Genomic DNA, 144179 nt, shown 5'->3' with positions numbered 1-144179 from the left:
TTTCGATTTCTATTACTGTATACCTACACAGTTGCTACATTTTTTATTTCTGGAACTTCATCATCTGGTAGTGGTACCGGATCTCATACTCTCCATCTCATACTCTTCGCTTCGGAGGAACATAGGCCCGTTCTACCAAAGATCGTTCCTTGCCAATTTATCAGCAGGTTGGCCACGCGATACCACATCAGCAGGATTATGATTGGTGCTTACATATCTCCAACGAAATCGCTCACCACTAGCGATAATCTCATTCACTCGGTTAGCAACAAATACATCTAGTCGGCTGGGAGTTTTCTGCAGCCATGCAAGAACAATTTGGCTGTCAGACCATAAAACAATTTCCTCGAAAGCAGTAGTCAAAGCGGAAAGAATCTTTTTAACCAAGTGGTGCAACAGTCGAGCAGCTAACAACTCCTTACGTGGAATGGTAAGTACATTCTTCGGTACTATCTTTGATTTGGCACATAATAATCTCATAACAACTTCTGTTCCAGGAACAACGGACCGCACGAAGACGCATGCCCCATATGCGTACATTGAAGCATCTGCAAACCCATGAAGCTCAAATGTAGCAGCATTCGTAACAACTGCTTGTCTTGGAATGTGGATTTGATTCACACCGCTAATGGCCTGCACGAAATATTCCAGTTCGGTTCGGATTTCGCCAGTGATGGTTTCATCCCATTCCCAATTCTCCTTCCATATTCGCTGCATCAACAGCTTGCCGATAACGATGATTGGAGCCACCAGACCTAAAGGATCATACATCCATGCAATAAGCGAAAGCACTTGCCGTTTCGTGGGAATTTGCATGTTTACCGAAGACAAGGAAATGAATATCAACTCATCATCAGCCGGATTACACATCAAGCCCAAAGTTTTTATTACTTCGTCGGTTCCTATGGTAACCAATTCTTCGCGATCGGCGCCAGGTATTGTCTCCAACAATTTGAGACTGTTTGAAGACCACTTATGTAAGTGAAATCCGCCAGCTGAAAGAAGGTGAATAAGCTGCTCTCGAGCTGTGGAAGCAATATGAAAATCATCGAAACCAAGAAGAGCATTATCAATATAGCAGTTTTCCATAATAACATCAGCCGCCAACAGATAGTTGGTCCCTTCATCGATTGCAAGCTGATGGAGTGCTCTAGTAGCTAAAAAGGGAGCGCATGCGGTACCATAAGTTACGGTAGTTAATTCCAATACTCTAAGGCGGACAGACGTAGGCGGTCAGAGTATGAAGCTCATCTACAATGATTTGGCGATACATATTTGTGACGTCAGCTGAAAATACGAAACGAGGCTCACGAAAACGATAAAGGATTGATTGCAGATCACTCTGATTGATTGCGCCCACTTGTAAAACATCATTGAGCGAGCAACCGGAAACTTTAGCAGAACCATCAAACACAACACGGCACTTAGTGGTTGTATTCGACGGCTTTAGAACAGCATGGTGAGGTAAATACCATTTTAACTTATCTTGAGTATCGTTTACTTCATATACTTCCTTGCAGTGGCCGAGAGCTTCATACTCCGTCAAGAAATCTGTATACTGCTTTCTTAAATCAGGATCCTTAGAGAGCCTTCTTTCCGTTGCATAAAACCTCCTCAACGCAATCGTACGAGAATCACCAAGCTCAGATACTGAATTCCGAAGAGGTAGCTGAACTATATAACGACCAGTTGTGTCACGTCGATGTGTAGCTTGAAAATGTTGCTCACATTCTTCTTCCTCGGTGCAAGTTTGCGGAACAGCTTCTACCTCTTCAACTTCCCAAAAACGTTGAATGGACGAATGTAAATCTTCAAGTGTAACTGTATACGACTGGACATCAGACGCCATTTCTGGACTGCTGTCGTACGCGCCTCCAATTACCCAACCAAAATGAGTTTCACGTAAAGATGGATGATTATCTGCCAACAATATTACTCCTGGTAACAACAACTTAAGAAAACATTGATTTCTGAGCAGCATATCAATTTTTCCACATTTGTAGAACTGTGGATCGGCGAGTTGTACTCCGAGTGGTAAATCCAGCGAGCTTATATTTAAACTAGAGGATGGCAGGTCTGATGTAACTCTGTCAGTTACTAAGCAGCTGATATTAGCTCTGAAGGCAGAGTATCTTGAATGAACTTCTACGATGCAACTACTTGAGGAATGGCTTTTGGTGCTATTATTTGGTGCCCTGAAACAACGACACTGGACGGATATTGTTTTAAGCCCAACAGCTCTACCATCGATCGGGAAATCAAGTTTGCTTGCGACCCAGAGTCCAATAAAATTCTATAGGGGTGGGGATTGCGGTTTCGATCCATCACATTCACAATCGCCGTCAGCAATAGCACTTGCTGGATCGGCGCTGGTTCATGTGAAAAACAAGTGACACTTGTCAACTGCGGCTGGATTGGCGGTTCCACTTCTGCTTGGACATTAGCGACTGCTACGGATTCTAATTTAGCTGGCTGTTCTTCCACTTTTGTTGTTCGCTTGTCTCCATGGTGAAGAAGGCTATGATGTCGACGTTTGCATTTTAGACAAGATTTATCTGAAGAACAATTTTTTCCCTGGTGGCCCTTCCTCAGACAGTTGAAGCATACATTAATCTCCCTTACCTTTGCCAAACGTTGCGGAACAGAGAGGGATCTAAAATCAGGGCAAGTAAAATTCGAATGTCCCTTCGTGCAGAATTCACATTTTATGCTAGATTCACCAGATGTATTGGCAAAGGTCTTTTGGTAATTCGGTTTCGATGAGATCGAGGGCTTCGACTGTGGTTGGGAGGGTTTGCTAGTAGTGAATTCGCAGCGTTCAAGTACAAAGCAATGGTCTTTCAGGAAACTAAGTTACCCTTATTCTGCGAGTCACATGACTCAATACGACAATTGTCACTCGCCGTGACTCGCCACGGCGAGTCGAGTCACCTAAGTGACAATCGTGTCACCTAGGTAAGAAACCCTTGTCACCTAAGTGACAAGGCAAGTCACCTAGGTGACAATTGTCACCTGATTCGCGGTGACTGCAACATAGTCACGTCACTCGCCTCGCAGAATAAAGGTAAGTGTGCTATTGTAGTCGGGCAAGTCATTACGCTTAATGGTGCCCTCCCACCGTCTTCAAGTCTCTTTGTCCAGAGCGGCTGCTAGCAAATGGACAAGAATTTGCTCTGACACGCCGGTGAATTCCTGTTCTAGAAATTTTAGGCTTTCAACGTGTCGAGTGCATTCGTCTACTAGGTGTCTAAGTTCAGTGTGGTTCTCCTTTGTCATACGTTTAAGATTAAGTATGATACGAAAATGCAATCGCTTGTTAATGATGATGAAACCTACGAACGTCTAATCAGAGATCCCACAACTGTTACGTTAAAGAAAATCAATTTAATCATTGACAAGTGGTGTAGCGAAGGCTATATTGAACCATCTGTAAAGGGGCAGCTGAAATTGTTCAATTGCAACCCGCCACGAGTATATGGACTACCTAAGACGCACAAAGAGGGTAGACCATTAAGAATAATAGTCTCAACTATCGGAACGGCGACGTACAGAATGGCAAAATATCTGTCTAATATCCTGAATCATATTGTGGGAAAAACGCCGCATCATATAACAAACAGTTTCGAATTTGTGAACGATATACGTGAACAAAATTTGCAGCCAAATACCATTCTGTTTTCCTTGGACGTAGTTTCTCTTTTCACAAACGTGCCTGTGGACTTCGCGCTGGAATCGGTTGATCAACGATGGAATGAAATAGAGCAGCATACTTGTATCGAAAAATGTAGTTTTATGGAAATGCTAAAAGTGGTACTGGAATCAACCTTTTTCCAGTACAATGGTGGATTTTTCCGGCAAAAATTTGGAATTCCGATGGGTTCACCTCTTTCTCCGGTAGTTGCAAACATTGTGCTGGAACGTATAGAACAGGCGGCCTTGGAAAAACTAGAACAACGTGGAGTAAACCCTGTTTTCTATATGCGCTATGTAGATGACTGTGTAATGGGCGCCGAAGCTGAACATGTCGACGAGATCCTTGGCGTCTTCAATAGTTTCCACCAGAGAATGCAGTTCACCGTCGAGTTGGAGATGAATGAACAGTTGAAATTCCTAGACACCATCCTACGAAGACATGAAGGGAAAATAACAACAGAGTGGTCGCCGAAAGATCCGAATAGTAGATATTTGGATTACAACTCAGTCAGTCCGTTTTGTCATAAGAAAAATACTGCAGTTGCTTTAGTTGACAGGGCCTTAAAGTTAACAGATGCTAATTTCAGACCAAAAACATTACTAACAGTTAAATCTATGTTATTTAAAAATAATTATCCTAGATATTTTGTACAAGAGATTATAAAACAAAGATTACATAGAATGTACAACACGCTAGAGGTACCGACCAAAGAAACAACTAAACAATTTGTAACAATTCCCTATGTTGCCGGTTTAGGTGAAAAGCTATGTAGGTATTTGAAGCAATTCAATATTGACGTATCACAAACCAACTGATAAAGTAAAAGACGTTTTATTTACAAAACTAAAAGATAAAATCACAAAGGACAAAAACACAAATGTAGTGTACGAAATCAGTTGCGGACAATGTCAAAAGTCATACATAGGAGAAACTAGTCAGTTTTTGCACAAACGAATTGAACAGCATAAATATACGATAAAATCTAAAACAGTTGGTGGTACAGGTGTGACGCAACACTTTTACGAAGCAGGACATAAATTTAATTTTGACGAGGCTAAAATAGTAGAAAAGATTTCCAAACAGGCTGATTGCTGAAACGTTTCATATTAACATTAGAGGTGAGGATAACATCGTAAACAAACAAATTGACTCTGTAGCTTTTAAAACCGCCTACAACCCTGTGATACAAAAACTTGGGAGAGAGCAGAACAGAAGATAGTTTATGTATTATGTATTTGTAAAGAGATAGAGTGTGTAGTGTTAAGACGCAAAATGTGTAAGTCTGAATTTAAATTTAATTTGTAATATGTGTAATTTGTTAAATACATCGTTTTTAGTGTCCGCAGATGATGAGTGAAAGCCAGTAAGTAGCTCGAAACGTACGGACAGACTGGCACTTGAATTTGAATTTAGTTTCGCCGAAAACCGCCGATCACAAGAAGCAAACGATTAAGTAATCCGTGTATATGGCTGTCTATTGAATGGCGTTTGTTCTCATACCTTTCTTCTAATATTCGCCATGCGTGGGCATAATTGCCCTCGTTAATGGTCTTCGTGTCGATAAGGCCAGCTGCGGTGCCTACCAAGGATTTATCAAGATGGTATAACTTTACTGCTAGTGGATCAGGACTTTTATCTAGTAGATCCTTAAACATTGACTTGAACTTTGGCCAATTATCGTACCTTCCATCGAAGGTAGGAATGGGCATCCGGAGCGGTTGGTGCACTATGACTGGCGCTTGCGGTATAGCGAGAGTCTGTTGCTGACTTGCATTAGCAGTCATAACCCGTGGGGTGGGATTTAGCCTACTCAGCTGCTCTTCAAGGAGAATGGAAAGTTCATTATGGAGATCATCGAAGCTGTCGTAATGTGTATCATGAACTTCGCTATTAAGGTTATTATCTGGTTATGAACCTCTATATACTCTAAGTAAGCTGTTTCCAATTTCTGCGAATATACTTTAACCTCAGCCTCGGTCAAATCAGGAGTAACGTCTTCGATAGGGCGAATAAGTTTGGACAATTTGGTTTACCTTTTGCAACTCCGCGGCGATGGACGAGGACATCGAGTTGTTGTAGGGCCTCCATTTTTACCTTCAATTGCAGTTTCCTCTTCTGGCGCTTGCTTACGGGGGAGGTAGACGAAGCTGATTGCCCAAGTGCAGTATCAGCTTTGAGTAAACTATGCGGATGCACAGTTGAACCTTCGGACATATCACCAAAGGCGTAAACTGATTCCAAACCTTTTACCTAGAATCGGAACGAACACAGCCAAGTCTGTATTCGCGATTGCTAAGGTTTACGCCTTCCAATATTCACTTTATAGTTCACTATTTCTTCGCATTCAGTGAGCCATTAATTTTTTCACAAAATGGCGGCCGTTCTAGATCCTTCTACGGCATTCCACTAGCACATGTGCTCACAGTAATGGCGACTGTCTTATTTTTTCAGGAGTTAAATTTTTATCAGCTCTCTTCTAGAGCGAGTTTTTTCCACTAGCTCTCTTCTAGAGCGAGTTTTTTCCACTAACTCTCTTCTAGAGCGTTTTACCTTTCCACTTCCGAAATCCCACTTCTTCGCAACATCCGGTTCGAAGGGGGCAAAGGACTGTAAACTTTCATTTGGGAATTTCGGAAGTTTTAGCGAACATTAATTGTCACTTATTAAACACTTTGAAACATTTCTTAGATTTAATTATTACATTTAACTGGTTTACTGATCACTTTACATTATACGTCTTCGCACTACGATGTATCAAAAACTTTTTAACTCGTTGCTGGCCGGAGTATGTCTTATATACGTGTTGGAACCTTCTAGAAATTTCCTGAACGTTCGATCCGGCGGAAGTAACTACCAACATAATGTGATAATGCACATATGTCATTTGCCGATCGCGAACTGTGTTGATCTGTCGTCACTGCTGCATACGGACGAGGGGCGATCGTACTTATTTATTCGAGTTGTTGACAACTGCTCGAACAATATGATTCTTAAATTTTTAATTTGTTTTGCATGTTATTATTCTTAAATTTGTTGTTTGCATGTATATTTATATGATCGTAAATGCTGAATGAGTTGAGGTTACCATGTTGTATTTGATCGCTGGAGATCGGAGTCGCATAGACGGTGATGGTCAGTAGAGACAAAAGTCTTGAAATTGCGAGGAGTCGGTTTAACTGATGATGAAAACTTATGACCCCGATACTCGCAACATCAATCAGCACAGTTTTCAAAACTTTGATGTAGTTTTGTCCAAGTAAATGTTATTTTGTGAAGTAGTAGGTTCAGCAGGTACGTGTAATTGATGTTGTGATCATGTAAATCGCCATGGAAAAAATATTTACTTCGTAAATATTTTTTACCCGAGCCGGGGGAGAGTGTAAGCGTCGGTAGGCTCCGCTATGAAGGTTGTATGGATTTGTTTATTTTATTCGTTTGTTTCTTGTTTTATTTTAAAAACCTGATTTAATCCACTTACTGGTGAAAGGAACCTTTGTTATACCGTCTTACTTGCAATTTGAGATAGAAATCGACACGTTTGGTTTACATGAAATTTTTGGAAATTGAATAAGTTTACAAAATTTGAAACAAATAGAAGCACTTATAAATTTTGATGGTTTCTTTTCTCATGAAATTGCTGAGTAAGTTGTTACTAATGAGGGTAAGTGCAAGTAAAAGTAAGTTGTAGGATGAAATATTATTCTTTAACATATACATTGCGTAGTAAAGGTCTAGTTAATAGGTTTTTGAACTATGCATAATTTCCTGTAACGCCATTCTATTTGATTCACAACAATAAAGTTTTCTTGAATAAATTTCATCAATTTTTATGAACCTTCGGTTACTCACGTTGTTGTATTTTGTACACCATATGTAGGTTTTTGAATGCCATATTGTTATATAGTAACAAATCGTATATTACGTATATACTAACGTATATTCTTCAATAAACTTGTTATGAGCAAAATGTCAGAATTATTCAATGCATTATTACTTTAAATTGTTAGGAAAATAGATTAGCATAAACCGACATCACAGAAACGAAGCAAGTAGCATGTGAGGTGTACCGCAATTGGCCCCAACTGGAATTTCCTTTCGTTTCTTCATATGGAAAAATGGTGTCTGAGTGCAGCAAAACTACCAGCAAATGTAAAATGTTTTAAATGTATCCGTCTGTTGGTAGTCGAGTAATTCGGGGTCAAAATCAGGGTATTTTTTATAATCAAAGTTCTACAGTTCGTAAACAAGGAAACATAGAGGTATACTGTGTTCAGCAAAGTTGTGTATTTTTATTATTTATACAACTTTGTAATACATGAAAAAGTCATACAACAATTACAAAAAGAGCTAAAATGGAACAACTGATTTTTCAAATTCATATACAATAAATAAGATCTCTTCGTTGAAGAGATAGAAGGTTACTGTCTTCAGCAAAATTTCTTGTAATAATATGCTCTAAAACTTTGCAGAACACATCAATGTGTTATATTGAAACTGAAGGAAAATAATTTTTTTATTTCACTTTTAGGGGGATTAATCAAAATTCAAATTCTATCAGGCGATAGAGCTTTCAATTTCAAGAAACTCTTCCAAAGGTTCGATAAACTTAAAACTAAGTTTTCCTAGTCAAAACTCTAGTGCGCACGTTTTCTTTGGTTTTGGGCTATTGTGCGCGCGAGTAACTGCCCGCATAGAAATGCATAACGAATATTAATGTAAAAACATTACGGTTACTATGAATTTTACTGTTTACAACACTTTATGCTGTAACTTCACTTTTCATATTAATGTAAAAACTTTACGATTACAATGAATTTTATTGTTTACTACACTTTATGCTATAACTTCACTGTACCGTTCTTGGAAAATTTTTCATATAATTCGGCAACAATGCAAATTGTTTAGAAGCAGGTAATAATCTCTATCTAAGATCCAATCCTTGGCAGGTTGAGTTATTTGTAGACACAAATTGTGTCTCTTCCTCCGTCTACTGTAGAAACCACCGATCGAGAAGTTTAATCTAATTCGTTTTACTGACGGGACGACATTATGCAGGCGCTTGCGACTTACTTGTTCGTCTGTCAACATATTAGCCGCGATTCTTAACGCGGGTGTTCGGGGAAAGGCTCCGTTCCTATGAAATAGACCAACCTCGTTGTTTCTACGTCTTGACATCGAATGAGGTGTCAGGCATATAATTAAGTTTTTATAACGGTAGATTTTACAATTGAAAGGGAACGATAGAAGACAGTCATAAAACAAAGAGTCGATAGGATATAACAGATTGAGATAAGGCGTAAATGGGAAAGAGCGGAATTTGTTTATCTAGGAGTACTGACCTCTAATACTTTCCTAATATGAGCGATGAATGCGGCTCGAAAATCATAATAGTTCGAAGCCTATCAAATTCATTATATCTTCAAAAACATGAAATACCGTAATTAATCAGTCGGTTTTATTTTGTCCTAATAATCCGAAAGCCTACAATTTTTTTTGCAGAACTCACCTTAAATTTCATTGTAACTTCGTTGTAAAACAGTGTAAAACTTATAGTGAATGTACCACAAATTTTACTGTTTTTGGTTTTTATTTGTATGGGAAAAAGTCGAAAAATTTAGTGTTACATCACTTAATCACCCCCTTATTCGCTGTAAAATTGGCGGTTTCCATTAAAATTTACTGTGAAAACAGCGATATTCATGGTAACTTCAGTGTAACTTTTACAAAGATTTTCACTGTTTCAATGTGGTTTTTCGAAGTTTTTCAATGTTTGTAACAGTGAAATTTAATGTTTTTTTGCTATACATTTTTATTCGGGTGTGTTATAAAAGTTGGCGCGAGTGTTCGAGGGTTAATATCTTTTGACCGGTAAAACCAATTCTTATGAAATTTTGCATATATATTCGTAGTGTGAAAACCTCTCGTTTGATATTAAAATAATTAAAATTAGGTTATTTTTCTTGGTTAAAATCATTATAAATTATTGTTAATTTTGGTGTGGTGTATTGAATTACTCATAACTTTCAAATTAACCATCCAATCAAAAAACCATTCAATAGTGATCTATCCGGCTATATTACCTGCCAAATGAAACTAATAGCACGTAAATCGGTTTGGCCATCTCTGAGAAACAGGCGATCATTTGAACCTTGTCAAAACTGGTTTTTTAAGCATTACTTTTAAACCACTTGTTTGTTTTCAATAAAAATTGGCGTGAAGTTTAGCAATAGTAAGAGCTTTTATTTGGTACTAAGGTCGATGAAATCGGTTATGTGGTTCCGGAGAAAATCGTGTCACGTAATTTTCACATTTTTGCTTATAACTTTCAAACTAAAAGTCAGACCACGAAACCATTTAATGGTGATATACTAGATAAAAATACCTTTTAAATAAAAGTTATAGCAGACGAATCGGTTCAGCCATCTCCGAGAAATAGGCGATTGAAAATTGAAGCGCACACACACACACACACACACACACACACACACACACACACACACACACACACACACACACACACACACACACACACACACACACACACACACACACACACACACACACACACACACACACACACACACACACACACACACACACACACACACACACACACACACACACACACACACACACACACACACACACACACACACACACACACACACACACACACACACACACACACACACACACACACACACACACACACACACACACACACACACACACACACACACACACACACACACACACACACACACACACACACACACACACACACACACACAGACATTGCTCATTCGTCGAACCTGATCGATTGGTATATGTGACACGGCCCTCCGGGCCTCAGATCGATTTCGTGTTTTTCGACCAATTCCTAAACCTTTGTTATATTGTATAACAAAGGTAAAAAGTGAGAAATGCTTGTTTTGTTTAATGTTAACTCCCACAAGACATCCCACAGAAGGTAGAAATAGGCCACGAGTCCCACTAAAGTTAAATAGAGCCATATACCCCAAGCACGCAGCCCACCACCCATCGAGTTTCTACCCGCTGCCACCTGTCTGTCCGTATGTTCCTTATAGAATCGAAAACTACTGAACCAATCGGCATGAAAATATGCATGTAGAGGTTTTTTGGGGCCAGGAAAGGTTTTAGTGATGGTTAGAAACCCCTCCCCACACTAAGAGGGGGGGCTCCCATACAAATGAAACACAAATTTCTGCATAACTCGACAACTAATCAAGCAAATAGAACAAAATTTGGCATGTGGGTGTTTTCGGTGACAAGAATTTATTCTATGGTAAATTGAGACCCCTCCCCTCTTTATAAGGGGAATTATAACTCCTCTCCTCTTTAAAAGGGGGGCTTCCATACAAATTTCCTCATAACTCGAGAACTAATCAAGCAAATGGAACCAAATTTGGCATGTGAAGGTTTTCGAGGGCAAGAAAATTTTCTATGTTGAATTAGGACCCCTCCCCACTTTAAGAGGGGGGGCTCCTGTACCAAAGAAACACAATTTTCCTCATAACTCGAGAAGTAATTAAGCAAATGGAACCAAATTTGGCATGTGGGTGTTCTTGGAGACAAAATTTTTTTCTATGATGAATTGGGACCCCTCTCCGTTTTAGGAGGGGGGGATCCTATACACATGAAATACAAATTTCCTCGTAACTGAAGAACTAATCAAGCAAATGGAACAAAATTTGGCATGTGAAAGTTTTCGAGGGCAAGAATATTTTCTATGGTGAATAAGGACCCCTCCCCACTTTAAGAGGGGGGGCTCATATACAAACGAAATACAAATTTCCTCATAACTCGAGAACTAATCAAGCAAATGGAACAAAATTTGGCACGTGGGTGTTTTTGGAGACAAAATTTTTTTCTATGATGAATTGGGACCCCTCCCAACTTTAGGAAGGGGGGCTCCTATACTAATGAAATGCAAATTTCCTCATAATTCGAGAATCAATCAAGCAAATGGAACCAAATTTGGCACGTGGGTGTTTTTGGAGACAAAAATTTTTTCTATGGTGAATTACGACCCCTTCCCCTTTTAAGAGAGGAGCTCCCATACAAATGAAATTCAAATTTCCTTATAATTTGAGACCTAATCAACTAATCAAGCAATTGGAACCAAATTTGGCATGTGGGAGATTTTGGAGCCTTGAATTTATTTTATGATAGCTGGATAGTTAGACCTCTCACCCCTGTGGTAGGGGGATATGGACTCTCATACAAATAAAACAGAATTTTTTGCGAAACTCAAAAACTAATCGAACTCGAGAAATTCGACTCTTCCATAAAACATTAGTCAATACAAGACCACAAAAACTATCTATAGTAACACTAGATCATTCAGGACGAGACGGTCGCGAGTGTTGCCGGTGACCCGCCGTCGGAAGCGCCGCCCACTGGGGGGCTTGCAAAACTCGAGATTGTGACAAAGATCATCCGAGATTCATGATTTATGTACAACACAGGTTAATTTGTGGCAATACGAAGTTTGTCGGGTCAGCTAGTTAAGTTTTTATAACGGTAGATTTTACAATTGACAAAGGGAACGATAGAAGACGGTAATGAAACAAAGAGTCGATAGGATCTAACAGATTGAGATAAGGCGTGAATGGGAAAGAGCGGAATTTGTTTATGTAGTTGTACTGACCTCTAATACTTTCCTAATATGAGCGATGAATGCGGCTCGAAAATCATAATAGTTCGAAGCCTATTAAATTCATTGTCATCATATCTTTTCAAAAACATGAAATACCGTAATTAATCAGCCGGTTTTATTTTGTCCTAAAAATCCGAAAGCCTACAATTTTTTTTCAGAACTCACCTTAAATTTCATTGTAACTTCGTTGTAAAACAGTGTAAAACTTATAGTGAATGTACCATAAATTTTACTGTTTTTGGTTTTTACTTGTATGGGAAAAAGCCGAAAAATTTAGTGTTATATCACTTAATCACCCCCTTATTCGCTGTAAAATTGGCGGTTTCCATTAAAATTTACTGTGAAAACAGCGATATTCATGGTAACTTCAGTGTAACTTTTACAAAGATTTTCACTGTTGCAATGTGGTTTTTCGAAGTTTTTCAATGTTTGTAACAGTGAAATTTAATGTTTTTACGCTATACATTTTTATTCGGGTACTAAAGCCGGAATGTTCATGCTTCAAATTACAGAACCCCGCTGTGTTGATTTGAAATAACCGTCATCGTCAGCGCCGGAGTTTAGTGCGCCGCTAAGCCGATAGTATCGGATTGCGAGGATCCCGATCCCGGCTAAAGTGTCCGGTTGAAGTTGCACTTGGCGGCAAGGGCCGCAGTGTAACGGAAGTTTGTGGTCGTGGAAGCGGAAGGAGAGGAGCAAAACGGAGAGGATTCTGGAGTGGCTGGAGTACGGATTCTGGAGGAAACAAGGAAGGTGTGCTGTTGGAACGGGGCCCCGTCAACGAGAAAAAGATAAGGTTAGATAGTTTAAGAAAGTGGGAAGAGTGAAGACAAAAGCTAGAAGTGAACGAGAATAAATTTGTGAACCTTTATAAACCAAGTAAGAGTTTTGCATTGACGACTGCGAGCATTTCCCTTTACCCGCGAAAACTAGGATAAGCAGGCCGACCCTGAGGTATTGGTTTAGGGGGTCCATACCACGCTCGTGGCTGTGCTTAGCGGTAACTTACATCTTCTTCAAGAATACAATAAGTATTGATGAACTTATCGCGCTCTTGGAAAAATTTTCTTCGTCTTGTGCAAGGAATGTTAGTCTAATAAGCGCTTTCGGGTTGATTTAGATAAAACCATGGAAAAAATGGCGAACAGGGCTATTTTGATTACTTTTGAAATTGTAGTCAATTGCATATGGGCGCTTATAAATATGGTATTATGCAATACCATTAGTGACCTTATCTTTTTAAATAAATGTTTAGGCATATAAAAGCCTTTTTGTCACAATTAGTTAATAATTTGGTAGTTATCAACTTCTTCATGAAATCATTAATTTTTTTTATTAATTTAATTTTTCAATAATCTAGCAAAAATAACTGGCGCGTTAAAATTTTTTAACTTTCAGGTCACAAAACATCCACAAACCGAGCGTGGCATGAAAAATTTCTCATTTATGAGCAACAAAGCAGCTGCTTTTAGCTGCTTTTATCACCATTCTTATTTTCAATTTTCATTTATACCCATTTAGAAATAGCAATATCTGTGAATGCTTATAGCTTATAGCTCTTGGTCAATTTAAAACATTTAAGGCTGTGAAAAGTGTATGATGTCTTGCAAGTGTTCTTTGAAGAGATAACCATAAAATCATCAACACTTGTGGTGGTTTTCTTTTTGTTTCAAGCGACTCTTGGAAGTCATTATAAATAGATATCGATAAAAATTACAAGTTTTAAAAGGATCTTTGTAAATTTTCTTGAGAACCTTCTTCAGTATGGGCCTCCCTCGCCTTATAAGGGTTTTATGGCTGTTCTATCGCAGTTTTGCAGAATTACAAGTTTTGAGATTGGTTTTAAGCAGCAAATGCTGGAAACCTCTTCAAGTGCACCTTAAAATTGAAATTGTTACTTCCCGAATAAAAATGTATGGCGAAAAAACATTAAATTTCACTGTTACAAACATTGAAAAACTTCGAAAAACCACATTGAAACAGTGAAAATCTTTGTAAAGGTTACACTGAAGTTACCATGAATATCACTGTTTTCACAGTAAATTTTAATGGAAACCGCCAATTTTACAGCGAATAAGGGGGTGATTAAGTGATGTAACACTAAATTTTTCGGCTTTTTCCCATACAAATAAAAACCAAAAACAGTGAACTTTGTGGTACATTCACTGTAAGTTTTACACTATTTCGCAATGAAGTTACAATGAAATTTAAGGTAAATTCTGCAAATAAAATTGTAGGTTTTCGGATTATTAGGAAAAAATAAAAACGGGCTGAATAATTACGGTATTTCATGTTTTTGAAAAGATATGATGACAATGAATTTGATAGACTTGGAACTATTATGATTTTCGAGCCGCATTCATCGCTCATATCAGGAAAGTATTAGAGGTCAGTACACCTACACAAACAAATTCCGCTCTTTCCCATTCACGCCTTATCTCAATCTGTTAGATCCTATCGACTCTTTGTTTCATTACTGTCTTCTATCGTTCCCTATGTCAATTGTAAAATCTACCGTTATAAAAACTTAATTATATGCCTGACACCTCATTCGATGTCAAGACGTAGAAACAACGAGGTTGGTCTATTCCATAGGAATGGAGCCTTTCCCCGAACACCCGCGTTAAGAATCGCGGCTAATATGTTGACAGACGAACAATTAAGTCGCAAGCGCCTGCATAATGTCGTCGTCCCGTCAGTAAAACGAATTAGATTAAACTTCTTGATCGATGTTTTCTACAGTAGACGGAGGAAGAGACACAATTTGTGTCTACAAATAACTCAACCTGCCAAAGATTGGACCTTAGATAGAGATTATTTCCTGTTTCGATACAATTTGCATTGTTGTCGAATTATATGAAAAATTTTCCAAGGACGGTACAGTGAAGTTACAGCATAAAGTGTTGTAAACAGTAAAATTCATTGTAATCGTAAAGTTTTTACATTAATATGAACACATTATATGAAAAATTTTCCAAGAACGGTACAGTGAAGTTACAGCATAAAGTGTTGTAAACAGTAAAATTCATAGTAACCGTAATGTTTTTACATTAATATTCGTTATGCATTTCTATGCGGGTTGGGGTATGACCTGTACTGCATTTCTTTTTGCTATAATCGCTATTGAATGAGCGATATGCTTATTAAATTTTATGCGTGCTTGTGTCTTGTGTGTATTGGGGTTTACCCTTCCTTCAAAGCTTGATCTACTTTACCCACTTATTATTCCTCGCTGCCAGTACTATCCCATATTATAGCCGTCCCTGGCGAGGACACATTCGTACCTCTGACCAGTACACTTAACTATAGGAGGGACATTTGCACTGACAAGAGGCTTCAGAGGGTAAATATAGAATTCAGCTTGAAGGAAGGATAAATGGAGGGGCCTGAGAATATACCCATGCTAAAGTCACTTGATCGAATGGCTTGATTCTACTAAGCTTCGAACCCACGACCACTCGCTTGTCAAAGCAGACTCGATAACCTTGCGGCTACGGAGCCCCCCATTTGGGGGTTCTAGAAGGCAGGAATTTTTTCTATGGTGAATTGAGATCCTTTTCCTTTCTAGGAGGAGGGGTTCCCATACAAATGAAATACAAATTTACTCATAAATCAAGAACTAATCAAGCAAAAGGAACCAAATTTGGCATGTGAGGGTTCTAAAAGGCAGAATTTTTTTCTATGGTGTACTGAAACCCCTTCCCCTTATAAGAGGGGGAGGGGCTCCCATGCAAATTAAATACAAATTTAATCATAACTCTAGAAAAAATCTAGCAAATGGAACCAAATTTGGCATGTGGGTGTTTAAGAAGGCAGGAGTTTTTTCTATGGTGTACTGAGACCTATCCGTCTTTTAACAAGGGGGGGGGGGCTTCCATACAAATGAAGTACAAATTTCCTCATAACTCAAGAACTAATCAAGCAAAAGAAACCAAATTTGGCAGGTGGGGATTTTTGGAGGCATGAATTTATTTTATGATGGTTTGAGAACCCTCACCCCTGTGGTAGGAGGATAAGGACTCTCATACAAATAAGACTAGTAAAACCTTCTCAGAGCAAGAGACAGTGAATCGACGACGCTAACTTACGTGGCTGTTGCCATTCATGACAAAAGAGAACGACATTCGAATGGCACGTCATATTTGCTATGAACGTGCTTTGGCTTTAACCCATTATGACCCAGGGTGTATATTACGTATTAAATTTCATACGCCAGGACATAATGGGTTCATGTTATTTATTGACCTTTTAAAGGCCACAAGCGAGTTAAAGTAAGATTATTGAATCATATTTAATACAATAATCTGTGGGCTGTTCATTCATTAGTATTTCGACCTTTATGATGCACATAAGTGATTTTTAAGAGAAATCTCTATGTCTCAATGGTTGCAGGTGTTGTCCTTAGTTGATCTAATGATCTAATATACTGCCGTGAATCGCATAACTGTCCCATTTATATAGGAACCTCCATGGAAAATGGGGCTGATATGGCAATATAGTCCTACGTCACCCTTTCGTACAATCCTTTGGGTTGTATACCTTGTAGTTTTTTTTGCATTTTCGAGATGCTTACATCTTCAGAAATGTCATGCCAAAAGATTTTTTTAACATCTGATCTCATAGAAAACTTACGGCAAATATTGTGGAGTCACCTCTAGCGAAGTCCATTGCTGTACGAAACTTTGAACGCGTTTTCCCCAAAACCATTTTCTTTAGCAGTCGGTACGAGTATCTCAGAATCTAGTGGACCGATTCGGCTGAAAGTTTTTTTTCAGCATGTAAAAATGAATTATCTAAATTGTTACGTAGCCGTTTTTTTATATCTCAATTTATCAATTTTTTATGAGCTATTAATTGGAAATTTTTGATGGAAAAACGCCTTTTTTTTGGAAAAATTGCCGCCATTTTGGTAATTTTTCGAATTTTCAAAAACCGCTACGTAACAATTTAGGTACTACCCTAAAGCTTTAAAAGGGGGGCTCCGTAGCCGCAAGGTTACCGAGTCTGCTTTGACAAGCGAGTGGTCGTGGGTTCGAATCTTAGTAGAATCAAGCCATTCGATGTCAAGTGACTTTAGCATGGGTTTATTCTCAGGCCCCTCCATTTACCCTTCCTTCGTGCTGAATTCTATATTTACCCTCTGAAGCCTCTTAACAGTGCAAATGTCCCTCCTATAGTTAAGTGTACTGGTCAGAGGTACGAATGAGTCCTCGCCAGGGACGGCTATAATATGGGATAGTGCTGGCAGCGAGGAATAAGTGGGTAAAGTAGATTAAGCTTTGAAGGAAGGGTAAACCCCAATACACGCAAGCACGCATAAAATTTAATAAGCATATCGCTCACTCAATAGCGATTATAGCAAAAAGAAATGCAGTGCAGGTCATACAGCAAACACCCGGGCGATATTACAATAGATCAACTATACTGGTCGCAGTAGAGTCCACACATGGAAAAAAGGCTTTAAAATCATCCTTGAAATCCGTTCTACGATACTCCGTTGGTTCCCGGTCCGTACCGCCAGCAAGGAACTATTTTCTAGAGGGCATTCACGCGCCCACACATTATGCCACTAGCATAATAATCACTCTTCTGATTTCCAAAAAATACAAAATATATCTTCAAATATACCTTAACTAATAACCAAAATGCCCCAATACATAACTATAATGCTAGCATCTGAAAAAGTACAAGGGTCCATCCCTAGTGGCCCGGGCGCAGGCTTGAAGTAGGACTACAAATGTAGAGCAATTCGTCTCCCAATGCCAAAGCCGATGATTTTTGTATGAATTTCATATAATAGATTCTCCAGTTGCGCAGTAACGAAAGGTTTATTCGCGCTGTTGTATTTTGTACAACGCCTGTGAACCGTTGACTTTATCTCGGTATATCTCGGGAATCCAGCAATAAATAAAATTACTGTTTTCAGTACAGTTGATCCGCAGATAAAGATCTTTCAAATGGTGGAAAAAGTTCCATAAGTTTTTCACCAAGTGGCATTAGTATTCGAGTGAATTCGGTTACGTTTTAGCATGCCTATAAATCGAAGTTGGCGCGAGTAACGAAAGGTAAAGGATTGTGTTCTTACATGTGAGAAATTCATAATTTCAACTCTTCAGCTAATTTAAATGGTGGACCTGAAAAGGTCCGTTTGTTAATCTCGAATTCTCAAATTTCTGACTCGTGGTGTCCATTGTCTACTTTCGTCCATCAGATAGGTTATTGGTGTGTGGATTAATGGTGGGAATACTGTTTATCGGACAAACGCGACTGGTAGGATCTGTAATCAAGATAGATTTTTATGTTATTGTTATTTGTTATTGTTATTTATTTATTAAATTCATCCGACTGGAGTGTCTTAATGAATATGGCTGGGAAAAGCCACCTTGAAAATCATGGATGACAATTTTCAAGCCGGCACAAAAACCCAGCATCTTTTTGACATAAATAATACATAAATATAACTTACTCACTACAAACAATTCACATTACAGGCAACAGATAACGAAAAATCAAAAATTGAAGTTGTGTGCAGCACTGTTGTATGATGAAGCAAGGCGACGGATAGGTTCCTGTTGGCCATAGTTTGTGCGATGAGTATTTAACCATAGCAAACGTTGATGGCGTTGTGGGCGCAGAGGGCAGTGTAGTTGTAGCATTGAGAGGATGTTTGGACAGTCATAGCTACCAGTTAAAATTTTGTGAGCCGTTTGAGCCATTATTTCCTTTCGTCGTTGTTCAAGTGTAGTAATACCAAGCAGGAGGCAGAGATTAGCGTATGGTGGCATATTGTCAGGGTCTCTCCATGGCAGTGTACGGCATATCCTACGAACAAAATGTTTTTGCACGCGCTCGATGCGTTTTACCCAGTTGTCGTAATACGGGTCCCACACAGCGCAAGCTGTCTCCAAAATTGAACGCACCAAAGAGCAATAGAGGATGCGTAGAGTCGCAGGGTCCTCGAATTCCTTACCGACTCTCAGGATTAAACCAAGTTGTCGATTTGCTTTGTGTACGATCATTGAATAGTGTTGCCTAAACGTTAGTTGTGTGTCCAGCACAACTCCGAGATCAGAGATCACATCACAGCGTTCAACCGCTATCCCATTAATACGATAGTCAAACATTAAGGGCTGTTTTTTACGATGGAAGCTGATTGCAGTACACTTCGCAATACTCAAACTCATGTAGTTGCGGCAGCACCAGTCAGAAAACAAATTGATCAGCATCTGAAGTCTAGTGCAGTCGTCATAAGAAGTAATAAGCTGATAAATTTTGGTGTCATCCGCATACAATAGTCGTGTGCCGGGTGGTAATAGTTTTGTAATATCGTTGATAAATAGCGAAAACAGTAAGGGTCCCAAAATACTGCCTTGGGGAACTCCAGAATTGTTAGTAAACCAGCTAGACTGGGATAAGCCCAGCTTTACAGCAATTTTCCGGTTGCGTAGATACGATTCTAACCAAGCTACCAACGCAAGAGAGACGCCTAGTTTATTAAATTTAGCACAAAGTATTCCATGATCCACACGGTCAAATGCAGCCTTCAGGTCGGTGTAGATAGCGTCAACCTGAAGGCATCGGTCCATACCACGTAAGCAAAAAGAAGTGAATTCAAGTAAATTTGTAGTCACAGACCTTCTTGGGAAAAAGCCGTGCTGTGCAGTAGAGATGTAATTTTTTATGCTGAACATTAGATGATCATAAACAATCGCTTCGAACACTTTCGAACAGGCGCACAAACAGGAGATCCCACGATACTGCTCTACATTACGTTTATCGCCCTTCTTGAAAACTGGAAACATAAATGATTCTTTCCAGCTACAAGGGAACTGTTGGCATCGCAAGGAAAGATTGAAAATCATGACTAATGGCAATTTTAAAGCATCGCAGCATCTTTTCAGAAAAATAGCTGGAATGCCATCAGGGCCAGGACTATAGGACTGCTTCAAATTGCCAATTGCTGTTGCGACTTCCTCTTCGGTAATTGAAAACATTTCTGCGGTGAGCAGATTACTAGGAACATGCGTAAGGGCTGTGGTAATATCATCCGATGATGCACACTCGCTGTTAAAAACGCTGAAAAGGTGTTCTGCAAACAAGTCGCATTTGCTGCCATGTTTATGATGTTATGAGTCGCAAGCTAGCTGCTTGCCGATGTGTCTCCAACGAAAGCCGGTGACCGACTGATGACGCACACCGAGGCAAAGGCAAACAATGTTTCAAATGCAACCTTTAAAACTATGCCACGGATGTGACTCGAAAACTGGCTGTCCGATGTGTCGCAAGCTAGCTGCTTGTCGATGTGTGATGTGTCGCCAACGCCAACGAAAGCCGCTGACCGAATGACGTGACGATCTGACGATGCGCAGTAAAAGGCACAGCAGGATAGCAACCAAAATCATATCGTTCGTTGGCGGATGAGTCGATGGATTCTTCGGTTTGTTGGCGTCTCGTTTGGTGAATTTGGAAGTTTTCTTTTCCTTATCCGGAGAAGCAGCAACAGTTGAAGCTCAATAATTTTCGATCGGATTGTATAGGGCGTAAATGAAATACAATCATAAGGAAAAAGGAAGATTAACCCATAGCTCATCTCGTATATATTTCTGTCATCCGTGCTAGGGAAGCACTGACGTGGGAAGGCAAAAAAATGCAAATAATGAAATAATAAATATTCGACTCATATTTTCTTAATTATTAAACGTCTGTTGGGAAACATGTAATCTACTGTGTTGTAATGGATTTTTTGAATCCAATCGATTGATACTAATATCTCTAGAATCTATTGACGGATGACTGAGTTGGGATGGGAATCGAAAGTCAAAGTATCGATATCTGGTATCGCAATATATCGGACCGGTCCGATACTGAGTAATGAGTATATCGCAACCAAAATATCGATACTTCGATATTCACCGATATCGAAACCTGAAATATTCAGAAAGTTTTCAGATACGATCCGTCACGGGCTTGCGATGCAGTCACCTGCCTCGTTTATGTCGCCGGCATCTCCGCACCTCCAAGATACCGTATACGTTCCACTCGACAATGTTCGCTGCAGATTTATCGGTCAGGCGGGCGCTTTTTAACTAGAAGCACCAGGACTAGAACTGATCAGTTTCAAACAATTTTTCAATAGATTGCTCTAAAATGCAACAAAATATCCTGGCAAGATTTTATTTTGAAAACCCCGCTGATTTGCTGCATAGTTTGTTATATTTCAACAGAAGTAGTATCATAAATGCTTACATTAACTCCTATAATCAGAAAAGTGTTGGATGTAAATTATATTCGCATAAGTTTACCTTCTCACATTATTTATTCACATTGTGTTATTCTAGGGAGGAAAATATTAAAGATAACCCACATTTCAAGAAATAAAATTCCAAATTAGAATCAGACTTTGGCAAAACACCGAACGTAGCTTATACGGTCGTTACCGTTTCCTAAAACGACGCAACCAAGTTCATCTCTTTTTCATACATGCAAACAAACACGAAGTGTGGCTAGGAATTTATCAGTGGTATTGAATTTGTCATACTTTTAGGACCAGTTAACACATTTCCGAGTTATCTGATATCGGCCAACGCGAGTTAACTGATTTCGGCAAGACTGCCATCTGCATATAATTTGAGTGAAGCCGAAATGTTTGGTCCTGGGGTCCAAGTTGAAAGCTCTCCTTTTAGTTAATTTCGGTAAAGCCCTATATATCCGGAAGCATCTAATAAACTAATGTTAAGTAATAAAAAAGTTTTTCGATTTTCTAAAATATTTTGAGTGATACAAGGCATGACTGGATTATGAGATTCGCATTTTTAGACAGAAAATATAAATAACTGATCAGGAGCAGGATCGGTTTAAAGCAATCATACGTAGCTCGCTTCACAGTTCACAGTATAAATGGTTCTTGCAAATCAATCTGCGCTTGCAACGATACGATATTCGGTGGTGGCTTCAGGAAACAATTAACCTAACAATCCGTTGATATCGGCATCCACCGTAGAAGAGTATTCTCAAGTTTGCAAAAACACACATGGAGGTGCTTCATATTTATCTCAGTTGGCCGTGTGAGTCAATGAAATAGATAAGGGAATACGAAAACCTAACGCTAGCAAAAAGACACACATCCAGCATATATCCGAGGATCTTTTACAAAGCTAGCACACGTAAGCCCGAGTGATACCGAAATGCTAAAAACCGGCGTCTGAAAGACAACACCGAAACGGGTTGCGGTTGCTTTTTTGAGCGTGCAATTCATTTTATCAGGCACGGCAGCAGCGTACCGCCTCAAATAAACTTTGTAGCATTTTTCAAATGCGGCATGCAGTATGGTTCAGCTTTTAGACACACCTGTTTGGAAGCTTGAGAACTGAAAAACGCGAGCTCGATAATTTGGCAAAAAGTTATGCGTGAAGAACTGGTCTTTTTGTAGCTTTCGATACCTCTAATATCGGATGAAAAGGTATCGATATCCGATAATATCGCATGGTAAAATATCGATGCCGGATACTCGATATATCGAATGAAAATATCGATACCGGAGGTATCGAAAAGGTGTTCTGCAAACAAGTCGCATTTGCTGCCATGTTTATGATGTTATGAGTCGCAAGCTAGCTGCTTGCCGATGTGTCTCCAACGAAAGCCGGTGACCGACTGATGACGCACACCGAGGCAAAGGCAAACAATGTTTCAAATGCAACCTTTAAAACTATGCCACGGATGTGACTCGAAAACTGGCTGTCCGATGTGTCGCAAGCTAGCTGCTTGTCGATGTGTGATGTGTCGCCAACGCCAACGAAAGCCGCTGACCGAATGACGTGACGATCTGACGATGCGCAGTAAAAGGCACAGCAGGATAGCAACCAAAATCATATCGTTCGTTGGCGGATGAGTCGATGGATTCTTCGGTTTGTTGGCGTCTCGTTTGGTGAATTTGGAAGTTTTCTTTTCCTTATCCGGAGAAGCAGCAACAGTTGAAGCTCAATAATTTTCGATCGGATTGTATAGGGCGTAAATGAAATACAATCATAAGGAAAAAGGAAGATTAACCCATAGCTCATCTCGTATATATTTCTGTCATCCGTGCTAGGGAAGCACTGACGTGGGAAGGCAAAAAAATGCAAATAATGAAATATTAAATATTCGACTCATATTTTCTTAATTATTAAACGTCTGTTGGGAAACATGTAATCTACTGTGTTGTAATGGATTTTTTGAATCCAATCGATTGATACTAATATCTCTAGAATCTATTGACGGATGACTGAGTTGGGATGGGAATCGAAAGCCAAAGTATCGATATCTGGTATCGCAATATATCGGACCGGTCCGATACTGAGTAATGAGTATATCGCAACCAAAATATCGATACTTCGATATTCACCGATATCGAAACCCGAAATATTCAGAAAGTTTTCAGATACGATCCGTCACGGGCTTGCGATGCAGTCACCTGCCTCGTTTATGTCGCCGGCATCTCCGCACCTCCAAGATACCGTATACGTTCCACTCGACAATGTTCGCTGCAGATTTATCGGTCAGGCGGGCGCTTTTTAACTAGAAGCACCAGGACTAGAACTGATCAGTTTCAAACAATTTTTCAATAGATTGCTCTAAAATGCAACAAAATATCCTGGCAAGATTTTATTTTGAAAACCCCGCTGATTTGCTGCATAGTTTGTTATATTTCAACAGAAGTAGTATCATAAATGCTTACATTAACTCCTATAATCAGAAAAGTGTTGGATGTAAATTATATTCGCATAAGTTTACCTTCTCACATTATTTATTCACATTGTGTTATTCTAGGGAGGAAAATATTAAAGATAACCCACATTTCAAGAAATAAAATTCCAAATTAGAATCAGACTTTGGCAAAACACCGAACGTAGCTTATACGGTCGTTACCGTTTCCTAAAACGACGCAACCAAGTTCATCTCTTTTTCATACATGCAAACAAACACGAAGTGTGGCTAGGAATTTATCAGTGGTATTGAATTTGTCATACTTTTAGGACCAGTTAACACATTTCCGAGTTATCTGATATCGGCCAACGCGAGTTAACTGATTTCGGCAAGACTGCCATCTGCATATAATTTGAGTGAAGCCGAAATGTTTGGTCCTGGGGTCCAAGTTGAAAGCTCTCCTTTTAGTTAATTTCGGTAAAGCCCTATATATCCGGAAGCATCTAATAATGTTAAGTAATAAAAAAGTTTTTCGATTTTCTAAAATATTTTGAGTGATACAAGGCATGACTGGATTATGAGATTCGCATTTTTAGACAGAAAATATAAATAACTGATCAGGAGCAGGATCGGTTTAAAGCAATCATACGTAGCTCGCTTCACAGTTCACAGTATAAATGGTTCTTGCAAATCAATCTGCGCTTGCAACGATACGATATTCGGTGGTGGCTTCAGGAAACAATTAACCTAACAATCCGTTGATATCGGCATCCACCGTAGAAGAGTATTCTCAAGTTTGCAAAAACACACATGGAGGTGCTTCATATTTATCTCAGTTGGCCGTGTGAGTCAATGAAATAGATAAGGGAATACGAAAACCTAACGCTAGCAAAAAGACACACATCCAGCATATATCCGAGGATCTTTTACAAAGCTAGCACACGTAAGCCCGAGTGATACCGAAATGCTAAAAACCGGCGTCTGAAAGACAACACCGAAACGGGTTGCGGTTGCTTTTTTGAGCGTGCAATTCATTTTATCAGGCACGGCAGCAGCGTACCGCCTCAAATAAACTTTGTAGCATTTTTCAAATGCGGCATGCAGTATGGTTCAGCTTTTAGACACACCTGTTTGGAAGCTTGAGAACTGAAAAACGCGAGCTCGATAATTTGGCAAAAAGTTATGCGTGAAGAACTGGTCTTTTTGTAGCTTTCGATACCTCTAATATCGGATGAAAAGGTATCGATATCCGATAATATCGCATGGTAAAATATCGATGCCGGATACTCGATATATCGAATGAAAATATCGATACCGGAGGTATCGATAAAATATCGCACATCCCTAGCTTATAAGCGTGCAAACTATAACCACTTTTCGTTACATGTTCCCTTTTCATTTTTCTAAAGTGCACCCCAATATAGAAATCAAAGAAGTAGTCCTACTTCAAAAATTTTACGAAAATCTATGATTTTTCGGTCTTCCAGAGTAGGGTCCCCCCTTAAGCCTGCAAGTCGCAAAATGTATATCTGTGGGAATGATAAAATAACTAGCGGTATTGAATGGAAAAAAGTTTCATCTTTCTTTCTTTAGTTTTTGACGTAGGACTATGTCTGTTTTAATAGGATGGCATACTACGAAAGCAAATTTGATAGTGCACGAAAAAATGAAAGATTTTGAACGCTAATAACTCGGTCAATTCTGAATATATTTTTATGATTTGTATACCGTTCGAATCATAAAAGATGTACCAATTGTGTTGATTATATCAAAAGATTGTATTTCGCAAGTAACTCTTGGAATTGCCACTTACAGTTGAGCAATTTTCACAAATTCACAACAGTTTCCAGCCAATCACATTATTTAAAAAAAACTACTAGGTATACAGCCCTAAGGGTTGTACAAAAGGGTGACGTAGGACTATATTGCCGTGAATCGCATATCAGTCCCATTTTCCCATTTTCTATGGAGCTTCCTAATAAATGGGATAGTTATGCGATTCACGGCAGTATATTAGATCATTAGATCAACTAAGTACAACACCTGCAACCATTGAGACATAGAGATTTCTTTTAAAAATCACTTGTGTGCATCATAAAGGTCGAAATACTAATGAATAAACAGCCCACAGATTATTGTTTTATATATGATTAGGCATAGCTTGACATGTTTCAATAATCTTACTTTAACTCAGCTCGTTCAGATTGGACGAGTTCATTTTTAATCTGAATATTTGGTAACTCTATTCATTTTCACATACGCGCAAGACGCACACCCTATGCACTTGTTGTTTTGATTTGACGAAAACAAACGTTTTGAAAACATTTCAAACATGCGCGAATTCTAAACGTTCGGTTTATAGAAGACGAAATTGGCTCGCAGTTTCGACTAAAATGGTCTATTTTGAGTGCTGGAGAGAGGTAAATCATAAAATAAATTCATGCCTCCCAAAAACCCCACCTGCCAAATTTGGTTCCTTTGCTTGATTAGTTCTTGAGTTATGAGGAAATTTGTATTTCATTTGTCTGGAAGCCCCCCTGTTGAAAGACGGATGGGTCTCAGTACACCATAGAAAAAATTCCTGCCTTCTAGAACCCACACATGCCAAATTTGGTTCCTTTTGCTTGATTAGCTATTGATTTATGAGAAATTTTTTATTTCATTTGTATGGGAACCCCTCCCCCCTCCTAGCGAGGAAAGGGGTCTCAATTCACCATAGAAAAAATTCTTGCCTTCTGAAATCACCATATGCCAAATTTAATTCCATTTGCTTGAATAGTTTTAGAGTTATGAGGAAATTTGTATTTCATTTGTATGGGAGCCCTCCATCTTAGAAAAGGAAGGGATCTCAGTACACCATAGAAAAAATTGCTGCCTTCTAGAACCCCCAAACGCCAAATTTGGTTCCATTTACTTGACTAGTTTTCGAGTTTAGAGGAAATTTGTTTTCATTTGTATGGGACCCCCGCCCCCCTCTTAGAAAAGGAAGGGATCTCAGTACACCCTAGAAAAAATTCCTGCCTTCTAGAACCCCCACATGCCAAATTTGATTACTTTTGGTTGATTAGTTCTTGATTTATGAGAAAATTTGTATTTCATTTGAATGGGAACCCCCCCCCCTAGAGAGGAAAGGGGTATGGGAGCCCCCCTTCTTAGAAAAGGAAGGGGTCTCAGTATACCATAGAAAAAATTGCTGCCTTCTAGAACCCCCAAACGCCAAATTTGATTCCATTTTCTTGATTAGTTTTTGAGTTTTGAGGAATTTTGTGTTTCATTTGTATAGGAGCCCACCCTCTTACACCCTCCTTAAAACTGCTCTCTCAACCCTCTATAAAATTGCTGGTCATTTTATCTATCCAACGACATATAAATTGTTCAGTTTCGTTCAGTAGTTTAGTAGTTATAACCATTTGAAATCTTTCATTCAATCGTTACACTTCTATTTTCGTTTTCACAAAGTGCTACCCAGTCCCAGTATAGTAAACAAAGACGTAGTCCTACGTCAAAACCTGTAGCAACAATTATTCTTGTTGGGCGGTTGTGGGAATGAAAATCAATGTTTGCATTACTTTTGGAGCTAATCGTTAGCATTTTATTGGTACCAAAATATGTTGCAGCAAGACTTCTGCTCAGAGATTTGACCAGTAGTGAACCGTTGCCAACACTAGATTTAGAAACGATGGTTCTACAATTGATGAAGGGACGGTAGGGGAAAGAAATGAAAATTTTTTTGGAGAAGAAGGGGAAGAGCGGAAAGGAAGGGGGGGGGGTGGTATTGGTAGTTATGCTTGACAAGTAGTCATTTTGACTCCTACCTTTTGTCCAATGCTGGAAGGTGCATGAGTCGAACCAAGCTGTAATCTGAGATTATAACCGGATTCCAAAAAAATTTTCATTTCTTTCCCCTACCGTCCCTTCATCAATTGTAGAACCATCGTTTCAAAAAATATTAATATATATGTATGACCGCATTTCAAGGTCAAGACTAAAAACTTGAGATTAGTCTACTAGATTTAGGCCACCGAGGCTCAAAGCGGACACTGTCACGACAACCGTATTCGGTAAATGGAAAGTTCTGATTTCGATCTGTTTAAGAACAAACGAACGTCTGTCTTTTACGATAGTTATAATTGAACTTGATTTCGGTGAGATACACGTTTTATATGCTCGGTTTTGCATTAATTGTAGTAGTAGATTGTAGTAGTAAAGAGTAGATGAACTACTTATATAGAACTCAGAGAAAAATCGACTGTTTAGTGATATTTAGTGTTATCAAAATTACAAAGCAGTATATAATTCAACAAATAAATTTAAAGAAATATTAATCAAATCGGAAAGGCTTTGCCTTCACATTTTGCATGTTTTATTTTACTGAGGTCCAAACATCGCCGGCCTTGTTGAAACAGCCCGTTTTAACAATCGTCATCTGTCTAGTTAGGGAACGCACAGTGGTTTGATTGCTCGGTATCGTGAACTTTTTTAATAACTCTTTTCATGGTATTTTTTTCAATATGGCGTCTTCGGAAGAATTCCTGTATATCAATAGACGCAACAACTGGTGGTTAGTATTAGTTCACAGGTGGCGCTGCAAAATTTAACTTTCTTATTTGATGATATAGAGCTATAGTATGTTTTGGAAAGTTTTAGATAATCTTATTATGAAGCTTTTTGCTGAAAGTATTATTCCTCTAAGTATCACAGTTTTTGAGATATTAAGCGTCTTACATGACGGACCTCCAAAAATCGAGGTTTTCACTGTAGCTTCAAAACTATGTGATTTAGGGAAAAATAATGTTCTGCAAACATTTGCAACATTTGCAAAATCACATACTTTTGCAGAAAAACGTGAACACGTATCTTCTATACAGAGCGAGTTAATGAACGATTTAGGCAAAAATTAGCCATATTTCGTACTTCTATACAATAAAAAGTTGGAAAAACTGGCGATGGATATATAATTAAAGTGAAAGTACATTCAAAACTGATCTTAAAACATGCTAAGTCATTTATCTCTTTTAGTATCTTCATCATTTAATTTTCACTTCCAAAAAGTGTTACTCAGTCTTTTGGAGACATATATCATAATGTTTATTATGTCCCATCGCCCTGTTAGCAGCAAGGTACGATGCTCATCTAACAAGCCAGTCGTCGTATGTACTAATCTCGGCTGTGCGGCACTGCTAGAGTTTAATAGCATCATTACACTCGCCCTGTAATTGTCCCGTACTCTAATAACCGGCTGCGAAGTCTGTCGTTAAAGAACGGTATTGTCTTAAAGACGGTTATACCCAAAGCTTTGCTCTACTTGCATCGCAAGAGACTAGTAAGACAATCAAACTAATCAAAAGGTAATTAAAAATCATTACTTTGAGCGTCTTAGCAGAATCTCGAATACGGAAATATTGTGATAGATTTTTGTTATATAACAGAATTAAACGGAAAACAGTTGGTAAATGAGAGAAAAAAGAACATTCAACGGAAGTTCACACTCGAATTGGGACTTCTGGTTGATAAACCACATTCTGGAGGGGCAGGTAATTTGCTGACTTACATGCTGCAATCTATTTTTTTCCAAGCATCCTAATATTTTTAATAGGGAACTCCAACGATGGCAATACGGCCAGAAGAGTCTTTTGAAATCCTGTGGAGCGGTTGCTCGTCCTCATCTGCATCTAAAGACAAAACACGGACTTCGGTAACTGTCGTGCGTACTAGAACCACACGCGGATGGTAAATAGTTGAATAATGCGCTCCAGAACTACCACGAAGTTCCACAGCCTCTTATTTAGCAACCCCTATCTCTACCTCCTCGTGGTACCATCCGGGATACGTTCCTGAGTGGAAACCGGACAACCGGCGGACACTAGGGTTGTATGCGGACAGAGAAGGGGGCACTCATGCGAAGGCTGAGTGTAAACTCTCCGCCTGCAAATGACGGATCTCGGCAGAAGCATGTTCGATGAACCTGAAAATACTGAGAACCTGAGCAGAGGGTCCAAAGCCCCTAAAGGAGGATGGTTGAATAGCTGTTATCAATGGCTAAAACTAAAAACCCGAATTAATCCATCTAGCGGCGTGACCTAGCCTTTCTACTGCCACAATAATCATTATTTAATTTCTCAGGAACTTAATTGTAGATGTATAGATGTTATATTAGACCATATTTTTAAATATCCGTTCCGTATTCCTCAAAATCCTTATTTGCCAGTAAAATTCACAACGTATTGTGTAGAATAATTATATTTTCTTTCCTTGGGTGCGTAAATACATGTAAGCGACATTTATGTTACTCGATGAACAAAAGATAATTTTTACAGACTTGAATGAAATGTATAGAAAATTAGAAATTAACCCTCTAACGGGTCTACAGACGGCCTTAACTTTCGGGCTTCAGAGCCACATACGAAACTTGTTTTGAATTGACAATATGAAGTATTTGTTCATAGCAGATTTTTTGATATTTTGATATTAATACCATGCATTCAAAAGTTAGCATCTTTGAAAAACAAGAGTTCAGAAAAATTATTATTATATTTCGCTTTTGAAGAAAAAGGATATCTACAACAAAATGATTGATCTCAAAATTTTACTATTGGTTTGCTTGGCTTCAATTTTGCAATATATCTGAATTAGAAAAAAATTACTGAATAGAGCATTAGATATGAAAACGAGAAATGGAACTATTTCTTAGCTAGTGCTCCTTCAAAATGTCAAAAATTCTGTTCTGAACACATTTTGCATGATGTCAATTCAAAACAAATTTCATATGCGGCTTTTGAGCTCCAAACGCGAAGGCCGTCAACAGACCGCCTTACCCGTTAGAGGGTTTAATTAACTGCTTTTCTCCGCTTTTTGCTTTTCTTGTACAATTGTGAGTAACAGCAAGTGAAGAAAATGACAATTGAAATCTGGAATCAAAGAAAAGAAAAAACTTTTCGATCGAATCCCACTATTTAATAATTATTTGCGACAGATACGTAGTTCGCCTACGACGTGCAGGCTTCATCAGTGTCTTATTTCAAAGCGTATACGTATCTGTCGCGAATAAATATTAAATAGTGGAATTTAGTCGGTAAAAGTTTTTTCTTTTCTTTAATTTCAGAGTTCGTATTCCACTAACTTCAGACAATTGACATGTTTCTCACTTTTCTTGAATTTCATTGCAAATTTTAAAATTGCAAATTGTCATCACATACATACATACATACATACATACATACATACATACATACATACATACATACATACATACATACATACATACATACATACATACATACATACATACATACATACATACATACATACATACATACACACATACATCACACACATCTCATATATTGAATACAATCAACATTTGATTGATATGTTTTGATTTCACACGTTTTAACGGTTTAATATACGGGACTTAAGTGTTAAAGTTTGAATAACTTTTGAATGAAGCGTCCGATTTTAAATAACTCGGTTTCGTTTGATAGATCTTAGCAGTAATTTTCAAATAATCATAAAATGTGTGATGTTTTTCATTAAATTAATGCTTATATGTTACATAAATATGTTTTAAATACTATTTTTTCACATTTCTTTATGTAACTTTCAAACTACAAGTCCAATCGTCATGAAATTTGGAAGTTAAGGGTTTGCAAGGCTCCTCTTTCATATGCAATCAATTTTGTTCAAATCGGTTAAGAGACCTATGAGATAATGAAGTCCCATATTTTTCGTATTTTTATACATAACTTTTGAACTAAAAGTCCGATCAGTATGAAATTCAATAGCGACCAATGGGACACCTAGACCTTTCATTTGACACTAAGAACATTAAAATCGGTCCAGCCATCTCCGAGAAAAGTGAGTGAGATTAAAAGCGTCACATACACACACACACACACATACACACACACACACACACACACACATACATACACACACACAGAAAATGCTCAGTTTTCGAAACTGAGTCGAATGGTATATAACATTCGGCCCGCAGGACCTTCTTTCCATTTCCGGTTTTCCAAGTGATTTCTATACCTTTATACTATATATTTATATAGTAGAAAGGCAAAACGTGAATGGATAAACCCCTAATCCAAAGTGTCATGCGACCCGTGCTGTAAGCACCGCTGGGCACATTGCCTAGATCTGACATAAGTACAATTGGCATCGATCGCAATTGTCATCAACAGCTAAAGAGTTTTTTTTTGCTAAAAAGCAATAGAGTATTAACAAAGTGCGCTGCGATTAAGCTAAAATATTTCGTGCTACAATTAAAAATTATTTATTTCAAACATTAAAGATTAAGAGGAGTTGAGTAGTAAAGTTTTGAAGCTGGTTTAACTTAATAAGGTAAAATATTATATAGTAAAAGTTAAAGTTGATTTCTAGTTAATAAATATTTCTCACGTGTTACACTATACAGTGAAATCGTTGAAGTGACTGAACCGAAAAATAGAATTAAATAATATAGATCATTCCTAAGTAGATGAGCAGCAATAAAATCGCGGTTAAATGCGCAAGCAACTTGCATGCAAGTTGCTTGCGCATTTGAATATAGAATTAATAAAAGGGCGAATGTCGCAAGCGTAAACAAACCGAGTGAGGGTTGTTTTTCCTATGCTGGTCCAGCAAAAAATTACTCTCACTCGTTTTGTTTACATTTGCGACATTCGCCCTTTTGTTAATTCTATCTAGATTTAACCGCGCAAGCAAATTACATGCAAGCTAAAAACGAAATACGCAGGAAAAATCAATTTAGCGACTTGCACGCAAGAAAAGCGAGAAAATTCGAGAGCGGAATACCGAAAATAAATTATCTGGTATATTACGAATAAATCAAAACAATATTTTTTTCTTAACAATCGCTGCAATCGGAGTTGCAGGGTAATTCATATAGTTATGGCACTAGGTGAAAAACTCTCGCTTTTCCCAGAACTGCCGGGTTCTGGGAAAATTCTGAGTACGAGCGAATGTTCTAGTGGGCCAACATTCAGGAAAACTTCATGTTTGGTAAATTCCTTAAACCGGAGCAATCTACGTACAAGTGACCTAAGTCACGCATATATCGCCAGTACTGAGGAAAACTCGATTTTTCCAGAACTGGCGGGAAAAAAGAAAATATGAAAAAAAATGCTATAGTAACTATAAAAAAAGTTAGCGCTTGTTGTTAGTGCTGCGGGAATCGAACCTACGACGTGATGCACCCTTTGCGGCTGTTCTAATCTGTGAACCGTCGACACTCTCGGGAAGTATTGTGCAAAATGAGTATTTAATTTGGCCGATAACTTCAGGATTAAATGCAAGGCCTTCTCCGCATACTACCAGCAAACTATTAATTTAGAAATCGCGCCAAATTGTTGTGCTGAAGTTATGCAACTTGTACTAATTATTGTACAGCGGGTAATTACCTTCGCATGCCTGGTTACACTGTTCGTCATTGCAAATTCGACTTTTGCTACACGCGGACGTGTTTTTGCGGCAATTGTGTTATTGAATACGTTATTCAAGCTGCTGAACTAAGTTGAATTTGCTAATTCTTCAAGGACGTGCTCTACAGGTAAAAAAGATTTTCGCAAAGAACAATTTTCTAGGGATAAAATTTTAAATTCAAATGTTATTCCTTATATGCAGTTCTGAGATACGAAGCCGATCGACTAACTGGTCATATTCTTTGACTGCGCAGCATACAGGTATGTGAAAGATAACAAAAATTTAATGTTATATATGTTGTGATTCGAACAACTTTTTCTCAACTTGCAATATTTTGAATCACAGGAATTATAATCAAATAATACAGCAGGATTTCGAATTTGGAAACAAATGTGTGTTACCTATGTTGCCAAAATCGAAACCGTGCCAAAATCGAGACCCTATTTTGATATGAAAAAATTGAATGTAAATGCGTTGGAAATTCATTAAATATCATTAATCAGCGATTGCAACCATTTTATGTTTAAAAAGTCCACCAAGAGCCATCAGTCCGGTGCAAGTAAGTTTTTGGCAACCGTCGGTAATACGTAGTCCTACGGCATTGAAAATATTGTTCTATAACCGCAAAATTTTTTTCATGAGCACGCTGAAGGCGTCATTTTTTCGTCATTTAAAAATCCGCATGTATGCAGAAACTGAGTGGTTTTTAACCATATTTTTGGAAGTTAAATATTTTATGTTGCCAAAAACGAATACTTTTGTTGCCGAAATCGAGGCATGCCAAAATCGAACCATGCCAAAAACGAACCATGCCAAATTCGAAATCCCGCTGTATAAAAAAGGATCTTCAAATTTACCTTTAAATTCTACCAGAAATTTTTGCAATTAATTCTACCAAGAAAGACTGGAAAGAAAAGAACAGCTAGATTCTGTCGCATGGAAAGCTTTTATATTAGTTTTCAATAGTTTGGCGTTTTTTCATCTTTTAATGATTAAAATTTTACGGAGGCCTCGTTAGGAAATGAAAGCTAAATCTCCCTCTAGAACGGCAAACTAAGCAAATCAAAATTTTGCTATTCCGTGACGTTGAAAGCCGATCTTTATGGAACTTTTTACTTTTTGCCTTTCTACTATATAAATATATAGTATAAAGGTATAGAAATCACTTGGAAAACCGGAAATGGAAAGAAGGTCCTGCGGGCCGAATGTTATATACCATTCGACTCAGTTTCGAAAACTGAGCATTTTCTGTGTGTGTGTATGTATGTGTGTGTGTGTGTGTATGTGTGTGTGTGTGTGTGTATGTGACGCTTTTAATCTCACTCACTTTTCTCGGAGATGGCTGGACCGATTTTAATGTTCTTAGTGTCAAATGAAAGGTCTAGGTGTCCCATTGGTCGCTATTGAATTTCATACTGATCGGACTTTTAGTTCAAAAGTTATGTATAAAAATACGAAAAATATGGGACTTCAACATCTCATAGGTCTCTTAACCGATTTGAACAAAATTGATTGCATATGAAAGAGGAGCCTTGCAAACCCTTAACTTCCAAATTTCATGACGATTGGACTTGTAGTTTGAAAGTTACATAAAGAAATGTGAAAAAATAGTATTTAAAACATATTTATGTAACATATAAGCATTAATTTAATGAAAAACATCACACATTTTATGATTATTTGAAAATTACTGCTAAGATCTATCAAACGAAACCGAGTTATTTAAAATCGGACGCTTCATTCAAAAGTTATTCAAACTTTAACACTTAAGTCCCGTATATTAAACCGTTAAAACGTGTGAAATCAAAACAAATGTTGATTGTATGCAATGTATGAGATGTGTGTGTATGTATGTATGTATGTATGTATGTATGTATGTATGTATGTATGTATGTATGTATGTATGTATGTATGTATGTATGTATGTATGTATGTATGTATGTATGTATGTATGTATGTATGTATGTATGTATGTATGTATGTATGTATGTATGTATGTATGTATGTATGTATGTATGTATGTATGTATGTATGTATGTATGTATGTATGTATGTATGTATGTATGTATGTATGTATGTATGTATGTATGTATGTATGTATGTATGTATGTATGTATGTATGTATGTATGTATGTATGTATGTATGTATGTATGTATGTATGTATGTATGTATGTATGTATGTATGTATGTATGTATGTATGTATGTATGTATGTATGTATGTATGTATGTATGTATGTATGTATGTATGTATGTATGTATGTATGTATGTATGTATGTATGTATGTATGTATGTATGTATGTATGTATGTATGTATGTATGTATGTATGTATGTGTGTATGTATGTATGTATGTATGTATGTATGTGATGACAATTTGCAATTTTAAAATTTGCAGTGAAATTCAAGAAAAGTGAGAAACATGTCAATTGTCTGAAGTTTTTGAAGCCTCTTAGTAGAATATGAACTCTGAAATTAAAGAAAAGAAAAAACTTTTACCGACTAAATTCCACTATTTAATATTTATTCGCGACAGATACGTATACGCTTTGAAATAAGACACTGATGAAGCCTGCACATCGTAGGTGAACTACGTATCTGTTGCAAATAAATATTAAATAGTGGGATTCAATCGAAAAGTTTTTTTTTTTTCTTTGATTTCAGATTTCAATTGTCATTTTCTTCACTTGCTGTTACTCACAATTGTACAAGAAAAGCAAAGAGCGAAGAAAAGCAGTTTATTTAAGCATGTAGGTATAGTGGTGCATAGAATCAAAAATACAAGTGAGTTGATTTTTCCAAATAAATTTGTACAAATTCCAAACAAATTCTGCGCATCAATAGATGCTTTTTTCAATCAATAGATACTAGAGCTTAGAAATGTCTTATGAAAAATAGGAAGTAAACGTTGCACGGTAGAAATTTTGTAACATTTGTTTTCGTTAGTGATATTTTAAAGGACAGATGTCTTATGTCATGTATCATGTTTTAATAAATAAATCAAAAAAAGACAAGCACTGGGAATCATATCGATCGTATTTCCCATTCTCAAGCATGTTTATGGCGCAGCTTTGGAACTATTTTTCGACCTCATCTTGTTTTCCTAACCCTCTAACATTGTAAAAACGATGCGATCAAGCTAATGACTATCTTTTCATGAAAGTACATTCAAAAGAAGCTTAAGTTTTGATTTTCATGCAAAAAATAATTATCTGAAGGAGCGCCAGCTAAGAAAAAGTTCAATTTCTCTTTTTCATATCTAATGCTCTATTCAGTTATTTTTTCTAATTCAGATATATTGCAAAATTGAAGCCAAGCAAACTAATAGTAAAATTTTGAGATTAATCCTTTTGTTGTAGATATCCTTTTTCTTCAAAAGCGAAGTATAATAATAATTTTTCTGAACTCTTGTTTTTCAAAGATGCTAACTTTTGAGCGCATGGTATTAATATCAAAATATCAAAAAAATCTACCCTTTGGGTTTAAACCACTCAAAAAAAAAAATATATCAGAAAATCTGCTATGAACACATATTTCATATTGTCAGTTCAAAACAAGTTTCGTATGTGGCTCTGAAACCCGAAAGTTAGCCGATCGATTATAAAACTAAATAAGATGTTCATCAAATAACATAAATGACGCTTACAAGTATTTACGCACCCAAGGAAAGAAAATATAATTATTCTACGCAATACGTTATGAATTTTACTGGCAAATAAGTATTTTGAGGAATACGGAACGGATATTTAAAAATATAGTCAAGTTAATTATAGATGTTCCTGAAAAATTAAATAATGATTATTGTGGCAGTAGAAAGGCTAGGTCACGCCGCTAGGTGGATTAATTTGGTTTTTTTTTTCTATTTTGAACATAGGGTAGTTGATCCAATAGTTGTGGTAGTACCAATAGTTGCGCTACTATTCATTATTAATGCATATTTTCGTCACCGTAGCATTTTAGATAAAACAATTACATTCATTATATAAATCAGGTTTTAAGAAGTATTGGTAGTTAGACTACACCTATAGTTTTGCTACGATGTTTTTTCACTTAGCAACCTAGCAATGTATATGGAATAACACAATTAAAGGAACATCAAACTTAATTAAGAAAACATTAGCGCAACTGTTGGTACAATATAATTGAATCGGAAAATTCTTTTTTTCTTTATAAAGGTTCTCGTACAACGAAAGCAATTGTCTTGCCTTGTGACAAATGCCTTGTATTTGATAAATTTATATCCCACAAGCATTAATTGAAGCATATACCTCAATAGACAAGCAAAATGAAGTTATATTGTGCTTAGTGGCGCAACTAATGGATCATCTACCCTAAGTATCTTTAGAGTATTTTATTTCCTGTACTGGAATTTAAAATAATTTCTAAATAATGTGAACAAGCATTATATAGCTGCTGTGATCTTGGCTAAAATGTTTATATTTGTTGTTATTGTTAATACATTTTCTAATTTGTTTCTAAAATGAACGGAATACGGAAAAATTGACCTTAAACTTTTCAAAAGAATACAAAAATTAGAAAATCCAAAAAATTTTCGCTTTTGTATTTATCATTTTTCGCTTTTGTATTTATCATTTTCAATGATTTTTAGGACTACTTGGAAAAGTTAATATTTCGTAAAAGTTAATCGACCCATATTCCCTAATCGATTAACTTTTTCGAGAGTCCAGTGTATTCTACAATTTATTATTATTTGAAATTTACCGTTCAGATATTCAAGCTTAAACATTTTAACACGATATAATAAAACCCGATTTAATCCACCTAGTGGTGAAAGGAACCTTTGTTATACGGTCTTACTTGCTATTTGAGATAGAAATCGAAATCGTCTTCGGAACATAATTCATCTATTGGTTATCGTTGCGTAGTGCGTTGGTTTACATAAATTTTTTGAAAATTGAATAAGTTTACATAATTTGAACAAAATAGGAACACTTTTAAATTTTGATAGATCCTTTTTTATGAAATTGCTGAGTAAGGATAAGTAAGTTGTTATTAACCTGTGTAAGTGCAAATAAAGATAAGTTGTAAGAGGAAATCTTATTCTTTAACATATACATTGTCTAGTAAAGGTCTAGTTTATAGGTTTTTGAGCTATGCATAGTTTCCTGTAATGACATTCTATTTGAATCACATCAATAGAGTTTTCTTGAATAATTTTCATTAATTTTTATTAACCTACGGTTACTCACGCTGTTGTATTTTGAATAACACGTGTAGGTTTTTCAACGCCATATTGTTACAAAACGTTGTTTACCTAACGTATATTCTTCAACAAACTTATTGTGCGCAAAATGTCATAATTATTCAATGCATTAATAATTTAAATTGTTGGGAAAATGTATGCAGCAAAACTATCAGCAAATGTAAAATGTTTAAAATGTATCCGTCTGCTGGTAGTCGAATAATTCGGAGTTAACATTAGGGTATTCTTTATAATCAAAGTTTTACAGTTCCTAAACAAGCAAACATACAGGTATACCATTTTCAGCAAAGATGTGTTTTTTTACAATTTGTACAATTTTGTAGTACATGGAAAAGTTATACAACAATTACAAAAAGAGTAAAAATAGAAAAACTGATTTTACAAATTCATATACAATAAATACGATTTTTCTACCTTCGCTGCAGAGATAGAAGGCTACTGTCTTTCGCAAAATATCTTGTAATAATATGCTCTATAACTTTGCAGAACACATCAATGTGTTATATTGACACTGAAGAAAAATATTTTATTTATTTCACTTTTAGGGGGATTAATCAAAATTTGAATTCCACCAAACGATAGAGCTTTCAATTTCAAGAAACTCTTCCAATGGTTCGATAACCCTAAAACCAAGTTTTCCCAGTCAAAACTCTAGTGCACACGTTTTCTTTGGTTTGGGGCTATTGTGCGCGCGATTAACTGCGTTACAAAAGTTGGCGCGAGTGTTCGAGGGTTAATATCTTTTGACCGGTAGAACCAATTCTTACGAAATTTTGCATATATATTCGTAGTGTCAAAACCTCTCGTTTGATATTAAAATAATTGAAATTAGGTTAATTATCTTGGCTAAGATCTGAATTAATTATTGTTAATTTTGGTGTGGTGTATAAGGTTGCTCGTAACTTTCAAATTAAACGTCCAATCAAAAAATCATACAATAGTGATCTATTAGGATATAATATCTTTCAAATGAGAATAATAGTGCATAAATCGATTTGGTCATCTCTAAGAAACAGGCGATAATTATTACCTTATTAAAACAGGTTTTTTAAGCATAACTTTTAAATTGCTTGTTGGTTTTCAATTAAAAATTTCTGAACAATTTAGTTTTAATAAGGGCTTTCATTTGATACCAAGATCGTTGAAATCGGTCATGTAGTTCCGGAGAAACCCGAGTCACGTATTTTTCACATTTTTACCTTTGTTATACTATATAACAAAGGTTTAGAAATTGGTCGAAAAACACGAAATTGATCCGAGGCCCGTAGGGCCGAATCACATATACCAATCGATAGAGCTCGACGAACTGGGCAATGTCTGTGTGTGTGTGTATGTGTGTATGTGTGTATGTGTGTATGTGCAGCTCATTTTCTATCGCCTGTTTCTCGAAGGTGGCTGAACCGATTTGACCGCTATTACTTTTGTTTGAAAGGTATTATTGCCTAGTATATCACTATTGAATTGATTTGCGGTCCGACGTTTCGTTTAAAGCAAAAATGTGAAAACTACGTGACACGCGTTTCTCCTGAACTACGCAACCAATTTTAACGATCTTAGTACCAAACGAAAGCTCTTGCTGTTACTAAACTTTTTACCAAGTTTTATTGAAAACGGACAAGCAGTTTAAAAGTTAGCCTTAAAAAACCATTTTTGATAATGTTCAAATGATCGCCTGTTTCTCAGAGATGGCCAAGCCGATTTATGCGCTATTAGTTTTATTTGGCAGGTAATATAGCCGGATAGATCACTATTGAATGGTTTTGGGATTGGACGTTTAATTTGAAAGTTATGAGCAATCGTATACACCACACCAAAATTAACAATAATTTACAATGATTTTAACCAAGATAATTTACCTAATTTCAATTATTTTAATATCAAACGAGAGGTTTTGACACTACGAATATATATGCAAAATTTCAGAAGAATTGGTTTTACCGGTCAAAAGATATCAATCCTCAAACGCTCGCGCCAACTTTTGCAACACAGTTACTCGCGCGCAAAACCAAAGAAAAAGTGTGCACTAGAGTTTTGACTAGGAAAACTTGTTTTTAAGTTTATCGAACCTTTGGAAGAGTTTCTTGAAATTGAATGCTCTATCATCTGGTGCAATTTAAATTTGGATTAATCCCCCTAAAAGTGAAAAAAAAAATTTTTTCAGTTTCAATATAACACATTGATATGTTCTGCAAAGTTTTAGAGCCTATTATTACAAGAAATTTTGCTGAAGACTGTAACCTGAGATAGAAGCCAAGACAGAGAAATCTTATTTATTGTTTCTGTATTTGTAAAATCAGTTTTTCTAATTTAGCTCTTTTTGTAATTGTTGTATGACTTTCATGTGTTACAAAGTTATACAAATAGTAAAAATACACAACTTTGCTGAAAATAGTATACCTCTATGTTTGCTTGTTTAGGAACTGTAGAACTTTGATTATAAAAATATCCTGATTTTAACCCCGAATTACTCGACTACCAACTGACGGATACATTTTAAACATTTTACATTTGCTGATAGTTTTGCTACATACAGACATCATTTTTCCATATGAAGTAACGTGAAAAAATTCCAGTTTGGGGCCAATAGCGGTACACCCACGGTTGCCAGTATGCCAGATAAATCTGGATTTTGCCAGATTTTTGATTGCGCGCCAGACCAACAGACAAAGCTTAAAACCTTCCAGATATTTGGCACTGTGCCAGATTTTCGATTATCCGTCTTGCAAAAAGGTCATCACTTCTAATTTTGGACAAAATTTTGCATCTACTGTGAGCAAAACGTGCAAGATTTTTTCAGGAAAACGCCTCCCCGTCGGACTAATTTACCACCAGATTTTTGCCAGACACTTTTATTCATGTTCGCCAGATTTTTGGGAAAACCAGGTGGCAACCTTGGGTACACCTCACATGCTGCTTGCTTCGTTTCTGTGCTCTCGGTTTATGCTGATCTATTTTCCTAACAATTTAAAGTATTATTGCATTGAATAATTCAGACATTTTGCTGAACATTTTTTTGAAGAATATACGTTAGTTAAACTCCGATTGGTAAATATGGCATTCAAAAACCTACACATGTTATTCAGTATACAACAGCGTGAGTAACCGAAGGTTAATAAAAATTGATGAAATTTTTTCAAGAAAACCTTATTGATGCATAGTTATGCATAGTTCAAAAACCTATAAACTAGACCTTTACTACGCAATGTATATGTTAAAGAATAATATTTCTTCTTACAACTTACTTTTACTTGCACTTACCCACATTAGTAACAACTTACTCAGCAATTTCATAAGAAGAAGAACTATCAAAATTTGTAAGTGCTACTATTTTATTCAAATTTTGTAGGCTTATTCAATTTCCAAAATTTTTATGTAAACCAACGCACAATGCAACGTTAACTAATAGATGAATTATGTTCCGAAGACGTGTCGATTTCTATCTCAAATAGCAAGTAAGACCGTATAACAAAGGTTCCTTTCACCAATAGGTGGATTAAATCAGGTTTGCTTATAACTTTTAAACGAAACGTCGATCACGAAACAACTTTAAAATGATCTACTAGACAATAATACCTTTCAAACAAAAGTAATAGCGAACGATTCGGTTCAACCATCTCTGAGAAACAGGCGATAGAAAAAATCATTACAAGCACACACACACACACACACACACACACACACACACACACACACACACACACACACACACACACACACACACACACACACACACACACACACACACACACACACACACACACACACACACACACACACACGCACACGCACACGCACACGCACACGCACACGCACACGCACACGCACACGCACACGCACACGCACACGCACACGCACACGCACACGCACACGCACACGCACACGCACACGCACACGCACACGCACACGCACACGCACACGCACACGCACACGCACACGCACACGCACACGCACACGCACACACACACACACACAGACACACACACACACAGACACACACACACAGACACACACACACACACAGACACACACACACACACAGACACACACACAGACACACACACACACACACACACACACACACAGACACACACACACACACACACACACACACACACACACACACACACACACACACACACACACACACACACACACACACACACACACACACACACACACACACACACACACACACACACACACACACACACACACACACACACACACACACACACACACACACACACACACACACACACACACACACACACACACACACACACACACACACACACACACACACACACACACACACACACACACACACACACACACACACACACACACACACACACACACACACACACACACAGGTATATGTGACTTGGCCCTCCGGCCATCGGCTCAATTTCGTGTTTTTCGACCAATTTTTAAACCTTTGTTATAGTATAATAAAGGTAAAACAATCAAAACGTGTAAAACTAGGATATAACAATCAAGAGTCGATTGTATTCAATGTATGTGTGATGTATGCATCTATGTATACATGTGTGTACGTGTGTATGAGTCTATGTATGTGTGTATGCATGATGTATGTCTGTACAATTTGTAATTTTGCAATTTGCATTGAAATACAAGAAAAGTGGTGAAACATTTCAGTTGTCATTTTCTTAAATTGCTATTACTTTCAATCGGGTAGCTATACAAAAACCCGATTTAATCCACCTAGTGGTGAAAGGAACCTTTGTTATACGGTCTTACTTGCTATTTGAGATAGAAATCGACACGTCTTCGAAACATAATTCATCTATTGGTTATCGTTGCGTAGTGCGTTGGTTTACATAAAATTTTTAAAAAATTGAATAAGTTTACAAAATTTGAACAAAATAGGAACACTTTTAAATTTTGATAGATCCTTTTTTCATGAAATTGCCGAGTAAGGATAAGTAAGTTGTTATTAATCTGAGTAAATGCAAATAAAAGTAAGTTGTAAGTGGAAATCTTATCCTTTAGCATATACATTGTCTAGTAAAGATCTAGTTTATAGGTTTTTGAACTATGCATAGTTTCCTGTAATGCCATTCTATTTGAATCACATCAATAGTTTTCTTGAATAATTTTCATCAATTTTTATTAACTCACGCTGTTGTAAGTTACAAATCGTAGTTTAACTAACGTATATTCTTCAACAAACTTACTGTGAGCAAAATATCATAATTATTCAATGCATTAATAATTTAAATTGTTGGGAAAATTTATGCAGCAAAACTATCAGCATATGTAAAATGTTTAAAATGTATCCGTCTGCTGGTAGTCGAGTCATGCGGAGTCAAAATTAGGGTATTTTTTATAATCAAAGTTCCACAGATCCTAAACAAGCAAACATAGAGGTATACTATTTTCAGCAAAGTTGTGTATTTTTACTATTTGTACAATTTTGTAGTACATGAAAAAGTCATACAACAATTACAAAAAGAGCAAAAATAGAAAAATTGATTTTACAAATTTATATACAATAAATAAGATATTTCTATCTTCGCTGCAGAGATAGAAGGTTACTGTCTTTAGCAAAATTTCTTGTAATAATATGCTCTATAACTTTGCAGAACACATCAATGTGTTATATTGACACTGAAGAAAAATATTTTTTTTATTTCACTTTTAGGGGGATTAATCAAAATTTAAATTCCACCAGACGATAGAGCTTTCAATTTCAAGAAACTCTTCCAAAGGTTCGATAAACCTAAAACCAGGTTTTCCCAGTCAAAACTCTAGTGCACACGTTTTCTTTGGTTTGGGGCTATTGTGCGCGCGAGTAACCGTGTTACAAAAGTTGGCGCGAGTGTTCGAGGGTTAATATCTTTTGACCGGTAAGTAAAACCAATTCTTATGCGATTTTGCATATATATTCGTAGTGTCAAAACCTCTCGTTTGATATTAAAATAATTCAAATTAGGTAAATTATCTTGGTTAAAACCATTATAAATTATTGTTAATTTTGGTGTGGTGTATACGGTTGCTCATAACTTTCAAATTAAACGTCCAATTAAAAAACCATTCAATAGTGATCTATTAGGATATATTATCTTTCAAATGAAACTAATAGCGCATAAATCGGTTTGGCCATCTCTAAGAAACAGGCGATAATTATTACCTTGTCAAAACAGGTTTTTTAAGCATAACTTTTAAACTACTTGTTTGTTTTCAATAAAAAATTCCTGAACAATTTAGCTTTAATAAGGGCTTTCATTTGATACTAAGATCGTTGAAATCGGTCATGTAGTTCCGAAGAAACCCGTGTCACGTATTTTTCACATTTTTGCTTATAACTTTTAAACGAAACGTCGTATCACGAAACAACACAATAGTGATCTACTAGACAATAACACCTTTCAAACAAAAGTAATAGCGAACCATTCGGTTCAGCCATCTCTGAGAAACAGGCGATAGAAAAAATCATTACATACATACACACACACACACACACACACAGACATTGCTCAAATCGTCGAACCCTATCGATTGGTATATGTGACTTGGCCCTCCGGGCCTCGGATCAATTTCGTGTTTTTCGACCAATTTTTAAACCTTTGTTATAGTATAACAAAGGTAAAAAGCAGTTAGTTTAACCCACGGTTATTCGCGCTGTTGTGTTTTGTACAACGTTTGTGGAACGTTAACTTTATGTCGGTTTATTTTGGGATTCTGAATGTTGGCCCACTAGTAGGTCAACATTCGCTCGTACTCAGAATTTTCCCAGAACCCGGCAGTTCTGGGAAAAGCGAGAGTTTTTCACCTAGTGCCATGACTATATGAATTACCCTGCAACTCAGATTGCAGCGATTGTTAAGAAAAAAAAAAAGATGTTTTGATTTATTCGTAATGTACCAGATAATTTATTTTCGGTATTCCACCCTCGAATTTTCTCGCTTTTCTTGCGTGCAAGTCGCTAAATTGATTTTTCCTGCGTATTTCGTTTTTAGTTTGCATGCAAGTTGCTTGCGTAAAACTTGCATGCAAGTTGCTTGCACAAAACTTGCATGCAAGTTGCTTGCGTATTTAACCGGGGTATTTTGAACGCTGATAACTCTGCCAATTATGAATGGATTTTCATGGTTTAGATACCGATCGACTCATAAAAGATGTAGCAATTATGTGATTTCTATTGTAACATTCTTTTTTAACCCCTCTAAGGTCTACATCATTTTTAGCACCGCAAAATTCACTAAAACGGCCATAACTTTTTTATCTTTTAATATTTTTTCACCAAATTTGGGAATTTTGCCGAAAATATTTTCTATTTTCATAATAGCTATAGATAATGGCCCTATGTCATATGGTCCGGGAGTTATTTCGGAGTTCCTTGGGGTACCGAGATATGGCTTTTTTAGATAAAGTTGCCAAATATCTAAAATTTGTTTGAAATCTGTTGATTTTTGTAAACATATAATCGACTGTGGACATATCAGTTACTTTGCCGCAGTTATGAGCCATGCTGCGCGCCATCCGGATCCGGGGGGACACTATGAATCCGGAACCGGTTCCCGTAACGGGACATTTCAGTATCAGTAAAGCATGTCGTGTCGCATATCAAAAAACATCAGAATTCGATAAAATAGCGATTGGCGATCATCTCATGCCTTTCAGAGGCCATATGGCCGATTCCAGGTCCCGGACAAGTTCCTCCGAAATCCGTTCCGTGCTTGAATCAGAAAAGAAACCCTCCCCGGACCCGGAACCGGTCATACGGCCTCTGAGGGACATGAGATGATCACCAATCGCTATTTTGTCGAATGCTGATGTTTTTTGATATGCGACACGACATGTTTTACTGATGCTGAAATGTCCCGTTACGGGAACCGGTCTCGGATTCATAGTGTCCCCCCGGATCCGGATGGCGCGCAGCATGGCTCATAACTGCGGCAAAGTAACTGATATGTCCACAGTCGATTATATGTTTACAAAAATCAACAGATTTCAAACAAATTTTAGATATTTGGCAACTTTATCTAAAAAGCCATATCTCGGTACCCCAAGGAACTCCGAAATAACTCCCGGACCATATGACATAGGGCCATTATCTATAGCTATTATGAAAATAGAAAATATTTTCGGCAAAATTCCCAAATTTGGTGAAAAAATATTAAAAGATAAAAAAGTTATGGCCGTTTTAGTGAATTTTGCGGTGCTAAAAATGATGTAGACCTTAGACGGGTTAATCACTAATTAGTAAAAATTACGGAACAGTTTCAAGGTCAAATTATTGCATACATTTTCTTTGTGATCGCCTTGCTCCACAGGCAGGGACGACAGTTAAATACACCATCTGTTTACTGTGATTTCGATTACTATGTTTAGAAAAAAACAACGAAAGCCCCTCGTACCAATAGGTTGAAGATAGTTTACGACGTTTAGACTTACACTTATTTGAAATCTGTGCTTGGGAAGTATGCCAGAAAGAGTGATAAAGCCCTCTCGTCCTAACAAGATTTCTTAGGACTGCGACAAACCTAGTCCAATTTGATGTCCTGTAAGTAGACAATTTTGTTAAAGCATAAAACCAGCCCCTTCTTTCAACCTAGTTTATTTTTAAACATTGAATCTAGTCCAAATTGATGTACTGAAGGTGAAACGTTACAGAAAAGTAAGTAGCAATCCGTCCCTTTTGCCAGATTTTATCCACATTCGCGAGTCGCGACTACGAAGTTGCCAATTTTTGTTTGATTTTTGCGTGAGAAAAAAAAGAAGGAAGTATTTTTGCTTTTGTTTTCACACAAGTTTTGACAATGGATTTTCGTGTAAGTGCGAACAGGATTGACAATCTCTTTAGCTTTTATCCGAGAATAGTTTTGATTGTTTCAATTGCTGCTTTGCATCAGTTAGGTGCCTGCAATTCTTTACTATTCAATAGTCGAGCATTAATTTCTTTCGAAAATGATGAGAAGACAAGACAGAAGGGATCCGTAGTGGTGCTAATGTTTATTTGACCATCAACTTAGAATAAGGCAGTAAGGTACAAAACATTTTGCTAAAAAACTTTAACTTACTTAGTAGCCTTCAATCATTAAAATGAATAAAACGATCTGAAAAATTACCGACTTGCAAAAATTTGGATTTCTTAACCTGTAGCACAGTCAAGCCATTTTAACATTACAATTTTTGGGTATTATCAAAATACGCGAGAATTTTGTTAATAGCTGGGTGCGTGAGGGAGATACGGTTCGTTAATTGGATGTTCGTTAGTTGGGCCACGCTCCAACTTGAATGTCAAAATTCTATTGAACTTTTGAGTTTAAAAATTTCAAACAACTGTCAGTCAACCCAATTAGCGAATCTGCTGAAGTGCAGTCGTCACCCAATTAAGGTTCAAACACGCGTCGTTGATTTCTGGAATTACAAAAGCATTTTTTGTGCTCAAGACAAAAGTCATATTCATGAAAATTTATCATTGCGTTTTGACAGACGCAAAGAACACAATAATGAAATTTCGTGAACATATCTTTTGTGTTGTGCATAAAAACTGCGTTTGATATCCCAGAAATCAATGACGCGTGTTTGAACCTTAACGGATTCTGACACTGGTAAAAATATTTGTTTTTGGCATCACAAATTACACAAAATACATACCAAAAATACGATATAATTATTTAGCACTTTTATTTACTGAACGCTATTTTACGCCACATATATGTCAATATGGTGTAAAAGACAAGTCAAGGTTTCTTCGCAAAAACTCGCCTAACGTAGTTCTACGCCAGCTACGCGGTTGTGTCTGGAATACAATCTTTCTGATTTTTTCTTTGGAGCAGTTAATTAATTAAGTATAGCACAATTTCTTACACTTTTTGAACGCGTCCAAAAAAATAGCGTCTTTACAAAAATTGTAGAACACACTAAAATAAGCAACTTTGCTGCATATAGTAACTATCTATCTCTTACTGGTTGCGAAATTTAATCATTTGTTTAAAGAAACCACTTTAAAATTAAACAAAGCAAAGCCCTGGGTGTAAACGTCCTTCAGAACTTGACACTTCTTTATCGATTAGAATCGGTTTTTAGAGTACAGGAAAATTACGGGGCTAGGGCAAAGACCCTATTAACTCTGTAGCGACACCGATCAGTCGAGATTCGAACATACGACGACTGGCTTGTTAGGCTATCGACACCAAATTTAAGATTTTTGCTTTCTGACCTGAAATGAACAATCTAATAAAATTTGGTTCAAATCGTGATTGCACGGTTATCGGATACTTTGCATGTGTTGATTCTAATAGATAATTTTTAGATTTCACATCTGAATAACTTCTAGCTAAACTCTATAAACAAAAGAAACAGTCTATATAAGAATTTAGTTCAAAGTGATGTGTATAGAATTTGACTCTGTCAGTTTTATAAAAATTACAAATTTAAATACAAATCAAAAATAATATTTGCGCTGGAAATGCCCATATCAAATGACGTATAAGATGGTATAACAAAGGTTCCTTTCACAATTAGGTGGATTAAATCGGGGTTTTTAATATACTTTCAATGGCAAGCTAATTGTTTACATAAAATATAAAAAACCAGATATGTAACATTTTTAGTTTTTGAGATACAGCCTGAATTCGTTAACTGGGCCACGACTGCACTCCAGGTGATTCGCTAATTGGGCCGACTGACAGTTGTTAGAAATTTCTAAACTCGAAAATTCCATACAATTTTGACATTCAAGCTGTCACTTAGCCCAATTAGCGAACAACCAATTAATGAACCGCCCAATTAACGAACCACCAATTAACGAACCACCAATTAACGAAACTTTGCTGTACTATTTTTGACGTAGAACTACGTCTTACCGCAGGGTGTCAATCCAAAATTTGGATTTTGAACGCTAATAGCTCTGCCAATTATGATTGAGTTTTCATGGTTTAGATACCGATTAGAGATGGTCGGGTAGCGGAAAATTTACCCGAAACCCGCACCCGTACCCGCCGGGTACGGGTCGGGTTCGGGTATTTAAAAAAAATAATTTGCGGGTTCGGGTCGGGCACGGGTTCTTAATTTTTGGTTTTGAAACCGGGTACGGGTCGGGTCGGGTATCTATTGACCTCATTTAACACTAAAGATTGTCGGGTATCCGGACCCGTACCCGTGCCCGACGAGTTGCGGTCGGGTTCGGGTATCAAAAAAAATAAACTTACGGGTTCGGGTCGGGCACGGGTTTTTATTTTTTTTTCTTAATCGGGTACGGGTCGGGTTCGGGTATTCAAATTTTCATACCCGACCATCTCTAATACCGATCGACTCATAAAAGATGTAGCAATTATGTGATTTCTATTGTAACATTCTTTTTCAGTCACTAATTAGTAAAAATTACCGAACAGTTTCAAGGTCAAATTATCCCATACATTTTCTTTGTGATCGCCTTGTTCCACAGGCAGGGACGACAGTTAAATACACCATCTGTTTACTGTGATTTCGATTACTTTTTGTTTAGAAAAAAAAATGCAACAAAACCCCCTCGTCCGAATAGGTCGAAGATTCTTTACGACGTTTAGACTTAGACTAATTTGATATCTGTGCTTGGGAAGTATGCCAGAAAGAGTGACAAAGCCCTCTCGTCCCAACAAGGTTTCTTAGGACTGCGACAAACCTAGTCCACGTGTTTTTGAACAATTCCTAATATTCATGTACCGCTTGCTATATTACGCATACGATGTATTCCGTGTGTGTGCTCCGCTTGCTATGTTACGTATACGACGTATGCTATGAATTTTTATATCGATGCGCGCACGTTAATGCAAACGAGCGGACGAACGCGCGTGCTTCAACGACACGTTACACTTAATAGCATCAAAGGTGGCCTCGTTATGAAGCTGCCCGTGGGTTAGAACATCGATTGAGCATTACCGCTCGCTTCACATTAACACACGCGCAGAGACATAAACACTCATAACTTCCAGAGTTTTCATTTCTTCATTTCCAAATTTTGCAGGCTTCTTCGAGAAAGATGAACAAATATTTTAAAGTAAAAAAAATCGAGAAAAAAAAGTTCCAACTTTGAAAAGATTGTAATTGTTTATAAAAATCAGTGATTAAAATTTTCACTCACTTGTAGGATAAACGTTTTTCGCTCACCCATTATTCTCATATGACAACTAGATTCTGTGGTTATCTGTTTATAAAAAGCGAAAGAAAAACATTTTTCCGCTACAGAACGAGAGTTGATAATATCTCATTGCATTTTTCCCTGAAAAACATTTATCCGCTCGTAGTGAACCATGAAAAATATAAATCGCAGGTGGAATTGGCGCGAAACTCTAATGCAATACTAGGTATATAATGAAACCCATGGTAATACCCAAATACATAAGTTGCGTTGTTTTATATTGTCTCTCTCTTGTTGGCTGGTTGCTTGGTAAATTCAATAGTAACCTGTGTATTTTCGTCTCTGAAAAACGGCTGATACTGCTTTATCCTCTCACAACAAAGAGAGGATAAACTCGTGTTACGAAAAATTAAAAATAAACAAATCATGATCGCGTGTTTCTAGGGATAAAGAAAAATATGGATAGCCTGCGCTCACGAGCGACAATACATATGTATAAAACATTTTCGATTCTCTTTTGCAAGGTTATAAGTCGTAGTAGGCAAAATTCATTGAATATCGCGCATTTGAAACGATAAATTGAATGCCTGATAAAAATGCACTATTTAACTATTGAAAAACAATCGGGAGGAGGTATGGTATACCAATTTTGAAAGCTTGTAGAATAGTGAACACATCTGGTAGAAAGTCATTTTTTGATATTACAAACTATGTTTACAATCATTATTTAAAATATAATGATTTTTTCGGATTACAATACTTTAAAAAACCATATCTTGCGAATTTCAACAGTAACATCGAAATACAAAAATACGTGTCGATTTTTTTTGAACAAAGAACGTAAAAAAAATATTCCGAAGAGAAAAAAAAATTGACTGTAAATTTCCCGTGGAATGACCCATATGTTAAAGAATAAGATTTCCTCTTACAACTTACTTTTATTTGCACTTACTCAGGTTAATAACAACTTACTTATCCGTACTCAGCAATTTCATGAAAAAAGGATCTATCAAAATTTAAAAGTGTTCCTATTTTGTTCAAATTTTGTAAACTTATTCAATTTTCAAAAATTTTATGTAAACCAACGCACTACGCAACGATAACCAATAGATGAATTATGTTCCGAAGACGATTTCGATTTCTATCTCAAATAGCAAGTAAGAGCGTATAACAAAGGTTCCACTAGGTGGATTAAATCGGGTTTTTTCGAATGATCATGTTCCAGGAGCCGAAGGGGAGAGGGGAAGAGGTTCACATATGCAAACAAAAATGTAAATATTAGTATAAAGTGCAATGTTTAGAATGCAAAAAACCCGAATCGAATCGCTTTTCGCGTTATCGAGATAAAAATATTTAAAATAAGGCAAAAAATATGGTGTAAAAAGTACTATGTCCCCTTAACCCTAGAGGGGTCGCGTTAAAAAAAGTTACGTAAGCGGTCGAGTCGTGTACTGAGTACACGGCGAATAATACTGCCTATATCTCAGGACTGGCATGAGATAGAAGGGTACGGTTTTCGACAAAGTTGTTTATCTATTTAAGACGCATCTGGAAACAAACAATAAAGTTTGAGAACTAATCTAGAATCTCCAATTTCTCGGGACTGAGAAGAAATAGAAGGTTGCTGTCTTTGGCTAAGTTGTTTATCTGAATGAGATCAATCTGACTGCGGACAACAAAATTCGGAACTGATACGATAGAGGGCGCTTATAACGAGCATATTGATTTTTTTGGAATATCTCAGAGTCGTGACGAGATAGAATGTTACTGTGTTCTACAAAGTTATTTGTTCGAATAAGACACATTTGGTAACGCATAACAAAGTTTGAAACTGTCTCACTAGGTGGCGGAATGGCAATATTTGCGATGGACATACTTTGGCTTTAATGTTAGGGGGCATCCATAAAGTACGTCACGCTTATAGGGGGGAGGGGGGGGTTAACCTAATTGTGACGATTTGTGACGTAGGGGGGAGGGGGGTATGAAGTTATGTGACGTCACATGAAACAAAATCAAATGGAAAATTTATTCGGGAAATTATATTTAGCCTTCATTTTAAGATACAACTATTGAAGGCTTCAATAAAATCAACGTACTGATGGATTATAAAACAAATAGTTAAATTTTTTGAATGAAAACTTTTTTAACATATATGTGTGAACAGGACTCATTTATTCTATGTAGTATGAACTCTCCATTAAGGCTTTACAGAATATGCAGTACACCGCTGAAGAGCTGCTTGAGTACCGTCCTGCCTAAAAGATTTTTGCAATAGCATTTTGAATAGCAGTCGCACAAACTCCTGAAGGGTTACGAGATGCTGCCAGAGACCCATGGCAATGTTTTCCCTTGATATTCGTGCTGAACTCAGTCGATGAACAAAAACTCATACCGAAGTTCCACGGCTGCTTTTAAGGTTTTTCGGTATAATTTATACAGCCTCTCACTCACAAGCTCTCTGAAGGATAGAGTTTATGCCACTTATTAAATTTCGCATCTAAGGTAGTGTTGAATGATTGCACGATTGAATGAATACACAAAATGACAAAATCCGTCAGAAAAGTTCTTCCAAGGCGTGTTGCTGCAAGACGTCAGCAGGAAGTCCTGATTCTATCAAATAGGTCAGACGAATTTGAGTGGATTGATGTAAAGGGTGTGGATATGCGCGAAACATTAATCGACGACACATCAGCGATCCTCAAAATCCGACTTATAAGCTCGAAAATTTTCCTTTTTCTATTTGCTGAAATTCATTTGATAGCTCTAAATAAAAAGGTGGGGGGGGGGGGGTCGCCGTGACGTGACGTACTTTCTCAGGGGGGGGGGTCACGAATGTGTGACCAAATGTGACAAGGGGGGGAGGGGGTGGTTCGACTTTGGTCAAAATGACGTGACGCACTAAATGGATGTCGCCTATCCAAAAATTGGACGGTATTACCGGTTTCGGTACTACCGGTACTACCGGTACTACCGGTTAGACAGACCTACTAATGATTGATCAAATAATTAGAGCCACTTATGAGTAACAATTTTATCAATTACTTCGTATAATATTCATGCATTAATCAGCAGAAAAAACTAAAATGACCCATAATTGTGTGTGACCCATGATTGTGGACTGACTGTATACGATTTATGGCGTATTTATACCACAGAGAACAGACATTTATGTTCATATAAAATATCACGCAAAGGGATGTAAGCTTTTAAATAAGACGCTAGCGACATCTCTCTTAGGGTGCACCACTTATCCGACATCTGCGTTGGCAAATTTATTTTATACTAGCTGACCCGACAAACTTCGTATTGCCACAAATTGAATTGTGTTGTACATAAATCGTGGATCTCGGATGACCTTTGTCACAATCTCGAGTTTTGCAAGTTTCTGAGGAGCTCAAGGGAGGTTTAATATACAAATTTTCCACACAGTAAAGTAGAAAACAACTCCCTCCATTGCTTAGACTGATAAAATAAAGCGGATAGCATTAAAATATTCGCCATGATTATATAACATTTCGCCGAATACCGTTTTGCGGAACACCACTTCTCGGTTGACCATAACGCGGAATATAGAGTTTCGCGGAATACCATTTCGCGCAAAATCTTACGCGGGATGTACCATGTCACCGAAAATGTTTTCGTGGAAACTACCATTTCGCTGGGATTATTCTCTCCTTACTCGCTGTCGCTCGTTCGGAGCCAACTGACAGAAAGTAATAGAGGTCAGTACTGCCCATAAACGTATAACAGTCCCATATGACTTTTCACCATTTTTGAGATAAACCTGGGAATCATCTTTAAATTACCTATTCTATCAATATTTCAAACAAAAAAGCTATGTTTGTTCCCAAAATATTGAAAAAAATATTAAACTATGTCGGTCCCATATTACAAATAAACGCATAACAGTCACAGTAGTGAAAATATATGAATAAGCATTTGATTTTGGAAATTCCTGAACCGATTTGACTGCAACAACTACCAAACGAAAGATTTTATGGCCTACAAGAACACTATTGAAGAAAATTTGGAGCGGATAGACGGTACCGAAGCTATAGTCGGAACAAGTTCCGGAATATATGGAACTTGAACCACAATACAATATAATACAATATAATGAACAATAATTCCATTATACAACACCTCTAAGTACTCGAATTTGCAAAACTAGACCATTGGTAGTTGCACAAAGTGTTCAAGACGTCATTGGCCATATCTAACCACATATCCGGAAATGCTCCGGATACCCCTACGGGGATCAGTTTCTGAATAGAACTAAAATACAACATGTGACATCTCTAAGTATGCGAAGGTGCAAAACTAGCTCAGAATAGTTCATTTGTCGTCATATAATATGTCCAGGATCACATTGGTCACACTCGGACACGTTCTGGGAGTGTTCCTGAGACAGGAAAGCGACCAGTTTCTGAGTTGAACAAAACCCCTTATGCGACCCCACGATAACAAATTACAAATAAAAGCAGAAAATGCTAGGAACTGGAAGTTTATCTTCAGAGTTATCCTTACTCCCGTAAAATTTCAAATAGTTCAGTACAGACATTTGAAACAGTTGAATTGAACGTGAACGTGAATTATCAAAACAACAACGACACGTGGTCTTGAAAATACTCCACCGGCAGTCACCGGCTCACCGGCAACGCAAGGATCTGCTGTGAATGTGACTGTTATGCGTTTATTCTTGCTTATTCAAGCACAAATAAACGCATATCAGTAACTTCGGTAGTTTTTATAAGTTTTGGAACAAATTGGAGGTCACTTGTGAACAAATTGCTTGTAAAAGTATTTTATAATGTACATTCAAGTAATATTATGATGATTTGGACCATTTGTTTCCAAAATTTACTCAATATTAAAGAAAAACTGTAGCGGTTTCAAATGCGTTCTTCGCCGCTGCAAGTTTTTGCATATGTGACTGTTTTTCATTTATGGGCAGAGTAGACCTAGGAAAATAAATAAACCTAATTGATAGTTTTTGGTGATCTTGTTTTTGACTAATGTTTTTTAAAAGAGTGTAAAATTTCTCGAGTTCGATTAGTTCTTAAGTTACGCAAAAATATATTTTTTCTGTTTTATTTGTATGAGAGTCCTTATCCCCCTACCACAAGGGTGAGGCGACTAAACCATCATAAAAAAAATTCCTGCCTCCAAAACCCCCCACACGCCAAATTTGGTTCCATTTACTTGATTAATTCTAAAGTTATGGGGAAATTTGTGCATATATCATTTGTATGGGAGGGGTCATTATGTACCTACTGAAGAGAGGAGTGGTCTCAATGCACCAAAGAAAAAGAATTTGCCTACCAAAACACCCACATGCCAAGTTTAGTTTCATTTGCTTGATTACTTCTAAAGTTATGAGGAAATTTGTATTTCATTTGTATGGGAGCCCCCCCTCCTAAAAAGGGGAGGGGTCATAATTCATCATAGAAAAAATTCTTACCTCCAAAAACCTCCACATGACAAATTTGGTTCCATTTAATTGGTTAGTTCTCGAGTTATGAGGTAATTTGTTTTTCGTGTGTATGGGAGCTCCCCCTCCCTCCTAAAGTGGGGAGGGGTCCTAATTCACCATAGAAAAAATTCTTGCCTCCTTCACATGCCAAATTTGGTTCCATTTGCTTGATTAGTTCTCGAGTTATGAGGAAATATGTATCTCATTTGTAGTGCCCCCTCCCCCCTCTTAAAGAGGAGTGGAGTCATAATTCCCCTTTTAAAGAGTGTAGGGGTCTCAATTTACCATAGAAAAATTTCTTGGCACCAAAAACACCCACATGCCAAATTTTGTTCCATTTGCTTGATTAGTTCTCGAATTATGCAGAAACTTGTGTTTCATTTGTATGTGAGCCCCCCCCCCCTTCTTAGTGGAGGGAGGGGTTTCATCATAAGAACCTTCCCTGCCTCCAAAAACCTCTACATGCAAATTTTCACGCCGATTGGTTCAGTAGTTTTCGACTCTATCACGAACATCCCGACAGACAGACAGAACACAGAAATGCATTTTTATATATAAGATTCTTGTCATATTCTACATATTCGAAATACTGGCAACTCTAATGTTAGTTACTGTAGCAACCTAGCAACGGATCGATTTTGTTTATGCTATTTGTTGAACACGGCTAAACATTGAAAACAGAAACCAAATCGCAATTCAATTTTTTCTGTTATTTTGATAAGTATGACAAATAGGCATCATATTCAGTGTTTTTCCGTATTGGATTGTACCATTTCATCGTTACACGCAGCATGACCCCACCGCGGTAGTACTAGCAGTGGACTTTTCATCTTTGAGTACTAGAAAACTTTTGCCCCTTCACTGAAGGCCGCCGGTGGTGGAGCGTTTGGCTTTGATTCACTGGTTTCGCAGATGGCGGCCGCTAAAATCGTGGCCTGAATGCCAATGGCTCGTTTATTGTACAAATTCGTAATCAAAATCAAGGATTTAAATTGAATTAGTCAAATATTGCTATTTTTGATAAATGTTTACCTTTATTTTGATTGCGATGGATTGGGTAAACAATACGTCAGTTGCTGTAGCAACTATAAAATGCTTTGGTGAAAATACGACGAAAGCTTTGATATGAGTTGATAGACATTAACAAGCAAAGCCCATTCTGTTAGTGATGTGAGCGCCACGTAACGGGAGCATTACCACATACTTTCAAAAGAGCTGCTGAGCTTTTACACACGTTGCGGGTTCAAGATGAATGTCTGTGCTCTGTGTTTATACTACCGCTATTCGCATAACAGTTCCATCTCCATACTCTGAAACAAAAACCATGGTATCTCGCACAATTTTACAGAAAACGCAAGCTTTTTGTAAGTACCATTAAAAAGCTATTTAAATTTATCATGATTCTTGTACAAGTAATATGTTCTCAGATAATTTTACCACCTTTCAAGGTCATGTCTAGTAATTTTGACTACGATTCTGTTATTTTTGTTATGTATCGGGGTAACGCCGACAGTAACGCATAGTAATTTTGACAAGAACACTGCTTAAGCTAAACAGAAAACTTTTCTGCAAAAATTCACTGGTGTGTCCTTTTAATTTTACCCTCTAAGATGGTAACAATTGCCATGATTCTTGTTTCAGTGTAGAAACTCGGATTGTTTTGCGAATGGGGTCTGTATATACACGGAATGCGTCGTATACGAAACATAGCAAGGGCTATGTGAATACCCCTGTGACCACGTACCAGAATGACGAATTGAACTGCAAGTATCCAAAAGATCATATTTCAGGAATATATGAAATTGTCCAAATTGTGTCGCAACTTGATTTAGTGTTGATTCGATGTTATTCTTTTGTTTACAAATTATCGCATTTTGAAGCAACACGAGCCATTAGCTATTCGCTAAGATTAGTTTTTCACCACCGTCATGCGGGGATACTTGCAGCACTTCGCGTATCACGTTTTTGACAGCTCTAACGTATTTGTTTGATAACAAGACCATTTGTATCTAATGCCGTTTTAAAAAAGGGACGTTTACCTATTGTTTAGTTAAGTTTAATCCATTATATCATTATTTTGCTTGTTTTTATACAATTGGAAAGTAATTTCACTTTTAGAGTAGGAAAAACGGGTGTGCAAAGTTGCGTCAGTTCATTAACATGAACTTGTATTTTTTTCGATTAGTTCCTGTGCATAATTAGTGCATTATAGAAGCTAACAAATAGCAACTTTGAGCTTTATTTATGTTTTGAAGAAACGATGAATTCGTGCTACTTTTTCCAATATGGTGCTGCAGCACTTGTAAAATAGATAATTACAGTATGGGTAAAATGAGTTTGCATCGTACACTGTTATTTTCTCTACTGCCATCTCCAGAAAAATTAAAATTGTGAAAAATTCCACGTGCCTTGAAACGATAATTTGAAGTTCGCCTACATGCTCACTGCGTGTCTTAAAAAAACAAAATTAGGAGCAAAACATGTTTCTAGTATCTCTTGTTTTACTGAAAACACACTCAAAATAACTAAAACTAGACATTCGCGGTTTGAAATCAAATCCAAAATCATAAGAATCGCAAAATCAGAAAAGTGTTGCAAGTAACTCCGTTTACTGCGATAACTCCGATAACTTGCAACATCCCTATTTTCGGTTCATTCTACAGATTCATTTAGTTGATATTTTTTCTCATAACCATAAATCAAAAGTACTGACCACTGTACAAGTCTTAGCTGCTTACACTTGGACCTAAACTTTCGACGTGTAAAGTTATACCAAGTCAAATTTCAAAAGTGTTGCAAGTATCCCCGGATGACGGTATAGTTTATGATCGTTCAATTTCTATTAAGTAACATCTTCGATCAACGTTATTTATCAACGTTATTATTTCACTTATAATTCTAGTAATCGATCAACATACAACAAAACTTGTCTTGGTGTCAGAATTGAAGGATTTTCAGCGCGAGGGAAATTGGTGCGTTTTCATATGTTGTATTGTAATTACAGATTGCAGACCAGAATCATTGACTTTTTATTTAATATGCCAAATCTGTCACCTATGAATTTGTAAATAAAAGACACAACTGTTTCGGGGTTTGATGACACAAGGAATAAAATATAGATCATACAATTCTTTATTGGTTGCTTTTGCAAAACCACGCGGACAACCAAGTTTGCAAACCAACAGACCCAAATCAACAACTGTTCCGCGTTTGACGATGCACAGAATGAAGCCAGATCATATTACACAAGCGCGACTTTATGCTTACAAGTGTTTCGCCGGTCTTCGAGAACGAAAATTTTGACTAACCATGCCGCTTTAATCATATCACAATACGTAGAAACAAATACGCATTGTATAATGTACAGTATTGGTGAATGACACTAATGTAGTTGTGTGGGCAGTTATCTTCTGAACGTAATGGATTATGTTTATCAGCTTGCCGAAAAGAGACAAATAATGACAAGAAACATCCATGTGCGTTTAGTGAAATATATGAGAACCTTGGTACCACGTTTCACACGCTCACAATGACGATGTTGTGAGTAGCTGCATTGCATTCTGCATGCTGTTACTTGTAACCAAACGCTCTCAGAAATGGCAGAGCACTGATACAGCAAAGAAAGTATAGCTAGTGTTCGTGAAGTGTGAGTGAGAAAGAGTTATAATGAAGTGCTTGGTGTGCGTATTAAATTAAAAAAATCTCCTATAAGACATTTTTCATTTCAATCGGCCATATAAATAATTGTATATAGCTATCACATTTAGTATGGGAATAGGCGGAGTTATTGCGTGCGCAATTTTTGCTCATATATTCTACTTCAAGAAAGAGCAGGCAGGCAGGAGAACGTTGTGCCTTGTGGGTAGGAAAAGCAACCATAAAAAGAGGCGGGCTCATAAATTTTGTTTCTGCTTCTCGTATATTCCGCTGCGGTAGATGAATGTTGATTGACAAGCCAGTGTATATTTGCCTTCGAAACGCGTACGACGTGTTTACGAACGTCGCTCTCACTCTTTATATATTCTGAAAAAAAAACAAAAATAAAATAACGATTGCAGTATACCAATAATCATTCAAATTCGTATTCGTAAGTCATTTATTACTGTACTTTGGTAAATTTACACAAACATAAACTGCTATTAAAATTTATACTTATCCGTCGCTATTAAGCAGTAACCAGTATTTTCGCAACTATGGATGAGTAAATCGTCTTTCGGGAAAGTTTGACGGATTAGAATGTGAACGGTTGTGTGCGAAGGAAGAACGCTAGTTATTGAAACAATATTGTGAAGAAATAAGTGTATTGGCTTGATGAAATAAATCAAAAACGCAAAAGCTTGTGTCCATTTGCCGCGGGCACCTGTGTGGTGAGACGTTGTATGCAACAACATCTAACGATCCTGCATTCCCGATGATGGTCCAGAAGGCTGTGTTTACTGCAAATCGCGTATGTTGTGTTATCCTTCTGGTCGACCTAAAGCGCGATCTGATCTAGTGCCGCACCACAAGAGAGCAGCAATAGACAAAAGAAAGAGCGAGAGCGTAATAAAAAAGCCTGCTGAGTATTACATTCATCCTCGTCACACTGCACCATACCACCACGCTCACGATCTCGGTGCCGCTAGTGAAGGCTCCGATGTGAAACCTAGACAGCGTTCCGCGTGAGTGTGATAAATCATTTCTCGCTCATCACACGCGCAACCGACGACATTGTGTAAAGTAGTAGCTTGCTAAATCAAAATGCAAGTAATTGATATCCTTTTTTTGGCTGCTCGAAATTCATCGTCGCGGTAAAGGTCGTTTGTGAACTGTGTCTACTATTGATCGACCATTATTCGCGTGTTTATCAAATAATAGACCATTAGTTCGTTTGTTTGTCCGTGAAATCGTCGCGCAACGGGAAAATTATTGAAAACCGCTCTGTAGAGTACTACATTGAAACTGTGATTCTAGTTTTAAAATAAGTGAATTTAGTTTACGATTAAATGTAAAGATATATGTAATACGAAAAAAGTATAGTCATCTCAAAAGATTCGACTCGGTCAATGTGCGCGCGTGTTAAATTGAATGAGAAAATCACCAATAATAAAATTCTTAGCAGAACGTTGAACCCGAGTATGAAAGGAAAAAAAGTGTGATTATATTGAAGCACTATTTGCTTCTATCGTTCTAAGTTTGCTCTGTCGTGAGATTTAAATTTCAATGCTTTCGTCAAGCGAAATCCACAATTCCTTATGATTTACCACGAGCGTTTTCGATACCATAAAAAGCACAAAAATAAGTAATCTGGCGGTATCGACTTAACTCGCAACTCTATTGCGAACTATTGATACTAGCTTAACGACAGTGGACATTTTTAGTGATATAGTGATAGTGTGTGAGTGTGTGTGTGTGCTGTGACAAAAGGTATAGTGATTTTTATCAAATCTAGGCAGTTTGATCAGTTGCAACAGGAATTAGAATCGACGGCCGCCCGTGTTGGTCGGATTGATGGCACAGCCTAGGGTACGTATCACGCCATCTGCTACGGCTAAAAGTGGCTGTTTTTAAATTAATCTTGTTAGCATCATCCAACAAACGACTCTTACCAGTATAATTTCACCAAAAGAAAACTAACTTTTAGTTTAAAACAATTTCCCAATCGGTTGTTGTTATTGAAAGTATATGTTTTACTATTAGAATCTAAAATATTCAAAACGCGTTACAAAAATGCAAAACCAAAGGAAAGTCTCGGTACCACATCCTATTTGCTTAACCACGCATTCTGTTTTTACACGGAAACTTTCGTAGCTAACTGGTAAAGTACTGGATAACTGCGGTGCTAGTACTACGACATCCTATTGACTCTAGTCGCTTTCAGTCCTGTATAAATACAGCTATTCTTAATCGTTCTTAAACACTATTGCTCCGAGTACGTACACGCCAGAAACTAGAATCTCTCATTTTTTCAAGCAAAATTCAGTTTCACATTATATTGGCGAAGCGATTGGCTTAGCAAATACGGAATATTCACATTCAATGCCACCGCTACTGGTTTTCGAACTATTATGTGTAAAATGCTGGGACATCGCAGCCAGCTGTTAAAGTACAGGACGATTGTGCGGCCAGTAGTGCGGTCCTATTGACTCTAACAGCCTCTTGCAGCCGAGATTCGAACATACGTTGATCGGTTTATTAGACCAGCATCGTATATCGAAGCCAACTGGGAGGCTGCCGTATAAATACAGAAGGTCAAGTTTCTATAATGGAATGTAGCATTCTGGCTTTGCTTTTTTATAAAATTCTGGGTTATAATATCTTATAAGAAGCTGGAACCTTCTTTTTGTCAACTTTCGGAGATAATTGTACATTTACACAACATAGGAAGAGAAAGGTGGTCAGTCTAGTCCGAGTTCCGAAGAACCCAGTGTAGCTATTGGTGACAAATACAAATGTTCAATTCTATAATGCTTTCAACTGGCACATACGACGAGTAGAGTTGTGACCCAAATTAAAAATAAAATGGTTTATATTGAGTTTTAGACTGCACTTTGTCAAATTCTTTGATATAAGTATTTAGGACATGCGTACAAAATCCACGTAGGATTGATATAGCGCGCAAAAGCTTTAAATTATTTTGCTCAGATCATATGGGAAATCATAAGGAAAATATTAGGTATACGCTTGTTTATTCTAAAAAGCTCTCATGCATCGCCATCAATCGATATTATTAAATATGTACGAAAAAAATGCAAGAAATGAGCAAACGACTAAGAATGCAATATTCAATTCGCTTAATTATCATTTTCAATCAAAGTCTCATGCTGCGACTGACACAGCGGAGGTACTCGTTAATCTCTATTATTTGAAAATGCAAATCCAATTTCGCTGTTCGCTAAAGAAACACCAAGAACGGCCGGCCAGAAACAGCAGAAGCAAAGAAATTGAGGAATGCCCGATGCTGTTGGATTTGGCGAAGCATTAAATCCTTTTTCGCTTTGCTCCTTTCCGTCCTACTTGGCTTTTGTATACCCCAGTGCGAGTCCCAGTATGTGTTACTAACAAATGAGCAAAAATATTTTTTTAGGTTTTTTTGTTTGAAGGAAAAGGATCAGCAAATCGAAAGATAAAATTACTTTTGTACATACCTATCAAGATATCCCTGTTGCCTTTCGACCCTTCTGGCTGTAAAGCTTAGCACAGGACCGTAGTTTTGATTTGGTGTGCTTTTTCAGTTTGGTCGCTAGCTTTGCACTCTGCACTGCTGGTGGTTTGCTAAGCCGCTTGAGGTGAATAGAAGTGAACATTCGATTGTCTGAGAAAATTTTAAAGAAATTTTACCCTACGTTGGAATCTTTAGATTCATTATAGCAAAGCGGAATGGAAAAGCTGCTTTGCTGTATTTTGTAGAATTGCTGTAAAGAATCATACGTCTGCCAGGTAAAACATACGATTTGTTATGAGTATTAGGCAAGGCCTACGCCTTGTTTATCGATTCTAAATATGATAATATTGGCAGAAGTTGATAAATATTTCTTCAATATATTCCAAAAAGTACAAGTATAAAACGAGTGATTTTCTATCGGGTCTGTTCTTTTTTCGACAGCCAGCTGTTAGAGTCCAGCACAATTGCGGGGCTAGTGCTACGATTTTATTGACTCTTACTGCTTCCCACAGTCGAGATTCGAACATACGATTACTGACTTCGTGGTGTGGTGTCGTACTTCGAGGTTCACTGGGAATATCTCTACTAACTATCTTAAAAATGGAGACTATTAGTTTTAACAATTTTAAGTATAGGAGGAAGTCCCCTAAAACTGGACACTTAAGGCTTTTGACGTAAAGGGTTAGACAAAACGATCAGAACAGGAAAAATTTTAACCAAATTCAGTTGATAATATCTTCTACAAAAAAGACTTATATAGATGCATCAGTTGCATTAGACAGGGAAATATTTTTTAGTTTATCGAGATACTCGGGAATTCGTGAATGCCAGAGGACACCGGAGATATTTCGGATTGATTGTATGTCAAAAACTGATATTGTTGACCGCTTATATCTTTTTCCATAAAATTCTATAAAAAATCTTTATTGTTCATATTTTATCCAGAAACCAAAATCAATTTTAAGTCGATTGGGGAAAAAAGAATGGATATCTATTAAGAAACATTAGAGATATGGCCGTTTTCGTGAAATCAGTCGCAATAAATTTTTTTTCTCTAGCCTTCTTGAGAGTCGACCGAAACCATATCATTATGGATGTCAAAACAGTATTTTAAGAATCAATGACACTGGAAGGTTTAAGAATACTGAACTTGCCACGGCGACCTTGTAGCAGGTTCCGAGTACCCCGGCGGCGATGGTCCTTTTAGGGCATGACCGAAACCATCTCGATATGGGTATCAAACTAAAATACTTTACGAGCCAATGACACTGAAAGCCTTTTAGATCCCGCAACATGTAACTGGTTCCGGATACCTTTGAACTGATCGGTTTCGGGTTTTCCCATCAACGGGGTGGTTTCCAACTGATTATGTTGAAGAGATAAAGAGCAGCAATATCCTTAATTTGGTTAAACCTGAAAGCGAATATTTTTCTGAAAAAATAAATGATAGAACTTGATAAATACTCAACAAAAAATATTTTATCATATTGTCAATTGCAAGGAAAATTGTACCATCCAAAGTGCGATATCGGCCATAAAAGTGCTATTTTGCATTAAATCGTTTCGGTACCTTCGGCGCACTTTTTCGTTATCTTCCAAGCAATAAGTGCGCCGAAGATACCGAAACGATTTAATGCAAAATAGCACTTTTATGAGCGATATCGCACTTTGGATGGTACAATTTTCCTTGCAATTGACAATAAAATACGAAATTTTACCCGACAGAATAATACTGTAATTCTGATTCGGAATTTATAAATTTATAAAGTTATAAATTTGTACATGTAACAATTTGTATATGCATAGTTTAATATTAAAATTAATATCATCATATTAATATTAAAATCAGGAATGGCAATTGTACAGAACGAATCAGAATAAAGATGAAATTCGAACTCAATTATATTTAAAATAAAAAATCAAACATTTGATAGTCAGAACTTATGATTGTGCGATAAACGGATTGTTTTTGAATGGATAATAATTTATTTTGCCATTTTGCCGATTTGTTAACTTGAATTTGTGACCCACAATTGAGCTACTAGTGCATGTTTGGTTATGCAAAGCAACCAACACTGGGTGCATAGAAATTGACTTTTTGCAAAATATCAACTGTCCATAGCTATCTGTATTTCAATGAAGCTTTCTTTTAAATTATTGATTTATGATTTCATGTTTTCGCAAGTAAATATATTTACCAAATATTTACACAAATAATATTAAATCATGCGCTGAACATCTTTAAATATTTTGGAAAAACATTTTTTAAATGATTGTTAAATGCCAACGCGGGGACTCATATTATTCTGAGCCAGTTTTTAAATCTTATTAGCAAAATAAAGCTAAAAGGAAATTTCTGACATTATTTCCCGGCTTCGGAATTCGACTTGCTATTTTTTTTCGTTCGGTAAACTTTGGGGTCAACTGTCTGCGTGGCTAGTGCTACCGATGATATACTGTCGATACTCGCATAACAGTTCCATTTTTATAGGAAACTCCACAGAAAATGGGACTGTAGCGGCAGTATAGACTCGAAATAGTTTAAGTTTCTTCTGTATAAATTGATAAAACAGTAATGCGCCACAATTAACTCTCTCTGTCCCAGGAGTATTAGGGTGGTTTACAATTTTTCGTCACCTAAATCAGTCACTAATAAGCAATTCGTAAAGCAAAACTATCCTTCTTATACGACAATGTTTCTACTACGTTCTAGAATAGAAATATCCACATTTAAAAACCTCTAAAATTTCATCGACTGATTTTCATATCGCAAGTCTTGGATCACCTGTGCTACCATGAGACAGAGAGGATTAAATATGCAAATTCTTCAAGTCTTCGATATGCCATAACAGGATTGTGTAAGAAACAATAATTTGCTATAACAAAGGTTTAGAAATTGGTCGGAAAACACGAAATGTCATATACCAATCGATAGGGTTCGACGAACTGAGCAATGTCGGCATGTGTGTGTGTGTGTGTGTGTGTGTGTGTGTGTGTGTGTGTGTGTGTGTGTGTGTGTGTGTGTGTGTGTGTGTGTGTGTGTGTGTGTGTGTGTGTGTGTGTGTGTGTGTGTGTGTGTGTGTGTGTGTGTGTGTGTGTGTGTGTGTGTGTGTGTGTGTGTGTGTGTGTGTGTGTGTGTGTGTGTGTGTGTGTGTGTGTGTGTGTGTGTGTGTGTGTGTGTGTGTGTGTGTGTGTGTGTGTGTGTGTGTGTGTGTGTGTGTGTGTGTGTGTGTGTGTGTGTGTGTGTGTGTGTGTGTGTGTGTGTGTGTGTGTGTGTGTGTGTGTGTGTGTGTGTGTGTGTGTGTGTGTGTGTGTGTGTGTGTGTGTGTGTGTGTGTGTGTGTGTGTGTGTGTGTGTGTGTGTGTGTGTGTGTGTGTGTGTGTGTGTGTGTGTGTGTGTGTGTGTGTGTGTGTGTGTGTGTGTGTGTGTGTGTGTGTGTGTGTGTGTGTGTGTGTGTGTGTGTGTGTGTGTGTGTGTGTGTGTGTGTGTGTGTGTGTGTGTGTGTGTGTGTGTGTGTGTGTGTGTGTGTGTATGTATGTATGTATGTGTGTGTGTATGTAACGCTTTCAATCTCACTCACTTTTCTCGGAGATGGCTGGACCGACTTTAATGATCTTAGTGTCAAATGAAAGGTCGAAATGACCCATAGGTCGCTATTGAATTTCATACTGATCTGATTTTTAGTTCAAAAGTTATGTATAAAAATACGAAAAACATGGGAGTTCATTATCTCACAGGTCTCTTAACCGATTTCAACAAAATTTATTGCATATGAAAAAGGAGCCTTTCAAAACCTTAACTTCCAAATTCCATGACGAATGGGCTTGTGGTTTGAAAGATACATAAAGAAATGTGGAAAAAGTATTTAAAACATATTTTTGTAACATACAAGTATTAATTCAACGAGATATATCCTACAATTTATTATTATTTGAAAATTACTGTTGATAGATCTCAACGAAATTGAGTTATTGAAAATCGGACGATCCATTCAAAAGTTATTCAAACTTTAACACTTAAGCACCGTATATTAAACCGTTAAAACGTGTTAAATGACAATATATCAATCAAATGTCGATTGTATTCAATGTATGTATGATGTATGTGTGTATATACGCATGTATGCGTGTATGTATGTATGTGTATGTGGGTATATATCAATGTGTGTATGAGTATCTGTTTACGATTTGCAATGTTGAAATTTGCATTGAAATACAAGAAAAGTGAGAAACATGTTAATTATCTAAAGTTTTTGGTGCGTCTTAGTGGAATACAAAACATGAAATTAAACAAAAAAAAATTCCGGTTAAATTCCATTATTAATATTTATTCGCAACAGATACGTATTACTCGTACGACTTGCAGGCTTCGAAAACAGACACTGAACCAATAGATACTGGAGCTTAGAAATTTTATATGAAAAATAGGAAAAAAAGGTTTCTATTAATTTTGTACGATGTGTTTTCGTTAGTGACACTTTAAAAGACTAAATTCTTGTGTCATGTATCATATTTTAATAAATAAATTGAAACTGACAAGCACTAGAAATCATATCGATCATATTTCCCATTCCCAAGCATGTTTATGGCGCTTCTTTTGCACTATGTTTTGATCTCATACCGTTTTCTAAGCCCTCTAATGGGCTACATCGTAAAAACGATGCGACCAAGCTAATGACTATTTTTTCATGAAAATACATTCAAAGGAAGCTTAAGTTTTGATTTTCATGCAAAAATAATTATCTGAAGGAGCGGCAACTAAGTTCATTTTTGACGTAGGACTACATCTTTGTTTACTATACTGGGACTGGGTAGTACTTTGTGAAAACGAAAACAGAAGTGTAACGTTTGAATGAAAGATTTCAAATGGGAATAACTACTAAACTACTGAACGAAACTGAATAATTTATATGTCGTTGGATAGATAAAATGACCAGCAATTTTATGGAATGGGTTAAGAGAGCAATTTTATGAAGGGCGTAAGAGGGGGGGGGGGGCTTCTATACAAATGATACTCAAATTTCCTCAAACCACGAGAACTAATCAAGCAAATGGAACCAAATTTGGCATGTGGGGTTTTAGAAGGCAGGATTTTTTTCTATGATGCACTAGGACCCTCTCCTCTTCTAAGAGGGGGGGCTCCCATACAAGTGAAATATAAATTTCCTCAACTCTAGAACTAATTAAGCAAATGGAACCAAATTCGGCATGTGGGGGTTTCAGAAGGCAAGAATTTTTCCTATGGTGAATTGAGACCCCTCCTCCCTTTAGGAAGGGAGCTCCCTTACAAATCAAATACAAATTTTCTCATGACTCGAGAACTAGTCAAGTAAAAGCAACCAAATTTGGCATGTTGGGTTTTTTGAAAGTAAGCATTTTTTCTATGGTCTACTGAGACCCCTTCCTCTTTAAGAGGGGGGGGGGGGGGAGGGCTCCCATACAAATGAAATACAAATTTCTCAGAAATCGAGAACTAATTCAGCAAATGGGTCCAAATTCGGTATGTGGGGGTTTTTGGAGGCAGAATTTTTTTCTATGGTGAATCAGGACCTTTGCCCTCTTTAAGAAGGGCCACACACAACTGAAATTCAAATTTCCCCATAACTCGAGAACTAATCAAGCAAATGGAACCAAATTTGGCATGTGGGGGTTTTTGGAGGCGTGAATTTATTTTATGATGGTTTGAGACCCCCTTAATGGTAGGAGGATAAGGACTCTCATACAAATAAAACAGAAATTTTTGCGTATGTGCCATATTTTCTGCTATGTAACAAGCGGTAAGCTGTGTAAGTAAACTAGTAAAACCTTCTCGGAGCAAGAGACAGTGAATCGACGCCGCTAACTTACGTGCCTGTTGCCATTCATGTCAAAACAGAAGGACCTTCGAGTGGCACGTCATATTTCCGATGAACGTGCTTTGACTTCAATGTGTAATCAATGGCCCTTTTAAAGGCCACAAGCGAGTTAAAACAAGATTATTGAAACATGTCAAGCTACGCATAATCATATTTAATACAATAATCTGTGGGCTGGTCATTCATTACTATTTCAACTTATATGATGCACACAAGTGATTTTTAAAAGAAATCTCTATATCTATCTCAATGGTTGCAAGCATTGTACTTATGAACCCTCGTTCACGTATTTTCAAAGCCAACATTGCATTCAATGTAAAATTGAATTTGGATATTTGCTCTTCTCTTTTAAACATCCACTTAAACAATGGCCTTCACAGATTCTTTCAAACATACATATGCCAGAAATGCAGTTTATATTAGTCTTTGATCTAATGATCTGATATAGTCCTACGTCACCCTTTCGTACAAACCTTACGGCTGTATACCATGTAGTTTTTCTATCTCGTTTTTTATATCTGCTCTACTCAGTTATTTTTCCAAATTCAGATAAATCGCAAAAGTCAAGTGAACTCATAATACAATTTTGAGGCTAATCATTTTGTTATAGATATCCTTGTCCTTCAAAAGTGCAAAGGAAATAATTGCGCAATAATTTTCGTAATTTTTCTGAATTTTTATTTTTAATTTTAATTCTGATATAGTCAAATTAATTATAGATGTTCCTGAGAAATTAAAAAATAATTATAGTGGGAGTAGAAAGGCTAGGTCACACCGCTTGGTGGATTAATTCTGGTTTTTATTTGAATACCGGTTATTCCGAGGCTATTCTAAAGGTTTAGTGAACAGTTCTATGCTTCGTTTAGTGAGAAGCTATGTCAATGTTGAACCTTGCACATTGATGCGATATTGAGGTGCATTAAAAACGAGGTTCATCCCATTCTGCTCATTCAACAAAAAAGTATGTTCGATGATCTTTATAATTTGATTTGTCTTAATTGATATATAGGCTTTGCCCATCATCAGACTTAAAATTCTAACAAATAAATGGTTACATAAAACTTTATACATAGTTATCAAAATATTGCTTATGATTATGTTTTAGCTGACCACTTGACATCTCTATGGAAATAACGGAATGAAGATCGTTGTAAAGAGCCATCATTCGATACATAGGCCCATTCCGGGCATAATTCTGCGACCTGTTCGATAAATAGAATGGCCTAATTCTCCTTAAGTTGGATCTTCCTTCATATCTTGTCACTTGGCTGAGCAATTAAGGAGCACTGTATTTCTCCGAAATAACGTCTTTTAAAAATAGAACATCGATTAAAATCCTGCGATCATTTAAGCTGTTGATTTCGACTAGCAAGCAAAGAGATCGATAATCAGGCATTTCATCTCTCCAACCAAGATTACGCAAAGCATATTGCACAAACTTTTTCTGCACGCGTTCGATCCGGTTAACGTAGGGCACAGGAGGGTATTTTCGGCCCATTAAGCGATGGTATTTATTTTTTCGGCCTATGGCCTAGCTCTAGTGAAGAACAGGTGGTTTTGACTTCTTTGAATACAAAATAGTAGATTACTTACAGTCTTGAGAAAATAGTTATAACATATTAAAATTGTATGTCGGCAAAGTATTTTCATTGGCGAAAGAAAAGGCAAATAAGCTGTATTTAGAAACCTGCTGAAAATACCCTCCCGTATCCTCTATATCATAGAATGGACACCACACCACGCTTGCATACTCAATTGTCGTGCGGACCAATCCCGTGTAAGGGGCCGTGCAATAATTACGTAAGGGCTTTTTCCTCATTTTTAAACCCCCCCACCCCCCTATATAAGATTTTGGCCAATCCCCCCTCTCCCCCGTAAAAAATCTTAGTAAGATTTTTTGATACATCAAAATTCAAGTTTTATTTAAAAAGTTAGACATTGAAAAAATATTGAAACAGTCAATAAAGTTCAAATAAGTTCATAAAAACCAAAGTTCAAACAAATTAATAAAAACACACAGTATCAATTATCTGTTGTAAATCCCTTTATGGCCTACTCATGAACAGTATTTCAGCATTAAGGTTGTCAATAAATGTTGGTGTATGCTCAGAAACTCACTAGCGTTCACTTAATTCGCATTGATCCACTCTAAATCGTCTGAAAACGTGTCCTCGTCAAGTAGCGTACAAAGAACTTCTTTGCCTCTTCTAGATGACATGCGACATAGTCTTATGTTGGAATTGGCACAGCGTTGCGTCTAATGTACAGATCTGTAACGACCATCCGCGGTTTTCTTTAAAGCAAAAGACTGACCTCACTCTGGTTATATGCGGCAGGCGTGATCTTTGGGAACAGTAGAACAATACATCCCAAGAAACATTTTTGTTCTATAGTAGCTTATCAAGCACTTGTTCCATTGGTACAGCTATTCATCAGTTGAATAAGAAAATCTTACGTAAGAAATGATTAAACTCCCCTCCCCCCCAAATAAGATTTTGTAAGATTTCGCGGAACCAAATAAGATTTTGTAAGATTTCGCGGAACTCCCCCCATTATGCCTTACGTAATTATTGCACGGCCCCTAAATTGCAATTATTGTATAGGGATCATCTAGTTCACGGGTAAATCGTTCCACCATTCCAAATAATGAATTTGCTTTCGTTACTATCTTCTCGGTGTGCTTGTAAAGGTTAATTCACTATCCATTTCAATGCCTAAATCTCAGCGGCAAGTTTTCCTTAGCACTAAACCAGCTCCTAGACGGTATCCGTATTCGATTTTGCGCGATTTGCCACTGAAGAAGACCACGTTGCATTTGGAGACGTTTACTCTTAGCCCAAACAATTTGCAAAAGTCTAGAAAACAATTCAAGTTCTCTTGAAGAGTCGTACAATCCTTCGAGGAACGTACAGGTACAAACATTTTCACGTCATCAGCATAGATTAACACAAAAACATCAATTAGCATATCGGGCAACTCGTTCATGACGATAACAAACATCAGAGGGCTCAAATGACTGCCTTGAGGTACTCCGGAACGCGTTGTAAATAGTTTAGAATTTGTATTGTGCAGTCTAACATATTGTAAGCGGCCAGTCAGGTACGAAGTGATCCATATTAAGTAGACACCATTGAATCCATATTTCCGCAGAACAGCAGTCATCGCCCCAATATTGACTACGTCAAACGCTTTGGACATCCCGAGTAAATGATTATAACAAAAGGATAACAAAAAATATCTCAATTTGATATAAATAACAGAGTTTGTTACAGGGGGCCAGTCCCGGCGTAGTGGTTAGCATTCACGCCTCTCACGCCGAGGACCCGGGTTCAAATCCCAACCCCGCAGAAGTCACGAATGACCCAAAACTGGTTAAAGTGACTATAATCTAAACAAAAAAAAAAAAAAAAAGAGTTTGTTACATTTTTGATCAGAACAAATAATGAGGCTAACAGAATTATTACAAGTTTTGTTTTTATATCAAACTCTAGCTCAACTAATAAAACGGTTTGTCTCGACTATTTTTGATTGCAATGAAATTTTGCTAATACATTGGAACCACGTACTGATTCCTTTCTATGAAACATATTTTTCGTCAAGAGTAACTTTTAAAAAGGGCGTATTTAGAAATGAGCTTATTTTTTCGAAAATCCTCATTTTCTAAAATTGACGTCAAAGGAAAAGTTGTAGCAAATTAACTGTATTTTCAGAAAAAATTACACTGAAAGAAAAAAACTTTGCAAATAGGGTGCTGGATGGATTCGTCTACGGCGGGTCTTCATCTACTTTCCTGACATAGGCACGAAAAACAAGCATTATAACTAACTTTGAGGTGAATTACATTCAAACTAATACTTGGCATCTATATTTATGTACTTTTCCTTAGTAATCGACAAAAGATAATGTAAGAAAACCGCTATTTTCACCATTTTTCCAAAAATAAAAGTTCTCTTGGTTTTACTATCCGCTTTGAATATGACGAAGAGCATCAGCAGCACATCAGCAGAATAATCGGAGTAAAAACATCGATATCTAAACTCTGATTCAAACTACTTGCACTGTTTTTCTGCCAGTTGAATAGCTCATGCACATGGCATAACGAATACATGCATAGATTTTTGTGAACAAATGTGTTTGTTCATGGTGGACGAAAGAAAAACTTCGTCATGACGATGTGCAATTTTCGGATGACGAACTGCCGCTGAACATGAAAATTTGTGTCTGTCAGAAATGTAAATTTCGAAATATTTTTATCTGTCTAAATGGGTGTACCAGAGTTGCCATTTTGAAATCTGTGTTTCTAATTTAAAAATCTGTGAAAATCTGTAAAACTATCGGAAAAAAATCTGTTACTAAATCTATGTTACATAATTATGCTCCCATGAAGAAAAATTAACATTTTAATGTTTTTGAACAATATGGTTCATTCAATATCATCCAAACGCTTCGTAAATTTTGATTTTGATGTGCAGTAATTTCGGTTTTGTAACTTTACGTCCCGATTTTTTGTGCCATTTCGCTCCCAGTCATAAAATTGATAAACTTTTCTTCAACACGTAGCATATCTGTGAAAATCTGTGATTTTCAAAAATATCTGTCATCTGTGATCACAGATTCTGTGCTGTGCAGATGACGAAAAAATCTGTGATTTTACAGAAAAATCTGTGAAAATGGTAACTCTGGGGTGTACATGTATTGAAAAGAAGTGAAAGATTTATCTCGTGCCAAAAACTTAAGTACTAGTGGAAATATTTTTTTAAACTCGAATTAAAGTGTGAATCATGATTACGTATGTCGATGTGACTCCGCAACCCTACGCTGTTTTTTTTTGTAAAACTAAAATCAAATTCCACGCATAATTTTACGCAAATTCTACGCTTAATTTTGAACAAATTTTGTCCCATAAACTTTTTTCTTAGGTCGTTCGTTATTGCAAATGTAACCTCTAAATAATACGTATTAGGGTAACTCTGGTCGCAGTGGTCTAATCTGTCGACAAAAAAAAAACTCTGCGCGAAGTATCCGAGATGTAATCGACCTTCAAGAATTTGGACAAAATTTTGTCAGATTGTTCGTTTTAGGTCAGAATGTAAAAATCCTAAATTTGGTGCCGGTTGGTGCTCCCCACGATTAATGCGAGCAACAAGTAGCAACATGTCGCATTCTACATGTTGCATTTCACATGTTGCTAAAAAATGGTCTAATCGCACCTTAAAGGGGAAACCTACTTTGGAAAGTCGGAAAAATCGGATTTTATTTTTTGCATTTTGGAGACGGTTACACCTTCAGAAATGTCATGTTAAACTTACTTACTTAGGTGGCTTGCCGTCCTAAGACAAAGCCTGTTGAACAAAATTTCTCCATGTAACTCGGTTGAGGGCTACCGCTCTCCAATTCCTCGGACACCGAGTACTCTCCGTCAGATCTCGCTCCACCTGGTCTAACCATCTTGCTCGCTGCGCTCCTGGTCGTCTTGATCCTACCGGATTTGAGGCGAACACCATCTTTGCAGGGTAGTTGTCCGGCATTCTTGCAACATGCCCTGCCCATCGTATCCGTCCAGCTTTAGCCACCTTCTGGATACTGGGTTCGCCATAGAGCTGTGCGAGTTCATGGTTCATCCTACGCCTCCATACTCCGTTCTCCTGTACGCCACCGAAGATCGTTCTTAGCACTCGTCGTTCGAAAACTCCGAGCACTCGCAGGTCCTCCTCGAGCATTGTCCATGTTTCATGCCCGTAGAGAACAACCGGTCTAATAAGCGTCTTGTACAGGGTGCACTTTGTACGGGGACTTAGTCTGCTCGACCGCAATTGCTTGTGGAGCCCATAGTAAGCACGACTTCCGCTGATAATACGCCTCCGAATCTCACGGCTGGTATCATTGTCCGCCGTTACCAGTGAGCCAAGGTAGACAAATTCATCGACTACCTCAAACTCATCGCCGTCGATCAATATACTACTGCCCAAGCGGTGTCGTTCGGCCTCGTTCCGCTGGCCAGCATGTACTTTGTTTTAGACGTATTTACCTTTAACCCAATCTTTTCTGCTTCGCGCTTTAGTCTGGTGTACTGTTCAGCCACCGCCACAGATGTTCTGCCGATAATATCCATGTCATCGGCAAAGCAGACGAATTGACTAGATTTGTTGAATATCGTGCCCCGCGTGTTGATATGCGCTCGGTTCATAACACCTTGTAGCGCTATGTTGAACAGCAGGCATGAAAGACCATCACCTTGACGAAGCCCTCTGTGTGATTCGAATGAACTTGACAATCCACCCGAAATCCGAACACAGCACTGCGTACCATCCATCGTAGATTTAATCAGTTTGATGAGCTTCCTGGGGAAGCTGTTTTCGTCCATGATTTTCCATAGCTCTTTCCGGTCGATGGTATCATATGCGGCTTTGAAGTCAACGAATAAATGATGCGTGGGAACTCTGTATTCACGGCCCTTTTGGAGGATTTGCCGCAGTGTAAATATTTGATCCGTTGTAGACCGACCTTCGACGAAGCCGGCTTGATAAGTTCCCACAAATCTATTCGCAATTGGTGATAGACGGCGGAAAATGATTTGGGACAGCACTTTATAAGCGGCATTGTCATGTTAAAAGGATTTTTTAATATCTGATCACGTTGAAAACTTCCGGCAAATATTGACCTCAAGCGAAGTCCATTGCTGTTTCGTACAGCGTTTTCCCCAAAATCATGTTTCTTTAGCTGGCGATACGTGATGTCAGAATCTAGTGGACCGATTTGGCTGAAATTTTTTTTTCAGCATTTAAAAAAGAATTATCTAAGTTGTTACGTAGCCAGTTTTTGATATCTCAATTTCTGAATTTTTTATGAGTTTTGTTTATTGGCGATTTTTATTGAAAAAACACCTATCTTTTGGAAAAATTGCTGCCATTTTGATAATTTTTCGAATTTTCAAAAACCGCTACGTAATAATTCAGCTATTAACCTAACGCTTCAAAATCATCCTTGAAATCCGTTCTACAATACTCCGTTGGTTCCCGGCACGCACCGCCAGCAAGGAACTATTTTCTAGAGGGCATTCACACGCCCACTTGCCACCAGCATAATAATCACTATTCTGGTATCCAAAAAATACAAAATATATCTTCAAATATACCTTAACCAATAACCAAAATACCCCAACAATTAACTATAATTCTAGCATCTGAAATTTTTTTACGGAAATCTATTATTTTTCGGTCTTCCAGAGCAGGGTCCAGAAACATACTCGATACAGTAAGGCCCCGTACAGAGTAAACGCGACAGCGACGCGACACGACTTCGCTCTCATGTTGCTAAATGCACAGTCCTGCTTCGGGCGAAAAAGAGCTGCGCGTCTAACTACAGCAAGAAATGTTGCGTCGCGTCGCATGTCGCTTGCACTCTGGCGGTACCCTAATACGCCGCTCCTGTCAAGTCTCGTTTTGGGAACCTCAAGCAGTTTATTATCAGAAATTACAGAACGTATTGACAGATCTCTTTATTTAAATATCCTAAAGAGCTATTTTTGAACGTCATTGTAGAATTTCATATATGAAAGAACTAGTTTTTTAGTTAATGCTACAACTATAGCATGTAGTAGAATTTCATGAAGAATCTCTCGTTTACTCAAACTTTTATTTTGTTGCTAGATGCTTGGAACTGAACGTAACAGAGCAAAACAACATAGAAGATAGAGATGGACGATAAAATAAATTATATTCTCGGTTTATGTTTTGTTTACAACGATACATAGTCACAAAGTCATAGTACAAAGTCACATCATAGTTACTGAGAAATAGTTTTTTTTACGCATCATTTCGGTGGTTGGATCCAGAAAAGTCTGTAGACACGAAAGCTTAAACAGACGCGTAAAATTCATTGCAAACAAATCTTGACGGCCTTATTTTCTTATATCTTTGATGGCACTTTGTCCTTCGTGCAACATTCTTAAAGTGGTGAACACTGACAAAACGGATTCCATCGCGGCTTTGGACCGAACGCTTTTTATCTATTTTTAGCCAACTCGACAATCCCGAATAAGCTATCGTAAAAATCATATGAGCATTTAGTTCTCGTTAATTCAAGAGTAGTTCTGGTATAGAGGTTAAGACAGTTGCATTCTGTGCGATGTGTCACGAGTTCAATCCCGGTTGAAGGAGGAGCAATTTTTGAAAATGAGTGAATGTTTTTTTCTGTGATTCTGTCTGCGAATGTTCTCGAAAATAGTTGTACTATTTTTGATAATTTCGTCGAAATACAATGTCGATATATCAAATAAAGTCAAAGAAGTTTTTGTTATATTTTAACAAAATTATAACAAAACCTGTTAGAAATATTACAACAAATTTTGATATAATTTTGTTCTAAACGTAACAAGTTTTGTTATAATTTTGCTACAGCTGCTTAGAAGTTCTGATAGAATCTTTGATATTTTAACTACTTACGAGACCAAGATTATTATAAATCATGTTAGAAAACCCGTCGTAACAAAATATCATGATTTGTTATAATTTTGTTATGTTTGTCTGATCGGGATATCTGTATAAACGGTATCAACTTGGAAGCCATCTAACATCCATTGCACTGTCTTGGAAACGAATTCCGTTAGATTAGTCACTGTAGAGCGTTTTTGAGGAATCCGTGTTGACAGTTTAGGATTAGAGGCTCGATCCATGTATATGCATGATTATACACCATACTTTCAAACATCTTCGGTGTTGCCTACAAAATAGAAACCCCTCTATAATTTTTAACTGATATCTTCGAACCATTCTTGTGAATTGGCGCAATATGAGATATTTTCCAGAGGTCTGAGAATATTTCAGTTGTCAAAGATGCGTTGAATAGAATGTAAAGCGGAGTAATATCTACAATGTAGCACATCCATTTTATATTAAACAATCAACAGTGACAGCAAATCAAAATTTAAAAAGCCGGTAATTTTTACCGGCGTTCGTCTTTGGCAAAATACATTTTTCTACCGTGTTCCCAAAAGTGAACTGTCGTACTGTAGCACGGATTTTACTATATAGTTCTACTACTATGGAATTCACAAGAATTCACTATAAAATATTACACAAAATATTACCTACACAAATATTTCACCGATACGCGTATTACAATTGTTACAACATCCGTCAGTGCTTTGATGGAAAATAAATATAAAGGAATATTCTTTTCATTTTCATTTAATGCTCTTTTCAATATACAGACCGGAATTTCTGTTACTTAGTTTTCGATGAGTCATGAGACCAGTAAAAAGATCTTTAGCGCGCACTTGCGCAAAGGTTTCTGAATGTTTGTCAGGAAGCCGCCGGTAACCACGCCACGGTGGTATACAAAGAAGATAGACGAAATGAGAAGAATCACTTACACGGTTTCGCTGTAGCGCTTGTCGACAATAATGATTGGCTGCTGCTTCTCCGTCGGTTGGTCATATAAGCCACGTCGAACCGTTTTGTAGAAACGCAACCGGATTATCGCATGAAAACTGGTTCCTTTGGATTCATGAATACTAAAAGCCATCACTAATGTAATATTAAATATTAATCAATAGTTGTACTTTTAAACCACTATATTGTGGCATATATTTTCTGTGTATTATCCTTAGTTGCTGGTATTTTAAACGTTATCATAAACTGCCAAGTTGCTGGCAAACGCCAGCCCAACCATTGTTGTCAATTTGAAAATCCAAACAGAAAATTTCGATTATTTTGTTGCAATCAATACTCGGCCGTTTTGTTTCAAATTGAACGGAAAGTGCGTCTATTAACGTCGCTGAATTTTTAATTTATAGTTTCTGTCGGTCTCTAAGTTATAACTGACACGTTCATGTAAAATTGTTGGCACATTATTACCAACAAACTTATAATAAGTGAACTTGTTTTATAGCTTATAATGAAATATAAAGATTACACTGTTTAAAATAATTTTACTGAACATAGATTGACATACGTATGGTCGCCAAATATTTAAAGTAGTTATGTCCCTTTTTTTAATTTTTTCCGTCATTTTTTGTTAAATAGGATATAAGATTGCGGAATCATTTTACGTTTAAAATACCAAAAATATTTGTTGCAAATAATAACGATGCCTGCTTTACACGGTCGAGCGCTTAAACACACGTATATACGTACACACGTAGTATTGTAAAAGTAATACGTTATGTGAAAGTATGAGAGCTAAACGATGCAGACAATCGATGCTAAGCAAAGCAACATTCCAGCTAAAGTGCTTAATCGTCAAAAAATTATGAACCTTACTGAAACGTCTGGTTGATGAATTTCAAAATGGCTGTATACTAAAATTGATTAATGATCTTTTTTCGTCTGCGTTGTCTGGTCTCTCATCATGTTATTTATATGAGTTACATTTGTTTATTTCTCCTTCTCCCCTTTTTGTACATACTTTTGATAGTTTAAAAACATACGAAGTAAATGCATGTGCATTTTGTTTTGTATATCAAAACCTTGAAATATGAATTATATTTGCGTTTGAGCTGTAAGTGCTTTATTTGGTGCATATATGTAATACGATGAGATAATATTATGTCGTATAAAATTACTCAAAATACTCTTAACGCGTATAAAAATTTTGTGTAGAAAACCAGTATCTGATCTTTTTCATAATATTATGCATGGATGTTTCGATCACTTTGACTCAATTTTGATTCATTTGACAGTACCGTCTTAACGGGCCCAAATATGACGTTATATATGAGACATTTGTAGAACAGGTTATTATCTATAATTTTCCTGAATGAAGTTTTGCTGTATCTTTTGTAGTTACGACGCTACAATGCTAGTATCTTGTTAGTGAGTAAATGAACGTTCATTTAGTCACTGATGAGTTACTAGCGTTGTAGCACCGTAACTACAAACGATACAGCAAAACTTTGTTCAAAAAAATTGTAGATTAGAACTACAGTGGTTTACCGATTTTATCTACCCGTCCGAAAATTTTTGGTAGATATATTTGGAAAGTAGACAAATTTGGGGAAAAATAAATTGCTCCAAAATAATTTAAATGAACAAAAAATATTGTTAATATTGATCATTTTTTCAATTATGTATTATTTTAGCGTAATTTGATGCGTAGGGCTCATTTTATTCATATCAACCATTAGCCATAACGCATGTCAACTCAGCAATATTATGAAAAAAGACATCGAAATTCAAAATTGCTCTGATTTTATTCAAATTTTGTGTACTTATTCCTTTGTAGTAAATTTTAGATCCGTATTATTATTTGGTACTTAGGGTTCTCTTTTCTGAGTCAGTGTGGTCCCAAAATTTACCATTTTTTCCACCTTTTTTTTTCTTTGAAAATTCATAACTTTTGATCCATTGAACCGATTTCAATGATGTTAATACCAAATGGAAAGTATTTTAATGAGCTTTCAAGAAAAAATGTTGGACTAAAGCCCAAACTTTTTTTATTATCGCAAAAATATTGAAAACATTCACCTTTTATGTTTCCATGGTGTGCAGACCAAAGCAATTCTAAGTTTTCAAAAAGTATCAAGAATACAATGGAGACGCATGGTTTTTGTTTTTACTTGTAATAAAAGGGGTTTTTTGACAAAGAAATGCGTCTCTAAAGTAAAACGCCATGCGAGTCCATTGCATTTTCGCATCTTTATTTCTTAAAAAGAGTATCTCAAAAAGCAAAAATGTCAGATATCTGTTTTTGATATCGTATGTAAACAACTAGGCCATTGAAAGTATAATGAAAAAATAAAACCTTTTTTTCATTTCCGGGTTTCCGAGTGATTGCTATACCTTTATACTATATATGTATATAGTTGAAAGGCAAAAACGAATATTTTAAATGTTTTAAGTGATTTTAAGAGTCTCAAGGCTCCTACAAAAAATGTTTTTGCAATCATAAAAAACTTTGAACGTCAGTTTATTGTTTTTTTTTTAAAGCTTAATAAAATTCCTTTTATTTGGTAATAAAATTATTCAAATCGGTTCAATGGTTCAAAAGATTAAAATTTTTAAGGAAAGAATATCACCTTTCACCTATTCACGATAGTTTCTAGCGGAGACGGGGTGTGCCCGTTAGCGTTACGGTATAGAAAAATATCACAAAGGATCATTATGAAATGTTAAAAATATGCGTTACAAAATAAATGCAGTTACTTTGCGTATTTGACTTCAGCATTATTATACCCATTCTGTATATAATTACATACCACAGATGCCATATAGTAAACTATAAAATACAGAGAAATATTCCCTGTTATGCATAAATTCATGAAATCTTGCAAATTTTCATGCCGAAATGACAATTTAAAAAAGGTAGATAAAACCGGGTCTAAATGATAGACAAAATCGGGGGTACCTAAAATCGGGTGTAGATTAAACCAGGTGTAGATATAATATAATTTTTAATCAAAAAAGCTCAAAATCTCCGAAACTTCAGAAAATCACGTATAACAATATTCTACAAAAACATTGATTTTAGCAAGATAAACAACTTTCTAGAACACTATGAACAGGTAAAATTTGACCAGAATAAGTCAGGGTTTAGAAACTGTTTTAAAGGGTTTGTCCACGAATAACGCTTCATAGATAATTTCCATGAAGAGATACAAGTATGGTGTCTTTGACAAAGTTGTTTGCATTAATATTTAATACAACTTTGCTGAAAGTACCAAACCTGTATCTTGAATGTACGAGAAAATAAATTTCGTATCTCACTTTTAAGAGAATTAATCACCCAAAGATTTCTCTCACAAGAAGGGGCTTATTATACCAAGAAATGTTCCTAAAGAAACCATATGCGAAAAACTTCACGTTTTGGCGCAATATCACACGATCACGTATTTCGCTGTTTGGACCACTGTGCCATAGGAAAAATATTGCAGTTCAGTGGCATTTTTTCTGTGTTGATTAAGTAAAAATTAACAAAACAAACTTGTTTGGGATTTTTATTGCGCATTTGTGGTGATAATTTTTCTATCGAATATGTGACTTTTCCATATAAAAACTTGTTTTGTAGATTAATTGTACCTCATGAACCTGAAAAAAACGTTTTTTGCATACTGTGTCTATAGTCAATCATACTGGCGTGAACCATTGGCCTTAGTTCTAGTGATGATTTTATAAGTCCTGCATGATTTCTTTACGTGTAATCGCGATAGTTAACTAGGCAATTGTAAAATATCATATAAAATATGGATGGATAATAAATATATGAAGGATGGATCATATAAAAAGATGAGTCAGTTTAGCCATCTTGTAGGACCAGAGAGGGCCAATCAAAGTTCTAAGATAGAATATTATAATACGGGTATTAAAGTTCTTGTAATTGATCCGGCGGTTTTTTTTGACATTTCAAATTGTTCTGATTAACCAGATAAACCAGATGCATATTATTCCTGGATTGCTTAGAACATTTGCTATATTTTTACAAGAACTACAAGGTATACAGCCCTTAGGGTTATACGAAAGGGTGACGTAGGACTATATCAGATCATTAGATCAAAGACTAATGTAAGCTGCATTTTTGGCATAAGTATGTTTATAAGAATCTGTGAGTTCCATTGTTTAAGTGAATTTTTAAAAGAGAGTAGCGAAATATTCACACTCAATTCTTCATTGAATGCAATGGTGGCTTTGAAAATACGTGGACGGGGACCATTGCCACTATTGAGACATAGAGATTGCTTTAAAAATCACTTGAGTGCATCATAAAGGTTGAAATAGTAATGAATGACCAGCCCACATATTATTGTACTAAATATGATTATGCGTAGCTTGATGTGTTTCAATAATCCTACTTAAACTCGCTTGTGGCCTTTAAAAGAGTCATTGGTTAGAAATAATTATTAAAGCCAAAGCACGTTCATCGCAAATTTGAATGCCATGCGAATGTCCTTCTCTTTTGACATGAATGGAAAGAGGCACGTAAGTTAGTGGCGTCGAATCACTCTCTCTTGCTCCGAGAAGGTTTTACTTGTTTACTTTCACAGCTTACCGCTTGTTAAATAGCAGAAAATATGGTACACACGCAAAAATTTCTGTTTTATTTGAGTGTCCGTATCCTCCAATCACGGGGGTGAGGGGTCTCAAACCATCATAAAATAAAGTCATGCCTCTAAAAACCCCCACATGCCAAATTTGGTTCCATTTGCTTGATTAGTTCTCGAATTATGAGCAAATTTGCATTTCATTTGTATGGTAGCCCCCCTCCTTAAGAGGGGAGGGGTCTCAATTTACCCTAGAAAAAATTCTTGTTTTCTGAAACCCCCACCTGCCGAATTTGGTTCCATTTGCTTGATTAGTTCTCGAGTTATGAGGAAATTTGTATTTCATTTGTATGGGAGCCCCCCCTCTTAGAAGGCGAAAGGGGTCTCAGTGCTCTATAGGAAAAATTCCTGCCTTCTAAAACCCCCACATGCCAAATTTGATTCCATTTGCTTGGTTAGTTCTCGAGTTTTGAGAACCTATTTTCCAATTGTGTTTCATTTGTATAGAAGCCCCCCCTCTCACGCCCTTCATAAAATTGCTCTCCTACCCCCTCAATAAAATTGCTGGTCATTTTATCTATCCAACGACATATAAATTGTTCAGTTACGTTCAGTAGTTTAGTAGTTATTACCATTTGAAATCTTTCATTCAAACGTTACACTTCTATTTTCGTTTTCACAAACTGCTACCCAGTCCCAGTATAGTAAACAAAGACGTAGTCCTACGTCAAAAAAAGTTAATTCTATGATGCTTGATGCTTAAAAACTGCTATATCCAAGAAAGTTAGAACATTTCCATAACGTGCGCCAGGGAAAATTCGTGACTTGGAGTTTTGCAAACAGTTGCTCATTCCCAAGTCTATAAGCTAAGCGCGTTCACAATGTTTTATGTAAATTTGAGATCCTTTGGCAATTATTTTAAAAAATCGCCTTATCGCACTAACGTTATGCATGGTGATCTTAGGCCATTCGTTGAGGGCGGTTTTACCCCCAAGTGACCGATTTGCATATTTCAATATTTATTTCAACAAAACGGTATGATCACTCACGTATTTTAGGTACTATCGGGCGAAGATAGTACCAGAGATGTGATATGAGTTGGATTTACTAAAAAAATTTAGCGTTTTGAAAAAATAAACCCTAGTTCTGCGCAAGTAAAGTTAAAGCACGGAACGATTATAATGAACAATTTGTTTTTATTTATTTCTCCGATAGTTTATGCGTTACCGCAGTACAAGGTACTGTAAAGTATTGCATAGTTAAGTAATACCTATGGCTGTCATAAAAATTTAACACCAATTAAAACAAGGCGCTGTAAAACAATGGCTGGCGGTTTAATCCCAGTGGGCGTTCTTACCCCGTCTACCATTAACTTATTGTTGGAACTTTGCTACAATGTATTTATGTAGGTTGCCAAAGTTTTTTTGAGACGGAAGTTATTGGCAAATGCCGAAAGGTAGTCAAACCATGGCGAATTGTGCTGACAAATATTTGTTCCTTCCAGATGTCCTCGAGGTACGACGCTGCTTTACCAAGCGAGTCGTCATGTTCTCGAATCTAAGCTGCGGGAGGCTGTTAGAGTCAATTGGATCGTAGTACTAGCCTCGCAACTTTCCTGTACTCTAACAGCTGACTGCGAAGTCTGTCGAATATAAACAGAAGGTCAAGTTTCGCAAAACGAAATGTAATACCTAGACTTTGCTTTTGATACGATATTTAATTTGATTTCAATTACTGTTTTTCGGTATCCAGGCACTCGGGCGCTAATTGGAATAACTTGTCTTAATTACTTGATTTTGGTTATGCTCGAAGTAGCGACACTCTATGTCGAATGTCTAAAATTCAATTTGCTGCTAAACACAGTTGAAATATAGTGACAGATCGTAATTTTAATATGCTTGTTAAGACTTAATCTCGTGTTGTTTGTGTTAACTTATTAATGAAGTTTAATACTAGAATAATTATTTTATAACAATAGGTAGACATTTTTGTATAGACTGGAAAAGACACTTTTTGTTTTTATAACTTTAAATTAATAATTTACCCTATTCGCCAACCGGCTTCAGGTAGATGTTACCCATCATCGGTGCTAGGTCAAACTTGTTGACGAATAAGATAAATTATTAATTTTTGTTGTAAGAACCAGTAGTGGGGTGTCCAGTATATACAGATAAATTAGTAGTTCTTACATTAGACAAAAATTCCAAAGTGAAGAACAATAGTCTTTACAAAACGAACGACAAACGAACTTTATAATGAATGAAATGCTAGAGAAAAGTAATGAAATAAAGGTGTGAATAGTATCCTTAGGCTAGTATAAAGTGTGAAGGGAAATGAGGGGAACATTATTTGATAACAGGGCCACTTGATGCAATTGGGATGCAAAAGCAATTGGGCAGAACCGCAAGGACGTGGCCACGACTTTTGAATAAAGTATTGTTGCCGGCGTGAATTATGAATTTGTGCTACTATTTATGCTGTGCTCTTCTCTTTGAGTAGATACTGAAACTTAACCTTAAGGTGTCTGTCTTTACCGGTCTTTTCCAATATGATTTACCATAAGTGCGTAAAATGAAATGAACGCGAAGAATAATATTTGAAAAAAATTGTGCCAGAATCCGCAAAGGGTGTGTATTATTCCGATTCGGTTATATCGATAGCATTAAGTAATATCTGATTGGCAGATTTCGTGCGTATATTACTAAATAGAGCCCTTATTTTTTCTTCACTGTTGTGTGATAAAGAAATAAGAACTGGTCAATAAATTTATTGTGTATTCAATGTCACGCAAACCTCTCTACAATTAATTTATCATATGATAATCTGATATCTTAATAATAGAGAGACTTGCGTGATATTAAATATACAATCTATACAATCTTTTGGTTGAAACTAGTGTATTGTTGATATTTGAAATATATAATACATAAATTCTCTGCTCTAGCAAGTGCTGTTGATTGTTGATAGTATATTTCCTATAAATATGATGCAGAATAAAATTGCTTCGTACCTTTACCCAACTAGCGTTTCTGCTCTTTAACCATTGTACGCACGACCTGAGGCTAACTGTTCAGATACAACACAAAATGGAACACTCATGCCATTGTCAGTTCAACAATCCCATTTTACCTGTGTTCTTCGCTTTGTTTGTACATTAGGGAAGGGTTCTTCAGCTTGCTTCTCATAATGTTTTTTCTCACTCATTTCACTTGAATCGCTATCTTGCATTTTCCTTACTAATTATACACGATTTCAATTTTTATTTCATAGTTCCGCTTGGATTACGAAGGTTTTTCTTTTCGTTTTGTGCTGGGTCTGTGTCATGCTTTATGCAGAGTTGCGAGACAGTCAGTCACCATTTTACCATGAGAATTGAAAAATACCACGGATATAATAAATTATAAAAAATGAAACAGCCATATTTTGGGAGTTTAGCAGACTGGAGCTTATATACACTACTTGTACTCTGCATTAATAAATACGAATTCTAAGCTACGAATCTAATCGGAAAGTAGTAGAATGTGTGTTTATAAGTGGATAAAGTTTTTTGTAGAATTATGCAGACGTGAATTTACTTTAATGAACTTACTTTAATGTGTGTATGTGTGTGTGTGGAAATTCCTCTTAAAAACAATTTACCTACGGCTTGATAAATTGTTTTTAGGACAGATCTTATTGTTCGTATATGTGTTTGTATATATGTGCAGGGATGGCATAATCACTTTGACTCAATTCACATTCATTTGACAGTACCGTCTCAGTCATGCAGAATTTTGAAAAGTTATATATGCAACGATTAAACTAGTGATTATCTACAACTTTTCTGAATAAAGTATTACTGTATCTTTTGTATTTACGGCGCTAGGATGTTAGTACCTCTTTAGTGACTAAGTGAACGTTCATTTAGTCTCTTTGACTCAATCCACATTCATTTGACAGTACCGTCTCAGCCGATCAAAATTTGACAAAGTCATAAATGGGACATTTGTAGAACTAGTTATTATTTACAATTTTGCTGAATAAAGTTTTCCTGTTTTTTTTTTGGTATTTACGGTGCTACAAGTCTAGTAGCTCAGTGAACATTCACGTTAAGTACAATAAAATCTTAAAATTTGATATCCTCACATTGGTATGGTTTCGGTCATATCTCAAAATGGCCAGAGAAAAAAGATGTTACTGGCCACATTTATAGATCTGATTTTGCTGAAATGGGCATATCTCGGTGGTTTCTCGATGGATTTTCGTACTCTTTTCACTAATCAACTGGAAATGAAGCTTAGTTTTGGGACAAATCATAAATATTATTAAAGCGATGCGCGATGAAAAAATCAGTTTTTAACATACTCCCGGCCAACCCGAATATCTATTAGGTCCATTGAGTATTGCATATCTTGAAAATTTTAGGAAGACTAGAAAAATTTACTCGTTGAATGCAATTGGCTTCATTTGAAAATGTCTTATTTTGTGGAAGTTATAGTCGTTTGTATTTTGTCAAATTTTTGCCTGTACCGATCCTTTTGACTAACCTCTATAGCTATGTTAACAATTCACTTTGTTAGAAATGGTTCAAACGTTTGACAGCACCATTTGCTTGCAATAATGGTATTTATACTGATACTGTTAAATATGGTTCATTCCATCTCATGTGGCTTCTCTATTTTTTAGATTTCAAAAAAATCAGTTTTCCCTTTTAAATGTCTCTGAACTAAATTGATGTTGAGTTATGCCCATATTCTTTTTTCATTAATTTTTAGACGCGCATTCGAATCATGGCATCAGTTTTTATTTCATTTTTGACGTATATAGAGACATTCTCAACTGAAACCAAATTTGAAATGACGGTTACAGCGCAACGTGGGAAGAATGCAACAGCGAGCATTATGTCTATCTGTTGTATCTGTATTGTGTTCGCAAGCCAGTTTTACATAACAATCACTCAACGTGGAAAAAACAATATTTGTGGTCTAGGAGATATTGCATAATGAAAATTGGAAGAATGTGTAATTCTATTAGTGCATGAGCTGGAAGAATGTGTATTAGTGAGAGTATGTTTGAATACATTTTATTAAAGTATCCAAAAGATTTTATATCTAAAATGTCTAGTTAAACCAGAGTTAGACAAATTTTTATTGCGTTTTTAAAACATTTTTCATGATGAGGGAGAAGATCCAAAAAGATTCTTGGCCCGGTTGACGAACGAACTTATAACGTCTTTCAACTCAACTTAAATATAAGCACAGCTTTAGGTATACCTTAAACGCACCTAATTCTACGCATGAATCCTAATTCGGCGCTTCGCATATTTTCTTTAAGAGTTATAGCGTTCTCAAATGAACTGCTCTCTGTATACATATTTTCCTAGATATGCTAATTTAGATCAAAATTTGGAAGTTTTAACTGAAATGTGGGATGCGCAGACTTAGGCGCGTTTACGGTAATCTTTATATTGAGATTTATGAATTATTTACAATCGTTAAAAAAATCAAATTTTTTTAACCTGCTGCTAGTCTCAATCTGCAACATTATCTCCTATCATTACACTATATACGTCGCACCCAAACACGAACAGATGTCGGATGAGACCTTGCCAATCTTCTTCAAACGATAAAGAATGGGACAGTGTCCGGAGTTCCATAATTGTGCGTAGTTCATCACGAGCTCAATTGAGTAGTAGTCATTGCAGGATTTTGGTAAGGCTTAATAAGTTTAGCGTGTCTAGTATCCTGAAATTAATTCCAACGGGGTACTATTTCTAGCTTTTTCTACGTGAATAATTTGTGTTTAATGTCACGGCAGGTTCACTGCCCTCGATTTTGCAGCGATCGGGCACCCAAAGTTGTAAAACTTTGTTGTGTTTCCTTGATACTGTGCTGCAATCCAAAACTAATTTGGACGTTTATATAGCGGGCCTGAGTATCAGTAGTACAGCGAACCGTAAAGTAAAGTAACTGGACACTGATTTTAACATGCTTGTAACTACTCTCGTTTCAAACATATTTTTGTCCAGATGCGTACACTTTTGCATATATGTGCTCTTGCTTAAAAACTACAAGGTATACAGCCCTAAGGGTTGTACGAAAGGGTGACGTAGGACTATATCAGATATTAGATCAAAGACTAATGTTAACTGCATTTCTGGCATATGTATGTTTATAAGAATCTGTGAGTGCCATTGTTTAAGAGAATATGTAAAAGAGAAGAGCGAAATATTCAGATTCAATTCTTCATTAAATGCAATGGTGGCTTTACGTGGACGGGGGTTCATAAGTACAACGCCTGCAACCATTGGAACATAGAGATTTCTTTTAAAAATCACTTGTGTGCATCATAAAGGTTGAAATAGTAATGGATGACCAGCCCACAGATTATTGTTTTAAATATGATTATGGGTAGCTTGACATGTTTCAATAATCTTACTTTAACTCATTTGTGCCCTTTAAAAGGGCCATTGGTTACAAATAACATTAAAGCCAAAGCACGTTCATCGCAAATATGACGTGCCATTCGAATGTGCTTCTCTTTTGACATGAATGGCCATAGGCACGTAAGTTAGCGGCGTCATTTCACTGTCTTTTGCTCCAAGAAGGTTTTACTTTGACAGCTTGCAGCACAATATAGGTCCATTTAGTAAAAGCAACCGGATTACGACTGAAATTAGTCATATTTCGGTTACCGCAACAACTTTGTAACACTCGTGGTAGTAGGGTTACCGTTTGTTACATAGCAGAACATATGACACATACGCAAAAATTTCTGTTTTATTTGTACGAGAGTCCTTATCTTCTCACCACAGGGATGAGGGATCTCAAACCATCATAAAATAAATTCATGCCTCCAAAACCCCCCACATGCCAAATTTGGTTTCATTTGCTTGATTAGTTCGAGAGTTATGCGAAAATTTGTATTTCACTTGTATGGGAACCCCCCTCTTAGAAGTGGAAGGGGTCTCAGTACACCATAGAAAAAAATCCTACCTTCAAAAAACCCTCAATGCCCAATTTGGTTCCATTTGCTTGATTAGTTTTCGAGTTTTGAGGAAATTTGTGTTTCATTTGTATGGAAGCCCCCCCCCCCCCCCCCTCTTACGCCCTCCATTGTTCTCTTACCCCCTCCATAAAATTGCTGATCATTTTATCTATCCAACGACATAAATTGTACAGTTTCGTTCAATAGTTTAGTAGTTATTAGCATTTGAAATCTTTCATTCAAACGTTACACTTCTATTTACGTTTTCACAAAGTGCTACCCAGTCCCAGTATAGTAAACCAAGACGTAGTCCTACGTCAAAATAGTAGATTACTTACAGTCTTGTAAGTCTACGTCAAAAACGGTTGGGACATTTGTCTATTAAGATAGTTTTCCTGGTACTGGGTCCGTTAATTTCGGAGTGAATGGTTGAAATTATAAGATCGGGCTTTCCATTATTTCACCTGTTTCAATCACTTCATAAGAAACCCACATATTAGTTGCGCTCAAATAATTTTTTACTAAAATTTGCATCAATATTTATTGCAAATTTACATTCACAATAGACGATTGAGTATTCAAATAATTAAATAGTGTTACTAATTCTTTTTTTTTTATTTTCATAGTACGATGATGGCCTGCATGGCTACGGAATGGACGGTGGAGCAGCTGCGATGTACGACCCGCACGCTGGCCACAGGCCACCAGGGTTATCCGGTTTACCTCCACATCACTCACCTCACATGAACCATGCAGCGGCTGCATCAGTCGGTATGCATGGTTATCATGGAACCTCTAGTCATGTATCACCAGCCACAAGTCACATGGGTGCAGTGCAACCAGATGTGCATAAACGTGATAAAGAAGCTATTTATGGGTAAGTTATCGGCAAACGATAAAGCAAATCATTTAACAGTAGTAATTGACGACATCCTACAAAAATTAAGCACACTGAACGTCTTCTTGAAAACCTTTGCTCTCAACTGGTTCTTAAGATGAAAACGCTGCCTTTACTCTAATCACATATATTCTTCTTTTAGTTGCTCTATGGATATCAGGGCATGCAGTTCACAAGCATATTAAAAGAACATAAATCATTCTTTTATGCATCGAATGGCCCGCAAGAAACAAACAACAGCTATCTTAATTATAACCTAAAAAATCGTGAAAATTTATAAAATTACAGGCTTTTAAGTGCTGAGGATACGCTTAAATTAAATACTTCCTTTGTTTAATCCCCGACCGAAAAAGAATGCGAGAAAACGGTCGCATACACCCCAAAAGATAATAACGATTATCAAAAATATTATAATAACAGATATTAAATTAAGGACAACCGTCGAGATGCCGTCAGTCAGTCAGTCAGTCATGTGTACGAAAGAAATGCAGACGTTGTGATCAATCTATTTAATTATAATTATAGTTCCTATAGTGAACATTTTCCGTGCAATTTTTTTGGTTGCGTTTCGATACATATGATCATACGCTGGTAGATATAGAAACGCTAGCTATCATCACGCTTTCCGTCGATTTGTCTCTCATTCTATATCTGGCAACATCTGTGATGATCACCTGTGCTTTTATAGATAACCTTGGATAGCAAAATGGAAAAAAGTTCTGTGATTGGCCTTAATTTCGTAGTAAACAAAAGGCTTTATTTTTAATCATTTTCAGTGTGAGAAAATTGAAATGAAATCGCAGCTTCAAACTTTTTATAAATAGTAACTATAAAGCCATTACAAATATTTTATAAATTTTTTGTCCTTCCGATATTGGGCAGCTTAATGGGGGTGGGGCAAAAAAAGAGATTTTCAACAGGCAAAAAAATAAGTGTTTTAAACATTTAAGCAGTTTGATTATGAAAACAAAATTTGTTGTTGCGTTTCATATGTACATGATTAGTTTCCGTGCAAAAACCTACCAAAGGAGACAAAATCGGAAAAATATCTATTTGCCGATTTTCGGAAATTACAAGTTCTTCAGGCCACAGAGGCCAAAGACAATTAATTTCATATAAAATGTTTTTACTCAAGTCTAACAATTTTTTACTCCCCGATTTGAAAAATTATTTTCAAGGGTGTAAATTTTTGTTTTTTGTCAGTATCATATTTAACCGTTCGATCGCAGAGGGGTACTTTCCAACCATTTGGAAATCTGCCTCAATCACACCGATTCACAAATCTGGTTCTCTTAACGAGGTGGAGAACTACCGTGGAATTTCCATTCTTAGCTGTTTACCTAAAGTGTTTGAAAGTATGGTGCACGATGAACTGTACCAATCTGTTAAATCCATAATTGCTACAGATCAACATGGTTTTATGAAAAAACGCTCGACCACAACAAACTTACTAAGTTACGTTTCGACTCTTGTGGACAAAATGGAAAAACGACAACAGATTGACGCGGTGTATGTCGATTTCGCCAAAGCTTTTGACAAGGTTCCACATATTCTGGCGGTTGAGAAGTTCAAAAGAATAGGGTTACCCGAATGGATAACACAATGGATCCTGTCTTATCTTACGGATCGGAGCTCAACAGTGAAGGTTTGCGGTGTCTGCTCTACCCCATTCCAAATTCAGTCCGGTTATTAACGATTTATGTTGGAAATTAAAGTCGCCAAAATTATTATACGCTGACGACCTCAAATTCTACCGAGTAATTACGACGCTGACAGATTGTTGCGCACTTCAATCGGATATCAACACGCTCATGGATTGGTGCAGTCTGAACGGAATGGAAGCAAACGTGAACAAATGCTGCATAATATCATTCACCAGGTTACGTGCACCAATTGTGTTTGACTACCTCATGGCAGCAACTAGCTTGGAACGTAAGACGACTGTGAAGGATTTGGGAATTCTGATTGACAGCAAACTAAGGTTCGTAGAACACATTTCCGCTGTCACGGCTAAGGCATACGCTATGTTGGGGTTCCTGAAAAGAAATACAAAGTTTTTTGCTGATATCTACAGTTTGAAGACCCTGTATTGCTCGCTCGTGCGCAGTGTTCTAGAGTACGGAGTGCAAGTGTGGGCACCGTACCATGTAGTCCACATCAACCGAATCGAACGTGTGCAAAGGCAATTTATTCGATACGCTCTTCGGAATATTGGCTGGAGGGATAGGATAAATCTACCACCGTATGAAAGTCGCTGCATGCTAATCGGCCTACAAACGTTGTCAAGTCGGCGAGTATTCCTACAACGAATGTTAATCTTCGACGTCCTAGCAAACAACATCGACTGTGCGGATATACTGAGCAAACTACGCTTCAATGTGCCTTCCCGAGTGATTCGCCAAAGTGAGTTTTTTCGACAATTGCATCATCGGACTAATTATGGAATGAATAACCCGCTGGAAGTTTGCTGTAGTCGTTTTAATGATATTTATTACTTGTTCGATTTTGGATTGTCAAAACATGTATTTAGGCTAAGAATCTGTAATATTTAATTAGTTAGATAAGTTTTATGTCTGTGCGATGTTCTTTATGTCGAAGATTAATAAATTAAATTAAATTAAATTCAATTTTCGAACGATTTATACTGGACTGAAGTTCAAAGTTTTTATAATCACAAGAACATGGATTCTTTATTTTATGACACGCCCAGTTTTTATATTTTTTAGAGAAGAAATTTTTGAAATTTTTCACACAAAAACAAAAATACTACAAAGAGTTCTACTTATGCATTTTCTTTAATGTTTTTTTTCTTTGATCCTACACTCAAAAGAATGTTCACGTCGAAATACGGGAAAAGTTAGGTGAATATTTTCCCATAATATTCAACTGAAAGTCGCGTAACTCCCTGTAGAGAAATTCACGTGATTTTTCACGTGGAAAGGACGTGAGGATTATTTTGCGTGTTGTAAATTAACAGGTTACACAAATTTATAAACCAACAGGTTATCATAACAAATAAACAAACTAATTAGTAATTACAGAAATTCAAATATGGACAATATTTCGTATAAAGGCTGCAATTTTTTAAAGAAACTGTAACGGTTGGTAAAGATGAACCATAAATATCAGCTTCTGCATTGAAAATTTTGCTCGGGATTGATTGTTTTCCGATAGCTGCTGTGGTTTTAACTGTACCATTTTTCCCTGAGAGAGATTCGCGGATTCGCTATGTGCGCGAAACGGTGCTGCCTCCTTCCCAAGTTTGTTCTATTTGTGAAGTCGGTGCACAGCTTTGTTAAAGAGTGAAAAGGATAGACAAAACTTTGCACCAAATCTTCACAAACTTTCCATAGGGCAGTTCCATGAGAGTACAAGAGATCGATTTGTGCTTACATAGCGAATAAGAAAAAATCGTACGTCAAATGCAGCCAGTTCGAACTGTCAAATGCAGCCAGTTGTTATTATTGGTCAGAAATGGAGAAGTGTTGGTAACTCATACAAGTTTTCGTCTGGTAGTTCTTTAGGAAAACACAAATAAGAAATTAAATTTGTCTTATTTTTTCGTTGTAAAAAAACGTTTGATAATATTTTACGCTAAGCATACTTTCGAATTTCTTACAAAAGTACTCATAACGTGTCATTTTACATGCAATAAACTATGCGCTTCCGATTTATCGTATGTTGCATACAGTCTTTTTGCAAAAGCTGATGTCCCATAGACCAACTAGCACCAAAAAATGTTACTCCAAGACACGCACTTATCACGTCCAATGTAGAGTTCACGCACGCGCTTGAGCAGTCAGTCCGAAAATGAACACAAACATAATAAGAAGAATAAGAACTGTCAAAGAATGAGAAAACCGTCTTCGCGATTCTCTCTCAGATTTTTCCTAGCCAAAAACCAAAACATGCCACACAGACCTAGCTGTTGGATCAGTATCGTACTTCTGAGCAAACAGGAAAGCTTAATAAAAATACGTAAGATACAAAAAATTGTGATGGCTATTCGGTTCTTAGTATCGTATAGTCTTTATTCGAACGAATATGTAGGAATATATTGATAGAAAAGCGTTAAGCAGACAGGCAGTCCCAGAATCATCCATCAATTATGACACTTTACTTTAAAAATTGTTTCATTGTATGCCGGGCATAATTAACTAACCACAAAATGATTATATATTTTTTATTACATGCATTCAACTTCGCCAAGCGTTCTATTTCAGTTTGGTGGTATCACACCACTTTAGTGGTTTGCTGGGAAGAGGCAAATAAGGAGAAGCTGTTGGATCGCTGTACCTCCTATGCTTCGGCTATTCGTGAAGTGCTGAGCTTCTTTTATGTGGAGAGTCTTGAAGATGAGAGTTCGTAAGAGATGAGAAAAAGGGCACATTGAAGTGTGTCGGATATGAAAAAAATAGTAATAAAGTTTTTATGGCCATTGTCTTCCAACGCGTGTTAAACGTTACTGTGCTACCTCTTTAGTTTAATTCATTGAAGTAAATGCGATCTGCGGGAAAACGTGAATAGTTGCCTAAAAGACACCAAGTTTATCAATTGACGAGATTTTATTTATAGCATTTCAATTCTATGACATGAAATCAGAGAATTTTCAAATGTGGCATCGCGCTCTTTTGTTTTAGTTATTTGTTTTTAACACAAGCTAATGCTTAATTCCTCCTAAAAATTTTTTGCTCTGAAAGAATCACATAACTAGAAACAAAATTAGTTACATCGTTACGGATAACGATATAAACTATTTGAAGGAGACACGCAATAAGGGTTAGAAAAGTAAGCCTATGTTCAAGAAGTGATAATTCTCTCGTAATTTTTCAAACGATCCTCAGTAACAAATATAAACAAGCCGAGTGAGCTTCAGGGAATACTAAATATCTCTAAACTAAAAAAATAAATATCTCCCGGAAATAAAAATGAGCGTCACATCATTATTTTGGACGGATTCAGCAAGCACAAAATAGTTGATAAGCATTAAACTTTTATTCTAATCGTTACGAAACTGTGGAAGTCTGCACGTAGTAGAAAAAAAAAAATATATACTTCTGAGCTTTGATGACTTTTTTATCAAAATATCTCCCGGAAATAAAAATGAGCGTCTCATCATTATTTTGGACGGATTCAGCAAGCACAAAATAGTTGATAAGCATTAAACTTTTATTCTAATCGTTACGAAACTGTGGAAGTCTGCACGTAGTAGAAAAAAAAATTATATACTTCTGAGCTTTGTTGACTTTTTTCTATGAAATGATAATGTGTGAAACTTTGGCTACGTTTCAATTTATTTGTCTTCGACTTTCATCAAACATTATTGAGAAAGCATAAAATACATCCTGTTGATACCACCAGACCGAGTAAGTTTGTGCCACGAGGGTGCGATTTTGCCAAAAACCAAAAATGTTTGTAAAAATATATTAGATATATGAAAACCGATGACTCTTCAGATTCATTCCTTCACGCACAAAAAATATACGTCATTAATACCAATATATTGGCCCTGCTTACTATCGAGCATCAATCATTTTGATCAATTAGATTGCATCATCTTTTTAGAAGCAAACTAACAGCATCGTAAATCTGATAAGGCTTCGTACACAAATTACGTAACGCTTAGAGGGGAGGGAGGGGGGTCGAGTTAGCGTTACTTGTTGTTACATAGGGGGGAGAGGGGGTCATGAGAATAGTTACGTAACAAATATATGAATACCAAAGAGGCAGTTGCCAAATGAGGAAAGAACGTGTTGGAGGTGGAAAACAGTGAATCGGTTTATACTAATGAACATTATGATACAAAATTAAGGGTTTGTAGCTGATGAAGATAATCCTACTAAATTTCCAGTTATTACGGTTGAAGACCATTCCAGGCTGCTCAGTTTGCTTCGGGGTACGATGCGGGCCTAACAAGCCGTCGTATGTACGAATATCGGCTAGGAAGTGCTGCTATAGAGCCAATAGGATCGTTGCACTATCCCCGTAATTGTCCTGTACTCTAATAGCCAGCTGCGAAGTCAGTCGATAAAGAAGGGTCAAGTTCTCAACAGGACGTTTATACCCATGGCTTTGCTTTTTTGCCATTTCAGCTTAACATGGGCCGATGCCTGATTGTTGTTTTTAATATGAAGCTTGCTAATTTGCTAATCTTGCTAATTTGGTTGAATTTCTTAAAAATTAAAAAAAATATGCGGTTCAAGTCATTTTTATTGAATGTTGAGGTACGGGGGGGGGGGGGGGGGGAGGTTTGGTTAACGTTACTTAATTTAATGGGGGGGTTATGCCAAGCGTTACTTAATGTTACATAGGGGAGGGAGGGGGTCAAAAAAACCGAAATTTTTGCGTTACGTAATTTGTGTACCACGCCTAAGTTATTAAAATTATTTTTTACCTTATCTCTATAAATTTCAGATCCTTTAAATAAAGCTTAAATAAACAAATCTCGGGTACTTTTTCATTTCGACGTATCTGACAATGCATCGTAAACAGCGAAAGAGAGGAGACACAAAGAGAATCTCTCATTGCACAATGGGCAAAAACGAGCTTATAATCCCAAGAATTAGAAGCCGCTGGTTTGGAATCTTACAAGCTATCTATTTCTAAGTAAAAAACTGCAGGGAATCGATTGGTGAGGGTTTCATCATGCGCAGACTTCGGGAAGTGGTCCATTTTGCCCTATTATCCCCAAAAATCATGATAAAAGCTAATTAAATAATATAGAAACTTTGCCGCCCGTGAAATGAACTCAAGTAGCTTCCAAATGTTGTCTTAACATCAGAAGAATCAAATCCCATCCATTCCATACTGCGCGAAATGCAAGAATAGTCCATTTTGCCCAATTCACCCCCATATACGTAGATAACCTAATTAAAGCGATTAAAACTAACTCATAGGCAAAAACAGGCTTTAGAAAAAATGTGTATTTTATCATACTGAATAACTTTGAACAGCAGTTGAAAGCAATAAATAAATGCAATTAGGGTGATTTATGTATTTTGGACAGGCGTTACGCTATTTTGGACATTTGCGGCAAAATCAAATGGAAATATCCAAAATAGCGTACGCGTAAGGCATGTCCAAAATACATAAATCACCCTATCGAGATAAATATTGAAAATGTATGTGTGATGTGCTGCATACGAAGACCATAGAAAAAACCCGTCCAGTAAGGTGCTTGGGTAAGGTAAGGCGAAGTGCTACAAAAGCGCTTATTGTAAAGGTCGGGCCACTGTAGTATGTAGTCATATTTGGGCCACAATAATTTGAAGCGCAATTTTCGGTAGAGAACGTCAGTCCCGTGAAAGGTGTTGAAATAAAGCAAGATTGAAACGATAAAATCATGGATTTTTGTTGTTTTGGCGTAGGACTACGTCTTACGGCAAGGTTTGGGATAGGGTGTCATTCTAAAAACCCGAAAAGTGCGAGCGTCACGAAAAATGAAAGATTTTGAGTGCCAATAGCTTAGCGGTTCCCAGATCGATTTTAAATATTTTTACGCCAATCGATCGGAAAATTTTCTACGCATCCACACCAGTAATGAAACCTATTGTTTCCATAGTATGTACTATTGGAAAATTGGAAATAATGAAGCATTGTCCAACTGGAAATCCTCGCTTCGTGATTGGTTGGAAGATTCTTTATGATGATCTAAACCTATAACAATTTGACCAAACTCCGGTTATAATCTCTGATTACAGCTTGGTTCGACCCATGCACCTTCCAGCATTGGACAAAAAGATAGGAGTCACAACGACAACTTGTTAACCATAGCTACCTATTACCCCCCCCCCCCCTTTCCTTTCCACCCTTCCCTTTCATTCCCGAAAAAATCCTTCTTTATTACTTTCCCTTACCCGTCCCTTCATCAATTGTAGAATCATCGCTTCAAAAAAAAAAAAAAATACTATAACAATTTGATACCTGTGCTTGGGAACTAAGCCAGAACAAGTGACGAAGTTTGTTCGTCTCAACAAGATTTCTTAACACCGCGATTACTTAAACCTAGACCATTTTGACGTCCTTGCTTGGGAAATACGCCAGAAAGAGTGACAAAGCCCCCACGTGCCAACAAATTTATTTCGAACGCGATTTATCCTAGTCCATTTTGATGTTTGTGTTAGGAAAGTGTGCCAGAAAAAAATGACTAAAGTCCGTTACCACCATGGGGGGATCTATTGCTGTCAAACTCCATACATGTGTGCGTTACCGCAGATGGGTGTTTGGTCCATGACGTTTGTACTGTCATGGACCAAACGACGTGTGATTGATTTCGAGCCAGGGGACTCGCAACTCCATTTTTGTCTGCTGCAGTTGACAGAAACTCAAACCCAAACACGCAGCGCAATTGTCGTTTGTATTGTTTTGATCCTGATAATGCATTTATCTGATTTTTAGCGTAAATAAAACAAACTAAGAAACTTTTCGGAAGCTACATAGCAGCAAGAGCAGCAAATCGGTGAGAAAAAAAGTAGCAAGAGCGGCATTGAAAATTATGGTCACCTGCCTGCCCCTTCACATGCGAGTTTCACAATTCCTTACCGATAGATCCCCCCTGATTGTCACAGTAGATTGCAATTTGTAAATTCTTTAAACATTTAAACCTAGGCGAATCTAATATCTGTGTTGGAAAAGTGCGCTGCAGCTGTAGTGTTCGGTTATAATTTAATTCTGTATGGATGCGCAAGTTTGCGTTGCATTGGAAGTGTATCCGAAAAAACAATTACATTAAATTTTGTAGTAGAAACAATGCGTCTACAACAGCTTTTATAAACATTGAAAGTTATGGTAAATATGGCCTCAAATTCAAATTTTTTTCATATTCTTGTTTCTAATTTTATGCTATAGAATTGGCCATATTTCATCATAAATTTACAGTCTTTTTTAATTATATTTTGTTTTTTCGCCTAAAAAAATACCATAAAAGGTCGATAACTCTTACTGTAAATGAAAATTTTTGTTCGCGAAAAACTGTATTTTTTTATTGTTAAGATGCTTAACAACCCGTCATTTTTATAGTAGAATCTCTGAAAACCGTGAAATTCATGGTGGACATCAATAAGTTTGATTGTTTGGCTATCTTTTCTGACGATACATTTTATTGTTTTTACTGTATTTTGTATCCTACTGTTACAATAATTTTTATCTTTGTGTAATGGTTATTTTTTCCGGGTAGTAAAAATACATGCTGTTGATAGTGTTGATAAAATGGGATTGAATTGGCAAAATTCCATCAACGCAACGTGGTGGAACGATTGGTAATAAAAACAATCCTTAATTTCTGTAAGGTAGCAGGAAAGCATTAGTTTGTGTTCTTGATTTTGTTAAATTGTTTCCAAATGCACATAGAAATAACTTTGGAATATATTTAGGATCGGACGTATACAATGTTACTACTTTGATAAATGTTACACACAACGCATGTAGCATGTATATATGCTGCATATAGTATGTATAATCGAATGATCACATGCATGGATACATGCTACTATCACGAGACTTATACGTAGTCTTGCGTCATTTACATATGCGGTCGTGTCTTGCACACAACCCATCTGATTTTTTCATTGTTGTAATACATTTCGGAAAAGGTGATCATAGTAATAATGATTTCACAAGATCGCCAAGATTTCACAAATATGTTATTAGAAATAGGGTATTTGAACTTATATGGACCGTTTTTCACGGATTTAATTTATTTCATGTTGCACATATATATTACTGGTAGAATCAACCAGAATTCATCGTGTGTCCGTCGTGTGGCGGTGGAACACCTACACGCGCAGCTAGCACATATAGAATTTCAATACGTATTTTTTTGATTTTCAGTGGTGGCCCAACCTGTACAATATGGCCCGTGTGTGTGAGTGTGTCTGTGTCTGTGTGTGACAGAGAGAGTGAGAATAATAAAGAGGGATAATGAGAGAGCAAGAGTTTAAAGTAGTAAATTTAAAATGTATTCAGGCGATTTCACACTCGGAGCTAAATCGGTTCTAAATCAATAAGACAATTGTAACTCGAAGAGTTGTTAGAACTAAAGTGTTTATATTTCAAGTATTCAATTATAGTTATTACAATAAAATATAATTAAACAAGTTTTGATGCTCGAACAAGCGCTAAAATATGTTCAGACCGCGACTTGGGATATGTAGAAAATATGTTCTTCATTATCTAGACCACTGGTTCCCAACCTTCTTGGTTTGCGGATCCCCTTAGCGAACTGCCACTAGTGGGGGAAAAATGTGAATAGCACGGGCCAAAAGTTTGAAGCTTAAATCTATGAAACTAGCACAGCAGTAGTATAGTCACTATATATATAGTTCGGCGGATAGAAAATCGGGAGCCAAATAAACGTCAAAAGCGGAGCCAAAAGCTTTTCAAAATCCAAAATGCAGGAGTAATGGTAAAAAAACACACTTTATTTTCATAGAACTAGTCATTTTCAACACCCGCCAGTGATTATTTTTCGTAAAAACTTGCACATTTCACCATAATTTCAAATTTAATTTCATAAATCAGGGATGCCAATTCGCCTGGTTTTCTATCCGCCGAACTATATATATAGTAACTATAAGCAGTAGCTACCAAACCATAACATCTTCAATCTGTGATAAGTTTCGGCAAGGAATAATCTCAATTTGCACCTTTCTTATTTTCCACTGGTGTACTAACAACCTCCGTCAGATCGAAACTTTATCAAACTTTTTTGACGTAGGACTACGTCTTACGGCAAGTTTTGAGATAGGGTGTCATTCCAAAAAATCGAAAAATGCGAGCGTCACGAAAAATGAAAGGTTTTGAGCGCTAATAGCTCAGCGGTTTTCCGATCGATTTTCAATATTCTTACATCAATCGACCGGAAAATCTTCTAAGAATTGACCCAAATGAAGAAAAGTATGGATTCTTGATGTTGAACTATTGAAAAATTGAAAATAATAAACCTATGTTTTACCAGAATTCTTGCTTGGTGATTGGTTGGAAGATTCTTTACGATGATCTAAACCTATACCAATTTGATATCTGTGCTTGGGAAGTAAGCCAAAACAAGTGACCAAGTTTCCTTATTTCAACAAGATTTCTTAACACCGTGGTTCAACCTAGACCATTTTGATGTCCTTGTTTGGGAAGTACGCCAGAGAGAGTAACAAAGCCCCCTCGCGCCAACAGATTTCTTACGAACGCGATTAAACCTAGTCCAATTTGATGTCTGTGTTAGGGAAGTGTGCCAGAAAAAATGACACAAGTTCATTGTCCCAACAGATCGCAAATTCTTTACTGCGAGACGATTAAACCTCGGCGAACTTGTTATCTGTGTTGGAAAAATGTGCTACAGCTGTACTGTTTGGTTATAATACGGCTCTGTATGAATACGAAAGCTTGCCGTTTCATTAGAAGTGTAGTGAAAAGATGTGCTGTTGATAAAATAGGATTGAATTGGTAACGTCGTGGCAACGTGGGAAACCATGGATAATAAAAACAATCTTTAATTTCAGTAAGGTAGCAGGAAAGCAATAGTTTGTGTTCTTGATTTTGTTAAATTATTTTCAAATGTACAATCTTTTGAGAATTGAACGTATGCAATGTTACTACTTTGATATATGTTACATACAACGCATGTAGCATGTATATATGTTGCATATAGCATGTATACATGAAGAATCGAATGATTACAAGCATGAATACATGCTACTATCACTACAAAGACACTTACGTAGTCCTGCGTCACCTATATATGCGGTCGTGTCTTGTACACAACCCCTCTGATTTTTTTTTGTTTCATCAGTGAATAGACACTGTTTTACTTCGGCCAGCATCTGTAGAGCACTTTGCCTTCTGCAGATATTCCATTTGTAATGTTCATTTATTTATTTTATTTATTTAATACGGCAACCGATGTAGACTAGTATAATATATTGGGGAATGTACCCGGTTATGAAACGGGTTTTGTTTTTTGGGCGTAGTTTTTGAACGGATTATTTAATTCCGAAACTTTAAAGCATGTTAAAGATTGAAGACTTGCGTATGTTTTTGTTAAAGACAGTATATATTTTTTGCTTGTAACAAAAATTTTATTGCGAAATGGGGAGACATAGAGTTTTTTGACCAAAAAAAAGTGTCCCCGGTTGTGAAACACTTACAAAAATCCATAAACGAAAATAAAAATAAACAAGAAATATAAAATGAAAATAAAATATTACACTCATTTATTAACGGAAGACACCTTAAAAGCAAAGTAATTTATCAGTTTCTTAATTTAATCATCTAAATCTAAATTGTAATCAATGCGTGTAAAACTTCCTGTTTTAGATCTCAAATATGCGGATTTGGCGATTATCGTTTTTCGAATTTAATACATCCGGAGAACTTTACTGTTTCACAACCGGGGCCAACACGAGTTTGTGAACATTTATATAATATTTTTTGAGTAAATTATTTCAGTTAAAATTTGTCCATGCGATGAAATAGAGGCCCGAAACTAAGGTTATACATTTTACTGCTTTTTTCTATTTTATTTTGTACAAACACAAAATCAAATCCAAAACATTCTAAAAAACTTTCCGGCATATTTTTCAAACACGTTTCCTACTAATCTTTCTAAAAGCTGTATTTTGATTGTTGTTTGTTCAAAAGGGAGACGAGACGTTGGTAGTAATTTGGACGTGCTTGTTTACTAAACACGTCAAAAACGATGGGTGTTTCACAACCGGAGTCGTTTCACAACAGGGGACAATCACCTACAGTTTACTTATATAAAAGTCTTAAAGATTTAAGTGAAGATTAAAAAAGTGTACTTATTCTAATTAACTATGCATTAACTTCAATTACGTAGTCGTACTAACGTAAGAACTAGAATGACTCTTAAATACCTTTGGACACTTTACTTTTTGTTCTTACAAGGTATAAAAATTACCTTCGTGCCGCCCGGTTTCGGATAAGTAGTTACCCATCAACGAGTTGGACTCGGCCCCGTAGATGGGTAACTACTTACCCGAAACCGGTCGGCACGAAGGTAATTTTTATACTTTATAAGAACAAAAAGTAAAGTGTCCAAAGGTATTTAAGAGTAACTATGCATTTTTGCCTTATTCATGAATCGAACTTTTGCCCCGTCGGTGAATCGCACTTTTGTCCCGCTAGGTGCTTGACGGGGTTTGATCAAATTATGAAAAATCGAAGTATATTTTGTAAATTCTTGTCTCCGCATTTTCCAAAGAGATGCCGTTCTGATTAAACTTAGAACAGTCTCAAACTTCGAACACTTCAGATTAAAATGTTTGTTAGTATCGCTAATATGATAAAATATTATGCTTATTGTACACCACCGTGTTCGTTAGAATGTCCTCTATCTGGTGAGGTATGACATTGAACTGTAGAACTCCTTGTAAGAAACCAGCAAGCACTGAAAAATAGTTAGAACTCAGATTTTACTTGGTTCGCATACTCTTAGCGTTTCGTGCAAAAGCAGCTGTTTTTTCGTTTGCCAATTTAACCAATTTTAGAACGTTTTCCTTCCCGCTTCGCTATTACAGTCATCCCAGTATTATGGGCCAGTTAAGCATGATGATGCTACAAAACTATTGGTAGAAACACAGATTTTAATAATTTACAGTTTATTTTTAACTTAATTGGTTATAAATATATCATAATTTGATGTCCTGTAGGCAATCTTGTTGCAAAATCACATACTTTTTTGCAGAACAACAAAATGTAAGCATATTCCATTCCCAGTATTATGGGTCACTTTCCAAGCTGGTCAGAATTATGGGTCAATGTTCCCAGTATTACGGGTCAGTGAAATAAAATTGGTTTTATTTCGAGAAAAACGCGCGCGCTCGTGTGTGTGTGTGTGTGTGTGTGTGTGTGTGTGTGTGTGTGTGTGTGTGTGTGTGTGTGTGTGTGTGTGTGTGTGTGTGTGTGTGTGTGTGTGTGTGTGTGTGTGTGTGTGTGTGTGTGTGTGTGTGTGTGTGTGTGTGTGTGTGTGTGTGTGTGTGTGTGTGTGTGTGTGTGTGTGTGTGTGTGTGTGTGTGTGTGTGTGTGTGTGTGTGTGTGTGTGTGTGTGTGTGTGTGTGTGTGTGTGTGTGTGTGTGTGTGTGTGTGTGTGTGTGTGTGTGTGTGTGTGTGTGTGTGTGTGTGTGTGTGTGTGTGTGTGTGTGTGTGTGTGTGTGTGTGTGTGTGTGTGTGTGTGTGTGTGTGTGTGTGTGTGTGTGTGTGTGTGTGTGTGTGTGTGTGTGTGTGTGTGTGTGTGTGTGTGTGTGTGTGTGTGTGTGTGTGTGTGTGTGTGTGTGTGTGTGTGTGTGTGTATAGTTCTCGCGATTTAGGGATCTTGTTGTATCTTGTACTAAACTCAGCAACTGTCTGAGTGAGGTAAGATTAGATTCAATTTTAGCTTCTTCTTCAGGAAGCCCATCAAACTAATTCAATCTATAATGGATGGTACTCAATGCTGTGTTCGGATTTCGAATGGATTGTCAAGTTCATTCGAATCACACAGAGGGCTTCATCAACGTGATGGTCTCTATGGCAAACCAAGTATACAAAAAGCGGCTTAAGCTATGGATACGATAGGCTGGACAAGTTGCAAGAATGCCGGACAACTATCCTGTAAAGATGGTATTTTCTTCAAATCCGGTAGGAATAAGATGACCAGGGGCGCAGCGAGCAAGATGGTCAGACTAGGTGGAGCGAGATCTGGCGGACAGTACACGGTGTCCGAGGAATTGGAGAGCGTTGGCCCACAACCGAATGCACTGGAGAAACTTTGTTCATCAGGCTTTGTCTTAGGACGGCTAGCCAACTAAGTAAAGTAAGTAAGTTCAGGAAGAGGAAAAGTATTTGGTCCTGGTTTACTAGTTTTGGGTGGTTACCAAAAATAACGCGGAACTGTACTGTACGATAGATTCTGATCCCTTGCAACTTCCTGAACTTTTTCGGTTTGTCTTGCTAGGCCAAGAGCGTGATGCAATATATCAGGATCATAGTGCTTCGATTTCAGCATATTGATTTTCCTTGCACGTTTTTTCGTTTTACTGAAAACAAATTACAATTTTAGTCAAAAACAGCGAGTACTGTTGATTTATATGCTTGACCCATAATACTGGGAAAAGTTAATTTTGCTCCCAGTATTATGGGCCATTGTTTAACTTTGTATATTAAAGCGGAAAATGAATTTTTCTAGGTGGTTTCACCGTAATTCAATGAATACATACCTATTCCCTCGATTTCCATCCATTTTGCGCCCAGACAAAAAAATTTACGCCGCTATTCATCTTATAATTTACAACCGACTTTTTATAACAACCGCAAAAATAACAACAAATCGACGGTCGATTCGAGCCTACTGACAACTATCGGAAAGCTAGGAAAATTAGCGCATTGGAACTAAGTGTATTACTGTCAAGCATGTAACGGAATGTTGCTTCTGTCTATTAAACTCATACTCGATGGTTAAATATTAGTTTTCTATGTATAAAACTAACGTAAAGTATAGACTGGCCCATAATACTGGGGTGACTGTATTAGATAAGTGCAAGGTATGTATGTAATAAAGCATAATCACTCAAGTTTTTTTTTACACGGTTTGTTTTTTTCGATTACTCAAGAACGGTGCAACTTAGGGACCATTTACAAACTACGTAACGAATGTCGGGCCGCTCCCAAATGTATTGAGAAATAATTGAATGGTCCCTAAGTTGTCCCGTTCTTGATAATCGAAAAAACAAACCGTGTAAAAAAAGTGCTTGAGTGTAGTTAAAATATTTCATGCATTATTTCAAAGATATTAGACAAATTAAAGTGTTCGAAGTTTGAATCACGTTTTGAGGAGTGATTCAAACTTCGAACAGCCGCGAATCAGGTTTTTCCGGGTTATCCTTCGGGAAAATGAATTGTCTGCATTGTAAAGCTGTACAAAGTCGACTTGCTTTAGATGTGGTACAATGAATTCGAAAATAATAGTAATTGACTACAAATGCATGGATTGAAGTTAATTATTGTGTGAAACATTTGAATCACACTGTTAGGTGGATTTAAAAAGACAGTGTTTAGAAAAGGATATAATTTCACTCATTTAGGTTGATTGCCACTAAAAACATTAATACTTATCAAAGTAATACAAATGTTCGATGTCTGAGACTGAAATAATCGAGCTTTGAATGTCGATCATGAAAGTGTTCGAAGTTTGAATCAGAACGTTATGTGAGTGATGTAAAACGCTGCTACAATTTTTCAACAAGTAATATTCTTCTGTTGATATCGTATTTGACGTTAAAACCGCTCTAAAATAACATTTACACATAACTCAGCAACTGTGCTTCTAAACAACAAATGTTTACAATAATGCATGCATGCAAAATGGACTTTTTTCGGATGGTGATTGAAAAAACTAAGACAGCTAATTGAGTTTGATAAATTTCTCATGGAAGGTAATTATATTAACTTACATGCAAAAAAATTCTACAGCTCTATCAGCCGAACTCTAACCGTGATGACGAAAACAGTGAAGTACTCCGTTCAGAAGTGTGCGCGTTCAAAGAACGGCCGCGTAAAACGGACATCGTGTGGAACTTTTTGGACGTCGGATACGCCCGTTCCGGCATCTATAACATCTTGGCACTATTGGACAACAATCAGAGCACCGAAAGAAAGCCCGGTTCCGGACGGCCGACGACCCTGAGCGAGAAGAAGCTCCAAAGGATGCTGTAGAGGAAGACCTAGGGAAAAGTGGCTACATCGCTGCGTGCGCTTGACTGGGTGGTCGGTGCAACCGCACAAACAGTGAAAAAGTACCTGGTGAACAGGGACATATATGTCAAGAAGCGGCAGTCCCGTCCACTGGTCTCGGAGCTGCAGGCAATAACGTAGCGGCAGTGGCTGAATAAGATGGTCAAGACGATTTTCCTGGCGAATCGCGACGTGGCGGTAGTGATGAACGACAAGACCTATCTCACCCTGGATGGCAACGACTTGCAGGGCACTTCGTATTTTACATCCCTCATAAAGGATGTGCGCTCCGAGGCGAAGTTCATTTCACACACCAAGTTCCGCAAAAAGATGTTGCCGTGGCTGACAATCAGCGAGAAGGGGATGTCAAAGCCGCTCTTCTTTCGCTCCGGACTGGCCGTGAACGGGGAAATTTATAGTACGAAGTGCCTGCCGGTAGTTGCGTCGTACATCAAGATATACCATCAGGGCAAAGACGCTGTGTTCTGTCCGGATCTGGCGTCGGCTCGAAGCGATCGTTGGAGGAGAAGGAGCGGCTGGTATCCAGGTCGGGGAACCCGCCCAACGTCCCTAAGCCGCGTTTATCGAGAATTGTTGGGCAAACCTTAAGCGTAAGATTTACTCCAACAATGTTGTTGCGAAAACTGAGGAGGAATTGATAAATAAAACGAAGAAAGAACTCAAAAACATGCCTACACGCCAACACTGTTTTCGTCCGCCATGGTGAATAGTCCGGTTAACTGCCGGAAGGCCACTCGCAAGGGCGTAGATTTTGTTTTTACAAGTAAGCTAATATAATTACCTTCCATAGGAAATTTATTAAACTCAATTAGCTGCCTTAGTTGTTTTTTAATCACCATCCGAAAAAAGTTCAGTTTTTTAACGCATACGTTAGATTCAAGCTGCCAAAGTAGTCACCCATTCATGCACTGATAAATCATTGAATCGCACTTTTACCCCCATCGTACTTTTGCCCCTCCTTACTCTACTCTGTACCGACACCCAAGCGGAAAAGAGATGTGCAGTTTTAATTAGCTAGCTTTTAATTATACATACGAATTAAAGTTATTCGAAATTAAAAATAAAAAGCGTTCGAAATATGTTCACAGCAAAATAAAAAAGGTCGCGTTCCATTTTTTTAAATTTAAAAACAGATTTTTTTGGCTGCATTTGATGATTGATGAAGCGACTGGAAAAGCAGATTGCAAAACTATTTCTCGTTCTAAAAATAGAATTGACAGCATTGCACAACTTGGCTATTTAAAAGCGCAAAAAAGTTTCTATTAAGCTTTATTGCCGCTTCGAAAGCAGCTATTAATTAGCCTGAAGCTTGATAAAATCACCAGATTTAGATGTTTAAGAGCTGAAAAAAGGTTTTTATTTCTAAACCTAAACCATAGATCAGCCACAGGTTGAATAAAATTAGCTATAAAAGCGTTTAATCAGCCTGAAATTGTTACTTGGGATATATCCTAGCCCTTTGGTGTCGGTACAGAGTAGAGTACACACCAAAATTCGAAATTGGTTTTCAGCAATATGGTTAGCTGAAATAAACCAGTAAATGATTTCCTTGCTGAATATCAGCAATTTGACTACTTTGCTGAACGCTCAGTGATGGCTATAGCGGAACTGTCAAAACGGCCGCCATGTTAAATATTGATATTTTGCGAGCGGTTTCAAAGCGCTTATTGTTTCACGGATTAAAGCATGTTTTAAAGCAATGTAAAATATATTTTAACATAAATATGAACAACGCTTTGGAACTTAAAAATAATGACATTAACGTGAAATTGATATGAGGTAAGTTTAATATTGATTGTTAAAGATCGGATGTAGAGTTTTCCTATTTTTAGACGTGAAGATGGCTGATATCATTAATCTTCTCTCGCCATCAATTTGCAGAATGTCATATTGTTATAAAAAAGCAATCGATGCTATGTGTGTTGGATAAATAAATGTAAAACAACATTTTTAATTAAATTGCAATTATTTATGAAGAAAAACAAAATATCGATAAGTTTTCTGATTTTTGCCAGCAAAAGGTTGTCAAATTAAGATTACTGAAGGATCTGCAATCTAGTTAAATGAATTGAATTTTCAGGAAAGTTTTGACGTTTCAAATTGCTAAGCATTTCACTAAAAATATTTTACTGAATTCAGCTGAAAATTCAGATTGTCAACAATCAGCAAAATTTAACTGATAACCGGCGAAAACAAAATACTGTGTATGAATAGTTCAAATCATATAGAAAAGTGGGCTACATAAGGTTTTGTTAGTGGTCCAAAATAGAAAAAATGGGCATCTTCAGAATTTCTTTTGAGTAATTGCGCAACGACTTCTTAACCTTTACGTCCCCGACATCAAAAATGAAGGTACTTTCAGTTACACTTTTGGCTTTATCTCCATTGATTTTCTATCGATTTTTATGCAACAAGTCTTAAAAGAACCACATTAGTTTGGCCTTTAATGGAAATATATTCTGGTAAATTATAGTTCCATTTTCCCGGAGATATTTCAGATCGCGGTGGGATTTTTTTTGACGCCATAAGTAACAGATGAAATAAAATTAGAAATATGCTTAATTGATTGCGCAAAAGTTGTCCATTTTATTTGTAGTCACTAATAATGACTTTTACACTATCCTGTAGAGCGCGGGCTTACGCCTCACACTCCGGAACATCCGTTGTCGGTTCTACCGGAACTCAAAAGTGGTCATTTAGTATTCTCTTCGAAAATATGGCAAATGGGGTACCAAATAACAGGATTTTCCAACACGAGTTCTTTAGTGCATATTTGGATGTATTTTGTGTCGATCTAGGCATCCCGGAACATCCGGCATCGGTTCTACCGGGCCTCAAAAGTGGCCATTTGGAATTCTCTTCAAAAACATGGCAAACGGGGTATCAAATCACAGGATATTTTAACACGAGCTCGTTAGTGGACATTTGGATGTATTTTGAGCCGATTTGGACCTTTTCATACCCCATTTACCATATTTTCGAAGAGAATTCCAAATGACCACTTTTGAGTTCCGTCAAAACCGATTCTGGATGTTCCGGAATGTCCAGTTCGACTCAAAATACATCCAAATGTGCACTAACGAGCTCTTGTTGAAAAAACCCGTCATTTGATACCCCTTTGCCATGTTTTTAAAGAGAATTCCAAATGGCCACTTTTGAGGCCCAGTAGAACCGATGCCGGATGTTCTGGAATGTCCAGATCGACGCAAAATACATCCAAATATACACTAAAGTGCTCGTGTTGAAAAATCCTGTCATTTGATACCCCATTTGACATGTTTTTGAAGAGAATTCCGAATGACCACTTTTGAGTTCCGGTAGAACCGACAACGGATGTTCCGGAGTGTGAGCCGTATGCCGGCGCTATACAGGATAGTGTAATAGTTTTTATTAGTGACTACAAATAAAATGGATAACTTTTGCACTGTCAATTAAGCAGATTTCTAATTTTATTTCATCTGTTACTTATGACGTCAAAAAAAAAAAATCCCACCGCGAGCTGGAATATCTCCGGGAAAATGGATCTATAACTTACCAGCATATTTTTCCATTATAGACCAATCTAATATGGTTCTTTTAAGGCTTGTTGCATAAAAATCGATAGAAAATCAGTGGAGATAGAGCCAAAAGTGTAACTGAAAGTACCTTCATTTTTGATGTCGGGGACGTAAAGGTTAAAGCGGGTCAAAATACCTCCGTAGGGGCCAATCCCGGCGCAGTGGTTAGCATTCACGCCTCTCACGCCGAGGGCCCGGGTTCAAATCACAACCCCGCAGAAGTCACGAATGACCTAAGTTGTTAAAGTGACTATAATCAAACAAAAAAACCTCCGTTACTCCATATGGTGGTCTCATAATTCTGGCGAGCGTTAATGAAACCCCTAATATTTTTAAAAATTAACGCAACGCTAACCGCTAGTCAAAATTTTAGATTAGCTATTGGAGGATGAGCGTAATTGTACCTACCTCACTCTTAAATTAGGCCACTATCGCTAAAGCATCGTGACTAGGATAGAACGAAAATTGTAAAAATCAAATTTCTTACAGTGGGTTTGGTGCTGTATTATTTTTATCTGTTTTTAATTTCTCTGTTTTAGCAAGGCTGCTTGGTAATCTGTATAATGTTACATTTTACATGGCATGACAGATGCAATGAAATTGTCTTGCGATCCAAAAGTATGCATTGAGATCGCAGACAAGATACGACTCTGCTTTTGCTTGAACTGTCGCCGTTGGATGTTTACGTAGCACTTTGCTTTGGTTGAATGTTATTTCTTCATTCAGCAGCTAAATGATATACATATCTCCAGCAACACACAGTCTTACCCATTCTTTCATTCTCAAGATTTTCTCACTCAAACAATCACTCGAATCAGGTCGAGAATTACATAAACAATTGGTGAAAGTATAATATTTAGTGACATTAACATAATATTTACGTATTGCGTCGTCGGAGCTGTCTCGCTTGGTATTCTTTACGTATTAGGAAGCTGTGCTGCTCCTGCACCAAAAGTGCATAACTTTCCTGTGTACCGCATTGTGCACTGGTTTCAGAGCAGGATTAGATGTTTATTTAAACTATAACCATAAACAATGTAACTTTGGTTTGCAAAGATCTGGTTTAACTGACTTTGGTGACTTTTTGAAGTCAGTTTATGTGAATAACGTTAAAAGTATTTCTAGTTTTATTTGCGATGAAGATTGCTGGCAAATTTTTAAAACGCGTGTGCTTTATCATTAATTTATCACTTATCATAAATGACAAAAATGAACGTAAATTGCATACAGGTTATTAAATTTATTTTGTTGGAAGAAGGAGTTTGCTACCGCGGCAGCAACGGAATACTGTCGAAACCTTCCGCTATAAATAAAACAGACAAACAATAACCATACACGATGGTATGATTCCAACAGTTGAAACATTTCTTATCAGTCTATGCTTCTTCTTACTGCTCGTACAATATGAAGTTTTTGGATTTAAATTCAGCTGTCATTGTGATTGTAGCATGAATACCTATCAAGTTATATCTGATGGGCAATAGCAGCATTTGAAATCAGAACTAAATTCATAGAAGCTAGTGTTTGATTAATTCGATTAACAACAATTTCTTCTTTTCCTTTTTTCTTTGCAGACATCCATTATTCCCGCTGTTGGCACTCATATTTGAAAAATGTGAACTGGCGACGTGTACGCCTCGAGAACCAGGTGTTGCGGGTGGTGATGTGTGTTCCTCAGATTCCTTCAGCGAAGATGTGGCAGTATTTAGCAAACAGGTAAGCCAAATTGCCGGAAGGAAGAGTGAACGGTTATCTTACATTTGCTCAGAGTAAATAAAATTTTGTATTTAATGTTTCGAGTGCTATGAAGTCCAGTGTTGATAAGAGAATATTCCAATAGTTTGAATGTTTGCTTGAATGGATAAGGCGCACAATGGTATCAAATTTTAGTTTAGTTTGAACTCCATCTCAAGTGACCGAGAGTGTGTGAAATACTGAAATCGAAATTTTTCGTTTTGGGTAAAAACCAGTGGGATGACGCATATTGGAAGGTATGAGACGCAATATCGTTGTGTATAGGAGATAGTAGTCAACAGTGAGACACTTTTGGGTCAACAATTGTATATTGTTTTGATGATAACTATCAAGGTATTCTTCAATTCATTTGAAAGGTTCTCTCGTCTAGTTTGTCGTTTTGGTTATAGTCTAAATTAGCTAGAACCACAAATGGAAGGTTTCAAATAGGCGGGAAGAGTGACACAACTAGTAGTGAATAATGAGACAATTTTTTTTAAATAAGTTAAACCATTTTTTGTTATACAAGCAAATCCTTGTTCCTAAACGTCTTTCAAAGACGTGACCCTTCTTTATCGATTGACTTCGCAGCCGGTTGTTAAAGTACAGGGCAACTACGGGGCTAGTGCAACGATGCTCATTTGGTTTTATTAACCCCATCAGGTGTATACACGGAAAGAAATTCAATCTTCAAAATGGCTCATGATTTCAGGATTCTAGCTTGTTTTTTATGATAAAACACCATGAATGATAATTATGATATCACGAACTCCTTGTGGTAAAACACAACACAAGGTTATGAATTATTAATAATTTTATGTTGCGTGATTAGATAGTTCAATTATGATTTCACATCAATTTAAACTTTATGAGCACGTCCAGTTAAAAGCTAACTGGGGGTCCGATTCTGGACTAACAAGTTAGTCATCGTATGTTCAAATGCTGGTTGGGTGGTGCTGCTATAGTATTAATAGAATCTTTACACTAGCTCCGTAATTGTTCTGTGCTCCAATAACTGGTTGCGACATCTGTCGATAAAGAAGGGTCAAGTTCTAGAGAACGTTTATACCCATGGCTTTGCTTTGCTTTAAACAAATTCCATGATTTTATTTATGGTGTCGGAAATGAATTTCTGCCCATGTATATTTCTTTTCTGACCCAAGCAGGACACGGATTTCAAAGAAATTTGTCTGGAATTTGGAATCGGTCATGCGGTCTTTGAGAGACAGGAGATTACGGTTGATCACTTTTCTGTCGAGTGTTGATGTTTTGTTGTGTGACCTGACACACATTACTGGTGTTGAAAAGTTCCTTTATAGGAACCGGGTCCGGAATCTTAGTAACAAACTTCCTCCCCCCACTCAGACAAATTGCAAAAATTTTATTAATCTATCTTAAAAAGCCATGTCGCGCTCTCCCAAGAAATTATGAAACTAGAAAAGATTTTCGGGAAAGTTCCCAAATTTTAATTATTCTGGTCAATTTTTACATGTTCATAGTGTTCTAGAAAGTTTTTTATCTTACTGAAATCCACGTTTTAGTGGAGCATTGTAATACACTATATTCTAAATTTTTCGATATATTGACCTTTTTTGGTGAAAAATAGTACTTCTTTGAGCTCAAATATTTCTCGAGGTGGTAAATGGTGACAGATCAAACACCACACACATAAAACTACAACAAAAAACCTGTGAAAGCAAGTATCAGTAGCCTGTATCTGATTGTATACTCAAAAGTTATTGATTATTGACACAAATAGCCTTTTAAGTGCTTTTTACATACAAATCATTGTATTTCGACAACCATAAGAGATAAATGGTTACTATATTCGACAAAATTACTTATGTTAGCATGTTCTACAATTTTTATAAAGACATCGTATTTTTGATACGCATTTAAAACCTTTTTTCAAATCACCCTAATGTGTGGAAACAAGACCACCCTAATAATGTAAAAAGGTAGAACATAACTCATTATTAAACTTGGCATTGTAAAAATTTATTGTATTATTGTAACTTGGCACGGTAAAAATTATACTCGACTATTCATTGGCAATATATATCTACTAGGTACATTAATACCTTGATCCAAAGCATCTTCGGTATATCATAAATTTTACCTCGATATAACGTATTTTTTAAAGATTAATAAAAACAACTGTATTAACGTTCATTGTGGTGTGACCTCGCATTGTTACGGTGCGAAAGTCATTTCTATGTTTTGAATTTTTTTCAAACTACAAGATCAATCATCATAAAATTTGAAAGTTAACGGGTTGAAAGGCTCCCTTTTCATTTGCAATCAATTTCGTTCAAATAGGAACAAATTTCGTTTTTGCTTCGATGCAAAGTAACGAAAATAAAAATAAAGTTGTTTTATATAGAAGTATTACTGCAATTGTGTTTTGTTTTTGAAAATATAAAAAACTGAACCATTTTTATAGTGGGAGGTAAATTTTGGCATAGTCCTCAGCATAGTGCCTCTTTGTCGAACTTAAGTTCCGCCGATGGATCGAATAATTTGTATTTCATTGAAATATTCAGTTTATCTGATACTTTTTATTTTTTCAATTAATAATAGCGGGTGGTTATTAGGAAGTTATATTGTTTTATTTATTATGGAATCTATGGGAATGGAAGCTTTATGTTATAGTTTTAAACTGTTTTATAGAGCAGATAAAGACTTGTGCTATTATGTTCAAATTGTGCAGAAAGCGTCTCTTGTAATTAGTTGACTGTTCTGTACTTTTTATCAAATTAAAGCGATTATATTTGAAAAGGTGTTGTTCGATCAGTTCTCTTTCAAATAGGGATTTGGCGGTAAGACCTTGCATGAGTCTTAACCAAATCCCCGGCGTCTTAACTTGTAATCGATCAAATTGAATACGACAGATATTGTTCCCCATAACAGCTTGTGCAGTACGAACAATCCTGATTCGAAATTGATAGTGCTATCTTTTGGTAGGTACGTTCCTCCATTTAGACTGTTATCAAAAATATAGGTAGCCGCGTATTAAATTAAGAGCAGCAACGAAATTTCTACGAGTTTTGCGATAAGGTGTTCCTGTTTCGCCCTCTTGTTAGTTGTTATCTTGTAAATCACACGATATGTCAAAACACGTTTGTTCTCTTCAACAGTAGACTTCATAGTTGTATGTAATAATATGACTGTAGTTGCTGAACTTGATTGCAGCAATCTATATATGTCTTGTTTTTAAAGTTCAAAAAAGGTTACTAGATTCCGAGGAATTTGTTTCGAGACGAGCTGACATCATCGAATATTATGTGTACTACATTTTCGTCTTTTTTTAGACGGGAACATGTTCCTCGACCCGTATGTGAAGTTAACCGAAATAGAAATACGGTGAAGATCGTTAGAGTGTCAGTGGCGCAAATCTTATGCTCCGCACATCATAAACGTGGAGCCATCGACATCTATCTATATGTCTATGTATAGTGGGCATGTATAGTGTATAGTGGGTATATATATATATATATATATATATATATATATATATATATATATATATATATATATATATATATATATATATATATATATATATATATATATTTTTTTTTTTTTTTTTTCGCACTGTGTTCTACTACGCATGATTATCATTTTAGTAAAAAAAAATTTTGACACAAATATCTACCGCTTTTGTCATGAGAGTTACCATATTCTTTTCGTGTTAGAATGCCGTTTGCGCTATTAGGTGAATTGACCTCAAATTTACATTTTGTTAGTCTTCCTCGATTTAGTTTGTTTTCCTGCTGCCATGATGCTGTTGTGCTCGACTGCGGGTATATTTTGGTACGCTTTCTCGCGTGCGGTAAATGATGTACAGATGAAGTATCAGAGCTGAAAAGGCAAAAGTGAGGGATTGATTATCACTGAGCCAGCATCTCTGCCAAAGGAGGACACAGTGCAACGAAATAAAGCTGGTACTGGATACAGAAGTTGGAAAACAAGTGAAAATAGCATCACTACGCATGTGAACCAGCGGCAACGACAGTCGGATGAACTTGAGTAGTGCATAAAGCAGTTGTTGGATATTTTAAATCGCACAAAATATAATTGGGAATCGTGACACACAGTATGATTCATATATTATATTCTTCACCACAACATACTTGCGCGTTATAAACAACAGTGTTTCAAATGATACACAAAACTGAAGTAACTTATATATTTTGGAATAAATTTTCATGCATCGGATTGAAAAATAAATTTGTAAACGGTACTTATATTTTGACCAACATTATCGAAGCCATTGTGCACTATGAGATGCATCAGCTAATCGAGTGCATTATGTTGCTACGGATAATCTCTCTCGTGCGAAATGTAAACTCATCCATGGCGTTTTATGTTATGATCTGTAACAGCTTATCATTCTATAGTTATCATGATATTTATATAGTTTCTATTTTTACGCTTCTTACATCTTGTATTCTGATTAGGAGTGAAATTATGAATGATTGCTTGGCAAAGCATCCCGGTGCGCCTCGTTGTGTGACATTGTTCCAACAAACTAATCGTATGTTCTAAGATCGACTGGAAGAAACCGTTAAAGTTAACAGGATCGTAGCACTGTCCCCACAATTACCGTTTACGCTAACAGTTGGTTGTGGACTCTGTTGAATAAAAGCAAAAGATCGTCTTCTGAAAACAGAATGTAGCACCGAGACTTTGCTTTGGAAACCAAAAGATTTATTTATTGTATCAGTACTTTTTGATTATTTTGAATATGTCTGCTCTTTTGAGAAGCTTACGATATTTATAGTACTTTACCAGATATGGGCCATCACAGGACACGCCATCGCATCGTGGAGTGACAATATCATTCGTGTTAAATATTGCCAATTATGGGGTCTAATAAAAAATATGTTCATTTCCCAACCAATAAAATACCCATGGATTGATTTCTACCGTTGCTGCTACGCAAGTTGTGTCATACGGCTCGTTCTCGGACAGCTACCATCTATTTCCACATGGAGCGCAATCATCAACGAAGCAAAAGCGTGCTCGTCAGTGATTCGAAGCACTTGATTTACGATACCTAGCCCACTCCATCGTGCGCTCCGCAAAGAATCACACTGTATTTTTTATGTATCCACCTCAGACCACCAACCAACCCGGTAAAGCGGTCTGTGGTGTAGAGCTGCATTAAGTACGATATTTGATTAGAGCTGTAAATCAATAAAAGCAACAACAACTTTATGTATTTTATGAACGTATAATCGATGCAGAACAATAATTAAGCATAAATGTTTGTTAGATACTTGCAAATATCTAAAATGCAACTTTCGTGATTCCGGAAGGATTGATCGCAGTGAAAAGCATACCAGTGCATTGAGTGGGCTTTACTAATGAAAACTGAAGCTTCTTCAAGGAATGGCGAGATGTTTCACATTATTACTCAGTAGGTTCGTCGAGATGAAATACGGCTCCAGAGATTGCGATAAACAGAGAAAAGGAAATTTTCTTTCGTCTCCCCCTTTCTGCTTATCACGCTAGTTTCCAGGACCATTCTGGAATTCCGGAACCATATTAAAATTATTTTTTTATATTGTGCCAGGTCAAATAATTATTGATAGAAAGGTATCAATTTGAATCCTGAAATAATGTAGTGATGTATGATTCGAAGGCGTCTGCATCCATCATATAAAAGACTGTGATTTTTGCTAATTTCATTCTTTCCTTCTATAAACACGCAGCAGTGGACCCATATCATTAACGATTAGTTGAAGCAGGCACTTAAATTTTATTTGTTTATGTTGCCGAAGTAACCAATCAGAACAGCGCAAGACAAAACAAAAAAGAAATCAAATATATGATAAAAGCTGTATACATAAACACAAGACTGGCGGTATATCGAGCTGTTCACAGTATACTGTTTCTTCGCATTTTGTTTTTCGTAGCAGTAACGATTTTTTATTATAAAATAGGCGCCACAATGATTAGTAGATTGGGCTAAACCAGTATGTTAAGTGCAATGTTCTGATGAATAAAGATTTTCTATCAATTCGCAAGTGTTATGTTGCGGAATTTTTCCAATAAATCACTAAGGCACGTATTGTTTCTAGGGCTTAAAACGTTATAGAAAGTGACTAAATTTTGTTACTTGCTTTGAAAAATTATTAATGGTTTATATCTAGCATAATCCGTCCGCAGGTTTAATGTATGGTATGTAACGATTAACATAGATCGAGTATATCCTACGCTGAGAATAAAATGAAGGTTTGTTTTATGCATTCTTTTGTTTTTTCCATCACGTAGTAGATTCGTACATCAATCTTGAAAAAATAGAAGGTCGAGTTTCGAAAACGGAATGTAGCACCTTCTCGTACCAAATACAAACTTTCATAATAAGGCTTGTTCGCGACAAAATTTGGACACCCCTAATCACACACAGCTTCGGAAATACATTAACAATGAGTGAAATATTTTGCAGAGTGGTAGACGTATTGCTGTTCTTTCTGAAAATATAACACTTGTTTATATTACAAGCGCTCAGCGTAAAATGGCGTTGAAAAAAGAGCAGGTGCGAAAAACAATTGTGTGCGGTCACAATGAAAATCCGGATCTCTCGTTAAGAAAACTTGCCAGGAAGCTTGGATTACCTCTAAGCACTGTTCACAGTGTTTTAAAATCGTTCGATACTCACTTGACAACTGCTAGGAAGAAGGGAAGTGGAACAAAAACGGATCTGAGGAACCACCACAAGGATGCGAAGGTAAAACAAATATTACGGAGGAGACCAGATCTTTCTTTACGTACCATTGGTGGTAAAATAAAAATGTCGCCAACATTCGTGCACACTTCTAAGCAACGATAAGGCATGAAGTCTTTCAAGGTAAGGACTGTGCTAAACCGTAATGATAAGCAAAATACGACGGCCAAAACACGCGCTCGTAAGCTTTATCGCGAATATTTAACGAAGTTTCCATGCGTTCTAATGGACAATGAAACGTATGTCCTAGAAGACTTTAAATAGCTTTCTGGTATGTCTTTTTACACTGCCATGAAACGGAATGGCGTTGCAGAGCATTTTAGGACAAAGAAGAAAGCCAAGTTCCCCAAAAAATATTTAGTATGGCAGGCCATATGCAGCTGTGGTCGAGCAAGCAAAAGTTTCATCACTACGGGAACGGTTCACAAGGAAATATACCGTGAAGAATGCCTGCAGAAACGATTGTTACCGTTCCTACACAGCCATGATATACCCTCGCTGTTTTGGCATCCTGTCACTACGCCAAAAATGTTTTGGAATAGTATGATGCTAATGGAGTCCATATTGTACCGAAGGAGGCGAATCCACCTAACTGTCCAGAGTTACGCCCCATCCAGTGGTATTGGGCTTTGGTGAAGAGAGAGCTGTCCCAGCACAAACAACAAGCAAAAACTATAGATAAATTTCGAAAATCTTGGACTAACGCAGCAAAATTGGTTGCCAACAAGTCTGCACTGACCCTCATGGCAAGAGTAAACTCCAAAGTTCTCCTATTTTTCATGCAGACCAAATAAGTATTGTTAATTTGTTTGATAATTATTAACGATACACACATAAATGATATAAAATTGTTTCATGGATTAAACTTCTAGCCAATTTGTTTTATTGCAAAATTGAGGTGTCCAGATTTTGTCGCGAACAAGCCTTAATAACATTTGCGGTAGAAAATAAGCCTATGAATGCTTTTGAATGGTATGAAAAATGTTTGTTATCTACGAAAATGTTTTACGACTATTTTTTCTTAAGAGCTACAAAATAAAGTTGCTCAGTGTAACAATTTGAGAAACTCGATTTTATGAATACATAGAGTAACCAGTAGTAGATACTAAGACTAACCAAATTATTTTGGATCGCAACTGTAGCTGTACATAATTTGGACATTTGCAGCAAAATAAAATAAAACTGTCCAAATTTTGTACAGCTGCAGATGGGGTCCCAAACGGTTTGATTACTCTACTTGCTTGAGTTAGCTTTTTCTGTTTCAACTATAATACAAAATAAGCAACCGATGGTACTTATACTATCAGCAAAACTCGATTTTAGTGGGTTTTGTAAGAAGAGCTTCCACTTATGGTGACGTTTTGCGTTGTTAATTGAGTACTGGATTTTCAGTTATCGAAAATGTTGAAATAAGGGTTTTAGTATTTAAATGCATTTATAAAATGCAAAATTTTATAATCCAAAATTTGTGTTGTGTTAAATTCTTTCTGTTTCTTATCATACATCCATAGAAATAGGAAATACAAGGTAATAAACACTTCAATTGTAGCCAAAATTGCATTATTAGAAGAGGGTCCAGTTTTGTTCGACATAACGTATAAAAAGTAAATGTTTCAATACAATACTGTAAAATTTATATATAGGTACCTGACATATAAGCAAGATACGCTTTCACGCTTTTCCATTCTCTCTTTCAGTTTTCTTCTGCTGTTTTAGATTTCACTGGTTATCAAATAATAAAATGAATAGGTACAGCTCAAATATTACACTATGCTAAAGAACGTGTCGCTTGAGTCATGTTACTTTCGTACAACACGATTGACAAAAAATCTATAGGAATGTATTATAAACGCAATATGGAAACCTTTGCTTATTTTGCTCCAGTATGCCGCCTCAGTTCGAGAAAAAACCATGGATGCAGGCTGCGTGAACAATATGTAAAGACTTTAGTACCTACAGAATGCGCAGTTCCATCTGAATCGTTCCGAAACCTGATGGGATGGGTAGCAACACCAATGAAAAAGAGAACGAAGCGCAAGACTTCTTTTGAATTATAAGAATTTGAAATTCTAGACGATTTCGTTTCGCTTTTCTGTTCATCCTTTTTCAAAACTCTCTGTACCCACAAAAGAAATGTAATAATACCAAACCAGAAAAAGTAGCAAATCCAATTTAGACGCATCAGAATCAGACATATGAACGGAGCTATTTTAGCAAAAGACAGAGGGGTAAACACAGCAGGGGTGCTTCTATTAATAACAGGATCTCTAAGGTTGGGATGCAATATCTATCTTCTGTATGTGTATGTATTTCATTTCAATTTTTCATATTATGAGACTAGTAGAATTGTCCTTGGCAAAATCGAAGCATGTTTCAGTTGTAGAAAGTAGACATTGATGGAAGCTCTAAGGGCCTTGCACTGATTGCATTCCTTCCTTTTACTTCATAGCTTTTCGAAAGTTTATAGCATGCACAATATGTTCTACCATCCTCTAGGTTAGTTCTTTCAGTTCGAAATACTTCGATTTCTGTCATTTTATCTGTTTCATATAGTTTATTGAAGAAGGCTTTATATTTATTACAGTTTATACAGTTAGAGATGTTTTCCATCGTAAAACATGTAAAATATTTATAAATGGCATACCAAAAGAAAAAGCATTTGGCTTTAGTAGAAGTCAAGTTTAATTAGTTTACTACTGCATATCTATGTATTAACATTTGAAGAATTCGTAAATTTACTGCTAATTGCAGGTTTACGTTTAATGTGTAAATATTGGGCCCTATTCTCACAGTCACCTCGCCCACCTCACTTTACTCACGCGCCCTATTCTCACAGTCACCCTCACTTCACACTCTTAATTGAGTTTATCCATAAATTGGTTGGATTTAGTTTAGTTTGAGTAGTTTCAACCAAGTCTTAGCTAAATCCGATCTATTTATAAATAGAATCATTTAAGAGTGCACCTTACAGTCCCAGTTTATCCAGAGTCACCCAGGACTTTCAGAAACGCAAATTCTGTTCTCACCAAAAAATTTAGGAGCCGTGACTGTGAAAATAGGGTTCATTATATTATTGAATGTTTTTCTGGTTCCTCTAATTGCTGTTTTATTTACTTTTTCTTCTATTACACTGTTCATTAATTAGGTTATCGCTAAGCTGTTAAAATATGAACTTCCTTTCGTTGGTAATCAACGATTAGACAAGAAAACGTAACCATATTACCTTTGAAAAAGGCCAAAACCAAAGGCAGTATAAAAAAGCCGTTTTCAATATAAAACTGACTGAAGTTTTTGGAGCGTCTTAGTAGAATACGAAACCTAAAAATTAGAAAAGAAGAAAACTTATCCAATTTAATTCTACTATTGTGACGACCCCCGGTCAACGCGCCTCACTTTCTGTGGCGGCTTAAAATAACTGGCAACTCGGGCGTAGCAACTAGCAAGTGTCATCATCGGTATGAAAAGTAAACAACACTTAAAAGGTTGTACACTCGGTGTGGTTAAATTAAAGCTTATATAACTAAAATTTATATCTAATGTACTTACTTGCTAGTGATTAGTTTACTTAGATACTAGTACTATTATATTTGCTTATAGACCAGGTAAATACGCTACATGCAATATTATTCTAACTTATTAAATAATGAAACTCGCTCTCAGGGCTATGCTGCTATGATAAGGCGGTTACTGGTAGTTAATACTTACTAAAATTGCCGTTACTTAAATATATAATTCGTGCTGGTGAGTGTAACATGCAGAATCATATGAAAGTAAAAATTAAAAGTGCGATAACAATTATATACAACACTTAACAGAGAGGAAATTGGAAAACTGCAACAGATCGTGAAAGATAGAGGTTAGAACAGATAACTACAGGAAGGAAGCTTGTATATATTGGAAACACTAAACGTAAGCTAAAATAATTTAAGAAAAACTAAACTATTCCTAAGGTGATCGTTGTCATTATTTTAGGAAGTTTTTATCGTCTTCAAATAAACGATTAAAAACTTGGAATTACGTTTCGCTGTCGTTGATTGTACATCAACAACTATGTATATTTTTTATTCACGGCAGATACGTATTTCGCCTACGACTTGCAGGCATCCTCAGTGTCTGTTTTAGAACTCAGACACTGAGGAAGCCTGCAAGTCGTAGGCGAAATACGTATCTGTCGTGAATAAAAAAGATACATAGTAGAATTAAATTGGATAAGTTTTCTTCTTTTTTAATTTTTAAATATAAAACTGACTGGAAAGCCGAAAATCCGCAAAATAATATGTGTACCTCAGTCGATCTTAACAGTATTAAATATATTAACATATACACATACAGGTCGGACTCGGTTATACGGGTGAACATTTTTTTTTAAATTGTTTATTTAAAACGTAGTTAACATTAAAAAAAGATTTTTTTTTCACCCGGATAATCGAGTCTAACCTCTATTGCCATATCATAGTTATGATGGATTTATTAACTTTGTTTTTTCTCTATTTTTACTTGCAGATACGACAGGAGAAACCCTACTATGTGGCGGATCCAGAAGTAGATTCACTAGTAAGTTTATATAAATATGTATTTCGTTATAATATATTATATCCAAGGATCATTTTTGTTTAATAATAGTTTATCAATCGCCTGTTCCCAGGAGATTACCTATTTAAACAGTGTATAAAAGTAGTCTATTTCCTACTCTTAAACAAAAATGATTATTGGGTGATACATCATACTTTCTCTAAGCCACTATTCTGAGATCACAAATCTCGTGCGATTCATAATTACCGTCGATAGTATAGAAAAATAAAACGTGTTTAATATTCTTAGGAACGCAACACGTTCAAATCAAGGTGAGTCAAAATAGGTGATCTAGTTTTCACAGTTTGTAGAACAGAAGTGCGCGGTACAATTGGTTAGCAACCATCGACGTTGTTTATACATTCAACAGTTTCCGCTTTGAAAATTTCGGTGATCGTCAAGGGTAACCCAGCGGGGGTGAAAAACAAATTTGAACATCAGAAAACCTCTCTTGACTAACCTTGGTTCAAATTGTTTTTTAATAGAAGTCAATAATTGAAATTTTTTCCTCTTTTTGCAGATGGTGCAGGCTATTCAAGTCCTACGGTTTCACCTCCTGGAACTTGAAAAAGTGAGTATTAATTTACCTTTCAAACCTTCCATTTGGTGACATTTTGATGTAAACTGACTTAAAGAACGTCTTTTTAAACTATACTGACTCTGTACCGGTTTTCGTTCGAGCAAATGACGGGATTGATTGTCCTTGACGGAAAGGGAATTTAAATTATATTTTTATTGCTGTGCTGCAATCAGCAGTCAAACCGATCGACCTACGTTCTACGTGGAATATATACAGAATAAGTAGGTCGCAAAATGCCGTAAAGCTTCATACCCTTTTCCTCGTTTCATCGCTTCCTTTGTTACGTAAAGTTCTGACAAATGTATTCATTTCTCTAATTGAATTAAATATGAAAACTTGTGCCACTCTTTTTGTTTTGTTTTTATTGTACTCCTGCACTGCTGAAAATAATTAAAGCATCTACTTTTATACCATTCTCTTCCGGTCAATGAAAAGCATCTGCCGTATCAATAAAACATGTTCTATAAAAATACTAGCCGCGAAAGCAGGTGGAAAGATAATTTCCCCTTATTGTATCGTATGGTATAAACTTTGAATTTAATAGAGAGAGAAAGAGAAAGAGAGATAAGGCAATGCGTGAGGCAATTTTCATAAAAATAAAAATGTAAATTAATTTTACAATTACAAATTTTTAACTAATCACTTCAATGTTTCGTTTACATTTGGTTGTGTGCTTCTGTTTTTTCTGGAGCATCGTCGTTTATAACGATTAGAAGGTCTATTATTCTCTCGGATTATCACAAGTATTTTGTAAGTAATAATGATTTGCTGTAACATTAACTCTGTTGTTTGTAGAAGGTATGGAATGCAGCTGATAGCGCCTGATTTGTTTTAAAAACGTTGAGTTGCTTTTTTTGAGTAATGCTAGGGGAAATGCGTAAACGGTTCAATTTGACTTCTCCGAGAGGGATGATACTTTCAATAAGTCTTCCTCGAAGGAAACACTGGTTCTTCTACAAGTCGATTGACCACTACGACTCGAATCTATTTTTTTAAAAGGACGTATGTATGTTTCCGTATGAAAGGGATGATAATAGCAGAATGGTGACTGAGAAATAGTTGCAAAGAATCTATTATGCTTTACATGAAAAATATATGTACAACGGATTTTGTATTTATATGGAATTGGTTTCTTTTTTCTTTATGTTGTATTTGTTTTTCACCCGGATATTAAATCAAAATACTTATGTTATGGGTAACATTTTAGAATTAAACCACTCAAAAAGTTTAATTTCGATGGCAAAAAAGTTACATCCAAATGCAGAATCACTTCCAGTTTTCAGTTTTTCTGTAATTTGAATAAATTGAAAATTTGAAAGTTCTAAATGATGATGGGAACGTTCAGGCATCATGGGATAGCAAGATGGTTGGATGCCAATCAAAATATTTACGAATTTTAATGCTTAACTGGTAGAATCAACCACCTGTCCGTCTTACCCACCCTGTTCGTCTTACCCACAGTTCCCCTACAACACAGTTGAACAGTTACACCATGGTCATCATCATGAGAGTTGTAAAATGCTCGGTCAAAATGAAAAGCTTTATCAGGAAGATAGAAGAGAGGGCTGACATCGTGTCGATTTGTCAAACTGTTGAAATCTGGCAAACAGCGAATCATTTCATTTTTGCTTTTAGTTAACCGTTATGTGTTCGACAAAAAAAACACCTTTAAGTGCTCGACAAGGGTACCCGGGTACCCACAAATTGAAACGCTTGTAACTTTGGCAATTTTTGACCGATTCGGACCCTTTTACCACCAAAAGATTCAGGAACTTATCCACTTCCAGTGTGGCTATAACAGAGCCGGAAGTGGCTCATCTGGTTCCCGGAAATCCGGCAGTCCAAGGATGTGTTCCGGAATTAAAGCACTTTTTATATTTTTGGATGTAATTATAGTAATATGGGTGTCCAATGTTCTTCCAATTACTCCGAAAGGTCATTCTTCATTGTTTTAAGACAATACAATGATATATCCTTGGAATGGCCATTCTGTGACAAGTTCCCGTGGGACCTCCTGTGGCCATAAAACTGTTTGGTTTGCAACACTGGCAATATGGGTGTCTAAATTCATGAAATTACTCCAGAAGGTCATTTTTGATTATTTTGATTCTATCTGATGATTTTGCCACGGCATGGCCATTCCGGAACATATTCCCGTGGGGCTTCACAGTTGTCCAAAACCAAAAATATGTGCGCATTAGAGTTTTGAGTGGGAAAACTTGATTTTAGGTTTATGGAACCTTTGGGAGAGTTTCTTGAAATTAAAAGTTCTATCGTATGGTGAAATTCAAATTTTGAATAATCCCCCTAAAAGTGAAATAAAAAATTTATTTTTCTGCAGCTTCAATATAACACATTGATGAGTTCTGCCAAGTTTTAGAGCATATTATTACAAGAAATTTTGCTGAAGACCGTAACCTTCTATCTCTTCAGCGAAGATAGAAAAGTCCTATTTCTTATATGTGAATCTTCAAAATCAGTTTTTCTATTTTAGCTCTTTTTGTAGTTGTTGTATGATTTTTTCATGTTCTATAAAGTTGTACAAATAGTAAAAATAAACAACTTTGCCGAATGTAGTATACCTCTATCTTTGCCTATTTAGGAGCTGTGAAACTTTTGTTGTAATAAATACCCTAAATCTGCCCCGAATTACTCAACTATGCACAAACAGATACAAATTACATTACATGAATCTGAAACTAAATAAAAAACTACAAAAAGTCAGGAAGTTTCATTTATATCAGTCTGCGCATAGTCGCGTAATTGGGGATCAAACTTAGGGTATTTATTATAACAAAAGTTTTACAGCTCCTAAATAAGCAAAGATAGAGGTATACTACATTCGGCAAAGTTGTTTATTTTTACTATTTGTACAACTTTATAGAACATGAAAAAATCATACAACAACTACAAAAAGAGCTAAAATAGAAAAACTGATTTTGAAGATTCACATATAAGAAATAGGACTTTTCTATCTTCGCTGAAGAGATAGAAGGTTACGGTCTTCAGCAAAATTTCTTGTAATAATATGCTCTAAAACTTGGCAGAACTCATCAATGTGTTATATTGAAGCTGCAGAAAAATAAATTTTTTATTTCACTTTTAGGGGGATTATTCAAAATTTGAATTTCACCATACGATAGAACTTTTAATTTCAAGAAACTCTCCCAAAGGTTCCATAAACCTAAAATCAAGTTTTCCCACTCAAAACTCTAATGCGCACATATTTTTGGTTTTGGACAACTGTGAAGCCCCACGGGAATATGTTCCGGAATGGCCATGCCGTGGCAAAATCATCAGATAGAATCAAAATAATCAAAAATGACCTTCTGGAGTAATTTCATGAATTTAGACACCCATATTGCCAGTGTTGCAAACCAAACAGTTTTATGGCCACAGGAGGTCCCACGGGAACTTGTCACAGAATGGCCATTCCAAGGATATATCATTGTATTGTCTTAAAACAATGAAGAATGACCTTTCGGAGTAATTGGAAGAACATTGGACACCCATATTACTATAATTACATCCAAAAATATAAAAAGTGCTTTAATTCCGGAACACATCCTTGGACTGCCGGATTTCCGGGAACCAGATGAGCCACTTCCGGCTCTGTTATAACCACACTGGAAGTGGATAAGTTCCTGAATCTTTTGGTGGTAAAAGTGTCCGAATCGGTCAAAAATTGCCAAAGTTACAAGCGTTTCAATTTGTGGGTACCCGGGTACCCTTGTCGAGCACTTACGGGGTAAAAAAATTCGAAGCCCCCCCATTCCACCCCCTTAAGTGCTACATGAAAACTTATTTTATGAAAAGTTGCAATTCAACTAGTTCTTAGATGTCATAGAGTTTCAGTATCCTTGATCAAAGAAAACTGTAGAATTTCGTACTTTGAAAGCTGAAAAGGTACCCGGGTACCCTGTCGAACACATAACGGTTAAATTTATCGTCAAATATAGACTTAAATTACAATAAATAATAGCGCTGCTGAATTCAGAAAATGATAAACTATCATATACAATAAAAGAATTCACTTTAAAAACAAATTAAAATACCCAATTGGCTACCATTACTAAAAATCGTGCCTCTCGTTTCGGTGCTCGCCCTTCGGATCACATCTTCAAGAGCAGTGTTGTCAAGTATGCAGGATAAGACGTCACTTTGTTTCAATTCTCACCGCGTCTCGAAGGCACTTGAGAGTGTCCCCGAGATGCATAGAAAAATGATAAGTCAGTTTGTCCAGAAAATTGAATAAAAATGTGATACCGTCATCCGGGGATATTTGCAACACCGGGGTTACTTGCAACACTTTTGCTCATGCCGCTTTTGGACAGCACTAACGCATTTGTTTGTTTACATAACCATTTGTAGTCAATGCCGTTTTAAAGATGGGACGTTTACCTATTGTTTAGTTAAGTTAAATCCATTATATCATTGTTTTGCTTGTTTTTATACGATTGAAAAGTAATGTCACCTTCAGGGTAGGAAAAATGGATGTGCAAAGTTGCGTCAGTTCATTGACATGAAATTATTTTTTATCATTAATTCCTGTACACAATTAGTGCATCATGGAAGCATAGCAAAGCATAGTTTGACCGCCCGTGAGTTGCCCGCGATTGATCTAGATCAGCTGAGATTGCACAGAGAACCACCAGAATGATGCTTGGGAGTAGCAGATCATTCTCAGTGTTTTCTGGTGTCAAACATTCCGAAGACCCACAAAGGCCCCACTGACTTTTCTGATCCATGTGTTTATAGTCTTGGTAAACTTCCCTCTCCTCATCCGGTTGAACAGCTATTGTGAAATTGGAGGGATTGTTAGTGTCGATTTAGCGACGTTGATTATGAGACCTACTGCCTTGCAGCTATCAGATCGGTCATCAAACTTGCTAAGCATATCAACAGAACAGAACAGAAGGAATCCAGCTTGCTGCCACCGGAGAGTAGCGTCAGTTTTATCCTGGATCCAATTAATACCTTGTAGAGTACTTTCAGAGTGATACAGAGCAACAAGATACTGTACCAGTTCACATATTCAGATAGGTTCCATTTCCTAGGCAATTTTATTAGGATATCCAGCATCTAGTCCACCAGAAATTTCGCAGTTATCTAAATATTACTAATGAGCTGATGCACATTCGGGCTGACAATACTGCACTCTTAAATGATTCTATCTGTAAATAGGTCGGATTTACTTAAAGCTAGGTTGAAATTACTCAAAATGCCCTTAAAGTGTACAAACTCAGATTTTGAATAGCTTTTTAACCAAAAAACTGGTAGCATGATCTTAAAAGTGCGTTATTTGTCATAGAGAATAATAAAATTATCGGTAGCAAGTAGCTAAAATTGATTGAAATTTTTATCCAAAGTTTGAGTTTGTGCACTTTAAGGGCATTTTCAGTAGTTTCAACCTAGCTTTAACAAAATCCGACCTATTTACAGGTAACATCATTTAAGAGTGTGGGTCAGTTCCTCGGCAGAAACGCAGTCTGTCCTCGTGCTTTGCAGGACTAGGTACGTACGTATAATGGATGCTTCAATTTTAGCTAACGGGTCCTAGACGGCAGCGCCTCAGAGTTGACGCGATTTGTGCTAAGTACTGCGGGCGTCCGTGCTGCCGGTTGTGTATGCCTGCGATAGTTAAGACACGGAAAAGTTGTTTGGAGTGTTTAGCCCAACAATTAAGTTAGTCCGCTCAGTAACTGGCTAGTTAAGGCGGAACCGAAAGTGGCTAACGTTATTGTGTTAGTGCGACAAACACTGTACTGTACATCTCATGTGTACGTCAAAAACCTAAACGTTTATTTGAATATTGTATCAGTATTGGTAATATATGTCAAATAGCGGAGCTTGCAAACATAAACAGCTGATCCGCATCCAACCGCACTGACTACAAACATCGCGAAAAAGGGTTTGTTTTCTTTATCAAAGCATTCCGATTCAATCAAAATTAACAGCAGCAACTGAATAATGCGTAGGATCACTAGGATGTTTAATTAATCCGCTTGCATCGGATTGCGTTTTTGATTCCTGCGTTTGCGTTTTGTTTGTTTACTTCACTCTAGGCTCATCGATGCGGCGAAAGTTGAAAGCTCTTTAAAAGCTCATTGATGTGACGAAAGTTTGATACTGTGTTGCTGCTTTTCCGGAAATCGCTAGTTCAACGAAATATGTGCGCAACCAAATATCTATTAACTAATTCCAGATTATACGTTTTATGAACACTTAATGATCTATATGATCAATTAAATTTATTTTCCATTAGCAATTATGTTTTGCTGAGCGTATATTGAGACATAGCAGATCGATAAATTGAATTACAAGTTTTAGGAAATTATAACAGCGCTGGAAGCACTGATTACGTGGCGAAAGCGTGCTCTGCCAATACAGATGCATTTTTAAGGCACAAAACAATACATGCTTCGAATGGTAGCCATTTACCCAGTCATCTTTGAGTCACTTTCGGTTTCCCCTTAATGTGCTTAAACAGCATCTTCAGACCCTCTTAACGTTGGCTTTTGCCGCTCCTTTCATCTGAAACCCTGCCGGTGAATGCAACAAAGACTCCAAACTAACCCGTATCTCCAAATATGTTTCTTAGTATTCAATACTCGTTGTCTCACTCTTCCCATCAATTGAGGAACAACGAGACAAAAAGACACCTTCGCATTTGAGGTTGTAACTAATTTAGTTTACAACCAAAATGACAAACTTTTTTGTCTGTAGACGTATGTCTCCTAAATGAAATTACCATTTCCATTACCAATTATTATTTGTAGCAGGCTTCACAATTTTCATATACATAATTATTGTGATATTTCCGAAATTAGCTATGAAATAAACCACAAACGACTCGCTTTTGTAAAGAGGAAAGATACGGCTTTCGCATAAAGTGAAAAAAGGGGACCGTCTTGAATTTGGGTGCCATGCCATGCCATAAATAAAATAAATAAGGCCATTGCAAATCATATTTAAAGTTTTTGTCACCCCCCTTTGAAGGTCACGAGTTTGGCCAATTTTCATAGGAACGGAGCCTTTCTCCGAAGAACCTCGCTGAGAAACGCGGACTAACACGCTTTCGGACGAACAGTGTCACACGCAGTACCTTGCAAGTCGTAAGGGCCTGCATAGTGTCGTCGTCCTGAAAGTAAAAACACGTTAGATTAAAACTTCTCGGTCGGTGGTTTCTACAGTAGGTGGAAGAAGAGGCACAATTTGTGTCTAAAAATAGACCAACCCATGTCGCTATGGTTAATAAGGGGGGTAGTGCAGACTTCTTTTGTCCAGCGCCTCTGTTGTTCAAAGGTACACGGGTACCAGTGAGCGACACGCCCTGGCAGGTGTTGTGGGTTCAAATCCGGTTATAATCCCTGATTACAGCTTGGTTCGACCCATGCACCTTCCAGCATTGGACAAAAGTTTTTGTTTATATGTACACCGCAGGCACCGAAAAAACTATACACGTACGTTTAATGTGCAGATCACATAGAAATTGATATTCTCCTGGTGCTAATCACTACAGTTTCATAGGAATAACACATGAATAACATTCAATGGTAAAACCATGGGTAAACACTTTGAGATGACCTTTGAGATATTCACATCAACTGATCGTGAAAGCTACGTGAATTTCAAATAGAATGACATTTCGTAAGAGTTAGCCTTTGAATAAACGTGTAAAACCAGTGAAATATTTATAAAAACTTACACCTTAATTTCATGTGGATTGCAACAGGATACGATCTAATGGTAATTCACGTGGATTTGCAGTGCAGCAGTGACTACCATGTTGATTAAAGGGTTGTTGGTAAAACATGGTTGTTTAACGTGTTTCCCATATGAAATATTTCATTTCACTTTAAATCGAAGGGAAACGCTTTTGATACTCGAATGATTGACAAATGAAACAAGATTATCAATATTTGCACGTTGAAATTCATGTGTAAGATCTCTTGGTAACGCCGTGTCTATTTTTATCGGTGGGTGAAATCTTCTGAAAGCTAAGCCTTTACAACATTATGACCCAAGGAACATTTTTGTTGTATTGTAGCTTATCAATCGCTTATTTCGTTGATTTCAGTTATACAATAGTTGAATAAGTTACCCTTAAACAAAAATATTCCTTGAGGAGTTCCGATTGCGGATAGACAAAACGTATTTTAAATTCAGTGGTTAAAGTTATGCACAAAATGTTTTTTAGAGGATGTGAACTCGTATTCAAGAAATGATTTTAAAATCCATAATTGAGTGGGTCAGAAGGAAAGGGGTGTCAGCTCCAAAGTTAACATCATCTTGAAAATTCGTCGGGTCAAATAATACAAAAATAATGACGCACTATGGTTGTGTTAACATTTCTTTATTAAATTCTACAGAAATATTGGAAAAGCACTTTGATTTTCGGAATTCATAAGACATTTTTGAAAATGTTATTTGCACTTACACTCCTTTCCTTCTAAGTCATGCACTTGTATCCCTTTCATTCCAAACGATTATAAGGAATTACTACTTAGAGTGAAAAAGGTGCAAATGCATATCTTGGAATCATATTACAATTATCTTCATTGAAAGGTAGGTTAGTGAGCAGGCGGTAGCAGTTCAGGATTTTCTCGCTACGTGGTGCTAGTGCATATGTAATATTCTTGTATAGTCTGTATCTTACGCTACTAACTATTTAGAAAGTTGCAATCTTCGAGAAAGTTGTTTAAATGACTGTCATCTCGGAGATGGCACTGAAAATAGTTCAGAATATTCTCAACGTGCGGCGCTAGTGTATATGCGAGCTCGTTTTATTTGCTATAGCTTATAATCCATGTGACTTTCTTAGGGAAAGTAATTAAGTAATAGCAGCCTTGCAGATGGTATAGAAAGTAGTGCAGAATTGTCTCACCACGTGGCGTTACTGTATATATAATATTGCTGTATAGGCTGTAACTTACACTACTGATTACTTAGAATTCAGAATTTTCAGAATTTAGTTCAGAATTTTCTCATCGGTCGGCTCTAGTGTATATTCATATACTTTATATATCATGATACGAGTAACCAAAAATATTACTCTCTTCGGGAAAATTGTTTGAGTAATAGCAGCCTGGCCGATAGTATGTAAAATAGTATAGAATTGTTTCACTACGTCGTGCCACCATACATGTTATATACTCGTGTGGGCTGTATCTTGCGCTGCTGACTCTCTAGAACGTTGCGGTCTTCGGAAATGTTGTTTAAATGACATTCATGTTTAAGATGATTTAGAAAATATTTCTGAATTCTTTCAAGCACTAGTTTATGTATCATCATCTTTTAGTTGCCATAATCTTAGTAATTGAAGAAATTACTTTTTCGGAAATGGACACGTTATTAGACATCGATAAGACTGTCGCAGTGGCCTTTTAACCCAATGCCCTTCTGGCATACAAAAAAAAAATAGACATCGATTTTTCTAGAATTTAAACTGTAACCCCTCGACGCTTTTTTGCTTGTTTAAAAAAATCACATTGCCCCTCCTACCCCTTCACACATCGGAAGGACAAAAACTTCATAAAATATAAGTAATGGCATAACTTGAGAACGGCGGGGCCTAGAAAAAGTTAAAATGACAACATGATAATGCGCATTTGATTTTGTTTTGGTTTTACTAAAAATGTAAAATTCAGATATTTTTGAAAAATTTATCAGATTTTAAAAAAAATCGAAAGAGATTTTAGAACATGTTTTAAGCTATCTTTAATAAAAATGAGACAAATCTGAGGGGACATGTTTTGATAATTCAAGTTTAATGATTTTTGTCTTGATTTTGAAAAGTTTTTTCTTTCAGTGTATTTTTTCCGAAAATATACGTCATTTTTAACAAAGAGGTGGTTTCCGAGTTACGAGTGGAAAATGAATCCTTGTGTGGCATCCACCATATCAGCAAAATTTCATTTCAATAAAAAATATTCGACATAAACCGTTTTGTTAGTTGAGCTAGAATTGCTCAGATAGTACACTTACACCCCTTTCCTTCCAAACGAAAACCAACTTTTATTTTGCTCGTTTTTTTCATGTGTTTAAAAAAGTCATTAAACGATAAAATTTTGACGTGAATTTTCTGGCATGCATAAAACCATACTCAAAGTATCGTTTCCTACCATTATCTCGATTTTTTCAATTTTGTCACTTACACCCCTTTCCTTCTCACCCCCTCAATTAAGTTTCGATGGAATATTTTTAAAATATTATGATTTCAGAAAATGTTAAGTATTAACTGCAGTTTTTTTTAAATCGAAATTTAAAAGTACAGAAAATCTCACAAAATTATTTGTAAAACTAAAAACTAGCAACTGGTCATAATTCCAATCAAATTAGAAATCCGAACCAATGGCTGTTGAGACAAACTATCATGTATCATAGTAGTGGGAATGGAAATGAATTTTTAACTTTACATAGAGAACTTAATACAGATTGCAACATGGAAAGAGTTCATTCAAAGAGTATTCCCGAAAAGGCACCAACATAATAATATATACCCTTTGCATATATTAATTCATCAACGCCGCTGATTAGCATAATTTGTCATGAGTTTCGCCAATAGCGGTTCGAATAACGCAGGAATATTATATTTAACGGAAAGCTTAAGAGTGCTAGTGGATAGTAATAAAGTATATGTAGAAGAAAAGGAACACCAAGCAGTTTTATGTACGGAATATATTAAGGAAATGATACGTAGAATGTTTTATCGGTTCAGTATACCTACCCGAAAACATTTCTGTGTACGAAGCGCACGATTTCAACCTGTTTTCGGTGGTTGATTTCGTCTTCTGGTATTTTTTTCTCTTTCGAACTTTTTGTTTGTTGAGACCGGTTTCCACAGACTACCGCAGCCAAAAATATAATCAGGAATAGAATGTGTGCTCACCAATTGCCTAAATTGTAACATTATAGGAATGAAGCCCCTGTCTGAAAAGGTGTGTCTGCCTATTATATAGGGACGTTCCCACTTTATCGAGTCAGCTGTCCTGTAGAACCTTTCTGTTTTTGATGGGCTTTCTCCTTACCGCTAATTTATGTCCTGGCGTACACAAGCTTAATTTAATTCTAATATTATAATTACTCATTTTATCGAATTAATAAAACTTAAATTGTTTTTAAGAGGATATCTAATTTGTTCGACACATTCACTTTTGCCTGGCAACGCGATTGTGGGTGATGTTGATTTTTTTGACATTATCACTTCGAATCGGAAATAAGATTCACACACCGTCGGAAACTTGTTTTAGACCGTCACCAATTGAATATATTTTCATTTTGCAGTATGTATTGTAATGATCCGTAGTTAAAAAGAAAACTTTCATTTTTTAAAGTTATGATTTTATTTATTTGTTAGTCTTTCAATTCAACTCTATATTCAAATGACATGAATGTAATAAAATACTTGTGACATGATGACTTTCTGCATTATGTAAACCAGGAACAAAATGGAAAAATAGCTTTGTGTAACTCTTCTACTAACGTTATGTCTTTTTAAAATATCTACAAAAAACAGTTATCACTGCTGTGGTCATGAGTTTGAGCTCAGTATTCAACCAATACTTACTACCATGTGGAGTGGTGCGATGCGGAGAGTTTTAATCTAGTTAAGAATAAATCTACGTTAAAGTAACCTGGCGGGATCGCTATTGACTGTCGAATTATGTTTTTATCGTGGACTGTCTAACCGGTATAGCGCGAAGGTTTTCAGAAATGGTGAAAGATCAACTCGTAAATATCTAATTCCTACATCCATCCAGCCATTTAAATTTACTTCTTCTATCTTCTACCTTCTTGCTTTGCTAGGCTTTTCATTATAAAGATCGAACATTCCTTCGAAAGAAATATAATGACGGGTCTGTGTCTGCTGGATATTGATATTTATGAGAAATTTAAATGATATCTTATATCTGGATGTGTCTCAAGCAGCATTTCTTCTTGCCGTGTTTGTCTACTAAAAGAGCGTCTGTACGTCTTTGAAAGCGAGAAAGAGAAGACTTAAATCGTTTGTAGCGAATGAGCTGAGAACACAAAGAATCGAAACAAAAATACGATTAAAAATTTCGTTAATTTTATTTCCTACACTCGTGGCGCGAGTCGTATTCTAGATTTTAAGAAATCCAATCGGAAAAGATATCTTTCATTTAGAAAATGTTGGTCCTTGTCTTCTTAAAAAATTAATGTAAAGTGATCGGAGAAGTCGAAAAACCACAAGCCATGGTATAATATAATTATGCAGGGTGAACAAGAAATTCATATTTTCAAATGTTAGAATCAGTAAGAGATAATATTAAAACGTATACAGCAAGCGAAACGAAACCTAAGCAAGGTTAATCTTCGTTTCATTCTTTATACTGCATATTTGGTTGGATAACTAAGTTTCATGACAAAAAGTAATTCTCCACATGGGCTCCTCACTGCAGTTTGTAAGACAAGGATAGGGTCGCAAGGTTCCAGCACAGTATGACAGAGGCTTCCGCCACATCATGCGAGTGAAAAATAGGAATAGAGATCATACGGCTCGCAATAGCTCGATTTGACGAGTTGTGTCGTTGGGTCGGCTTAGTCAATTTTAAAACCGGTTTTATTGTAAATCTAACTTTTCGGTAATGCTGAGAATATATCAGCAGCGCATGACATGCGACCGATCAATACTTACTTATATCTAAAAACCGTATAGTGTCACAGACTGGTGGAGATGAATCTGGCGAAGCCAAAAACGAGGAGCTAATAGGAATACAGTCGGAATAGAATATGACAATATAGGTTACCAGTTTCATGGAAATTCTATTCGCCAGTCTTTGTAAATACATACTACACCGTCTTTACTTATCATTTCGTGTTTGATCTTTACTCACTTTAATGAATTAAAATTATGTTACCGACGCATCTGTTTCTCCTCTAACGCCTAGGGATGCATAAATGATATAAATCGATTTTTTGTAAACATATCAAATGTTCGAAACTATTTAAACGAATAAAAAATCAGCTAAAACGAACAAATGTGCTTGCGGCTTAGCAGACATAAAAAAATGTTACATTTATTAATTATTCAAGCACAATTAAATTTACTTGCATATGATTTTCTTCCCACTATTTCTTTACTTCAATAAGTGTAAAAATACAAACAATAGGCATTCAACGCGACGTCCCAGAGTGAGCGTATTTGTAGATGCGGACGAATGTTCAATGAAAAAATCATTTCTATGTAGGTAGGGTAATGGATGGGTTCGTCTACAGTGGGTCTTCGTCTACTTTCCAGACATATAAAAAACCAGCATTATAACCAATTTCGATGCGAATAACAGTCAAACCAACCTGGTATTGATATTTATGGATTTATCTCTTCACTATCGAGGAAAAGATTATGTTAGAAAATTACAATTTTCCAATATTTGTTCAAAAAATCCAAGTCCAAGTCCAAGTCCAAGTGGTTTTTCTACCAGTTTTGAGTATAACGAAGAGAAGCTTGAGTATGACGAAGAGAAGCTTGAGTATGACGAAGAGTAACTACTTGAAATTTTGAGCTGTGATTCAAACTATTTCCACTGTTTTTATAGTAGTTGGGTAGCTCTTGGACACGGCTCAAAGAATACGTGCATAGGTTTTTGTAAATAATTGCTGTCTGTCCATGATAAACGAAAGAAATCTTGTTTATGACGAAGTGAATTTTCGTATGACGAACTCCCGCTGGAGCATGAAAAATTGTTCCACTGAGAAATGTAAGTCCCGAAATATGTTTTCAGGCTAAATAGGTATACATGTACAGGCAAGATGTGTCAGATTTATCTGGTGTAAAAAACTTGAGTACTTGTGGATTAATTCTTATAAAAACTGGATCGTGTTTATGTATGACGAAGAGGGTCCGTAACCTTACTGGGTTGAACCTTCCAAATTGTGTTGCAGGCTGACAGAAAATGGTCAGTATCACTCATGATTTGGTGGCAACTGACGATGACGACAAGAACGGCATCATGCGCGTGAAGTGTCCAGTCTGAGGAATAGTTTAGATTCTGCTTTTGCTTAATCACGATGACGAGCGATGATACATTTACAGCCAACCGAGCACCGAGCTTCATAAAAACCTTATTTCGAGCGATTTCGATCAGTGAAATAATTATTGGGGCTGTCTCAGACAGCAAAGTGAAAATGACGACGGGTGCATCGGCTGCCGCAAACTGCCTTCACCTCCGTCGGGAATGAGCTAAAGTTGAGTATTTGCCAGACACAAGACTTAGACAAGACGATTCTCGCACAGTAGAATTTGAATATCTAGCATGACTTAGCGGCTTCTATTTTTTGTAATCGTGTTGCTAAACTATTCACCTGTTTGGTAAAAAATATAATTAACAGTCATACAAAATTTTGATAATCTTATGTTAGATAGAATATTGCCGTCGGCAAATTGGTTTGTTCGTGATAAGTGAAATACGTAATATCTGAATTATTCTAATGGGGTTTTCATTATTCTAGTACGTCATAGGGAATTCAATTTAATATTTTTTTCGAAATAGTGGTGTGGAATTTGAGTAATTTGTCTTCTAAAGTTTATTAAAACAAACGAATTCAACTCAAATCTGTGGTTATTGAAACCAAACATTTAAAAGTATTTATTAAACATAGTTAAAGACAATGCATTTTGAAATATAAACACAGAGGTTACATAATTGTATGCCTACATTGTAAATTATACGAATTCCTAGTTCTGAACCACATCAAGTAGAGTAAATGAAGCAAACCAACTACAATTATAGAGGAAGTACGTAACAAGGCGAACGTATATAGTCGGTTGTACAAAAGCTATTAAGTACTCATTGCTTCATATTGAGAGGTTGATTTTTCAAGCATTTATCTGTTATTACTATATTGAAAGAAAAAAAATATTTTCAAAATAGTGAAACTCTAATAATTTTATAATGTAAACTAAACTTCTTCATTGGAATAACTCCGGATTTTTCAATCTTGATCGAGATTTCATTTCCGTTCCATTTTAATGTTGATAATGTAAAATATAGATGACTGACATCCTATTTTCCATCTCTAACTTCTCTTTCAGGTACACGAATTATGCGATAATTTCTGCCATCGATATATTTCATGTTTAAAGGGTAAAATGCCAATAGACTTAGTGATCGACGAACGGGACACCACCAAACCACCAGAATTAGGCGGTGCCAATGGCGAGGGTAGAAGTAATGCAGATTCAACATCACATACAGATGGAGCTAGCACACCAGACGTTGTGAGTACCCCCTTCGCGGGAGCACATGGTCCTATATTGGCGAGCTACAATGCGGTGGTGCACCCATGTTCGTAGTACGACTATGACCTTCTTGCAAAAACGAAGCGGGTGCTCACAATGCCCTGGGATAATGGCCACAACTACGCTTGAGATCGCGCTGACTATGCTTAATTGTACTACTTTAGATACAACAAATTGAGAACAAAAATACCAAAAATTAAGCAAAACCATAGCATTGATTAAAATTTGATACTTTAGAGACAAGGCAAAATAAATATACGCCAATGTAAATCTGCATTAACATCTTACGTGCCAGCGACATTGAGATGATTAATGAAGTTTGCAACATGTACAGAAGCTGCAACTACGTTACAGGACTCAGCTCATCTTTGAAACAAGGTTGAAATCCATGTGTGTATGATTCTGAACGTCTGGATGCAAACACTCGAACCGATGGAGAAATGGCAAGTGTGCATGTGCAACAGAGAGAAAAACGAAAATAACACAACACAAAAATAAATAAAGTGAAAAGAAGATTTGCTAACAAGTTTGTGAGTGCAAACAATCACATTCGGACCACCGGCTCAGGTGCGAAGCTTCTTTTGTGTGTATGTATAATCTCGTTTTTCATCTAGCATATTACAACGCTTTGAACCATGAATCCTGTTCGTGAAACATTAAGCATAGAGAGAGAGAAATGCATAAATCAGACAATTTGAATGAATTGTAGATTCTGTACGTGCTGCAAACGCCTGAATTTCAGCAACGGTTCAAGTAGAAGGAAAAGCAAAAAGAATTACACTCTTGCATCTTAATTATTAATACAAAACAAAAAGATTTAAGAAAAGTGATGCGACAAACGTACGAATCTAAAGTATAGATTGTAAAAGCAACTTTATATACGTAATTAAAGTATAAGGATAAAAGCTAATTTCAAATTTTATTGAATGAATACAAAACAAACCAGCTGTTAAAGGCAAGCCAGGAACAGATAAAGAAAATATAGCAAGTATACTTCGTTTTTGCAAGAAGCCCATATAGCTCGCCAATTTCGATTACCGGAACTATTTGGCAACAATGCGTGAGTGTGCACGTGTCCATCGTCGTTGGTTAATAGTGTTAAACGTTTGCAATTTTTTACAGATACTAGGATGGATATTAAGATCACTGGCGGTACTTTTTAATATTTTTTCCATACACAAATATATTGCTTTTTGGGACATTACAGGCTTTGAGCCAAGGAATTACCGTCGGTGATCGGAAAGTGATTATGTAAAACTAACAAACTGCTCAATTTTTTTTCTATCTCAACAGCACACTACCTGGTAATCGTCATTGTTGTCAAATCGTTCCGCGTTTGCATGTACAGACATATTTTTGCTTTAAAATAGTATTGTTTTTTTTATTATCGCGCTCTTAGTTACTATAGAATAGCAGATTTTCGTTCTATAAACGAGTGAAATAATACCTCTGGGGTTTGGGATAACACAAAGCCATCGGAATTGGCTATAGTGTTTTTTTTATCTTTTCTGTGAATATGATTCTTCTATATACTGTTCAACATAGAATCTCCTCCGCTGCAAGTTGAACGTAAACTGAGCAAGTTGGCGCAATAAGATAGAATCTGAAAATACTTGAAGGAAGTTGCCACATCGATTCATTATGTAAACACCTTCTTGATTTTCGATATATCATGAAAAATAGACTTTAAGGCCAAAATTTATTAAACCATGCCAATATTTCAGAATGATACTTCTGAATTTTAGTTTACCTTTGCGTTTTTCGCATAAATTTGATCTACTACACGAGTCAAACAGAGGGAAAGTATAAAATCATTCAAGGATAAATCAAACGATATACGTAATTTACATATGACTGAAACTTTTCTGTAAATTGATCTTCTGAATGACAAATGATATCGTTGTTCAACTATAACTACTAATCTATTTAACTAGGCAAAATGTACCATCAAACAAAAAACGAATACAAAGGGTTATGCGGACGAAATCATCATTATGTATACGATTTTAAGCCCTCGATTACGAAAGCAGTAGGGGGATGTATTTGGTATATTTTTTCAAAAAACGTAGGGTTTTGATCACGTTACATTCGAAAACATTTATTTTCACTCATCCAAAAACATCTTTTGACAATTTCCGTTATAAATGAATGCGATATATAAATATATCGTATACTACGAAACAGATCGTGATCATTAGGGTGAATTTAAATTTTGATAGTTTCAAAATTAGTTATTCTATGTTCTCTATTTGTTTAAAATGGCTTGCTTCTCTCTCACATCACAGACAACAAATGAATATCAAAACCAAACATTAGCAGCAACAAAACAAGTGTTAATTGAATTCACTTTAAAATTGAATTCATACCAATATCTTTGAATTAAAATTAAAATTATAACTACCAGCTAAATTCAACCCTATAAACATTTTATCTAGATAGTCTCTATGTTAAGAATAAAATTTAATATGATGAAATGCGTATACGAACTATATTTAATAGAAATAAATAAAACTACACAATGTGGAAATGAACAAAAATATTTTACTATTGGAATATTTTTGTAAGTATGTAAAAAGAAAGCTATATTTAAATTAATTCAATCTATACAATGTAAACAATTTAAGAGAGGGCAAACTAGCAACATTAATTAAGTAATTAGCTAAACGCGTTTCTGTCGGTCATACACAAACAAAAATAAACAATGATTTTTCTCGAATTAATGTATTAAAATGATAGAAAAATAACAAGCTATATGGGCATTTTAGTTTTAAATTTAAATTATCAGACGTGCAGACAAGGAAAAATATAATACCAACTAAACAAAACGCTAAGTAGAAAACGAAGATGCAGACAAAGAAAATCATACTCAGTATACAAGAAAGAAAAATTTGTGATTTTTATTTATATCATAGCAGAAAGCCACAAATGTTTTAGACAATTTTCATTATGTTTGGAATTGTTCATTTGAAGTTATGATTTATTATAACATAACATGCAGTGAATAAAACAAGAAATCTAGCTTCAACTTATCACTGTGTGGTAATTGGAAGTTGTACATTGAACAGAAAAGTATAGGCAGACTGCAGCTAATCTTAAAACTAGGTATATTCCCAAATCAATTCAGTTAAAAGAGTTGTAAATTGATATTGCTTGGATGCATAGAATGCAAGCATAATATTAAAGTACAAATTTTAGCAGTCAACTCTTTGTTTCATATACAAGCCCGCTAATGATACGGCTCACTTCTTATTTCTCGTTGATATCTCATGATTATCAATAAAAACGAAGATTTTTCGGGAATCAAGCAGAATTCGTTAAAATTGTATTGGTTATTAAGATTGTTTGCACCAAATCTATTTCAAATGATTAGCTGCAATCTGTTGAATCCCGTTGATAAAATGCGTAAAATACATTCACATATAATCATGCAAAATTCTATTGAAACAATAGCTTTTAGTTAGCAATTATCTGTTTTTATTATCATTATTATTATTGAAAAAATATTGTCTATTGATTATTGTAATTTTTATTTTGCTATCTAATGAAAACAAAAAAACTAACTTATCAAAAGAAAAGAAAAAAAACACAAATGTGTCTAGTTTTTGTAAATCTGGCCGCTGTGTAAAATATAAAAATTGAACATATATTAATTATTTTCTAACAAAATAAATGTTTTGTTGTTAAAATATAAGAACTGTGTATTAAATTTACATGCTAAGATTGTAACAACGAATTGACATTCGATACACTCATTTGTTCTATGTAAACTCCACGTTATGAAACTCTGAAAAAGATTATGATTAGTAATTGAAATACGCGTATCAGTGAATGGTTTGTATTATTATAGTAGTAGAGTTTGACAGAACAATTTTGCTCATATCCTCGAAAA

The 144179-nt window shown here is 36.5% G+C and overlaps 3 protein-coding genes across 3 annotated transcripts in view; 2 read left to right on the top strand and 1 right to left on the bottom strand.

The window, feature by feature from the left end:
* Window positions 1-1849, bottom strand: part of LOC128745859 (uncharacterized) — a 2790-nt gene extending 941 nt beyond the window's left edge. Inside the window, exons 1-3 of the mRNA XM_053842929.1 lie at window positions 1312-1849; window positions 137-1157; window positions 1-23 (exon numbers count right to left, since the gene is read on the bottom strand). The exon at window positions 1-23 is cut by the window's left edge and continues 941 nt beyond it. Of these exons, the coding sequence (XP_053698904.1) occupies window positions 1-23; window positions 137-1157; window positions 1312-1849 (1582 nt within the window). The remainder of the gene's footprint in view (window positions 24-136; window positions 1158-1311) is intronic.
* A 1454-nt stretch (window positions 1850-3303) lies between these two features.
* On the top strand, window positions 3304-4509 carry LOC128745857 (uncharacterized). The gene has a single exon (XM_053842928.1). It carries the CDS (start codon window positions 3304-3306, stop codon window positions 4507-4509), a length of 1206 nt encoding a protein of 401 aa, XP_053698903.1.
* Window positions 4510-60333: 55824 nt separating this feature from the next.
* On the top strand, window positions 60334-143511 carry LOC128738845 (homeobox protein homothorax). The gene is made up of 6 exons (XM_053834280.1): window positions 60334-61777; window positions 90838-91088; window positions 112981-113122; window positions 124377-124427; window positions 124966-125016; window positions 140084-143511. Exons 1-6 carry the CDS (start codon window positions 61763-61765, stop codon window positions 140342-140344), a joined length of 771 nt encoding a protein of 256 aa, XP_053690255.1. The 5' UTR covers window positions 60334-61762; the 3' UTR covers window positions 140345-143511.
* The last annotated feature ends 668 nt before the right edge of the window (window positions 143512-144179 follow it).

Source organism: Sabethes cyaneus, chromosome 1 (genome assembly GCF_943734655.1).
Source record: "Sabethes cyaneus chromosome 1, idSabCyanKW18_F2, whole genome shotgun sequence".
Lineage (NCBI taxonomy): Eukaryota > Metazoa > Arthropoda > Insecta > Diptera > Culicidae > Sabethes > Sabethes cyaneus.
The sequence above is the reverse complement of the archived record's forward strand: the minus strand, read 5'-3'. Positions and strand labels throughout refer to the sequence as shown.

Coding starts and splice junctions, on each gene's coding strand:
- LOC128745857 (XM_053842928.1), top strand. CDS start 3,304: ATGCAATCGCTTGTTAATGATGATGAAACCTACGAACGTCTAATCAGA.
- LOC128738845 (XM_053834280.1), top strand. Junction 113,123..124,376: donor TGGCAGTATTTAGCAAACAG/GTAAGCCAAATT, acceptor TTTTACTTGCAG/ATACGACAGGAGAAACCCTA. Junction 124,428..124,965: donor ATCCAGAAGTAGATTCACTA/GTAAGTTTATAT, acceptor CTCTTTTTGCAG/ATGGTGCAGGCTATTCAAGT.